General features: G+C 42.7%; 3 protein-coding genes across 5 annotated transcripts; 1 reads left to right on the forward strand and 2 right to left on the reverse strand.

Moving 5' to 3' along the window:
* Positions 1-32,304: 32,304 nt before the first annotated feature.
* LOC121570193 (solute carrier organic anion transporter family member 5A1-like) lies at positions 32,305-39,968 on the reverse strand. The gene is made up of 3 exons (XM_041881685.2): positions 39,473-39,968; positions 37,260-38,983; positions 32,305-32,309 (listed from the first exon to the last, which is right to left on the reverse strand). Exons 2-3 carry the CDS (start codon positions 38,260-38,262, stop codon positions 32,305-32,307), a joined length of 1,008 nt encoding a protein of 335 aa, XP_041737619.2. The 5' UTR covers positions 38,263-38,983; positions 39,473-39,968.
* A 28,376-nt stretch (positions 39,969-68,344) lies between these two features.
* Positions 68,345-101,619, reverse strand: LOC121569378 (amyloid beta (A4) precursor protein-binding, family B, member 1 interacting protein). 3 transcript variants are annotated; one of them, XM_041880277.2, is made up of 13 exons: positions 101,347-101,619; positions 89,251-89,310; positions 88,213-88,300; positions 87,442-87,740; positions 86,515-86,592; positions 76,882-77,041; positions 74,239-74,360; positions 73,243-73,317; positions 72,969-73,112; positions 72,228-72,338; positions 70,068-70,166; positions 69,827-69,950; positions 68,345-69,632 (listed from the first exon to the last, which is right to left on the reverse strand). In XM_041880277.2, the coding sequence occupies exons 2-13, from the start codon at positions 89,308-89,310 to the stop codon at positions 68,929-68,931; spliced, it is 2,064 nt and encodes a 687-aa protein (XP_041736211.2). In that variant the 5' UTR covers positions 101,347-101,619; the 3' UTR covers positions 68,345-68,928. The 3 variants fall into 3 exon arrangements, with proteins under 3 accessions (XP_041736211.2, XP_045077104.1, XP_045077105.1); XM_045221169.1 differs by lacking the exon at positions 101,347-101,619 and adding an exon at positions 100,258-100,275; XM_045221170.1 differs by lacking the exon at positions 101,347-101,619 and adding an exon at positions 89,627-89,645.
* Positions 101,620-114,445: 12,826 nt separating this feature from the next.
* On the forward strand, positions 114,446-120,944 carry nell3 (NELL (neural EGFL like) family member 3). The gene is made up of 4 exons (XM_041880272.1): positions 114,446-114,583; positions 114,815-115,500; positions 117,509-118,144; positions 118,309-120,944. The coding sequence occupies exons 1-4, from the start codon at positions 114,507-114,509 to the stop codon at positions 119,841-119,843; spliced, it is 2,934 nt and encodes a 977-aa protein (XP_041736206.1). The 5' UTR covers positions 114,446-114,506; the 3' UTR covers positions 119,844-120,944.
* The last annotated feature ends 17,533 nt before the right edge of the window (positions 120,945-138,477 follow it).

Genomic DNA, 138,477 nt, shown 5'->3' on the forward strand with positions numbered 1-138,477 from the left:
TCCTCCAAACATAACGATGGTCATTATGGCCAAACAATTCTATTTTTGTTTCATCAGACCAGAGGACATTTCTCCAAAAAGTATGATCTTTGTCCCCATGTGCAGTTGCAAACCGTAGTCAGGCTTTTTTATGGCGGTTTTGGAGCAGTGGCTTCTTCCTTGCTAAGCGGCCTTTCAGGTTATGTCGATATAGGACTCGTTTTACTGTGGATATAGATACTTTTGTACCTGTTTCCTCCAGCATCTTCACAAGGTCCTTTGCTGTTGTTCTGGGATTGATTTGCACTTTTCGCACCAAAGTACATTCATCTCTAGGAGACAGAATGTATCTCCTTCCTGAGCAGTATGACAGCTGCGTGGTCCCATGGTGTTTATACTTGCGTACTATTGTTTATACAGATGAACGTGGTAACTTCAGGCATTTGGAAATTGCTCCCAAGGATGAACCAGACATGTGGAGGTCTACACATATTTTTCTGAGGTTTTGGCTGATTTCTTTTGATTTTCCCATGATGTCAAGCAAAGAGGCACTGAGTTTGAAGGTAGGCCTTGAAATACATCCACAGGTACACCTCCAATTGACTCAAATGATGTAAATTAGCCTATCAGAAGCTTCTAAAGCCATGACATCATTTTCTGGAATTTTCCAAGCTGTTTAAAGGCACAGTCAACTTACTGTATGTAAACTTCTGACCCACTGGAATTGTGATACAGTGAATTGTAAGTGAAATAATCTGTCTGTAAACAATTGTTGGAAAAATTACTTGTGTCATGCACAAAGTAGACGACCTAACCGACTTGCCAAAACTATAGTTTGTTAACAAGAAATTTGTGGAGATGTTGAAAAACGAGTTTTAATGACTCCAACCTAAGTGTATGTAAACTTCCGACTTCAACTGTACATACATATACACACACACTTGTGATGAGATAGAGGGTGAGTATCTTAAATAATCCCACAGCAACAGTTGAGCTGATTAAATGCTGTAGTCTGGAATCAGATTGAGCTTTACATCTCTGTTGGCTTCAGTCCAGTACAGTGGTTTGGCTGCAGCACCCAGATACAGCTCAGTGGCTCTAGTCTCAGCAGATCAGTACAGTAACACAAGGTGAACTGTGTGTGTTTATATACTGGCCTGGATCTGTGTGATACAGAGCTAGTAGTGGGTCTCTAGGGAGGGTAGTGGTCATGTACAATACAAGCTGTACAGGCCAGTGATTTTGCGTGCTTAGCACCAAGGTAGTACCAAGCATCATGTGATACTTCTGTCTCGGGAACATCAGAAACCCTTATGGTACAGCCTGACACTGAGTAACTGTCACCTCTCATACATGTAACTGAGGCATTCTGCAACCATCTGCAAGACGGCAAAAACAACCATGTATCTCTCAGACAGACTCACACCAAATGGGAAATGACAGGTAATAAGGGATGGACATGCTGGAGAGGGTCAGACTAGCTACTGTGGAGGTCAGACATTGTGCTTCTGATGATATCAGATACTGAGGAAACAACCTTGAGCTTGATATAATATACCAAGTAGGTTTGATACTAGGCTCAGAGGGTCAGACTAGCTACTGTGATAGTCTGACATATGATCAACAACAACAACAAAGCTATATAGCCAACCACTGATATAAACATGCTTCCTGTCTCCCCCCCTGACGTCACCCCCCCTATAAGCTCCTAAAGTAGAGTCATAAAGAGTCACAAGGCACAGCCAGACACCTAATCCCCATATGATCTGACCACTTTGAAGTTGTAAGTCTAGGCCAATGACACCAGTGAGGGTATTAGCTCCACTATACACAGCACCAAGTCACTTTGGCTATAATCTAGTTCCTTGGAACGTTGTGGCTGTAATGTATAATGGGACCACTTTGAAGTTGTAATACTGGTCATAGTAAACCACTTTGGTTTGGCCAAAGGCGGGTACCTCTGAATAGCTGGGGTGGTCAGTCAGTGCCTTGTTCAAAGTAGCAGTAGTCCATAAGACTTGGTGATTGCGTGACAACAGCCTCCAATCCTATACAAATCCCATTTTTGAAGGAAACAGAAAAAGCGAGTAGTCGTATCTTCAATATTTGATGTCTTACTTTTAGTGCGTGTGTTTGTGTGTGCACGTGTGGCATACGTAGTGGGGGTCCGTGAGAAGTACGGGGGGGACACTAAATCAAATATTTAGAAAAGCTGACAAAGTCCGTACAGAATGTTCAGTGGAGACAGGAGACAGGACTGCTAGTAAGGAAGTGATTCCAGCGTGTTAAAGCTTTCTTATGTTTAGGGAAACGTATGTATGAGAAATAAATATATGATTCAGCCGGAGAAGATAAGATTGAATACTTAATTTACTGCAACAAAACAAGAGTGAAACATTACAACTGTTTATGAATGGAGCACACAGACACACAGTTAGCAGTCATATGTACAGTAATACAAGCACTAATTACTCAGAAGAAATAGCCTAGCTAAGCGGTTTGTTCAACTGGTATGTTTACAGACTGACAGACTACCTCATTAATGGACCACGCTAAAGGAGCAGAAACAGTTATTGGTACAGTCCCGTGGAGCTCAGTTGGTAGAGCATGGCGCTTGCAACGCCAGGGTTGTGGGTTCAATTCCCACGGGGGGCCAGTATGAAAATGTATGCACTCACTAACTGTAAGTCGCTCTGGATAAGAGCGTCTGCTAAAATTTAAAATATGGTAAAAGGAAGGCCTCTGAGGGCGTTTCCACACATATTTTTGAGCTATAGTTTGAATCAGAGTTTGATTATTTCTTACATTGTATATTTTTTAATTTGGTACGGTTGGTTTCACATTGCCAAATGTCAAACTGACAAAAAAATTCTAAACAAAACCATGTGTTCAAGCAAGTCATTTGTTTATTGGAGAAAAATGCTCTCGTTAAATCCTCTATGATTATCATGAAGCATCACTTGTGTGTCCCAATCTTCATATTACTTTTGCTTTGGTCTTTCAACAACACCAGGGAGGAAACTGCGACGTCAATAGGCTATATTCAATAACCTAAATAAATGCACTGCTATACTCACATAATGTTTCAGCGATATCAGGTTATGGTACTGCGTGTATTTCATCAAATGCTCGCAGTCAAACAACCAATAATACTGTGCGACTCTGGTTCTTTTCCTGTGTTTGGTCCGGACTGCATTCTCACCTGCAGCGAACCACACCACGGTACAAATTGAATCGGACCGAGACCACCCTTTTTGAGCGAGCCACGGTGCGTTGTTTAGTGTGCTCCCGAGTGCGGGTAGATTGTTCACAGTAGTGCAAACTAACTGAACTAACGGGGTAAACGCACCATAATTTGGAAAAAAAAGCTCCAAACCAATTTGGTGTGAAAGCCCCCTAAGACTCCTCAATACAACAGCTTTCTGCTAAGATATGTTGCCTGTGTGTCTATGTGTGTGTGTGTGTGTGTGTGTGTGTCTATGTGTGTGTCTATGTGTGTGTCTATGTGTGTGTGTCTATGTGTGTGTGTCTATGTGTGTGTGCTGGATCCCACCACTCACACCAGCGGCTATTTGTGCTGATTGTGAGGCTGGCCTGCTGGCCTAGGAGAATCTGGACCACAGCGTGACAGCCTGAGGAACACAAATCTCTGCTCTGCTGCCAACTGGAATTCATCACCAAAGGGGTTGAGGTAGCCTATTCAGCTGAATGGGCTAAAAATCTCCAGGCACAAACAGACTCCATTGGAAATTCCATAGCTCTGACACCTGCTGTTGACATCTGTGCTTTGAGGGTAGATTCAGCAATGCACCAAGTAAACAGCAATATCGGGCTGATTTTCATAACTTCTAAGACTGCAAGGTGAAACTTCTCTGCTGTTTTGGTCCCGCAGCTATCACATTGCAGCAGCGTCAAGCGCATCCTTGCACATGCACACATATTTTTTTGTGAGTGCAACGTCTTGTATCCAGGGTTTATACACATTTTGACTTCTCCATTACTTTCAACCAGATTTCAATTATCAACAATTGGCGGCATCTCTATGTACAGTACATATAAAAAAGTAAGCGTAGTGTGGTATTGACATTGGGAGGCTGCTCTCTGATTCCATGTACCATCTCCTGTCATTGAGCAAGGCACTTAACCTCCCACAAAGTAGAATACCTGTTAGGCAACTGTATAAAACACATGTGGTCCACCCTCAGTCTAGACAGCTACTGGGTGTGCAGCCTTGCTCAAAGATGTTAGAACCAGTTTATCAAGGTCGGTTGAGCAGCTCATTTCTAAAATGAGGTTTGTTAGAGGGGGACTGGAATAAAAGCCTGCACACCCATTAGCTCTCCTGGAGGATGGTTGACCACCCTTGATGTAAAACATTGCAACCTTACAACCAAATATGTTTTATGCCTTTTTGAAATAATTTGCTCATTCAATATATTAAAGATCAAATGGCTATGGTAGGCTAGAAATCTTTTTATTCAGTTGAAGCAAGCCCACACATTTTCTTCAGTCATATTTAGCTACCTTAGAAGTTTTTACTTTGCAGGCTGATTAGCATCTATTGAGTTACAATGCTACATACATTGGATGCCCAAATCAACTGGAAGTATCTAGAAAACAAGTTTTGAATCCACATAATCCAAAATTAATGTTCACGGTTCACAAATTATTATTTTGATTCACGATTCGATTCAACATGATCGAACCGATTCAACGCGATTGCACCGAATCCCAACTAATACAATGGCAAAGTGAATCGTTCGTTTCATCAAAAAGAATTGTTGAAATTAATCATATGATTCATTCAAAAAAGTAAATCAACTTTTTATGGCCTTATTCGCGAGTGTCGGTGGAAAGTTTTTGGGGACATTGATGACATGACGAAAACATTTATAGCTTAACAGTTAACTAGAGGGTACAATATATGTTTTGAATTGTCTACCTACCTAGTTAGTCTATTCTCTATCATATTTTATAGGCTTACCTGCTGCATTGTCCGCCTCTCTCTCCATGAGCAACGGCCCACTCGTCGCACACCTGCGACAGATGTGCTAAAGTGTCACTCCGAGCCTGGCTGATATGTTGATTTTTAATGGTTGATTGTTAAAATATTAACTAAATAAATGACATTAACAGAAATTACATTAATTTCCATGACTTTTCCAAAACTTTTCGGATGTAATCATTTTCCAAAACTTTTCCAGGCCTGGAAAACACCATTAAAAAATGTGTGACCGTACGAATCCTGTGTATCGCGCTCATTTGCAATGGGCCCTGGTCAAAAGTAGTGCACTATATAGCGACTAGGGAGCCTTTTGGAACACATAATCTCTGTTGACTAGACACCCTCTGGTGCAGCTGACAGACCATTCATTCACTGTGCTTCAGGTAACCTCAGCCCATCTGAAACCATTGCAGCGTAACTCAGAGTTTAAATCCAGTGTTTTCAGGAGCCCAACGGGACTCCAGTTTGAGGGGTTGAGAGAGAGAGAGAGACAGAGAGAGAGAGAGAGAGAGAGAGAGAGAGAGAGAGAGAGAGAGAGAGAGAGAGAGAGAGAGAGAGAGAGAGAGAGAGAGAGAGACAGAGACAGAGACAGAGACAGAGACAGAGACAGAGAGAGACACATAGACAGAGAGAGAGAGAGAGAAAGAGAGAGAGAGAGAAAGAGAAAGAGAAAGAGAATGTGGAGCTCCTGTGATCTTCCCAGCATGCCTTGAGGGTCATTTTCCTCACAGACTCAGACAGTCAGGTCTCTCTCTCTGTCTCTCTCTCAACGTGATGTGGGATCTAAGCACGGCGGCACTCCCTAACTGGCTCAGTGCTGGAATGACATTAAAAAGCACAGACTTGGAGAAATGTGTTAATCCCTTTGTACTGCCTTGCTCTCTCTCTATCCCTCCCTCTCACTCAATAAGTAAATCACTCCGTCTCTCTCCATCTCTCTCTCCCCATCTCTCTCTCTTCATCTGTCTCTTTCTCTCTCCGTATCTCTCTCTCTCTCCCTCTCTTTCTGTCTCTCTCTCTTTCTCAGGGGCTGCCATGCCGACGGCGGTACATACTTTCTCTCCCCATAATTCCCTAATCCCCCTATCCTCGTGGAGTTCCTCCCCCTTTCCCTCTCTCTTTGGGTCGCCTAGGTTCATACTACAAACAGAGGGATGGAGGGAGGAGGAAGGGAGGAAGGAAGGAAGCAGGGATGAAATGAGACAGGGCTTCAGTAAGAGGTAGTAGTAGTTCATCTCAGCCCGCCCTACCACAACTGATTACAGCTGAGTCTGTGTCCCTAATGGCACCCCATTCCCTATATAGTACACTTCTTTTGACCAGACCCCATAGGGAATAGGGTGCCATTTGGGATGCACACTGAGTGATTAAGAGATTATAATGTCTGCATCTATATGGAAGGACAGTTGAGACTTGATGGGAAAGACCGATAAAGACATTGAGAAGGAAATCCTGGTTGGAGGATTCTGAATTCCCTGCTTATTCCCTCCTGATTCTGGGAATCGTCCAGTCTGGATTTCTGGAAAACCTGGGAATTTTGCAACTCTACATTACAGAACAGTGACTCAGGGACTTTTCCTCAGTGTTTCCGTAGTGTGAATGAGAAGGACATATCATATTTCACGCTCTCCTCTCTACCTTCTCTTCATCTGTATACGCTCCTTAAGCCACTTTCTAGCACTACATTTCAAGCTTCTGCCTCATATCCTGGGAAACTCTTTTCCACCTTCTCCTCCCCCCTTAATCCTCCACCTCCTCCCTCTATGTGGACGACTTTGTCAACCACATTGACAAGGAGGTTGACGACATCCGCCCCTCATTCACTCAGCCTATTGAGTCTGCTGGTCCCACTCACATTGAACTACCCTACGCTTTGACCTCTTTCTCCCCTCTCTCTTCTGATGAAATCCTGCGACTAGTGATGTCCGGCCGCCTGACAACCATCCCTCCTCCCTTATCCAGAACATCTCTGGAGACCTTCTCCCATTCCTCACTTCCCTCATCAACTCATCCCTGACCACAGGCTGCGTCCCCTCTGACGTCAAAATGGCCAGAGTCAATCCCCTCCTCAAGAAACCAACACTCGACCCCTCTGACGTCAAAAACTATAGACCAGTATCCCTTCTTTCTTTTCTTTCCAAAAGAAAGGTCTCTGACCAACTCTCTTGTTATCTCTCTCTCAGAACTTCTTGACCCTAACCAGTCAGGCTTCAAGACGGGTCACTCAACCGAGACCGCTCTCCTCTGTGTCACGGAGGCTCTCCACTTTGCCAAAGCTTACTCTTTCTCCTCTGTTCTCATCCTCCTAGATCTATCCGCTGCCTTCACCACCGTGAACCATCAAATTCTCCTCTCCACCGTGAAGAGTGTGTGTGTGTGTGCGTGCGTGAGTGCCTGCGTGTGCATGTGTGTGTGCAGCGTGCATGCATGTGTGATGGGCATTTGTACACAGGGGCTTAACATTCTCCATCAGTGTGCTTTGTCATTCTCACGCTAGCACCTGCAGCCTCTCCACCTCCTTTTGACTGACATGGCAAAGCAATCTGGCCCCTAGTGCCACTCTCTCACACACACACACACAAAACACACACACACACACACACACACACACACACACACACAGACAGACATGGCACAACAATCTGGCCCTGAGTGCCACTCTACTGACCAGAGGCCAAAGTAGTTTACTACATAGGGAATCGTGTGCCATTTGGGACCCAGCCTGTGGTTCAACAACTCTGCTGCTGAAAACATGATGCAAAATGTGGTCTTACTACATATTTTGTTATTTAGGAAAATCTGCAGATAGCTATGTTGTCTCTTCTCCCTGTTGTATTTTACCTGCAGGCTAAAACAGGGCTGTGTGTGTGTATGCGTATATTCACAGCCACTGTTCAGTCAATAGGTCTTACACACAGGTCTCTCTGCAGTATCCACAGAGGCACTGATGCACAAATACCACTGCAGGCTTGGAGGCAAATGCAAGCTTTACTAACCCTACACACACACCTCACAGTGAGGACCTACCCCCCTCTCTCACACACGTTCGAGTTATGAGCCCTCTGCCACGCACGAATGCACGCATGCACACACACACACACACACACACGGTACAAGCCATCTGCCAGTTTTCCTCAACAGCTGTTTTCCCCCTACTCTCAGGGTGCTTCGACCATAAACCATAAACACAAAAGACCAAAAGAAAGAAAGAGAGAGAGAGAGAGAGAGAGAGAGGTGCATGGAAAGAGTGAATGAGAAACATTTCGAATGAGTGATTTCAGCTAATTAAAGCTTATTCTTCCCCCCAGTCAACATGATTCATTGTACTCTACTGTGCTCTCTCACAAACTAGATCATTAGCCAAAGGGACTGTTATTGTTAATGCTGCATTTACCACCATAAAGATGCCTATAGTTAAGTGATAATGCCTGAGAAGCCGGTGTTTGGAGGATATATTGGCACGGGTGACAAAGTCGAGGGCCGGCAAACCGTGCCAATATATCTGCCAAACACCGGCTTCGAGGGCATTTTCACTTAACTATAGGCAGCTTTATTGTGGTAAATGCAGCATTAACAATATTCGGGTTACCAACATATTCAAATAATGATTGACATATTTTCATTAAAAACTTTATTTTGATTAATTTATTCATACTATTTCATCCTTCCATGAGATATAGTCCCGACACAAATCTAGGGTTGCTACTCAAGCCGGCTGGTCATTCGTTCTATCGGTTTGGTTGCCAGAGACGTGACCCAGTCGTTAAGTATTTTTGTTCTAAATGTTCCGTTGCCATGATGGCTGGCAACATTCTTATCCCTTGCTTGCTAGCTAGCCAACTTTGGCTAACACAGTCATGTCAAACAGTGCAGCCAGAATAACAGCAAAGTAGCTGCATTTGTGTTTGTTTAAGCTGATGTCTTGGTTATTTTCTTGGGATACATGCATAACAACGAGCTAATGATGTGCGATTTTGCCTGGCATAGAACATTTGCTCTCTCACCAGGCCACTGTTCAGAAGATATAGCCAACTACACTGCAAACACAATCACTTCAAACTGAAGCTGGAATGACAGCAAATTAGCTGCATTTCATGTTTTTCTATTGACATTTCTTTGTATATATATCCATAGAAATGCATGATTTCGACTGGCTGATAAAAGCTGCCAACCAGCCTGTCTGTCTGTCTTGTCCTAACTCCCGACACTTTCATTACCATAAGACAGCTGGAGATCGAATTTCAATATTGAAACAATGTTGCAAATGTCTGAGAGACAGACAGCAAGGTTATTACAAAAATATCTGCTGTTGAAAACCAAATGCTAGTCTAAAAGAAATGTGAGATAATGTCTAGATGCTTTTTACAGTGTAGATCTAGTATATAAATTGTCTGGCTGAGCTGATGAGACAGTGGATTGTGCAGTCAGATGGAACAGAGTAAATACACATTTTAACGTCATAGATTTAGCCAGTGGTAACTTGTGGAATAAACACTGTCTGGAATGCTGTTTTAACCAATCAGCATCCAGGATTAGACCCACCCATTGTATAACATGCCATAACACACACACACACACACACACACACACACACACACACACACACACACACACACACACACACACACACACACACACACATCATAAAGAGAGAGAGAGGGCTGGTTGGGTACACATCATAGAGAGAGAGGGAGGGCTGGTTGGGTATATAGTAGTCCTATATACTGTAGTGGAAGGAGAGGTCTGTAGGCTTCACTCACTCCCTGGCTAGCTGTTCTAACTCTCAGAGTGAGGAGATAGTTGGTTAGTTACAAAGTGTAGGCCTCACTCCTTAGCCAAGTCCCAGATCGGTTTGCGCTTTCTTGCCAACTCCGACTCAGACAATGTGGGACCAGGCAAAAAAAAAGAAAGGAAAAAATATGTTGTATTGTCACATACAGCAGATAGGTGCAGTGAACTGTGTTGTTTTACAGGGTCAGCCATAGTAGTACAGCACACCAGGAGCAAATTAGGGTTAAGTGCCTTGCTCAAAGGGAACATCGACAGATTTTTCATCTCGGGTATTCAAAACAGCGACCTTTCGGTTACTGGCTCAACACTTTAACCGCTAGGCTACCTGCTGCCCAGGCTACTCCCTCCCTGGCAGACTGGTGTAACTGTCAGATAGGGATAGAGGGGACAGTGTTCTGTACCATACAGAAATCACAGTTGAATTACACAAAACAGATTGGGGATGTGCATGTCTGCCTCCCAAATGGCACCCTATTGTACTACTTTTCAACCTATGGGCTCTGAGGGGTATATTACAAAGCAGGATCAATGAGTTAGCCAGCTAACTTTGATGAACAACCAGAAATAACTATAGATTTTCTGGTTCATTTTGCCAAGGTGGGTTTAAACAGGGGTCCACACAGAGCGTTTCCTGGTAGTCTTAAACAAATCTACTTTGAGACAAAAGTGTTCACCTCACACACATGATTATGGGCTTAAATTGAAGAAGACACCTGTACCATGTCAGACATACAGTTAAAATGTATTGAAGTTTCAATTTGCATCCCAATATTACACTTTATATACATCACAGAAGACTGAAATATAACAAAAGGCCTAGTTTGTTTGTTGAGCTGTACACTGAGGTGACTTCTCAAAGATGCTCAGCTGGTCAATATTCCCCTCCAGTGATTCCCCAACATCTTGTAAACATGTGCCTTGAAAATGGAGCAGATATCTTATGCCAATCTGACTGCATGTGCTTTTATCCATAACAAGGCCCAGACGTCTTTCAGGTGTCAAAAACCTCTCCAAAATGTCAAATTGTGTAAAATATTCATTCCTATAAATTAAAGGATCTCCCTAGATAATTATGAGTGATGAGATGGTGTTTCAGACATAATTATACACTATACAGTGCATTCGGAAAGCATTCAGACCCCTTGGCTTTTTCCACATTTTGTTACGTTACAGCCTTATTCTAACATTTATTAAATTATTATTTTTCCTCTTTAATCTACACACAATACCCCATAATAACAAAGCGAAAACAGGTTTTTAGAATCTTTTACAAATGTATTCAAAATAAAAAACAGAAATACCTTATTTACATAAGTACTCAGACCCTTTGCTATGAGACTCGAAATTGAGCTCAGGTGCATCCTGTTTCCATTGATCATCCCTGAGATGTTTCTACAACTTGATTGGAGTCCACCTGTGGTAAATTCAATTGATTGGACATGATTCGGAAAGAAACACACCTGTCTATTTAAGGTACCACAGTTGACAGTGCATGTCAGAGCAAAAACCAAGCCATGATGTGGAAGGAATTGTTCCTTGAGCGCAGAGACAGGATTGTTTCGAGGCACAGATCTGGGGAAGGGTACCAAAATATTTCTACAGCATTGAAGGTCCCCAAGAACACAGTGGCCTCCATCATTCTTAAATGGAAGAAGTTTGGAACCACCAAGACTCTTCCTAAAGCTGGCCGCCCAGCCAAACTGAGCAATCGGGGGAGGGCCTTGGTCAGGGAGGTGACCAAGAACCCGATGGTCACTCTGACAGAGCTCTAGAGTTCCACTGTGGAGATGGGAGAACCTCCCAGAAGGACAACCATCTCTGCAGCACTCCACCAATCAGGCCTTTATGGTAGCGTGGCCAGACGGAAGCCACTCCTCAGTAAAAGGCACATGACAGCCCAGACTCTCAGACCATGAGAAACAAGATTCTCTGGTCTAATGAAACCAAGATTGAACTCTTTGGCCTGAATGCCAAGCGTCACGTCTGGAAGAAACCTGGCACCATCCCTACAATGAAGCATGGTGGTGGCAGAATCATGCTGTGGGGATGTTTTTCAGCGGCAGGGACTGGGAGACTAGTCAGGATCGAGGGAAAGATGAACAGAGCAAAGTACAGAGAGATCCTTGATGAAAACCTGCTCCAGAGCGCTCAGGACCTCAGACTGGGGCAAAGGTTCACCTTCCAACAGGACAACAACCTAAGCACACAGCCAAGACAACGCATGAGTGGCTTTGGGACTAGTCTCTGAATGGCATTGAGTGGCCCAGCCAGAGCCAGGACTTGAACCCGATCGAACATCTCTGGAGAGACCTAGAAATAGCTGTGCAGCGATGCTCCCCATCCAACCTGACAGAGCTTAAGAGGATCTGCAGAAAAGAATGTGAGAAACTCCCCAAATGCAGGTGTGCCAAGCTTGTAGCGTCATACTCAAGAAGCCTCAAGGTTGTAATTGCTGCCAAAGGTGCTTTAACAAAGTACTGAGTAAAGGGTCTGAATACTTATGTAAATGTGATATTTCAGTTTATAATTTTTTATACATTTGCAAAAATTTATAAAAACCTGTTTTTGCTTTGTCATTATGGGGTATTGTGTGTAGATTAATGTTATTTTACATAAAAGCAAAAAAAGAAAGGTCCTCTCACTGTCAACTACGTTTATTTTCAGCAAACTTAACATGTGTAAATATTTGTATGAACATAACAAGAATCAACATCTGAGACATAAACTAAACAAGTTCCACAGACATGTGACTAACAGAAATGGAATAATGTGTCCCTGAACAAAGGGGGGGGTCAAAATCAAAAGTAACAGTCAGTATCTGGTGTGGCCAACAGCTGCATTAAGTACTGCAGTGTATCTCCCCCTCATGGACTGCTCCAGATTTGCCAGTACTTGCTGTGAGATGTTACCCCACTCTTCCATCAAGGCACCTGTAAGTTCCCTGACATTTCTGGGGGGAATGGCCCTAGCCCTCACCCTCTGATCTAACAGGTCCCAGACGTGCTCATTGGGATTGATTTCCTGTCTTGCAGGAAATCACGCACAGAACAAGCAGTATGGCTGGTGGCATTGTCATGCTGGAGGGTCATGTCAGGATGAGCCTGCAGGAAGGGTACCATATGAGGGAGGAGGATGTCTTCCCTGTAACACACAGCGTTGAGCTTGCCTGCAGTGACAACAAGCTCAGTCCGATGATGCTGTGACACACCGCCCCAGACCATGACGGACCTTCCACCTCTACCAGTGAAGAACACTTTTTGCCAGTCCTGTCTGGTCCAGTGACGGTGGGTTTGTGCCCATAGGCGACGTTGCTGCCTTACAACAGGCCTACAAGCCCTCAGTCCAGCCTCTCTCAGCCTATTGCGGACAGTCTGAGCACTGATGGAGGGATTGTGCGTTCCTGGTGTAACTCAGGCAGATGTTGTTGCCATCCTGTACCTGTCCCGCAGGTGTGATGTTCGGATGTACCGATCCTGTGCAGGCGTTGTTACACGTGGTCTGCCACTGCAAGAATGATCAGCTGTCCGTCCTGTCTCCCTGTAGTACGGACATTGCAATTTATTGCCCTGGCCACATCTGCAGTCCTCATGCCTCGTTGCAGCATGCCTAAGGCACGTTCACGCAGATGAGCAGGGACCCTGGGCATCTTTCTTTTAGTGTTTTTCAGAGTCAGTAGAAAGGCCTGTTTAGTGTCCTAAGTTTTCATAACTGTGACCTTTAATTGCCTACCGTCTGTAAGCTGTTACTGTCTTAACGACTGTTCCACAGGTGCATGTTCATTAATTGTTTATGGTTCATTGAACAAGGATGGGAAACAGTGTTTAAACCCTTTACAATGAAGATCTGTGAAGTTATTTGGATTTTTAGGAATTATCTTTGAAAGACAGGGTCCTGAAAAAGGGAAGTTTCTTTTTTGGCTGAGTTTAGGAACATATAGCCCTATTTATTTGAGCTGAATACACTGAAGAGTTAAGACAGCGAGAAAAAGAATTGCAAGACCAGCAAGCAGTGGCGGCAGCCTAGACCAGCTAGTCCAGGACTCAGGGGGGCAAATTACAAATGAGTAAGTTGTTCTGCTGTCGGTAGCTAGCTAGCAATATAACATCTCCTTTTACACTAGGCAGTGTTGTTCAGTACAGTACAATTTTGTCACGATCGCTGGAGGAAGTGGACCAATGCGCAGCGTGATGAGTGAACATACTTCAATTATTAGAGAACCACACGAACAAAACGATACGTGAAGTCCTTGGTTTACAGACACAAACCATACACGGAACAAGATCCCACAAACACTGTGGCAAAACAGGCTACCTAAGTATGGTTCCCAATCAGAGACAACAAGCAACAGCTGATTCACGTTGCCTCTGATTGAGAACCACACCGGCCAACATAGAAACAAATGAACTAGATAAACAACCTAGCACACAAAACACATAGAAACAACCCACCCTGGCTCAACATAACAGAGTCCCAGAGCCAGGGCGTGACAGTACCCCCCCCCAAAGGCGCGGACTGCGACCGCGCCAAACATAAACCGAACAGGGGAGGGCCAGGTGGGCATTCCTCCTCGGAGGCGGTTCCGGCTCCGGGCTTGACCCCCACCCTCCAACAAACCCCCCATAGCGCCCCTGGTCCGGTCTGGCCCTGCTGGCTGGATCTGGACTGGACATCGGTGGAGCGGATCGCTCAGGCTCCGATGTGGAGCAGCTGACCGGTACCTGACCAGGCACCGGTGGAACAGGCACGGGCTGTGCCGGACTGACGACGCGCACCACAGGCTTGGTGCGGGGAGCAGGGACGGGCCGGACCGGGCTGACGACGCGCACCACAGGCTCGGTGCGAGGGACAGGAACAAGCCGGACCGTACTGGGGACACACACCACTGGCCCTACGCTTGGATCAGGAACGGGCCGGACCGGACTGGCAACACACCCCAGTACCTCTCGCCGTGCCTCTACATTCTCCTTCCCCCTGGTGACCAGTGACTCCCGTAACCTGGCAGCCTCCTTTGCCAACCCGCTGAACCACTCTATCCCGGCCTCCTGCTGCCCTGTCGTCCACGGCGTGAGCCCCCCCCTAAAAAATGTCTGGCCGTCTCTCCTCCCCGTGGGCCAGGCCTCCATGGCTCTCGCCAGACTCTCGCTCCTCTGCTCCCAAGTCCAGCCTCTCTCTTCCTCACGCTGCTTGACCCAGTCGAGGTTGATATCCTTTAGAGCCCTCTCTGGCGTTGGCTCCTGGACACGCTGTTTGGTCCAGTTATGGTGGGATCTTCTGTCACGATCGTCATACACAACGGACCAATGCGCAGCGTGATGAGTGAACATACTTTAATTATTAGAGAACCACACAAACAAAACGATACGTGAAGTCCTTGGTTTACAGACACAAACCATACACGGAACAAGATCCCACAAACACTGTGGCAAAACAGGCTACCTAAGTATGGTTCCCAATCAGAGACAACAAGCAACAGCTGATTCACGTTGCCTCTGATTGAGAACCACACCGGCCAACATAGAAACAAATGAACTAGATAAACAACCTAGCACACAAAACACATAGAAACAACCCACCCTGGCTCAACATAACAGAGTCCCAGAGCCAGGGCGTGACAAATTTGGTGATTGATTCAGCCATAACAGGGCTTGCTAGTACCAAAACAAGCCAAGCTAGCCAAGTTTAGCTATCTATGTTTGCAATACCTAAAATGTACAGTAGTCTAACATTATAGCTAGTTAGCTAACTGGATAAAAACATGTATGATGATGGCAGAGAGTAAAGGAATGACTTTGGCTTCATGACTCATATTAGTCTTGGAGTTACTATACCTTTGTGTTGAAGCTAGCTAGGATTGTCTCATATTCTACACCAGGTGTGCCCAACCTTCTTTGACGTGAGATCTACTTTTTCACTTGCCAGCCTGATGAGACCTATCAGTCTCTAAATCTAAACCAACCAACAAAATGTATGAAACGCAACACACCACTGAGTATGGACCTGCCGCTATGATACCTATTTGATACCCAAATATAATGTGGACCAATAACATGTTTTCCACAAATAAGTGCAACTAATTTCATTTCCTACCTTAGTGTGACTTTTGGCATTGGGTGGAGGCAAGTCGTTTTTCATAGTCAGGGCTGTAGCAGCTTGTTGCAAGTCTCATGCAGGCCACAAGGTGGTCATCAGTCATAGTAGATCTGTACTTGGACTTTATTATCTTAATGTGAGAAAATGCAGACTCACAGAGGTAGATTGATCCAAAAGGGGCTGATAAGTTGAGAGCACATCTTCTTATATTGGGATACTTCCCCTCTAGCAGCAGCTCCCAGAACTCTTCCTTCATCTCAGTTTTATTCTTAAAATCCCCAAACAGCGAGTCTGCAGCCTCAATAAATGCTTCCTTGATCATCTCCCCATCTTTGAATGACTTTTTATGCTTAGCAAGAACATGACTCACACGATAAGATGCTATGGTTGCCGCCTTCCCTTTGGTCACAGGCCTTGTGAAAATTGATTGCTGCGCTGCCAGTTGATTTTCTAGTTCTTGTACCTTTCTTCTTCGTAATTCAGTCTTTGCTGGAAAATCTCTTTCCTGGGTTTTGTGTGTGGTTTTAAAATGTCATTCTATGTTACCATTCTTTGGGATAGTGATGCTATTATGGCAGATGAGGCACACACATTTTGAGTTTGACATGATGAAAAAATATTCCTCCTCCCATTCCTTGTGGAAATGATACGTTTTCTGTTTTTTTTGTATCCTTCCCTTCACTCATTATTGCTGCTGTCGACCACACAACTTAAGAACAACTTAAGAACAAATCTGGCTACAAAGTTAGCTAGCTAGCTACCTGCCTGGTATCACCGTGACCTCGACTTGGAGTTGGCGGGCGTTTTCTGTTTTCGGCATCTGACCACGTTAACTAGGCATACGTCAATAAGTGGGCAGGGACTGGTCATATTTTATGTAAATCACGTGACTTTTCAGACATTGCTGTGAATGGAGGACTGTCGAACGTTAAAACAGAAAGAGATTATAGGCATTGATTTGTGTGGCTGAATTTTTGTAGATGTATAATCATCATAATCATAACCTCCCGAGTGGCGCAGTGGTCTAAGGCACTGCATCACAGTGCTAGCTGTGCCACTAGAGATCCTGGTTCGTATCCAGGCTCTGTCGTAGCCGGACGCGACCGGGAGACCCATGGGGCGGCGCACAGTTGTCCAGGGTAGGGGAGGGAATGGCCGGCAGGGATGTAGCTCAGTTGGTAGAGCATGGTGTTTGCAATGCCAGGGTTGTGGGTTCGATTCCCATGTGGGGCCAGTATGAAAAAAAAAAACATTAATGTATGCACTCACTAACTGTAAGTCGCTCTGGATAAGAGCGTCTGCTAAATGACTAAAATGTAAATGTAATCTCACAATCGACTGGCAAGCACTCTGTGAACGATCAGTAGATTGCGATCGACTGGTTGGGCACCCCTGTTCTACACCATGCTGCTACAGTAGGAATACAGATAGTACACAATGAATGTCTAATAGTGTTTTTGTCTTTCTCTAACAGACAATAGCACTTGGATACAAAGAAGTTGATGACTCTCAAGAGATGTGAAAGATCCCATAACAATAATCTCCCCTTGTATAAAGTGACTTCGAACACCTCACTGTACCACTCAAACACACCATATGCAAGTATTCCCTTCGTAGAACTGTAGTATTTATTATAAGCGTTAGTAGTATATTTTTCTTCTACTGTATATATATGTCATACATTGCCATAACTGTTCCTGCATACTGCTGTTTAAACTTACCTCGGTCTCCAGAGCAAATAAACTTTGTCTTGAATACAAGACATGTCTATTTATTTGCTATATTGACAGACTAATCTACTGTTTTATTGAAACATGTTTACTTGCCAACAAATTCAGCTGGAATAATTTAGTCACTTGTCAGTGCACTTGTAAAAAATATGATTTAAAACACCATTATATACATAAAGTATGTACAACAGCTAGCAATATCTATACCACAAAGCAGTTGTGAGCATACAAGGCATTCTATAATATACTATAACATCAGTCTAACTGAATATGGATGTTGTGTTGGTTTAATGTTCCAGGCAGGTTCCAGAATGTTCTTCAGCTAGTGAACCTCTTCTTGTGTTAGGTAATGGCAGCTGGTTCAGCAGGCTTTGGCGCTGTGGCAATGTTCTTCACCACCCACTGCTTTGAACTCTTGCAGAATATTTGTATGTACTGTAAAGTCTCATGGAAAGACATGAAGACTGATCATGAGTATGTGTAAAACATGAAGACTGATCATGAGGATGTGTTACCATACAATAAACCATGTTCATCTGTAAACTGGTATGGTTTGAGATGGGCTGTTAGCAAAGATAAGAAACATTTTAGGGGGGCTTGACGACAGTCTAGTTGTGTATAAGCACCTACAGTTGTGCAGACAAGCACTGCCAACAATTACATTTTTTACATTTAGCAGACACTCTTATCCAGAGAAATGTACAGTTAGTGCATACATTTTTTTTTCTTCATGCTGGCCCCCCGTGGGAATCAAACCCACAACCCTGGCGTTGCAAGCACCATGCTCTACCAACTGAGCTACACGGGACCAGTAGAGTGAATAGGCTAGAAGAGTGTACTAACAGCCCCTCTCCCCCAAGCCAAAGAACTGACTGCAAGGGTGTGAAAAGTTTGAGGAGCACTTGTCTTGTAGACAGTTTAGTTTATTGGTGATTTTGTTTTCTCAAGAGGGTATTGTGCTTTCATAAATACGTTTGGTTGTCCTGGCTTGTTTCACAGTCAGATTCTGTTCAGCTTGAGCTTATTCCAGGCTGAAAGCTTTCATCCAATAGGTCTACAGGCTTTGTACTACTAAAACTGCTGTGATGGTCATCGTCATCATCAGCAGCAGGATTAGTCTGTAGGACACACAGTAGTCAGTGATTAGCCAATATTTGACTACTTTGTCCCCATCAATACACACTCAAACAAGGTAATATATCCACCCACCCCCCTCATGTCAATAGATCATCCATACTAACCTTCACACATCCCCTCCTTACTAATACCTCCTTTTCTCCAATTTAGACTTCAAGCCTTGCATGAACAATCAACTAAGCCTCCATAATACAGAGAACTACAGTAGAAGTTGTAGCCTACTTGTAAACACACCAACTATGACAACAAGACACGGACCATGTTTATGCCTAGCTCCAGTACATTTATTTGCTCATCATGGAAAGATTTAGTATATTTTAGTACTATTTTAGAAGGTGACTTACACTAGTTCCTGGTGCTGAGCTTGATGTTGATGGGATCAGATTATAGCCTCTGCAGTAGTTAGTTATCTAGCTAGCTAACGTAACCTAAGAAGCTAACATTAGCTTGCAAAGTTAAAAATCACATTGCCAGATAGCAGCTGGCTAATTACATTGATATTGATATGCTTTGGAATGTCTAGCCAGGATATTATGAAAGCTAGCTAGCTAGATTTTAGTTTAGATAAACAAATGTAGTTTGCTAGCTAGGTAACGTTAGCTACGTTACCTCAGCTTGACTTATTTTCTGCTGAGCTGATGTTGGCTGATCGGATACCTTCCTCTTGAAGGGTAAAATCGATGGAATAGCATCATTTTTCAACGATTAACGACATGGCAACCCCATCAGTTGAAACTTCAGTTCCGTTTCGAAATCTTCTAGATATTGTGGTTTGCTTACAACCAAGAAATGTAGCGGGTCCATTTCTACCGGTGAGATGCAAAAATGCTTGTATTTGCATGTAGTGAGGAAATTCACAAATGTTAGGACAGATATGACATGTTAATAACATATTAATGGACATATATAGTAAAATAGAGCACCGGTGAAATTTCCCTTTAAGTTATCCACCCGGCACTTCAATTAAATCTGAAGATGTTTAACTGGTGAATTATCCCAAAACAATGTTCATGTAATCCCTGTGTAGATTATCGTAATTAGTGAAGAAAGTCTAATTAACCATGTGCTGTGTGTGGGGGCGGGGGGGTTACAGGAGGGTCCAGGTCTCATTAAGTGGATTGGCACAGGCAGGTCTGCTTTGCTGCACTCAGCCATCAAGTCATATTAGCATCAACATACAGGTTCCCCAATTTTTTTAAACCTTTATTTAACTAGGCAAGTCAGTTAAGAACAAATTCTTATTTACAATGACGGCCTACACCGGCCAAACCCAGACGACACTGGGCACCGCCCTATGGAACTCCCAATCACAGCCGGTTGTGATACAGCCTGGAATCAAACCAGGGGGTCTGTAGTGACGCCTCAAGCACTGAGATGCAGTGCCTTAGACCGCTGCGCCACTCGGGAGCCCATTACAGATTACTGTCTGGAAAAGAAGGGTCGTGAATCATATTTTGACTGCATCCCTATTCCTTTTATAGTGAACTACTTTTGACCACAGCCCACCAATCTTTTTGAAAATGATCACCATAACTTGAAATGGAGAGCCTATTTCAACAAGGTAAAATAAAATGTATTACTCCAGGAACATGATCATTACTTTTTGTCAACATTCCAGGAACATGATCATTACTTTCTGTCAACATTCCAGGAACATGATCATTACTTTTTGTCAACATTCCAGGAACATGATCATACATTTCTGTCAACACTCCATGAACATGATTATTACTTTTCGTCAACAATCCAGGAACATGATCATTATTTTTGTCAACATTCCAGGAACATTGATCATTACTTTTTGTCAACATTCAAGGAATATGATCATTACTTTTTGTTGTGAGCCAAAGATGAAAGAGTATTCCAGGAGTGACATTACAAATGCAGGTAAAGAGCAAGCACAAACAAGAAACAACATCACATTCATTCTCTAACACGGCTCAGACAAAGGCTTGTCTGCATAGTTGTCTACACGGCTCAAAACAAAGGCTTGTCTGCATGGTTGTCTACACAGCTAAAAACAAAGGCTTGTCTGCGTGCCCAATTAACTTTCCCACACAAATCTGTCCTGACATTTCCTCCTGGCCCATGGTATTGTTTTCAAAACATTGTCTGGGCTCTGGAATGCATACTTCGTACTTGACTCCTAGCCACTACTATCTAGGCCACTAACCCAAGCCACTACCCCTTAGGCACTCAGATAGGTGTAAACAGCATAGGCAATAGTTCCACATAGCCTATCAGTTGGCAATGGGAAGCTATTACACTGGCTTAATACAGATCCTTTGGGAAAGTCATTCGTTTCCTTATTGGTTAGAATGGGATCAGTACATTTACTAATTAGTTGGAAAAGAGTAGTACACACTAAAAACAAATAGTTATTGTAACCATAGTGGAACCCTTTTTGGTGCTATATGGAACCTTTTTTTGAAGGTTCTATAAAGAAATATGGTCATAAGGTTCTAAATAGAACCTGTATGGTGCAATAAAGAACCCTTTCCTAAGGTTCTATAAAGAACCATAAAAAAAGGCTTTATAGCACCTTAAAAAAGTGTTACATATAGAACCGAAAAGGTTATTTGTAGAACCATACAGGATTTTTTATTCTGATTTAATAGCCATACTATATTGTTAAAATTCCATAGGTTTTATTATTGTGTTTATTAACAAGTTGAAACAGGTGTGCTTGCTCTGGAACGACTGGGGGTCACTGAGGAGAGAACTGAGAACTACTGATTAATCAACCATTCTCAATTGACAAGGTCAATTTATTTGGTTATTCCAAAATTCATTACATCAATTTGTTAGCCAGTCAGTCAGTCATGATTGGTCTGGTGGGGTGGTTGACGGTCTCTTTGTGTTGGGGGAGGGAAAGGGGTGGGGTCTGAGCTGGCATTTGCTGGATGAAGGTGGCACAAGGCCATAATTGAGTCTTTCACAAGAGACCTTCAGTGGCCATAGTCATATTTAACATATAATCGCATAACACAACAGATAAATTGGAATGACACTCTCACTCACGGTTGCACAAAGAGCTGTGAGCAAACCACGCCCCAAAATATTAGAATGAACCGCCACCACTACATTTGAATTATCACTAAAAGGAAATAACCATTTTTTTAACTGCATAGAACCATTGAAGGGCTCAAATGGTACTTTGGGTCAGTATGATTCCACATAGAACCATCACCCGTCCCAAAGAACCCTTGAGGAACCCAGATTTTTTGTGTGTAGTAAATAGTAGGGGAGTAGTACGTGTAGTGACGGTAGTAAGCTTACTCAGTATAGTAGTGATAGTCAGTAGTAAGCTTACTCAGTATAGTAGGAACAGTCAGTAGTAAAGCCTACTCAGTATAGTAGGAACAGTCAGTAGTAAAGCCTACTCAGTATAGTAGTGATAGTCAGTAGTAAGCTTACTCAGTATAGTAGGAACAGTCAGTAGTAAAGCCTACTCAGTATAGTAGGAACAGTCAGTAGTAAGCTTACTCAGTATAGTAGGAACAGTCAGTAGTAAAGCCTACTCAGTATAGTAGTGATAGTCTGTAGTAAGCTTACTCAGTATAGTAGGAACAGTCAGTAGTAAAGCCTACTCAGTATAGTAGGAACAGTCAGTAGTAAAGCCTACTCAGTATAGTAGGAACAGTCAGTAGTAAAGCCTACTCAGTATAGTAGGAACAGTCAGTAGTAAAGCCTACTCAGTATAGTAGTGATAGTCAGTAGTAAGCTTACTCAGTATAGTAGGAACAGTCAGTAGTAAAGCCTACTCAGTATAGTAGGAACAGTCAGTAGTAAAGCCTACTCAGTATAGTAGGAACAGTCAGTAGTAAAGCCTACTCAGTATAGTAGGAACAGTCAGTAGTAAAGCCTACTCAGTATAGTAGGAACAGTCAGTAGTAAAGCCTACTCAGTATAGTAGGAACAGTCAGTAGTAAAGCCTACTCAGTATAGTAGTGATAGTCAGTAGTAAGCTTACTCAGTATAGTAGGAACAGTCAGTAGTAAAGCCTACTCAGTATAGTAGGAACAGTCAGTAGTAAAGCCTACTCAGTATAGTAGGAACAGTCAGTAGTAAAGCCTACTCAGTATAGTAGGAACAGTCAGTAGTAAAGCCTACTCAGTATAGTAGGAACAATCAGTAGTAAAGCCTACTCAGTATAGTAGGAACAGTCAGTAGTAAAGCCTACTCAGTATAGTAGGAACAGTCAGTAGTAGCTTACTCAGTATAGTAGGAACAGTCAGTAGTAAAGCCTACTCAGTATAGTAGGAACAGTCAGTAGTAAAGCCTACTCAGTATAGTAGGAACAGTCAGTAGTAAAGCCTACTCAGTATAGTAGGAACAGTCAGTAGTAAGCTTACTCAGTATAGTAGGAACAGTCAGTAGTAAAGCCTACTCAGTATAGTAGGAACAGTCAGTAGTAAGCTTACTCAGTATAGTAGGAACAGTCAGTAGTAAAGCCTACTCAGTATAGTAGGAACAGTCAGTAGTAAAGCCTACTCAGTATAGTAGGAACAGTCAGTAGTAAAGCCTACTCAGTATAGTAGGAACAGTCAGTAGTAAGCTTACTCAGTATAGTAGGAACAGTCAGTAGTAAAGCCTACTCAGTATAGTAGGAACAGTCAGTAGTAAAGCCTACTCAGTATAGTAGGAACAGTCAGTAGTAAAGCCTACTCAGTATAGTAGGAACAGTCAGTAGTAAAGCCTACTCAGTATAGTAGGAACAGTCAGTAGTAAAGCCTACTCAGTATAGTAGGAACAGTCAGTAGTAAAGCCTACTCAGTATAGTAGGAACAGTCAGTAGTAAAGCCTACTCAGTATAGTAGGAACAGTCAGTAGTAAAGCCTACTCAGTATAGTAGGAACAGTCAGTAGTAAAGCCTACTCAGTATAGTAGGAACAGTCAGTAGTAAAGCCTACTCAGTATAGTAGGAACAGTCAGTAGTAAAGCCTACTCAGTATAGTAGGAACAGTCAGTAGTAAGCTTACTCAGTATAGTAGGAACAGTCAGTAGTAAAGCCTACTCAGTATAGTAGGAACAGTCAGTAGTAAAGCCTACTCAGTATAGTAGGAACAGTCAGTAGTAAAGCCTACTCAGTATAGTAGGAACAGTCAGTAGTAAGCTTACTCAGTATAGTAGGAACAGTCAGTAGTAAAGCCTACTCAGTATAGTAGGAACAGTCAGTAGTAAAGCCTACTCAGTATAGTAGGAACAGTCAGTAGTAAAGCCTACTCAGTATAGTAGGAACAGTCAGTAGTAAAGCCTACTCAATGGAGAAGTTATAGAGGAGTCATGGACAGTAGTAGCCTTGTGGCAGCAAGGTTATAAAAATAGTATACTGCTGAGTAACCCACTGAAACAGGACCCAGTGGTGCAAGAGAGAGAGAGAGAGAGAGAGAGAGGCAGAGAGAGAGGCAGAGAGAGAGAAGGACTATGACAGAGCACGACAGGGATATGTCTGTGAGAAGGGCAAATGTGTGCCCTGTCTGCGCTCGAAACGTGATCTACCAGACCAGAGGGACAGAGCAGGGATCCAGTGTGTGTGTGTGTGTGTGTGTGTGTGTGTGTACACTACCTTTGGTTGTTTCTAATCAGGACAGGACATACAATCTAAGTAAATTGACTAAGTGAGCAGAAAGAGCGAGAGAGACAGAGAGAGACAGAGAGAGTAATAGTGAGAGAGAGAGAGGGGCATAGACTGAGACCACTACAGATATCCCCTGAGTGACGGAACAGCAGAAGAAGATATGTGCTAAACCTTCTGTCCTTACTCTCAGAACACAACAAACTTCATGAGCAAACACATAAGGTACATGTGGGGTTGTAAAAGTACACACATCACACACAAATCACACTCCCTCCACACACACGCTTGCACTCACACTCACACAGGGAGAGAGAGCAAGAGGGGACTAAGACTCTGAGCAGCTCTTCTCTTTCTAAATGTATCAGAGGAGAGCAGAGAGCAGAGCAGTCTGTGTGTGTGTGGTACAGTTCCATTTGTATCTTTCTGTGCTGAAGAATACCTTTCTCTCTCTCTCTCTCTCTCTCTCTCTCTCTCGTAAATAACCAGTTGTGTACAGGGCTTGTTGGTAAAGTGGAGGTTATATCAGTCGACCTTGAATCTGAGGGAGCATCTATTATAACATTAACAATGAAAACATCCAATAATACACATTGGACCCCCACAAACACACACACAACAGACACACACACCGGACACACACACTGGAGCTCTGCTTGCTACAGTAGCAGTACAGTTTATGCTCAAAGCTAAAGATACTGAGATCCTATACAAGTTAGAATGCACTGTTATCCAACTTGCTAAGCAAAGACGTTGGTATAGACACACACACACACACAAACACACACAGCAATCCAATCAAACCAGTCTTTTCAGCTGACAGCAGTCAATGCAGGCGTCAAATCAAATCAAATCAAATCAAGCTTTCTTTATACAGCACATTTCAGACATTGAATGTGCAGTGGAAACGCATTCTCTGGAGTGATGAATCATGCTTCACCATCTGTCAGTCCGACGGACGAATCTGGGTTTTGGCAGATGCCAGGAGTACGCTACTTGTCCAAATGCATAGTGCCAACTGTAAAGTTTGGTGGTGGAGGAGGAATAATGGTCTGGGGCTGTTTTTCATGGTTCGGGCTAGGCCCCTTAGTTCCAGTGAAGGGAAATCTTAACGCTACAGCATACAATTACATTCTAGACGATTCTGTGCTTCCAACTTTGTGGCAACAGTTTGGGGAATGCCCTTCCTATTTCAGCATGACAATGCCCCAGTGCACAAAGCGAGGTCCATACAGAAATAGTTTGTCGAGATCGGTGTGGAAGAACTTGACTTGCCTGCACATAGCCTTGAGCTCAACCCCATCGAACACCTTTGGGATGAATTGGAACGCGACTGCGAGCCAGGCCTAATCGCCCAACATCAGTGCCCAACCTCACTAATACTCTTTGTCGCTGAATGGAATCAAGTCCCCGCAGCAATGTTCCAACATCTAGTGGAAAGCCTTCCCAAAAGAGTGGAGGCTATTATAGCAGAAAAGGGGGGACCAACTCCATATTAATTCCCATGATTTTGGAATGAGATGTTCGATAAGCAGGTGTCCACATACTTTTGGTCATGTAGTGTACCTCAGTCTTGTCTTGATTTAGCTGGAGGAAGTTGTGAGCCATCCAAGTATTTAAATCACTAATACAGTCTAATAATTTATTTGTGGAGCTAAAATCCTCTGGTGACACAGAAATGTAAAGTTGTGAATTGTCCGCGGAACAGTGAAAATCAATGCTGTGCTTTCTGATAATGCTGCCAAGGGGTAACATATATCAACTGAACAGTACCGGACCTAAAATCAAACCTTGTGGAACGCCACATGTAATATGTATTTTCTATGAGTTATGTTCACCAAGGGTGACAAAAAACTATTGACCGGTTAAATAGGTCCTAAACCAATTTGGAACTGGACCGGAGAGGCCAACCCACCTCTCCAGTCTGTCCAGAAGGACATCATGGTCAACAGTGTTGAATGTAGCACTTAAATCCAAGAGTACAAGGACAGAGAGCCGTTTGGCATCTGTGTTTGCTCTACGATAATTTACCACTTTAACTAAGGCTGTCTCTGTGCTGTGGTGGGCCCGAAAACCAGATTGGAATTTACAGTTGGCAGTTAGAAAATCATTTCGCTTTTTGAACACCAATTTCTCCAGAATCTTGCTTAATAATGGAAGGTTGGAGATTGGCTGAAAATTGCTAAAAGCTGAAGAATCTAGATTACTTTTCTTCAGAAGGGGTTTCACCATAGCAGTTTTTAGTGCAGTGGGGAAAGTGCCTGTGGATAGGGAGTGATTAACAATAGCTTGCACTTCTTCAGATATGCAATTAAAAACAGTTTTGAAGAAGGTGGTGGGGATAGGATTGAGAAGGCAGGTAGAATGCTTAAGTTGTAATATTACTTTCCTGAGCATGTCTGTGTCAACCAGGGAAAATAAATCCATAGTGCCTTTGCGTGGTAGGCTAGGGCCCATATCATCAAACTTCTCATCAGGTCTTGCTTGACTGATAACCCAGCCTAATGTTTGTTATCTTATCTCATCACATTTAGAGGAAAGTTCACATAGGTTTGCGGGGGTAGGATTTATCAGGCCATCAATTGTCAAGAAGAGCACTCTAAAATTATTATTAGCTTATACATCTTAAGAGCTGATTTTTAGAGGACTACTTCACTGCTCTGGTATCACTGAGTGGGGCTTGGAGTGCATGGAGGGACTGAACCATCCCTTTCTGTATGGAAAACGTCCTTATTGATTGCAGGAGTGTGTGTGTGTGTGCTTGAGTATGTGACAGTTAAATCTATGGGTCCTTTGTGTCCTCCCAATCAGAGGTAGATGATGATAGATGACGGCGAGTGGCGATATTGCTGTTTCTAAACGTCATTCTCAGTGATGGAGGAGGGGTTTCTGTGTTGTGTGCGTTTGACCTTGGACCTATTGATTTGTGGGTAAAAGGGAGACCAGCCCAGAGACAGATCGAAAGCCATCATCAACAACACTCCTAACCAGAGAATCCTGGAAAGAGAAGAGTAGTGCAATCTGAACTACAGTAGATGGATAGATAGGGGTAGATAAATGCGAGTACACTTATTGTTTTAAAAGGCGAGTGGGAGAGAGGAGGGGGGACTGTGAAGAGAGTCTTGTTCTGTCCCAAATGGCACCCTATTCCCTTTATAGTGCACTACTTTTGACCAGAGCCCATGGGGAATAAAGAGCCATTTGGGACACATCCAGGGATAGAAGAGTGGGAGTGTGAGGAGAGAGAGAGGAAGAGAAGAGGTAAAAGTCACCCCCATGCCTCTGTCGTTTCCATAGTGATAAGGTCAAAACTTTACGGGTATGGGGGGCCACTTTTGAGGAATGCCTTTGCTCGCACACACACTTTCACAGATGAAGAAAGATACACACACACAGAGACACACAAACAATTTAAAGACAAAGACAATCCAATAGGAAAAAATAACTGTATCAGGGTCTTTTCTGGGTCAAAATGGGGCTTAGGTGGTGAGCATGTGGCTGTGGTCATTGGTGTGGTCAACGACTGGAAATTGTAGAGGCCCTCCTGTTGGCCGCAGTCCAATATGTAGCTGTTTTAAAGCTAGTTTCCTGCAATTCTACACATTTTGCCATGTGGCGGAGAGAAAATGTAGCAGTTTTAAAGCTAATTTCCTGTTCTACACATTTTGGCTTCTGATATCTGAGTGACTAACATATTATAACAAAATCAATGGGGGCCCAATGCTATGACAAAAATATTCCTGAATGCGTAATTTTGGTAATTCTAGATTCTCCATGACTGTCTAGCTTTTATTTAGGTGATTATTGGTTCTCAAAGATGATCTTATTTAAAAAATATTTAGGTCCATTATCTTTTCTACATACTTTATATCTGCTTTAAGATGTTTCAATTAACACTGGAAAAGTTTTTTTACTGTTTGGACATAGGCGGACCGAAAAAACACATGAAGAAACACTATCGTTAATGACCTATCTTAGAAGTCAACACACCCTCACTCACTCACATACCTTAGAAGAGCCAAGGGATTTTTTTATCTGCTCATCTCATATTCACAGTAAGTTTACATGCACAGACAAGTCCCAAGTCCCTGTAATCACCAACAACACTACTGTTGAAATGAAACAGATTATCATCAACGTTGAGCGACGGACTGAACAAAGTCACAGAACGCTAGCCTAGCGACTGGTGCCTCTGTCACTGGCTATATCCCAAATTGAACCCTATTCCTATAGGGCTCTGGTCAAAAGTAGTGCAATATAGGGAATATGGTGCGATTTGGGCCACTATCTCTATGAATGCTGCCTCTAGTCAGCCTTACAGGGGTGATGTGTTTGCACCCAGGCATCCTGTTAAAGCCAGGGTTAAAGAAAGCCAATATCAGAGGCTTATTTTTCTCACAGTGCAGTGTGTCTCTCTGGCTCCTGGCTCAATAGCCATGCTGGAGCCTTGTGGCGTAAGGGACGGTCAATTATTGGTCCTGCGGGCAGCAGAGCAGTGTGTGTGTAGTGTAGGTGGACTCTACTAAGCATGCTCCATAGGGTAGGTAATGATGTGAGGGGCCTTGTCAGCCATCTTCTTCTTCTCAACCTTCAGCTCTCTATCCATCTCTCTCTCTCTCGCTCTCTCTCTCTGTCTCTCTCTCTCTCTCTTACACAAACACATACACACAAACAAGGACACATGCATGCAGGCTTAGTAGCGCATACAGTGCCTTCAGAAAGTATTCATACCCCTCGACTTATGTCACATTTTGTTGTTACAGCTTGAATTCAAAACAGATCAAATATTTGTGTTTTTTTCACCCATCTACACACAATTCCCATAATGACAAAGCGAAAACATGTTTTTAGAAATGTTTGCAAATGTTTGAAAATGAAGTATAGATATATATCATTTACATAAGTATTCACACCCCTGAGTTAATACATGTTATAATCACCTTTGACAGTGATTACAGCTTTGAGTCTTTCTGGGTAAGTCTCTAAGAGCTTGCACACGTGGATTGTACAATATTTGCATATTATTCTCCAAGCTCTGTCAAATTGGTTGTTGATTATTGCTAGACACCTATTTTCATGTCTTGCCATAGATTTTCAAGCCCATTTAAGTCAAAACTGCAACTAGGCCACTCAGGAACATTCAATGTCGTCTTGGTAAGCAACTCCTGTGTATATTTGGCCTTGTGTTTTAGGTTATTGTCCTGCTGAAAAGTGAATTTGTCTCCCAGTGTCTGTTGGAAAGCAGACTGAACCAGGTTTTTCTCTAGAATTTAGCCCGTGCTTAGCTCTATTCCGTTTATTTTTATCCTAAAAAACTCCCTAGTCCTTGCCGATGACATGCATACCCATAACATTATGCAGCCACCACCATGCTTGAAAATATGAAGAGTGGTACTCAGTGATGTATTGCGTTGGATTTGCCCCAAACATAACGCTTTGTATTCATGACATAAAGTTAATTTCCTTGCCAAATTCTTGCAGTTTTACTTTAGTGCCTTATTGCAAACAGGTTGCATGTTTTGGAATATTTGTATTATGTACAGGCTTACTTTTCACTCTGTCATTTGGGTTAGTATTGTGGAGAAACTACAATATTGTTGATCCATCCTCAGTTTCCTTCTATCACTGCCATTAAACTCTGTAGCTGTTTTAAAGTCACCATTGGCCTTATGGTGAAATCCCTGAGCGCGTTCCTTCCTCTCCGGCAACTGAGTTATGAAGGACGCCTGTATCTTTGTAGTGACTGGGAGTATTGATACACCATCCAAAATGTAATTAATAACCACCATGCTCAAAGGAATATTCAATGTCTGCTTTTTTTTTTAGCAGTCTATCAATAGGTGCCCTTCTTTGTGAGGCATTGGAAAACCTCCCTGGTCTTTGTGGTTGAATCTGCGTTTCAAATTGTATGTGTGGAGTACAGAGATGAGGTAGTCATTCAAAAATCATGTTAAACACTATTATTGCACACAGAGTGAGTCCAGGCAACTTATTACAGTGGGGGAAAAAAGTATTTAGTCAGCCACCAATTGTGCAAGTGAATGAATTTATTTGCAAATTATGGTGGAAAATAAGTATTTGGTCAATAACAAAAGTTTCTCAATACTTTGTTATATACCCTTTGTTGGCAATGACACAGGTCAAACGTTTTCTGTAAGTCTTCACAAGGTTTTCACACACTGTTGCTGGTATTTTGGCCCATTCCTCCATGCAGATCTCCTCTAGAGCAGTGATGTTTTGGGGCTGTCGCTGGGCAACACAGACTTTCAACTCCCTCCAAAGATTTTCTATGGGGTTGAGATCTGGAGACTGGCTAGGCCACTCCAGGACCTTGAAATGCTTCTTACAAAGCCACTCCTTCGTTGCCCGGGCGGTGTGTTTGGGATCATTGTCATGCTGAAAGACACAGCCACGTTTCATCTTCAATGCCCTTGTTGATGGAAGGAGGTTTTCACTCAAAATCTCACGATACATGGCCCCATTCATTCTTTCCTTTACACGGATCAGTCGTCCTGGTCCCTTTGCAGAAAAACAGCCCCAAAGCATGATGTTTCCACCCCCATGCTTCACAGTAGGTATGGTGTTCTTTGGATGCAACTCAGCATTCTCTGACCATATGACATTCTCCCAATCCTCTTCTGGATCATCCAAATGCACTCTAGCAAACTTCAGACGGGCCTGGACATGTACTGGCTTAAGCAGGGGGACACGTCTGGCACTGCAGGATTTGAGTCCCTGGCGGCGTAGTGTGTTACTGATGGTAGGCTTTGTTACTTTGGTCCCAGCTCTCTGCAGGTCATTCACTAGGTCCCCCCGTGTGGTTCTGGGATTTATGCTCACCGTTCTTGTGATCATTTTGACCCCACGGGGTGAGATCTTGCGTCGAGCCCCAGATCGAGGGAGATTATCAGTGGTCTTGTATGTCTTCCATTTCCTAATAATTGCTCCCACAGTTGATTTCTTCAAACCAAGCTGCTTACCTATTGCAGATTCAGTCTTCCCAGCCTGGTGCAGGTCTACAATTTTGTTTCTGGTGTCCTTTGACAGCTCTTTGGTCTTGGCCATAGTGGAGTTTGGAGTGTGACTGTTTGAGGTTGTGGACAGGTGTCTTTTATACTGATAACAAGTTCAAACAGGTGCCATTAATACAGGTAATGAGTGGAGGACAGAGGAGCCTCTTAAAGAAGAAGTTACAGGTCTGTGAGAGCCAGAAATCGTGCTTGTTTGTAGGTGACCAAATACTTATTTTCCACCATAATTTGCAAATAAATTCATTAAAAATCCTACATGTGATTTTCAGGAAAAAAAAATCTCAATTTGTCTGTCATAGTTGACATGTACCTATGATGAAAATTACAGGCCTCTCTCGTCTTTTTAAGTGGGAGAACTTGCACAATTGGTGGCTGACTAAATACTTTTTTTCCCCACTGTATGTGTCTTGTTAAGCACATTTTTACTCCTGAACTTATTTAGGCTTGCCATAACATAGGGGTTGAATACGTATTGACATTTCAGCTTTTCATTTTTAATTTGTAAACATTTCTAAAAACATAATTCCACTTTAACATTATGGGATATTGTGTGTAGATCAGTGACACAAAATCTCAATTTAATCAATTTTAAATTCAGGCATTTTAAATGCAGTGGTAGCATATATGCATTTAAGGGAAACACTGACGTAACACTCTGTCTCTAAGCCAGTGTTGGGACATTAAGCAGCTGCAGGGGGCAGGTGTTGCCCCAGACTGAGGGGTGTCCTTTTGCCCCAATTACCCAGCTAGGGGGTATGGGCAGACTGCCCTATAGACCCTGCCCTTAAGAGTCCAACCCACCACTCTGTGTTTACATTATTTATCAAATCATTAGTCTGCTCATAATTGACACAGAGTACAGGCTGCTGACTTTGTTAGAGTGCCATGAAGATGTGAGGTGAACTACAGAGGAAAGGCTCTAGTCATAAGGAGACATTGTAGGAACCTGGGTTCTACAGGGGGCTAGACTAGTAGAGTAGAGATATGGAAAAGAGATATGGAAGACCATCCCTCACCATGACCTCTACATGTGCTGGTCTAGCCACATTTAAAATGGAACCCAATCAGCAAAGCGACAACTAATTGTGCATCCCCAGAGCTCTGAGAGGAATGTCCGTTCCTGTCCCTGTTCCTCACCCGACCTCCATACTTTATTTTTTATTTATTTTTTATTATTATTATTATTTTTATTTTATTTTTTATTTTTTAGGGGGGGGGATGGATCAGCTTAATATTGCAGATAGATTGTATCTTCCATCAATGTAATTGTCTGCATCACTTCCAATCCCCCATGTTTTTTATATATATACTCCCCTTTATTACTTTTCAACCCCGCCATCCTTTCCCTACTTGGAGTAAATTAGTGAACAACAATGCCCAGGCCTCTACTTCCGGTCTATACTTACTATCTACACCTTATGGACACAGTTAATTTTACAATAATTCTATTATATATATATTATTATTTTTATTTTTTTTGCTCCTGAACTTCTTCTACTCTCAACCTCTCCGATCATTTTCATGATGTCCATCCGGTTTGCTTCTATATGCCATATCTTTCTAACTGTGCTCTTTCCCAAAAGCTCCCAACATACAACCTATATACTTATTATGGACACAGTATGCTTACATTATTAGCTATCTTTGTTATTATTTGTTGTTATTTGTTATTAGTCCCATCCTTCAACTCTATTCAATACCTCCCATCTATCTCTTAACACCATCCATATAGGATTTCTATTTGCCCTATATATTTCAACCGTACTGTGATGTTTTACAAAAGTTTTGAACCTTTCTATTCTCATTGCTTCTACAGATTGTGAATTAAAAATAAACATTTTTGCTAAAAGTATTATTATATTATTGATCGATTGACTATGACTTTTCAGATCACCCAGTAATGCTATCTGCAAGGTTAGCTCCATACTTAACAGAACGCATTGGAGAACGTATGAGAACCAGGGTTGGGGTTAATTCCACAAATTCAATTATAATTAAATTCCCTCTCCCTGTAAATTCAATTCAAATTCAATTCCCTCAGGCTTTCAGGCTGACTATGTCACTGTTCTAGTTATACTGGAAATATAGAAATACAAGTTGAAATGATTTAAAACAAATCCTCCAGTCCATTGTTGATACTAAGTGCATTAATTCCATTAACTGGGAAATGTAAAAATATTGAATTCTAATTCAATTCAAAATATTACATTGTTTTACAATTCCAATTAAAACAGTTGAATTCCAATTCAATTCCAATTCCATAACTTGAAGATTGTTGAAATTCGATTTTTTTAATTCAACCTTAAATAATTCCTCTGCACCCCGACCCACCCCACCGCCCAAAAAAAAGCCTTTTGTGAACTAACACTTGCACTTGACTTTCTTTTCCCACCTTACTAGCTCTGACTTTGCTGATAGCTACTTTATTGAGGATAAATGTACTTATTATGACTGTGATATGGTTCTCCCAATGTAGCATTCTTAAGATGAATGCACTAAGTCCCTCTAGATAAGAGTGTCTGCTAAATGACTCAAATGTCAATGTTAATGTAAACATACATTCTCCACTTCATGTGTGAATTCAAGAATTTCGAATTAAATTGGAATTGACCCCAACTCTGATGAGAACTATTGAGAATGTATGAGAGCACTATGAGAACTTACTGGAAAATGACATGAACCTCATGGGTGAGGAAATTCCACTTTCCAGTTAGATTATATATCTATATATCTATCTATATATATCAGGCCCAGTCAAAGGTTGGACACACCTACTCATTCCAGGGTTTTGCCTTTATTTTTACTATTTTCTACATTGTAGAATAATAGTGAAGACATCAAAACTATGAAAAAACAAATATGGAATCATGTAGTAACTAAAAAAGTGTTAAACAAATCAAAATATACTTCATATTTGAGATTCTTCAAATAGCCACCCTTTGCCTTGATGACAGCTTTGAACACTCTTGACATTCTCTCAACCAGCTTCATGAGGTAGTCACCTGGAATGCATTTCAATTAACAGGTGTTAATTAACAAAAGTGAATTTGTGGAATTGATTTCCTTCTTAATGCGTTTGAGCCAATCAGTTGTGTTGTGACAAGGTAGGGGGGTATACAGAAGATAGCCCTATTTGGTAAAAGACCAAGTTCATATTATGGCAAGAACAGCTCAAATAAGCCAAGAGAAATGACAGTCCATCATTACTTTAAGACATGAAGGTCAGTCAATATGGAACATTTCAAGAACTTTGAAAGTTTCTTCAAGTGCAGTCGCAAAAACCATCAAGCACTATGATGAAACTGGCTCTCATGAGGGCCACCACAGGAATGGAAGACCCAGAGTTACCTCTGCTGCAGAGGATAAGTTCATTAGAGTTACCAGCCTCACAAATTGCAGCCCAAATAAATGCTTCACAGAGTTCAAGTAACAGACACATCTCAACATCAACTGTTCAGAGGGGACTGCGTGAATCAGGCCATCATGGTCAAATTGCTGCAAAGAAACACTACTAAAAGACACCAACAAAAAAAAGAAGAGACCCTCTTGGGCCAAGAAACACAAGCAATGGACATTAGACCGGTGGGAATTTGTCCTTTGGTCTGGAGTCCAAATTTGAGATTTTTGGTTCGAACAGCCGTGTCTTTGTGAGACGCGATGTGGGTGAACAGATGATCTCCGCATGTGTATTTCCCACCGTAAAGCATGGAGGAGGAGGTGTTATAGTGTTAAGAGTGTGCAAAGCTGTCATTAAGGCAAAGTGTCACTATTTGAAGAATCTCAAATATAAAATATATTTTGATTTGTTTAACACTTACTACATTTACATTTTAGTTATTTAGCAGACGCTCTTATCCAGAGCGACTTACAGTTAGTGAGTGCATACATTTTCATACTGGCCCACCGTGGGAAACGAACCCACAACCCTGACGTTGCAAGCGCCATGCTCTAACAACTGAGCTACATGATTCCATATGTGTTATTTCATAGTTTTGATGTCTTCACTATTATTATACAATGTAAAACATTTTAAAAATAAAGAAAAACCCTGGAATGAGTAGGTATGTCCAAACTTTTGACTGGTACTGTATATACAGTGGGGAGAACAAGTATTTGATACACTGCCGATTTTTCAGGTTTTCCTACTTACAAAGCATGTAGAGGTCTGTAATTTTTATCATAGGTACACTTCAACTGTGAGAGACGGAATCTAAAACAAAAATCCAGAAAATCACATTGTATGATTTTTAAGTAAATCATTTGCATTTTATTGCATGACATAAGTATTTGATACATCAGAAAAGCAGAACTTAATATTTGGTACAGAAACCTTTGTTTGCAATTACAGAGATCATACGTTTCCTGTAGGTCTTGACCAGGTTTGCACACACTGCAGCAGGGATTTTGGCCCACTCCTCCATACAGACCTTCTCCAGATCCTTCAGGTTTCGGGGCTGTCGCTGGGCAATACGGACTTTCAGCTCCCTCCAAAGATTTTCTATTGGGATCAGGTCTGGAGACTGGCTAGGCCACTCCAGGACCTTGAGATGCTTCTTACGGAGCCACTCCTTAGTTGCCCTGGCTGTGTGTTTCGGGTCGTTGTCATGCTGGAAGACCCAGCCACGACCCATCTTCAATGCTCTTACTGAGGGAAGGAGGTTGTTGGCCAAGATCTCGCGATACATGGCCCCATCCATCCTCCCCTCAATATGGTGCAGTCGTCCTGTCCCCTTTGCAGAAAAGCATCCCCAAAGAATGATGTTTCCACCTCCATGCTTCACGGTTGGGATGGTGTTCTTGGGGTTGTACTCATCCTTCTTCTTCCTCCAAACACGGCGAGAGGAGTTTAGACCAAAAAGCTCTATTTTTGTCTCATCAGACCACATGACCTTCTCCCATTCCTCCTCTGGATCATCCAGATGGTCATTGGCAAACTTCAGACGGGCCTGGACATGCGCTGGCTTGAGCAGGGGAACCTTGCGTGCGCTGCAGGATTTTAATCCATGACGGCGTAGTGTGTTACTAATGGTTTTCTTTGAGACTGTGGTCCCTGCTCTCTTCAGGTCATTGACCAGGTCCTGCCGTGTAGTTCTGGGATGATCCCTCACCTTCATCATGATCATTGATGCCCCACGAGGTGAGATCTTGCATGGAGCCCCAGACCGAGGGTGATTGACCGTCATCTTGAACTTCTTCCATTTTCTAATAATTGCGCCAACAGTTGTTGCCTTCTCACCAAGCTGCTTGCCTATTGTCCTGTAGCCCATCCCAGCCTTGTGCAGGTCTACAATTTTATCCCTGATGTCCTTACACAGCTCTCTGGTCTTGGCCATTGTGGAGAGGTTGGAGTCTGTTTTATTGAGTGTGTGGACAGGTGTCTTTTATACAGGTAACGAGTTCAAACAGGTGCAGTTAATACAGGTAATGAGTGGAGAACAGGAGGGCTTCTTAAAGAAAAACTAACAGGTCTGTGAGAGCTGGAATTCTTACTGGTTGGTAGGTGATCAAATACTTATGTCATGCAATAAAATGCAAATGAATTACTTAAAAATCATACAATGTGATTTTCTGGATTTTTGTTTTAGATTCCATCTCTCACAGTTGAAGTGTACCTATGATAAAAATTACAGACCTCTACATGCTTTGTAAGTAGGAAAACCTGCAAAATCGGCAGTGTATCAAATACTTGTTCTCCCCACTGTGTATATATATATATATATATATATATATATATATATATATATATATATATATATATACTGGATTGTATGAACAAGCTACAAATGTTTGATAACACTTGAAACAGTCAGTAGCCCAGTATACTCAACAAAGGGGGCCAGTAAAACCTTTCTTACCTCAGCTTGGTAGAAATGAGATTGTGATAACAGATATATAACGATTAATCAAAGGTGTCTTACCGAGGTAGAGGGAGGCATTCTCCTTCTTGACGTTGTCGTCCAGGTAGGTGGGTCCCAGGGTATAGATTGGCGTCGACCCCATACCCACCAGGATCTGGGCACAGATAAACAGCGCCACGTACAGGTTGTGTTCGTTACCCTCCTGGTCTCGGGGGCACGACGCCACGTCCAAGGCATCCCGCCCACTGCCGTTCCCGCTCTGGCACAGACCCTCGTGGCCCGTGGACGAGTTGAGCTCCTGGATCTGGTAGGGTGGTGAGATGAAGTGTGGCAAGGAGAACAGAGCCGCCCCTACAGCTATGAACACCCCTCCTACCGCCAGCCAACGCGGCCTCTGACCCCTGCCCCCAAAGTAGGAGATGAAGACGACCACGAAGAGAGAGCCGATGTCAAAGCAGCTGACAAGAAGGCCGGACTCGGAGCTGCGGAGGCTGTAGCGCTTCTCGATGGTGGTGATGACGCTACTCAGGTAGCCCGACACCATCAGAGACTGGATGAATGTCAGGTAGCACATGCAGAACAGGAAGCAGCGCGAGTCAGCCAGGATTGCTCGCACATACTTCCTGGCGGGGATACGGAGGAAGCGGGTTAAAGAGAAGCCTAGTTTCTTATCCCTGGGCCCAGTGGCCATGAAGCTGCTCAGCCCCACCAGGCTGGAGGCCGAGGGGGACTGGAGCTCGAAGTCTGTCCGAGAGGAGGGGGACTCGGCCCGGCTAGAGTCAGGGTCAGTGGGGGTTTGGGGCTGGAGCTGGCTGCTGTGGTGGTCGGTGGCTGCTGTGGCCATGGAGGTTTGGATGGTATGGACCAGACGTGGTTCCCCCAGCAGAGGCTCATCACAGCCTGACAGACAGGGCCCATTCAGGATGGGGAGGCTCTTGGACTTGAAGCAGCTTCCTGTGTCATGTGTCATGTGCTGATACTGGTTCTGGAACTGTAGGACCTCACGGACCTCCAGGGACTCTGATAGGTTGGAGCCCGTCTCGTCGTTGTCCGATGATGTCATTGTGTTTGTTGGGCTGCTGAAGATAACGAAGGCTTCAGTATCACTATATCTCAGTTTAGCTTATTAGGATCCTCATTAGCTGTTGCTCGGGCAGCAACTACTCTTCCTGGGGGCCAGTGTCTCAAGAGTGGATAGCTAGAGCCACATGAGCACACAGTATTAGTGAGACTACTGCTACTGCAGGGCAGACAGCAGTAGAAAGTACACTGCCCTGACAGTAGACATGTGTTGGTGGTGGTGGGACTCTCTAGCTATGGACATGATTCAGCTGCATTGCTGTTTGCACTTAGCAGAGCAATGCTGCTTCACTTTTATTACAAACAGACTATGCATGCTCCTCATTTGGGCTAAAATAAAAAATATCTTACAAACAACTAACCAATACAGACAGCGCTTTCTGGGTTGGATAGAAAAACATTACCTCTTTCAACTGTGTGATTCCAGCGAGCCAGACCGACCGTTATTTCTATGAAGTAATTATGTTGACATTCTATGAAGTAATTATGTTGACACGTAACGCGCAAGCAAAACACTAAGGGAACTATGTAAACTATCTGAGATGTTTGGATTTAGAGACGATAATAGGTCCTTTGTATAGTTTTTTATCGGTCCTGTTTTTCGGGTTGTGGTCAGTGGTGATTTGATAGCTCTTTGTTTAGTTGTCACCGCATGAAGTCCTCGTAGGGAATCTTGTTTCTGTCTCAAACAGCTGAGCAGAATCCTACAGAGAAATGACAGGGGAGACAATGTTACCACAAAAGCATTCCCCTGACAAATAGGCTATTCTACATGTATAACAAGGTTGTTACATGTGTTACATTTCCATCGTGGTTCGTTTTTCCTATATCCTACTGGCAACATTGTGTCATTTTAGAAACAAGTCATACGATATAGGCTACATATTCGATGAATAACGGTCAACAACAAACAGTAATTTCTTACAAAACAAATCAACATAATTTGGAGTCGAAAGGAAAACTTGTCATAGCAAATCTCCCGTTCTGTCAAACGATGAATTCGGAGAACAATGAAAAACATCACTGGTTACCCTTTCAGACAGTCACGACTTTGGAAATGAAAACATAGGCTACATGATTCAAGTAACTATTCCAACAGACAACTGTAACCGTTCTTGAACCTAACTATTATGTTGACACCAAACTTCCAGACAATGTAAAGAGAAAAGCGACCGTAGGCTGCCATCGTTTACCGTATTGAGGCTCAGATCCTCGCGCAGGACTGAGAGACGGAAGTAGGCTGTTGTCTCCGACGCTGCCACTCAGTGAATGAGATTGTGGATGGTGTGGGGGAATAGGCTACTGTGAGGGGGCGAATTATTTTTCACGCAAGCGAACGGGATTTGTAGTCCTTCCATCGCCATGCTCTCCCTTAATTTCTCTTACACTCTCTCCAAACATGAGAAACAACTGGTGATTGTCTGCTCTGGTGATTGTCTGCTCTAGCCTACTCTGACTGTCGTGAAAACGACACACGGAGCGTCAGAAGAGATGCTGTATATATTTTTCGCTATAAATGTAATCGATGATGTGGATAGTGACACTCCAAGTTCCAAAATGATTCGTCAGCCGCTCAGCTCATTCAGAACACTGCTTTACAATCGACAGCTGGGACCCTCGTTGACCCCACCGGGGATTGACTGCGGGAAAGAATTGGCTTTTTGGACAATCGCCTCTATTCTTGAAAGAAACACTGAAACACTCACTGCGGCCATTTATCCAGAAGCTGCATGGCATTTGAATTGAAAGTATGCCTTTTGTGAACTCAATTTATGTGAATTAATTTGAAAGCATTGGCTTTGTTGTTTGCTGCTGTAGTTTTCTCCATGTAAATCAAGGATGTTTTTCTAGCATATGTTCTCTATAAGGGAAAACGTATTTAAGTAGCCTATGTTTTATTTTCAATATCCTATTGGCTTTTTTATTAATTAGCCTACATAGGTAAACACTTTGGAGCTATGTGAATAAACTATAAATAAAGCATTAATATAGCTATTAGCCCCCACCTTCAAATAACCTAGAGCAGGGGTACACTGTAAACAACCCTGTAAAGGGGTTGCCATGAATTTGACAGTATCTTAAAGGCAGCTCAGTGGCCAGTAAAATGATGTATGTCATATTACAGTACACCTACTATAAGCAGGGGTGTCATGCACTCCAAACATCTGAGGGGGCACAAAGTAAGTGAGGATGGCTGGGGGGTGGTCAAGAGAGGGGTAAGTCCCCCAGTCTGGACATTTTAGAATTTTGCATTTTTCAAACACCTGAAACAGGTTTTTCCTGCAATCTAGAGCTATAATCAGTATCCTTAATTTTTTCTGCATATCCAAGCATACCTCTTGAGCTGTCCGTATCCTCCTGACTGGTTGTTCTGTTTTTAAAGAAACTAAATATGCTTCTCTGCATCTCTGCTAAAATCTAGGTAAAATATTTAAAGTAATGTGGGTCTTATTCAGTACACTTAGTTATTGCTTGCTTTTCTAAAGTCTACCAACCTTGCCAGCAGGAATGCCAGCTAAGATACAGGTAACTGACAAAATAATGGAAACATGAGTAAATGAGGGATACAAAGTATATTGAAAGCAGATGCTTCCAAACATGGTTCCTGAGTTAATTAAGCAATTAACATCCAATCATGCTGAGGGTCATGTATAAAATGCTGGCCAGGCCATTATTTTGGCTACCATGGCTATGCCTGCATAGGATGACAATGCCCCCATCCACAAGGCACAAGTGGTCACTGAATGGTTTGATAAGCATGAAAACGATGTAAGCCATATGCCATGGCGGTATCAGTCACCAGATCTCAACCAAATTGAACACTTATGGGAGAATCTGGAGCGTGGCCTAACACAACGTTTTCCACCACCATCAACAAAACAAATTATGGAATTTCTCATGGAAGAATTGTATCGCATCCCTCCAATAGAGTTCCAGACACTTGTAGAATCTATGCCAAGGTGCATTGAAGCTGTTCTGGCACGTCCTATTAAGACACTTTATGTTTCCATTATTTTGCCAGTTACCTGTAGTTAGACAAGATAGCTACTCTAACTTGATTGATAGTCTGAAATGGCTTCTCGGTAGCTAGTTATGAGGTTGGGTGATTGGGAACCTATCTGGGCTAGCTAAAGCCAACTTCATAAAATTGCTAGGTGGCTAGTAGTATTACAGAGAAACAACAACAACAACAATATTGTAACGACCCTGTATTGTGTTCTGTGTTCATGGGTGTGTTATCGTTCTCATGGGTGCTAGCAGGGGTTAAATATGCCAGGACAGATGGAAAGGTTGGGGGGGTATGATGGGTAATCCCGCGGGGTTTTGGAATGCTTAAATAGGGGTTACGGTCTCATCTCTCTCTCTTCTGTTCGGGACCCTTGATTTGACATGTTATATTTGTGTATGTTCGAGGTTTAGCGGCGTGGGCTGTGGCCTGAACAATAGCCCATTCAGGAATAAACCTGTGTTCTGCCTGTACACCTGGTGCCCGTCTCTCTTTTACTTTATGACCCAGCTGGGTCATTACATTGGTGTCAGAAGTGCTTTCGAACGACGGGATAGATCGAGATTAGGCGAGTTAGCTGTTTCAGTATAGGCCTTGGTTAGCTTTAGCGTGACTCGCATCTACGGTCATGATGATCGGGGCGAGGCGGAAAGTTAAGGAAGAGTCGGACAAAGTGTCCGTTGTGGGCTCGGGTGTACCCGGTCGGGAAGGTCAGCGATGACGGCTGTAGAAGAGCTGGAGAGCCACATGGCGGAAGTTAAATTGTCAGTCAGCAAGATGGCAGAACGGGCGGGTTTTCCTTCAAACCGCTCGACCAGAACAGACGTCACGGCGACGGAGATATCGACGTCACCGCGTGCGGAAATGGCTGGGCCTCCTTATGTAAACAGAGATGGCAGCGCCCTATTGCCATTAGCCACGGTAGCGGCTAAACTTCCAAAGTTCAATGGACAAGGTAAATGGGAAGTTTTTTTCACTCAATTCGAGTTGTTGGCTAGAGCCGGGAGGTGGTATGACGAGACGAAAGGGTTACAGCTTGCCCTGAGCCTGGCAGAGGAGGCGTCGGAATGCCTGCTAACGCTAGCCCCGGACGAGAGGGGCGACTACGGTGCACTAGTGGAGGCATTGGGGGGCCGTTTCGGCAGCGATGCACAGCCCAACATGCTGCGGATTGAACTGAATAACAAAAAGAGACTTCAGGGGGAATCATTAAAGGCGTTGGCAAGTGATATTCTGAGCCTGACCAGGCGGGCTTATGCAACCATGCCGATTGGGGTGCAAGACGAGCTGGCACGGGACAGTTTTATTAGAGCGCTCTCCCCCACCGAACTGGGTAAGCATGTTCAGATGTCGGACCCAGCATCTCTGCGGGCTGCAGTGGAGATAGCCAGGAAGAGGGAGCTGATCTGGGGTGAGGGAGTGAGAGTGGAGGTTGCCAGTCAACCAGAGGTGAGAGCAGCGGCGGCCGGGTGCCGGGGGTCACCAAACCAGAGTGGGTCGACGAGTTGGGCGGGTTAGTCAAGACCGCTTCGCTTGTCATTGAGAGGGGCTCCAGACAACATCGCAGTGTCAGCTCAACTTCCATTGTCTGCTGGGGTTGTGGCCAGCCTGGTCACATTCAGCGGGAGTGTGGCAGATTCTCCAGTCAACAGGGAAACGACAGCGGGTTCTCGCGCAGGGGGCAGCGCGGGCCCACCCCTCCGCCCCCGAACCCACAGTAAGCAGAAGAGGTACCCAGCAGCGCAGGCAAGAGGGTGGGGACCTGCTTCCCCAGGGTGTAGCTGCCACCGTGTTTCCTAGTCCGGTAGTTGTGGTGGGACGTACCACCATTGGGGACTTCTGCAATGTCATCGTCAAGGTAGAGGGGGTGGAATGTTTGGCCCTGGTCGACACGGGCTCTACAGTAACCCTGGTGAGACCAGACATACTACCTGTTGGGGTGCGGGTGGAGCCGACCCTTGTCCAGCTACGGACTGTCACAGGGGAGCTAGCCCCCATGTTAGGGAAGTGTCGGTTGTCTGTGACTGTGGGGGGGAGAACTGTGGGGTGTCCGGTGTGGGTAGCAGCGGTACAGGACCCCTGTATACTGGGAATGGACTTTTTGAAAAACTGTGGGGCTCAGTTGGACTTAGCTTCGGGCACTTTGAGGCTGTCGGGGGCCCACAGTGGGAATGTCGCCTTCGGGAGGGCCAGCAGGGGGCAGGGCTGTCCCTCCGTCTTCCTCCAAGCTTGCCGAAACTCCACTGGTCGTCCCGGCTGCTCCCTTGGTCGTTGTGCCATCCCAGCAGCTGTCTCCGGCGGCAACGACCTTCACTCCCCATAATGGTGCAAGCACAGGCATCCCAGTAGCCCAAAACACACTGGCTCCTTCACCCCATCAGCCCGACGGGGGAAGGAGGAAGTTATCGACGCCGTTGAGGCTGTGTGGCTGAAAAACTGTCAAGGTCTGGACGAGAGACAACAGAGACAGTTAAAGCAGCTGCTGTTTGACTTTAAAGATAGCTTCGCTTGGGGGGAAGATGAGGTAGGGCAAACGCACCTGGTTCAGCACGACATCGACACTGGGGACAACCAACCCATTAAAATTCGGCCCCGTCGCATTCCCCTTGCCAAGAGGGAAGCAGCAGCCACAGCTATTGCTGACATGTTGCGGGCTGATTTCATTGAGCCATCAGATAGCCCATGGTCCGCGCCGGTCGTCATGGTGCCTAAGAAAGGGGGTAAACTTAGGTTTTGTGCGGACTACAGGGGCCTAAATTCGGTCACCACTAAAGACTCTTACCCCATACCGAGGATCGATGAGTCGCTAGACCACGTCAGAGGGTCCTCGTGGTTCTCTTCCCTTGATCTGCGCAGTGGCTACTGGCAGGTGCCCCTCTCGCCTGGGGCACGTGAAAAAACGGCCTTCTCCACGGATAGGGGCCATTGGCAGTTCAAGGTGCTGTGCTTCGGGCTTTGTAATGCTCCTGCCACCTTTGAGAGGCTCATGGACAGAGTGCTGGCGGGGGTTCCGAGAGACGATTGTGTCGTGTACCTAGACGACATATTGGTACACGGCACGTCGTTTGAGGGGGCACTGGGGGCACTTAGGCGAGTGCTGGAGAGGATCTCGGGGGCGGGGCTAAAATTACACCCGGAAAAGTGCCATTTCATGCAAAGGGAGTTGGCGTTCCTGGGTCATCAGCTGGGTGGTGAGGGTATCAGCACGATGCCAGACAAAGTGGAGGCTGTGAGGGGGTGGCCAATTCCAAGGGGAAAAAAAGAGGTTAAGAGCTTCCTGGGTCTGGCATCCTACTATCGTAGGTTTGTGAAAGGGTTTGCGGGGATAGCAGCTCCTTTGAACCACCTTCTCAAGAAGGACACTGTTTTTCAGTGGACCGAAGAGCACCAGCAGGCGTTTGAGGCCCTCAAACGTGCCCTGGTGGAGGCCCCTGTCCTGTCCTCACCAGACCCGAACCGTCCGTTTATCCTGGACACCGACGCAAGCAATGAGGGCTTGGGGGCCGTGCTGGCTCAGCGTGGTTCTGACGGGGAGCACGTAGTAGCTTATTACAGCAGAACTTTTGATAAGGCTGAAAAACGCTACTGCGTGACAAGGAGGGAGCTTTTGGCTGTCGTGGCAGCAGTACGCCATTTCAAGTACTACCTGGGGGCCTGCCGTTTGTGGTGCGGACGGATCACTCCGCCCTGCAGTGGCTTCTCTCCTTCAAGGAGCCAGAGGGTCAGATCGCCCGCTGGTTGGAGGAGCTGCAACCCTACGACTTCCAGGTGGAGCACAGGGCCGGCCTTCGACACAGCAATGCAGACGCCTTGTCCCGCCGCCCGTGTGCTGAGGACGGCTGTGGGTACTGCGCCAAACGGGTGGAGCGAGAGAGGGAACTGTGCATGGAGGAGGGAGTCACCACCACGGTGAGTCAGCTGAGGGTGACAGAGTGCCGGGAGCTTGAGGCTGTGGACGTCGGGGAGTGGAGGCGTCGCCAGGAGGAGGACGTAGAGCTGCGTCCTGTGCTGGGGTGGGTGGAAGAGAGAAGACGACCGCCATGGGGGGAAGTAGCCCCTCTATCACCAGTCACCAAAGGACTCTGGGCTAAATTCTCAGTCCTTAGAGTGGCTGAGGGAGTGCTCCAGAGGGGGTGGAAAAAGCCAGCTACTGGAGAAATGACGTGGCAGGTAGTGGTTCCCAAAAGGCTGCAAGGGAGCGTGTTACAGCAGCTTCACGGGGGAGTAGGCGCAGGGCATTTTGGGGTCTCCAAAACGTTAAAGCGCGTACGTAAAGGCTTCTATTGGGCCAGGCACAGGAGGGATGTGGAGGACTTTTGCAGGCAGTGCGATGAGTGTGCTGCTAAGAAAGGACCTCCAGGTCAGTCACACGCCCTCCTACAACAATTCCCAGTAGGGGAGCCCATGGAGAGACTGGGGGTAGACATAGTTGGACCGTTTCCAACCACAGACAGCGGTAACAGGTGGATTCTAACTGCTATGGACTACTTCACCAAGTGGCCAGAGGCTTACGCTCTCCCAGACCAGGAGGCAGAAACAGTAGCTGATGCATTGGTAGGGGGAATAATCAGTCGGTTCGGGGTGCCACAGTCTATACACAGCGACCAGGGGAGAAACTTTGAGTCACGGGTGTTCTCAGAGTTGTGTAGACGGTTAGGCGCGGAGAAGACGCGCACTACTCCGCTTCACCCCCAGAGTGATGGGCTGGTGGAAAGATTTAACAGAACATTAGCACAACAGCTGGCTATCGTTACCTCAAAACACCAGAGAGATTGGGACACCCACTTACCGTTTATTCTTATGGCATGTAGGTCGGCTGTTCAAGAATCGACTGCGTGCTCCCCAGCGCTACTAATGTTAGGTCGTGAGTTGCGCACCCCAGCCGAACTGACGTTTGGCCACCCTCCTGATAACGACGACGGGGTTTTGCCTGGCCTGAACTATGTTCGTCGTCTGCAGAACCGGTTAGAAGCGGCTCACACCTTCGCAAGAGAGCAACTCGAGAACGCAGGAATGCGCCAAAAGCGCCACTATGACTCACGCGCTAGGGGGAGGCACTTTGGAGTGGGAGAACGCGTGTGGCTTCACAACCCCACGCGCAAAAAGGGGTGGTGCCCAAAGCTGGACAGTGCCTGGGTGGGGCCGTGCCTGGTGATAGAGAGAGTGGGGGAGGTGACGTACCGGGTGGAGGTTCCCCCACGGAGCAGGAAGGTGGTGGTCCACCGGGACCGATTGGCGCCCTACAGAGGGAGGAAAACGGTAGGGAATGGAAGTGAGGACTCTGATGTGAGCACACGGGGACAGTCTAGCGAGGAGACTCTAGTGCAAGCTGAGCCTGGGACGGGGGCTGCCTCTTCGGAGGGCGCTGGAAATGACATTGGGGCAGATGAGTGTTCTGGGGGTCCACCAGTGAGAGTCAAGGGGAGGCACAAGAGACTGATGCGACCTCCGGGTCGTTTTAAGGATTTTGTTTTGTAACCCTAGGGGCTAGGGTTTAGAAAGGGGGGGGCTATGTAACGACCCTGTATTGTGTTCTGTGTTCATGGGTGTGTTATCGTTCTCATGGGTGCTAGCAGGGGTTAAATATGCCAGGACAGGACAGATGGAAAGGTTGGGGGGGTATGATGGGTAATCCCGCGGGGTTTTGGAATGCTTAAATAGGGGTTACGGTCTCATCTCTCTCTCTTCTGTTCGGGACCCTTGATTTGACATGTTATATTTGTGTATGTTCGAGGTTTAGCGGCATGGGCTGTGGCCTGAACAATAGCCCATTCAGGAATAAACCTGTGTTCTGCCTGTACACCTGGTGCCCGTCTCTCTTTTACTTTATGACCCAGCTGGGTCATTACAATATATATATATATTTTTAACAGGACAAATCTGAGGGGGCACGTGCCCCTGTGGCAAGAACATCTAGCTACCTGAAGGTTGTGTGTTCGAATCACATCACGGAAATCTTTAGCATTTCAGCTCATTAGGAACTTTGCAACTCCTTACTACTACTTTTGAGCTACTTTGCAACTACTTAGCTTGTTAGCTTACCTTTCCCCTAACCTTAACTCCTAACCCTAACTCCTAACATTAACCCTAACACCTAACCTTAGCCCTAACCTTAACCCCTAACCCTAACCCCTAGGCTAGCTAACGTTAGCCACCTAGCCACATAGGTAACGTTAGCCACAACAAATTGGAATTCGTAACATATCATACAAATTGCAAATTCGTAACATATTGTACGAATTGCAATTCTTAACGTATCATACGACATGGATGATGGACATCCACAGGAGAGGAGGATTTACATTTACTATGTTACATCTACTTCTACAGTGAGGGAATAAAGTATTTGATCCCCTGCTGATTTTGTACGTTTGCCCACTGACAAAGACATGATCAGTCTATCATTTTAATGGTAGGTTTATTTGAACAGTGAGAGACAGAATAACAACACAAAAATCCAGAAAAACGCATGTCAAAAATGTTATAAATTGATTTGCATTTTAATGAGGGGAATAAGTATTTGACCCCTCTGCAAAACATGACTTAGTACTTGGTGGCAAAACCCTTGTTGGCAATCACAGAGGTCAGACGTTTCTTGTAGTTTGTGACACTCTGGCTCCATGGACTTTGATTATTGAGCCAGGGTTGTTCATTTTCTTTTGGGTGTATTTCTATGTTGGTTTCTAGGTGTTCATTTCTATGTTGTGGTGGTTCTTGATTATTCATGTGACTCCCAATCGGAGGTAACGAGTGACAGCTGTCGGCTCGTTATCTCTGATTGGGAGCCATATTTAAACTGTTGTGGTTTCACTGTGTGTTTGTGGGTTTTTGTTCCGTTTTCGGTCTGTTGTACCGTGGACTTCATTTGAGTCGTCTTTTGTTTTGTATTTGGTTACTTTGATTAATAAAGTCATGTTTCTTGGACACGTTGCGCCTTGGTCATACTTGGACGACATAGACGACCAGGACAGAAAAACCCACCACAAAAAGACCAAGCAGCGTGTCAAGCGGCAACAGGACCTACCTACACAGGATTTATGGACTCCCATAAAGGATTCATGGACATGGGAGGAGATTCTGGATGGTAAGGGGCCTTGGGATCAACCGGGAGAATATCGCCGTCCTCGTGAAGAGCGGGAGGCAGCTAAAGCCGAGAGGCGGTGATATGAGGAGGCAGCACGGAGGCAAGGCTGGAAGCCCGAGAGTACTACCCAAGAATTTCTTGGGGAGGAAGCGCCAGGTATGGAGAGAACGCTGGTGGATGTCCTCCTCGGCTGGGGACATATTACGCAGGAGGAGGCCGTCCGGTACCGGAGGGCGATGAAGGGGGAGAACCTGGCAGGAGAGGAGCAACGGCATCAGCAGGGCCATCGTCGGAAGGACGAGAGGCAACCCCAAAAAAAATTTGGGGGGGGGCACATGGCTTGGGCGCCTGGGCAGCAGGAGGCTGCCACAGGGAGATGTGGAGAGAAGGCTATCGGATTACGGGAGCCATTGGCGAGTAGAGGGAGGGAAGTTGTTGTGGCACGGCGTGAGAGACTGAAGTGTGTTACCAGTCCGGTCCGGCCCGTTCCTGATCCCCAGTTAAGGCCAGTGGTGTGTGTTCCCGGTACGGACCGGCCTGTTCCTACTCCACGCACCAGGTCCACGATGTGCGTCGCCAGCCCGGCCCGGCCTGTTCCGGCCACTCGCACCAGGGATACGGTGCGCGTCGCCAGCCCAGCCCGGCCTGTTCCTGCTCCACGCACGAATCCTACGGGGTGCGTCACCAGCCCAGCCCGGCCTGTTCCTGCTCCACGCACGAATCCTACGGGTGCGTCACCAGTCCAGCCCGGCCTGTTCCTGCTCCACGCACGAATCCTACGGGGTGCGTCACCAGTCCAGCCCGGCCTGTTCCTGCTCCACGCACGAAGCCTACGGGTGCGTCGCCAGCCGGCCAGAGTCTGCCGTCTGCCCAATGGCGCCTGAACTGGCCGTCTGCCCAACGGCGCCTGAACTGCCCGTCTGCCCAACGGCGCTTGAACTGCCCGTCTGCCCTATGGCGTCTGAACTGCCCGTCTGCCAAGCGCTGCATAAGCCGCCCGTCTGTACTGAGCCTGCAAAGCCGCCCGTCTGCCATGAGCCTTCAGAGCCGTCCGCCAGACCGGAGCCGCTAGAGCCTTCCGCCAGACAGGAGCCGCTAGAGCCTTCCGCCAGACAGAATCATACACCAGCTATGGAATCAGCAGGAGCCGACGCAGCCCATACTAGACTGGAAGCCCAGGTTCGGGGCCAGCAAGAGCAGCTCCTGCAGATGGGAGCCGCCCTGCTGGAGGTGATGACCGCAATCCGAGGCTGGGGTCCGCCTCCACCGCCAGCCGCCCAGCCAGCACCATCAGCCAGCCATGAGCAGCCAGATCCGTCAACCAGCCATGAGCAGCCAGATCCGTCAGCCAGCCATGAGCAGCCAGATCCGTCAGCCAGCCGCGAGCAGCCAGATCCGTCAGCCAGCCACGAGCAGCCAGATCCGTCAGCCAGCCATGAGCAGCCAGATCCGTCAGCCAGCCACGAGCAGCCAGATCCGTCAGCCAGCCATGAGCAGCCAGACCCGTCAGCCAGCCGCGAGCAGCCAGATCCGTCAGCCAGCCATGAGCAGCCAGATCCGTCAGCCAGCCATGAGCAGCCAGACCCGTCAGCCAGCCATGAGCAGCCAGATCCGTCAGCCAGCCATGAGCAGCCAGATCCGTCAGCCAGCCATGAGCAGCCAGATCCGTCAGCCAGCCATGAGCAGCCAGATCCGTCAGCCAGCCATGAGCCGTCCAGCCAGGATCCGCCAGAGCCGTCCAGCCAGGATCCGCCAGAGCCGTCCAGCCAGGATCCGCCAGAGCCGTCCTGCCAGGATCCGCCAGAGCCGTCTAGCCAGGATCCGCCAGAGCCGTCTAGCCAGGATCCGCCAGAGCCGTCCAGCCAGGATCCGCCAGAGCCGTCCAGCCAGGATCCGCCAGAGCCGTCCAGCCAGGATCCGCCAGAGCCGTCCAGCAAGGATCCGCCAGAGCCGTCCCAGCCAGGATCCGCCAGAGCCGTCCAGCCCGGATCCGCCAGCCAGCCAGGATCAGCCAGAGCCAACCAGCCAGGATCCGCCATTCAGTCCGGAGCTGCCCCTTAGTCCGGTGCTGCCCCTTAGTCCGGTGCTGCCCCCTTAGCCCGGTGCTGCCCCCTAGTCCGGTGCTGCCCCTTAGCCCGGTGCTGCCCCTTAGCCCGGTGCTGCCCCTTAGTCCGGTGCTGCCCCTGAGTCCGGTGATGCCTCTTAGTCCAGTGCTGCCCCTTAATCCTGTGGGGGTTTAGTTGGGGGTGGTCATTTGGAGGAGGCTACGTAAGCGGGTAGTGACTATGGTGGGGTGGGGACCACGACCAGTGCCAGAGCCGCCACCATGGACAGACGCCCACCCAGACCCTCCCCTAGACTGTATGCTGGTGCGCCCGGAGTTCGCACCTTTTAGGGGGGTACTGTGACACTCTGGCTCCATGGACTTTGATTATTGAGCCAGGGTTGTTCATTTTCTTTTGGGTGTATTTCTATGTTGGTTTCTAGGTGTTCATTTCTATGTTGTGGTGGTTCTTGATTATTCATGTGACTCCCAATCGGAGGTAACGAGTGACAGCTGTCGGCTCGTTATCTCTGATTGGGAGCCATATTTAAACTGTTGTGGTTTCACTGTGTGTTTGTGGGTTTTTGTTCCGTTTTCGGTCTGTTGTACCGTGGACTTCATTTGAGTCGTCTTTTGTTTTGTATTTGGTTACTTTGATTAATAAAGTCATGTTTCTTGGACACGTTGCGCCTTGGTCATACTTGGACGACATAGACGACCGTGACATAGTTGGCCACCAGGTATTGCACACATCTCAGGAGGGACTTTGTCCCACTCCTCTTTGCAGATCTTCTCCAAGTCATTAAGGTTTCGAGCCTGACGTTTGGCAACTCGAACCTTCAGCTCCCTCCACAGATTTTTTATGGGATTAAGGTCTGGAGACTGGCTAGGCCACTCCAGGACCTTAATGTGCTCTTCTTGAGCCACTCCTTTGTTGCCTTGGCCGTGTGTTTTGGGTCATTGTCATGCTGGAATACCCATCCACGACCCATTTTCAATGCCCTGTCTGAGGGAAGGAGGTTCTCACCCAAGATTTGACGGTACATGGCCCCGTCCATCGTCCCTTTGATGCAGTGAAGTTGTCCTGGGGGGATGTGTTCTTGGGGTCATAGGCAGCATTCCTCCTCCTCCAAACACGGCGAGTTGAGTTGAGGAGGGAAGAGAGAGAGTAGGGAAGAGAGAGAGGCCAGTGGAGATGCCAGTTTAGATGAGTGAATTGTGCAAGATGGAAACCGTGAAGAAAGAGATATGTTTAAATTAGAAACGAATACATAGGTCTATATTAATCCATTCGTATGCTAGCCTGTATATAAGGCGATAAATTATGCTACTACAGTGAATCTCGCTGACCACATGTGCTATGCTACAGACAGAGACAAAGAAAAATATCTGCTGGAGATTCCCCTTATCAATAAGTGGCTACACAGATTTAGATCAACACAGTCACAGTCAAAGCATCTTGTTCTATGCTTCTCTGAACTTGCCAGTCATGGCTGTATCAGAGGGATGGATGACTTTCCATAATGTTATTAATTGATTTCCTGGGACATCGTGGTGTAGGTGATCTGTCTCCTCCTCTCTCCTTTCCTTCTCTTCCCTCTCCTCCATCCCTCTTTCTCCTCTCCTCCTTCCTGTGTTCCCTCGCTCCCAGTCATGGTTGGCTAATGGTTAACCAGCATAGCCGTCTCCTCCTCCTCTCTCCTCCTCCTCCTCTCCTCCTTCCTGTGGTCCCTCGCTCCCAGTCATGGTTGGCTAATGGTTAACCAGCATAGCCGTCTCCTCCTCCTCTCTCCTCCTCCTCCCTTCTCCTCTCCTCCTTCCTGTGGTCCCTCGCTCCCAGTCATGGTTGGCCAATGGTTAACCAGCATAGCCGTCTCTGTCTCCTCTCTCCTCCTCCTCCCTTCTCCTCTCCTCCTTCCTGTGGTCCCTCGCTCCCAGTCATGGTTGGCTAATGGTTAACCAGCATAGCCGTCTCTGTCTCCTCTCTCCTCCTCCTCCCTTCTCCTCTCCGCCTTCCTGTGGTCCCTCGCTCCCAGTCATGGTTGGCCAATGGTTAACCAGCATAGCCGTCTCTGTCTCCTCTCTCCTCCTCCTCCCTTCTCCTCTCCTCCTTCCTGTGGTCCCTCGCTCCCAGTCATGGTTGGCTAATGGTTAACCAGCATAGCCGTCTCTGTCTCCTCTCTCCTCCTCCTCCCTTCTCCTCTCCTCCTTCCTGTGGTCCCTCGCTCCCAGTCATGGTTGGCTAATGGTTAACCAGCATAGCCGTCTCTGTCTCCTCTCTCCTCCTCCTCCCTCCTCCTCTCCTCCTTCCTGTGGTCCCTCACTCCCTGTTGGCTAATGATTAACCAGCCCTGCCGGTTGGGGGATGGATGGATGCTATCTAAACTCATATGGAAATTAGACAATGCCAATTGTTACACACAATGCAAAGCAACTAATGACAACATTGGAGATAGAGATGGTCCTCTAGTCTACCCAGCAGAAATGTAGCCTGGTGGAATCAGGCTACACACTGGACTAGCTCCTCAATAGGACTGCACCCCAAATGGCACCATATTCCCTATATAGTGCACTACTTTTGACCATAGCGCTCTGGTGAAAAGTAGTGTACTATATAGGTAATAGGGTGCCATTTGGGACACATGCTAGGACCCATTCAGGCGGCCTTCCTGAACACTGATTGGCTCCCAAAAATCAATAAGAGGATCAATAAGGACCATCATCGCCCATCGACAGACAGGCAGGCCTCCTCCATGGAAAACACATACACACACCATCATGGAACGCCTATGGTTGCATCCCAAATGGCACCCTATATACAGTAACGTTAGGGAATATGGTGCCATTTGGGACAAGGCTCTGTTATCATTGAACAAATGTCTTCTATCTCTGTCTCAGCCCAGAGCCTGCTAATCAATACACGCTGACAGAGAGGGAGCAGAGGAGATGAAACCTCAAGGCTTTAGAAATAGGGATAGAGGGGAGGGAACTAGGAAATGTAAGTAAGGTTGTTTTTAGGGAAAGACTAAGGTTGCTATTAGAGAAATGATTTAGTGTGAGTGTGTGTGAATGTGTGCATTTGTGTGCGCGTGCTTGTGTGAAGGTCAGCCACAGCTTTAGTCTCTGCTGGCATGGGACAGCTGCTATACAGAGTGCTTAACCAATGGCAATGTCAGAGATCACAAAGATGCCAAATTCCTGGGATGTGATTGGCAACATCTAGTGATTGCAACCAAAGCCCCTGGCGGCCATCTTTAGGGGCCAACAGAGCCCTGTTCACACTAATAGTAGAGGAGCCAAAGTTATGCTTTTTTAAAGACCTCAGTAAAAATCTCATGACTTAAAGATGGTTCTCTTATCCAATACCATAACCTTGAGTCATTCAGCTAAAAGCAAGATACACAAAGTGTTTTTAGTCTTGAAATCAAATGCCATATTTTACAAATCGAGGTGCAATCTCAGGCAATTGACAATGAAGTGGAACTTAAATGAAAACGTATCTTTGTGTAGGAGAAGGTATTATAATGTACTCTGAATGTACAGTATTGCCAACCTAAAAACAGAGGGCTCGGTCCTCTCCTCTGAGTTTCATTGGTTTTACCAATCCCACACACACAGGCCAGCAGTTCACCCACTGTTACGGACTCTGGGCTTATACACTCTGGATGTCCCAATCCATTGATGATGTCAAAACCCTTCCGTTCAGACAGATATGGTCTAGATTCCTGTAAGGCCCTAGTGACTTTGGCTTTGATTTATTACCAGGTGAATAATAGTTTGAAAAATAATGCTAGATTTCTATGGCCATACTTGTGTTGTAAACCATGTAAACCATGTGTGTGTGAGCGTACATGTGCCGGCGTATGCACAGCAAATTGGCCAGCGTTACCTAGTGTTGATTTTTTAGTGTAAAATTTTTTGTGTTCATTCAGGTGTTAAACTAACTCTGTAAGTTTTAAATTAACACTGATTGGTGTAAAATAACCCCAGTGTTGGTGTTAATAACCAGTGTTAAACCAAAACCACACAAATCATTATCATATTTTGCAGCATGTTCTATTGCAGGTTGATATTTTAAATTGTTTGTTTCAATATGTGTTTTTGTATGTACTTTAATTGATTAATTCATTATTCAACATGCATTGTTCAAAACAAATCCAATCTGCTACTTTCACATATTGCACCTATTACTGAAATGGTTGTTCCAGTTTTGATGGTTTAGGTAGTCTCCAATCTTTGTCTTCTCAACCCGACAGTCATTCTGAATGCAGGTTGCGGGTGAGTAAAACTTCTGAATGTTAGATATCCCCACTCTGGCTGGAATCAATAGGAATTATTTGTTTATTATTATGTTGCAAACCAGCATAATGTGACTTGTATGCCTGATGTGGCCTGTAAACCATGTGTTTCAGGCCACTGTATCAGGGTAAAACTGGTGATGGGGAAACAAAGTTTAGTGCATTGAGGTTTTCCAGCCAATTGTGTCGAAAATTGGTTCATTATTCAAGGCTTTGATCAACACAGTGTACACTAGTGGCACCTGCAGGTCAAAAGATTTTAGAGCAGCCAAATTATTATAGATAACGTTCCACACTCCATAGCGCGTGCGCAGCATAGCCTTTTTGTCTTCTACTAAACCAATACCAAAATAATCAGGTGGTTCTTCAAAGAAACAAAGCTTCAGATGTTATTGATCACGTGCTTTTGATAAAGTGATACAGGCATCGGCATCATGCTTCGAAGTACACTGCTTAGCGATTTGAACGCATGCCTTGGAGGAGCTCCGGTATCAAACGTAACATCACTAGCTAAAACTAGGCTCTCAAAATAAGGCCTCATGGAATACATATTGTGTTAAAGGATTTTATTTAATGATAACATATTCACTTAGGATCTCACGTGTCTGTTATTAACAAATACAGTCATGGGTGGTAACTCTACAATTAACTTGAAAGGCACTCTGGTAAATAGGCAAATAAGGTTTTACACTAAGCAGTGTGTTAATTTAACACTGAAAAGTTTGGACCCCTATAGACAATGGACCAGTGTTAAATGTAACATTCTCAGTGTTGATTTAACACTGGAGAATTTGCTGTGTACTTATGTGTGTATGTGCCCTGTATGTGTGTGTGAGAAAGAGAAAGAGACAGCTGATTCACCCCAGTACTTCTATGCCATGATATTACATTTGACTGGGTATTGTCTATTGAAGAAAACATTCAGAAATTCTTGTTGAACCTTAGTTTCACTGAAATCTAAAGAAGTAGATATCTTGGAGCCAGGGGCTCTATTTTCGGCTGGCATTAAGGCGGCGCTTGTGTCAAACACATGTTAGTTTGCAATTTCGTCATGTACAGTGGCTTGCGAAAGTATTCACCCCCCTTGGCATTTTTCCTATTTTGTTGCCTTACAACCTGGAATTAAAATGGATTTTTTGGGGGGGTTGTATCATTTGATTTACACAACACTTGTAAAGATGATAAATCTTTTTTTATTGTGAAACAAACAAGAAATAAGACAAAATAACTATTCACACCACAAAAGTCAATACTTTGTAGAGCCACCTTTTGCAGCAATTACAGCTGCAAGTCTCTTGGGGTATGTCTCTATAACCTTGGCACATCTAGCCACTGGGACTTTTGCCCATTCTTCAAGGCAAAACTGCTCCAGCTCCTTCAAGTTGGATGGGTTCTGCCTGTGTACAGCTATCTTTAAGTCAACCACAGATTCTCAATTGGATTGAGGTCTGGGCTTTGACTAGGCCATTTGAAGACATTTAAATATTTCCCCTTAAACCACTCAAGTGTTGCTTTAGCAGTATGCTTAGGGTCATTGTCCTGCTGGAAGGTGAACCTCCATCCCAGTCTCAAACCTCTGAAAGACTGAAACAAGTTTCCCTCAAGAATTTCCCTGTATTTAGCGCCCTCATTCCTTCAATTCTGACCAGTTTCCCAGTCCCTGCCGATGAAAAACATCCCCAAAACATGATGCTGCCGCCACCATGCTTCACTGTGGGGATGGTGTTCTCAGGGTGATGAGAGGTTTAGGGTTTGCGCCAGACATAGCGTTTTCCTTGATGGCCAAAAAGCTCAATTTTAGTCTCATCTGACCAAAGCATGTTTGAGGAGTCTCCCACATGCCTTTTGGCGAACACCAAATATGTTTGCTTATTTTTTTTTTTAAGCAATGGCTTTTTTCTGGCCACTCTTCTGTAAAGCCCAGCTCTGTGGTGTGTACGGCTTAAAGTGGTCCTATGGACAGATTCTCTAATCTCCGCTGTGGAGCTTTGCAGCTCCTTCAGGGTTATTACATTTACATTTTTAGTCATTTAGCAGACGCTCTTATCCAGAGCGACTTACAGTTAGTGAGTGTATACATTTTTATTTATTCTTTCATACTGGCCTCCCGTGGGAATCAAACCCACAACCCTGGCATTGCAAGCACCATGCTCTACCAACTGAGCTACAGGGAGTTATCTTTGGTCTCTTTGTTGCCTCTCTGATTAATGCCCTCCTTGCCTGGTCCGTGCTCCGTGGGATGTTTTATAACCCAACCCTGATCTGTACTTCTCCACAACTTTGTCCCTGACCTGTTTGGAGAGCTCCTTGGTCTTCATGGTGTCGCTTGCTTGGTGGTGCCCCTTGCTTAGTGGTGTTGCAGACTCTGGGGCCTTTCAGAACAGGTGTATATATACTGAGATCATGTAACACTTAGATTGCACACAGGTGGACTTTATTTAACTAATTATGTGACGTCTGAAGGTAATTGGTTGCACCGATCTTATTTAGGGGCCTCATAGCAAAGGGGGTGAAAACATATGCAAGCACCACTTTTCCGTTATTATTTTTTTAGAATTTTTTGAAACAAGTAATTTTTTTCATTTCACTTCACCATTTTGGACAATTTTGTGTATGTCCATTATATGAAATCCAAATAAAAATCAATTTAAATTACTGGTTGTAATGCACGCTTTTGCAAGGCGCTGTAAAAACTGTCTCACTGGCATTTTCCAGTCCAAACGCCAGGTTCGGCAATTTACCTGTCTTATCAGCTGGCTCAGATGGTCGGGGTGGATATATTTGAGGTGTGTCCTTAAAAACATGATCCAAAGTCCTAATATCAGGCAGCACTGATGGAGATATTTAAGACCGCCCAAAAGCTGGTTTTAGAGGTAAAGCAGTTGGTTATGGCATGCATTTTGACAGCGGAAATCTATCTAGCCGTGACACACACTGCCCGTATGCGCATGGAACGAGTAGCCCAATGTGCTTTTGGTGCCTGTATACTTTGTATTTAGAAACATAAAAAACTAATGTTTTATCCTATTTCGTTTAATTTGATTAAAAACCAAGCATAGCCTCCCCTCCTCTGAAGGCTTTTTTTTGTCTGCCCAATGCAATCGCGAAGTAGTCAAGACTGTCATTAAAGGGTTGAAGCAACCACTTATTTCGCCATGGAGCACGTTCTGATTGGCCAGTGAGGGCCCAAGCCTAGACACAACCACAACTTGTTTATTCATCAAAACCCAGCCCTTTTGCGCCAACGCCAGCAAATGCGGCGATAATTGTGATAGTGACAAATATTTGTGACACACCCCTGATCCTATAGCGTTACCGCCTGCGTTGGGTATGTTAAAATAGAGCCCCAGGTCGGTCTGTTAGGAACAGAATGATACCACAATAAGACTACAGTACATCAAAGGACTGAAGAGAGCTCAAGAGAGAGCCATTCCCCACTGATTAGCTAATGAATGCAAACCAGACATGCTTGTTTTGCCTCTGTCACATATTTTTTTACTCATTGACATGGAACATTCTCTGCTTGTTTTTGCTATTCTGTTTCAATAACAACCTTGTTGCTCTCTCTATCTCTGCATGACATTTAGACTCAGTAAATTCCACAGAAACCTTGTGGTACTCTATAAAACTGCTCTGAATATACTAACTCCTGCTTTCCTCTAAGGAGGTCATTATGGGTTGTATGTGTATCTAGGTTTGCATCCCAAATTGCACCCTATCTGCTATATAGTGCACCCGATGGGCCCTGGTCATAAGTAATGCACTATATAGGAAATAGGGTGCCATTTGGGACTTAACCACCTGATTGGTTTGGTATTGGTTTTGGTAGAAGACAAAAAGGCTACGCACGCGCTACAGTGTGTGGAACGTCATCTATAATAATTTGGCTGCTCTTAATTATTTTAAACAGCAGGTGCCACTAGTGTACACTGTGTTGATCAAAGCCTCGAGTAATGAACCTATTTTCTATACAAATAGTTGGAAAGCATCAATGCTTAAGGAAGCTTCGTTTCCCCATCACTACATTTTATAGTAACTTAAAGGCAGCAAGATGCCAGGAATAGAAGCTTTCTGATGATAGCTAAACTTGTACAAAATACCTCTTGGTTGACAGCAAGATGACCTTCCTGTCACACCATCAGGTCAATGGATGTGACAAAGATTGGTCACATTAAGTTGACAGTGTATTTAAAGCACACACTTCTTTCTCTTTCTCTCTCTCACGCTCTTTCTGTGAACAGTGAACCCGACATAGTCAGCATGGCTACGTCTTCCTCTGCCCTGTCAGACCACCTTCTGCCCCATCTGTACTGAGATCTCTCAGCTGCCAGCACATCTTCTGCAAGAGATGCCTTCAAGAGATCCCAGATGCTGGACTCCTCTAACACTGCCCTGAGTGTAGAGCTCCGGTCACAGACAGAAACTTCCAGATCAACAGACTGGCTACTGTGCCTGACTAGGAACATGGCGGACCAGTTGAAACTGGAGAAGAGCAGAAAAGAGAATACCAAAGCACAAAAGACTACAGATGAGAGAAAATATTATTGTCCTGAGCACGGAGAAGCAATGAGGCTGTTCTATGAGACAGACGGTAAGCTGGTCTGTATGGAGGGGAGAGACCACAGAGGACACACATTCAAACCTGTGAAAGAGGCACATCACAACCTAAAGACAGAAGTGAGTAAGCTGAGAAGTGTCTAGATATCTTATATGCACCAAGGGTCAGAATACCAATACAATGTCTGTAAAGATCCCAACAGCCTGTTAGGTTTTATTAACTGGGAAGGCATTGAGAAAAGTATTGCATGGAAACTCTATGAATTACAAACGTCTATGGAAACGTTTGTGGAAGATCCTATGGAAGAACTTGTACTCCCTCACAGTGACATTTCACTGCGGTCGTGGGTCGCACTGGGGTACAGATGTAAAAATCCATCCTAATCTGCCATTGGTACCCATTCAATTTAGCACAAGGTTGCCTTGTGAAATCTCTTTCATTCTCTTAAAGGTCCCGAACAGTCATTCTTATTCCCGTGCAAAATAACCTTTTGAGTGACTAAAATATCACCCATAATATTTGTTTTGGAAAGAAATGCTCAACATTTTAGAAAAAGTACATTTTCTCTCATGGCTAACTACCAGGAAGTTTGAAAAGACCGGCGGAGTGGGCAGCGATCTTATATTCATGAGCTCGCCTTGACTGACAGCTCTTTGAAATGCCTGTCAAGCAACTTGGATGCAGTAAGCAGTGTTGCAGTAAAATCATCTCAACAAATTTGGTCATACACAAAGCAACTTAAACATTGAAATTACATCAATGATGTCAAATTTTTTAAATATATATATATACATCTCCCATTTGGCATATCTGTTGTGATGTGGGTCACCGCAGCCCTGACGGATGTGTTGACTTGACAACTGCGTCGGAGTTCTGAATGACCCTTCCCCCTCTTTTGTTACATGCTGGCTGAAGACATTTACATTTTAGTCATTTAGCAGACGCTCTTATCCAGAGCGACTTACAGTTAGTGAGTGCATACATTATTTTTCATTTTTCATACTGGCCCCCTGTGTGAATCGAACCCACAACCCTGGCGTTGCAAACGCCATGCTCTACCAACTGAGCTATATCCCTGCCGGCCAATCCCTCCCCTACCCTGGACGACGCTGGGCCAATTGTGCGCCGCCCCATGGGTCTTCATGGGACCTAGCTAGCCAGTAACTAGCTAACACCAGACACAGATGAAAGGGGAAATATATAAGTATCTTTGCCATAGATGAATAGTGTAAACTTTTAATTATATTTGCTGAAACACTACAGTCAAATTTTGCCACCAGTAGAGTAGCTATTTAACTATATAAACCACGCCCCTCTGCAAACCCGCCTTCTGGTTACAAGATGGTACTTATTTAAATTAGGTAAGAGAATATTATGTCACCATTGGTTTATTAAAATGAGAGGTAGGGTGATGTCACCCTGTCCCCTTTAATGAATCCAAGTGTTTGACATGGGGGAGGGGACCAGTAACTTAATGATCAAACTTTATCGATGTAGAAGCAACAGTTATTTTCATACTTTGGTCATCATACTTTGATCTGGTTTCATCCAAATATCGTCCACTTTCATAAAAAACCCTTTAACCCTAAGAGCGCTAACAGGGGACAATTTTGACCCCAAGGGGTAAAAAATGTAATAATTTTTTTGTAACCTTCTGAAATTTTTTGACTTTGTCAAGCAACTAGTTACAGACAAAAAAAACTATTTATTATGATTTCTGTGTTAATATGGAGGAATAAAAAAGAATCTCTCTTGTATATACTAGTGGTGCGCTAGGCTTGGTTGAACTGCTTTCAATGGGGAAAGATTGGTGTGTACCCAATTTCTGTGATTTTCGTAGAAAACTCTACTTCTGGTGTGGACCTATGTAGCATGAGCCATCTTCAATTGACCCTTCGCTAAGCCACGCCCCAGGATTTGGGCCAACTTATTGCAGCGCTACATTGGATAGCAACTGTCATCGCTATATGCTATGAAAGAGATGCAGCATTTTCCAGGAAGTAGCCTTGTAGTTCTTTTTACTTTTGCAGATGTTTTGAATGGTCTTCAATGGGCAAAAATGTAGCGCAATGGCCTTCAGCGCACAAACATAATAAAAAGAATCTGGCAGAAGTAAATTCATCCAAAAGCACGAATATACGTAACTGTCTATATATCTTAAATCACCGCATTTTCTGAGATTTGATGACATAATCGTCAAGCCAATTCAAAAGATTAGGAGCCAGTACCTGGAAATATGATGTAGGACAACATCAGTGGCATAGTGTATGGTCTGACCAGCCTCGGACAAGCTCTAGTTTGAAACGCATGAAAACCAATGAGAGCATTCGGAGAAAAAAAAATCTTCAAAAAATACATTGTTTAAATGACTTAATAATTTAACCGTGCACCAGGGGTACTTGTAGCTGTGATTCCTAAAAGGCAACGCCTGTTGGAGTATTTTTCAAATCCGAAATTATACATTTGTTCCATTGTTTGCTAGCTGGTTAGCTAGATCTCACTGGCCACCATTGAAAACGCTGCTAATGGTAGCTAGCTAGCCAGTTAATATAACATATTTTCTCCAAATCTATGTTAGCTAGCTAAGTTGGCAATATTATGAATATAACTCTCATCTGCTGTCGACATCCGGATACGATTTGAGAGCACTTGTTAGCTCCAAAACCGCTTAGTAGCTTTGACAGTTCATTGAGCCATCCAGTGGCTAACCACATTAAAAACATAATTTTACCAGGTTCTCGTGAAGCAATTGTAGTCTGTGTTTGATTTAATTGTGTATTAAAAACACAGTTAGAGATCGTTGTGGGGGGGGGGTTCTACTGTAGTTTGAATGGGAATGGTGCTTCGCGGGAAAATGTTGTCTGAGGTTGTTGCAACACTAATGAGTGTGTGTAGACGATTAATATGGTTTCTAACATTTGAGAATACATTATTCCCTTTAACTCTACTATAATAGTCTATATGTTTGTCTTGATTGTTATTATTTGCTTTGTAGAGTTTTTTGTATCCAATAAAACAGCATGACTTCAAAACTATTTACAGTATATAAAACTACTAATGAGAAATTGTTGTCCTTGATGGGCTTTAAGTCTCTATTCTGTTCCCCACAGGCTATCTCAGTTTACACAGACTATTCCAACCTCTCTGTATTACTGAAACTAAATAGTTTTATATTCTACATTCCACACATATTTATCACATAATGACAATAATAAGGATGGCTTAGGTATGTCCTTCTAGCAAGGCTAGAAGGGACACTATTCCCATAGGGCTCTGGTTAAAAAGTAGTGCACTATAAAGAAAATAGGGTGCCATTTGGGACACATTTCCAACCTCCCTTAAATCAGTTCTACTGTTATTGTGAACAGGGCTCTGCTGGCCCCTAAAGATGGCCGCCAGGGGCTTTGGTTGTAATCACTAGATGTTGGCAATCACAGCCCAGGAATTTGGCATCTTTGTGATCTCTGGTGTTGCCATTGGTTAAGCACTCTGTATAGCAGCTGTCCCATGCAAGCAGAGACTAAAGCTGTGGCTGACCTTCACAATCACATGCACACATACACACACGCACGCACGCACACACGCAAACAAACACACACACACGCACTCACACAAACACACGTACAGTGAGGGAAAAAAGTATTTGATCCCCTGCTGATTTTGTACGTTTTCCCACTGACAAAGAAATGATCAGTCTATAATTTTAATGGTAGGTTTATTTAAACAGTGAGAGACAGAATAACAACAAAAAAATCCAGAAAAACGCATGTCAAAAATGTTATAAATTGATTTGCATTTTAATGAGGGAAATAAGTATTTGACCCCCTCTCAATCAGAAAGATTTCTGGCTCCCAGGTGTCTTTTATACAGGTAACGAGCTGAGATTAGGAGCACACTCTTAAAGGGAGTGCTCCTAATCTCAGCTTGTTACCTGTATAAAAGACACCTGTCCACAGAAGCAATCAATCAATCAGATTCCAAACTCTCCACCATGGCCAAGACCAAAGAGCTCTCCAAGGATGTCAGGGACAAGATTGTAGACCTACACAAGGCTGGAATAGGCTACAAGACCATCGCCAAGCAGTTTGGTGAGAAGGTGACAACAGTTGGTGCGATTATTCGCAAATGGAAGAAACACAAAAGTACTGTCAATCTCCCTCAGCCTGGGGCTCCATGCAAGATCTCACCTCGTGGAGATGCAATGATCATGAGAACGGTGAGGAATCAGCCCAGAACTACACGGGAGGATCTTGTCAATGATGGGACCATAGTCACCAAGAAAACAATTGGCAACACACTACGCCGTGAAGGACTGAAATCCTGCAGCACCCTCAAGGTCCCCCTGCTCAAGAAAGCACATATACAGGGCCGTCTGAAGTTTGCCAATGAACATCTGAATGATTCAGAGGAGAACTGGGTGAAAGTGTTGCGGTCAGATGAGACCAAAATCAAGCTTTTTGGCATCAACTCCACTCGCCATGTTTAGAGGAGGAGGAATGTTGCCTATGACCCCAAGAACACCATCCCCACCGTCAAACATGGAGGTGGAAACACACTTTTTCTGCAAAAGGACGATGGACAGGGCATGTATGGGTCGTGGATGGGTATTCCAGCATGACAATGACCCAAAACACACGGCCAAGGCAACAAAGGAGTGGCTCAAGAAGAAGCACATTAAGGTCCTGGAGTGGCCTAGCCAGTCTCCAGACCTTAATCCCATAGGAAATCTGTGGAGGGAGCTGAAGGTTAGAGTTGCCAAACGTCAGCCTCGAAACCTTAATGACTTGGAGAAGATCTGCAAAGAGGAGTGGAACAAAATCCCTCCTGAGATGTGTGCAATACCTGGTGGCCAACTACAAGAAACGTCTGACCTCTGTGATTGCCAACAAGGGTTTTGCCACAAAGTACTAAGTCATGTTTTGCAGAGGGGTCAAATACTTATTTCCCTCATTAAAATGCAAATCAATTTATAACATTTTTGACATGCGTTTTTCTGGATTTTGTTGTTGTTATTCTGTCTCTCACTGTTCAAATAAACCTACCATTAAAATTATAGACTGATCATGTCTTTGTCAGTGGGCAAACATGCAAAATCAGCAGGGGATCAAATACCTTTTTCCCTCACTGTACATGTACACATCATATACGTACACACACAGGATTTACAACACAAATATGGTCAGAAATCAAACCAAACATTGCTATAAAACATAAACAGTTGCAGTTGTATTACTTATTGATTAGATATACAGACAGACTAACTGTGACGTTATTGATTAAACAACATTCCCCACAGATTATGTCTAGTCCAGTGGAGGCTGCTGAGGGGAGAACGGCTCATAATAATGGCTGGAACGGAGCAAAAGGAATGGCATCAAACCATGTTTTTGATGTATTTGATACCATTCCACAGATTCCGCTCCAGCCATCAGCACGAGCCCATCCTCCCCAATTAAGGTGCGACCAACCTCCTGTGGTCTAGTCCTGCTTATACACCAAAAATGTATATCATCTACATATTCTATTATGCGTCCCAAATGGCACCTTATGGGCCCTGGTCAAAAGTCCTGAATCCATAGAGAATAGGGTGCTATTTGGAATGCACACTATATTATGATGTGCTAATGAGAGAACATGAAGGTGTCTCTGCTACCCACAGGCACTGATCTAGGATCAGTTTAGCCTCCCCAAATCTTTACAATGAGGGGAGAAAATACCAAACTGACCTAGGGGCATGTTCACCGTACTCCTTGGATCTCTCAATTCATCCTTCCTCGATTTATTTAATCCTCTCCTCGCCCTCTTCTCAAAACTTTGGACCTTCTCCTCCAATATGGTTGAGAAGGAGGGGAGGAGATAGGACGTGAGGAATCAAATTAATAAAAATGAGATTCACTCTAGGAGTAAATTCACCCTTCTCCTTATGGGTTGCTTCATTGATAAATGTGGTGGTTTTCACTATAAAGGAGGATATCTCCCCCTAGTGGTATGAACTAAAAGGCACATCTAATACTTTTAAATTGCACTTCTCCTGAATACCAGTACATGGCACTGTAACCCATTGATTAGTACAGGCCAGGTAGGCAAAAAGTAGGCTAACTGAAGATGAGGCTTATATTTGTGTGCAGTTATTTTTCTTACCCAGAGGATGGACCCAAGCCAAGACCCCACACTGTCACTTATTTAAGAGAGGTTGTGTTTTCAGTTGCAATTCTAGTAGGCTATTATGACATGCCTAAGTTATTATTGTCATTATGTCATATGATTTATATGTTCGGAATGTTGATGATAAAACTACTATGACTGCAATTTAGTATTGCAGACTGCTTTGAGTAGCCTGTGTTTGAGTAGGAGTGTAAACCATTGAGACTTTAGTAGCCTGTGTTTGAGTAGGAGTGTGTAGCCTGTGTTTGAGTATGTGGTCCTCTGTAGCTCAATTGGTAGCGCATGGCGCTTGTAACGCCAGAGTAGTGGGTTCGATCCCCGGGACCACCCATACGTAAAAATGTATGCACACATGACTGTAAGTCGCTTTGGATAGAAGCGTCTGCTAAATGGCATATTATTATTATATTATTAGGAGTGTAAACCATTTAGACTTTAGTAGTGTTTGAGTATGTCAACCGAAGATGGTAAGGTAAGATAAAGGAAAGAGAATAGAGATGCCGTACAACACAGTTTCAAAGTCAAGCTGTTTCATTGTGTTTGAGTATGTCAACAGCAGACAGTAAGGTAAGATAAAGGAAATAGTTTGTAAGTTACAGAATCTCGCTTTTTTCCTCACTCCTCCTGGCGATACAGCAGCTAAATGTGCCCTACATTTCTCCTACTTTTGTGACCAACACCTTCAAAAGCAAATACACGCTGCAAGGGGATAAGCGTGCCGACTTAGAGGAGAAGAGAGGGGAGAGAGAAAGAGAGAGGGGGGGAGAGAGAGAAAGAAACACACACAGAGAGACACATAGAGAGATAAGCGTGCCCACTTAGAGGAGAAGAGAGAGAGAGAGAGAGAGAGAGAGAGAGAGAGAGAGAGAGAGAGAGAGAGAGAGAGATGAGTGAGAGAAGGAGATTGTACTAATTGCAAACTGTCAGCTGGAGGATATCTTTTTCTGTTACCTTCACCCCAACGCCCACTCAGTTACTGTACTGAAGGTTGTACTGCATGGGTACATGCTGACAAGCCGCCATAAAAACATGTTTTCCCATGCTCTTCTGGGGAACAACAGGAGAATATTATAAAATAATCAATACATCATAGAAACTATAGTTCAGACAGGAAACGTCACATATTCGTTTAAGCATTTATTAGAAAAATATTACAATACATGCAATACATTAGTCCTGACGTTAAGCTTTGCTCCTTTGGGGTAGCTCACTGCTAGAGCAGAGCGTGCATCATGTTAAGATAATAATAATTACAGGCAGTGAGCAAGGTACACTGTACCAATCCCCCTGACCGAAACAAAAGCAGAGCCCAAACAGGTGGAGGGTGGGGTGGGGTGGGGGGTGGGAAAGCAGAAAATAGACATGCATGACGAGTAACACGTTTCAGGAATAGCATGTCACCAGAACACCAGCGCATAGCTTGCTTGTTAGATGCATTTGCAGGGTTTCAGATTAAATTGAGTCAATGCTGTATGTTGGTGACTCCAACTGCACACTGTATCCCATTTTCATGCACAGGTTATCCAGTTAACATTACATTATAACATCTCACAGATTCATTACCCTATGGTGTTTGATGATTGATTATTTGATTGTTTTTAAGGCCTCAGGCAGGGAAATGATTTTGATGAAGATTGTCAACTCAGGATGAAAAGTAAGCAATCACCAGATTGACCTGATATCAAGCTCCAGTCTTCTGAATATTATTATGACTGATTATTATTATTATAATGATGATGAGGATGATGATGCATTCCACTCCTACTGAATATATGTAAATGAAGGACAATGAGAAAAGAGGACCTTTGTAAATGATCATTTATGTTAATGTTATTTTTTTATGATTATGTTTTTAGCTTGGTAGAACAAATAAGCCACTTACAACTTCTTAAATATCATAACATTTCCTACAGAAATAGGAACTGGATGGCAGAGTCTGCAATACGGAAGGCTGAGGGGAATGAGTTCTCTGAGGTAACCCATTAACTACATTATAATACAGGTAGTATTGTACAGTACATTGTATTGTATTTGCTGTCAGCCATAGGAAATAGTGATTTAGACCACGAAAGCTATTTCCTGGGGACTGCAGATGAAAATGAGCTGCTAGCTAAATCTGGTGCAACGCATCATTTCTCAGTGTTCTGAGAATTTAGTTTTTGTTGTAAATTGTCTCTGTCTAAATAAACATAATAAATAATAATAATAATTTCAGAATGATGCAAACAGAGTCAAACGTAAAACATTTCTGTAGTACTTGATTCTGCCACTATTTTGCACTGGACTAAAACAGTATCTGCCATATTTAATTCAACCATAAGATAGTGACCTTTTCCATTAATTCACACAAAATTACCCAACTCAATCTTTACTTACTACGTACTCTGATCACTAGGTGAAGCTGCTGCAGCAGACACTGGTACAACCCTACCTCACACAGGACGTAGCAGAGGAGGCGGGGTATGCAGCACAACCCCCATGGTGGGCCCAGGGGTTAAAGGTCAGCTGTTCCTCCTGAGTGACGCCTCTGCCTCAATATGACGGGACTCATCGTGACATAATATTTGAAGTGTATTCAGGATCACAGTGTTTACTGCACTGCAACAAAAAAAATCTCTTCAACACCAGTTTCTACATTGTCCAGCATCTGTTGACTGCAGTTCACATCTACATAGCCATTATGATGGAATTAATCTGCAACTATACATTTAGTTCAGTACTTGCACATAAAAATGTTCACGCAACTGTTGGATGACCATGAACGTAAACCTGTTTGCTGATCTCATGTAATTCAAGATGAGAAAAGGCACAATCAGCTGCTGTTTTAGAAACACTGTGAGGTCATAATAAATGTGTGATGTCATAATAAATGTGTAATGAATGAAATTGGACAGAATGAGGACAGAAAATTAATTTGAAATATGGTATAATATATTTATTCAGACAAGAGCAGATTGGGAACACGTCTATTCTCGGAGTCAAATGATCTTGATGAGAAATGTGTATTTATACACTATTTACACATAACCCTCGGCCCAAATACAGAACTAGTTACAGTATGTACAGTACATGTACAATACAGTTCATGTCTCATAAAGTGATTGGATCAACTGCGACAAACATTGTCAGTAGATGACGGTTTTTGGCTTAAGATCAACCGCCAGATTTTCCTTGTCGGCCATCGGATTTGAACCGGCAACCCGCTTACTAACCTTGAGCCTCCTGCTGCTCCACAGTTGGTGATTAACATTAATATAAAGTGACCCCACTTTACACAGTAGTTGAATAAATCTCTTTGATGTAAAAAGCCTCTCCGTCTCACAAACAAATAACTTCCCAACTAATTTATCACTTACAGTATAGTAAACATAAAGTAGTTGCTGTTCTTAATCATATCTGCAATATTCTTTCCTTTAAAAGTCTGTATCAACTACTGTCACCGGTGGTTGATTTTCCTGAATGTAAGGGTTGAGTGTGTGGACCAATCCCCTGTTTACTGATTGCCACGTTTCTTAGCCATAGCCTTGGCTAGTTCTGACATGAAGTCCCCGCCCCCGGGCGCTGCTAGTGGTGGTGTAGTCCTCTTGGGTGGAGGGGGGCCTGTTTTCCTCACCGATGGGGTCGATCGGAACCCTGCTGGGGCAGAGGAAGGTGGGGGCGGAGGTGGAGGGGGGGGTGCTCCAGCCCCTATATAGGACTGGCGAGGCGGAGGTGCTGGTAAGGAACCCCTGTTGGTCACAGGGCAGAAGGTAGGATCAGGTGGTGGAGGTGGTAGGGGAAAACCTGGGTCCGGTGGTGGTGGGGGTAGGAAGCTGACTGGATGTGGAGGGGGTAACGAGCCGGCACCTGGACCGAATCCAAGAGCTGGAGGTGGGGGAGGGAGGAAGTCTGGAGGTAACTCTGGGCCGTCGTCCTGGGAGAGAGGTGGAGGTGGTGGAGGGAGGTTGTCCATGGATGTCGGTGATGGGGGGAATTTGGTGGGCAGGCTGGGTAGTTGTCGTGGGACAGAGGTTGATGGTGGGCTTCTCTTGGCAGCCAGGGGCGGTGGTGGTGGGGTCAGCACTGGGTCAGGGGGTGGCGGGGGGAGGATCTGTGTAGGTAACAGGGGTGGTGGTGGAGGGGGTGCATTGCCAACCTTGGCCACAGGTTCTGCAGGGGGCTGGGGAGCATGTCCATTGGCCTGACCAGAAGCTTTGGCTGGGAGAAGAGCAGAGAGAAAGAGACAAGCAAGGAATAAGATCTTTCATCTTATCAATACAGTCATTATTTGAAATTTGATTTGAAGAGTTCTTGATTTTGTATACTCAGTGTAGTAAAATAATGATGATCTATCCATTGATAATCTTTCTGCTCACAACTAATATCTACCAGCAGAAAGGGTGTCTACTAACCTTTGGTGGTAGGGGAAGGTGTTGACGGAGTGGACGTTGTAGTGCTGGTGCGGTTGGTCCACGCAGTGGTGACTGCAGCCTTCTTCATCGAAGTTTTGTAGTTTTCATACAGAGACTTCCCATACTGAGGGGACAAACACCAACCATTACAATACACACAAGACCACCAACTCTGTCTGCACAACCCATCACCGTTTATGTTTCTGCCTTAGATATACGCTGTCAAGCTGTCTGAGCTCACCTTTGCGATGCGTATTGCTGTCACCCAGAGAGTCATGGTCCAGGCATCATCACAGCACAGATATTTAATATACTGAGACTCTTTCTGGATCTGGGGGTGCTGTAGATAGGAATGGGGACACATCTTTAGGGTAGCGAATCAGTGAGACAAAAAGATTGCATCACATCCAATGTGTTCTTTTTGGTACCACTACCCTGTATGAGCTTGCAATTTATTTTTATTTTTTTTGGGGGGGGGAAGTGATTCCAGCCATAAGATCTCTAAAGTCCTCTAATGTAGATTGCATAAAAATATCAGATATCCACGCTAGCAGAATGAAGCGTTACAGCCTGATGACAGCGGTGGGATTTAAGAAAGTGAACTCCTCCTCCATATTGAATGCGTCATGGAAAAGCTGGTGATAATCAGACAGTCAGCACTCATGTGCCTCCCAAATAACATGGGAGACGTCCAACACTGAAATGTCCACCCGGCTGATGGAGTTATGGCACAGCATCCATCACAGAGGGTGGTAAAGGAGAGAACCGAGTCATACTTTCTCCCCTGGCCGTTGTTCAAACACAGCAGTTTGTATGAGATCATTGTCCATCTTTCATGAGCACATTAGCCATCTGAGAGAAAATGTCTTGACTTTGCTGTAGGGCCATTACCACACACTGATTGGCGTGATTCAGTGTTTTCCACTATGAAGCTGAAGGTGCCTGGTAGTGCCACTAGGGGGCACAGTCTGTCTAAAATTAAGCTTTGGCCAACTAGCCATGGCGGAGTTAGTCTCCATTAGTGCCTACAAAAAGATGCCATTACTATTGCTCTCTATAACATCTGAGTCCAAATGCCTAGCTCCATTTCACTCATTCAGCGGTGCATTATGAGCATTGATGACCCAATGCAGAGCTAGATATTAGAGACCTTGCTAAACCTTCCCAGGGTTCCAACCTGTCTGCTACATTGACTGAGTGAGATCATCTTCCTTCAGCCTCACTTCTTCAACCCTCTAGCCTTGAGGGGATATCTCTCAGTGAAATGTAATTCTGTCTCCTTGTCTCGCTAAGCTCTTTGGCTTTGATTCCCAACACCTCCTAGACCTAGAGAATAATGGTTGTTGCCAATTCAAGTGTTTCTGAAAGGAGGGAGGAAAATAAAGAGTAGTTTCAGATCCTTAAAAGACTATAACCACCAACCTACCAGGAACTCGTGTTCTGAGAAGAAGTGAGAATCTTATTAAAAGATACAACTTGAAACCGAGCCAACTGAAGAGAGCACACTATATTGCCTCAAGGAAAGGGTTTTCACCAAGACAAATACTGTACTATGACTAATGTGTTACAAACCAAATAACATTTTGTTGGCGAAGTTTACAGTGTTCCTCATTCCATTAATTTTATCTAACTCACTTGCAAATTAATTGGCCTGTAAAAATGGGGGACTTTTCACTTCCTGTTACTATATATTGAAGTTCGCAATTCCAGCGAGGCAGCTGTTGGGTTGACCACAGTACCAGTCTGTAGAGTGACAAAAATATACCAGAGTTATTTACAATTATAATAAACAAAACCCTCACTGTATGCTTATTTAATATGTACATGCATACTTACACTTGCAGCATGTGAGATACCTTTCCAAATAAAGCTATACTGTATAGAGACTATTACAGTAGCTCATAGTGGAAGAGTTAAGCTCGGTTTAAAGGAGCAATCTGCATTTCAAACAATAACAAAGAGTACACCCAGCCACTGTTTTGGTAAAAAGCTGTGGGATGGGGATGGAGAAATGTAACCACTCTCAAATTCATAGACAGAGCTGTGGATGCAAGGACTGACCATTGATATCAACATGAGAGATTTAACCATGTTTTGAGACTATACAGTGTTTGTTTACAATTACAATGTCTACAAACAAAGGAGTAACACAAGCTTATATTTTGGGTTCTGATGGGGTACAACAGTTGAACGAAGCTAATAAGGCATCTTTCAAGAATCAATGGTTATATATAATTCATTTAAAAGTAAAACAATTGATGTAGCAATCGAAGATAATATTGGGGAAGGAAGCGCTCATGTAGTTTCTCTCTTTATATACCTTTTACTAACTGTGACTTTTGAGCTGTGAGACTAAAATGGGGTCATCCTTCCAAAAAAGTGTTTTCAACTGTTCACTCACCTTCAGAACAAAACAGAAATCTGTTGGGGCCTTGTATTTGTTTTTGAAGTCTTTGCCATAGTAGACATTTACATTGTCGAACTGGACGAAACACACCAGGTCACGAGATGTCTGTGGAAAAAAGGTAGTCAAACTTGAATCTTGAATGACAGCATTGTGTTCAAACACTATAGCCTAACTTAAAAAATGTATCACTTAATCAATGCCTTGAAACAAGAACCAGTAGCCACTGTAGCCTTGGGTTGACTTACAGTAGCACCTTCACCCATCGTCAGTAGAGTTGAGTAAAATCTCAACACCATAAAGACATAATCTATGAATGGCGTGTTTATGAATAACTGTTACCACAAGATGAAAGATGTAAGTGAATATAGGTTGCCAGTGGGTGCAAATAATCCAGTTGTATTTTTAGAGCGGCTTGAACGGAATAAGGGGTTGATAAAGCAAAAAGTATTTAGCACTATAACGTTGTAGTCCAAGAGTAAAGAACCTCCCAGCCATTTCATTAAGGTCTCAGTTGACATTGAGACCATTTTTGCAGACATCTTTTTTCTCTTACCTTTTGTTGTTGTTGCGGGAAAGGGGTTACTTTTGATCACATAGCAACTCTGTATGTATGTTGGGTTAGCTGGGAGTGTACTGTGTTCTGTTCACACTAAACTGAAACTGACTGGGCCATATAGCCAGTGGATGTGTTTTCTTTATCTGGGTTGTAGCCCAAGTCCCTTTTTGACCTCTGACCTTGCTCTTCCCTTTGGGTACATAATAAATTCCAGAGGCCCGCAGCAGGAAGAGGCGCTGTTTCCACGACTTCTTGCCATCCTCCCTGAGATAGAGCACCCCCTCTAAGTCAGGCACGATGATGGAGGTCCCACAGAAGTTCTCCTGTGTGGGGAGGAGGCAGGAAGGGAATAAGAAGTCACAGAAAGGTCACATCATTGGAAACTGTCACTCAACATGAAGTCTCACATCTTTTCAATGGTCTAGTCTACATGGTGGAGTTTGTGTGACTTACCTCCACAAGTAACTCCTTGTCTCTGTCTTTCATGTCTTTGAGAGTTTTCTTGTCCTTCTTCCACTGATAAAAGTTCTATAGTGAGAAAAATATTAGCTTTACTATGCCAGTTAAAATAAGTCAAAACTTTAGGGTCGTAATAAGTGGTCACACTGCACCAATCCGTTGATTCAACCTTTATATTTTTTGGTGTTCTTCGGAGGACCAATGTAACTTTGTTTTACATTTTTGTTTTTACAGCTTTTTTGTTACAAATACATTTTACAAAAAAATGTCATACATTTATCTTAACTGATGTGAAGAGTTCGGATTGCAATAGTAGCCATGCTATTCAAGAGGGGTTTAAGTGAAATTATATTTTCTTAGGATTGATCAAATCTTGTTGGATTCACAAGGATTTACACAGTAATCATGTTTCTATGGAAGAATAAAATCACTTTTGGAAATAATTGTAAGAATACACAAAGCAGTATTTTGGAAATGAGACAATCCCTCACATATTTTTCCATACACTTCAGGCCTGCATATGATACCACAGCCTCTCGCTGCCAACAGCCAAAATGCATTAATACTTAGAGATTACAAAGGGCTCTGTTGGAACAATAAACATTGTTTCAACATTATTAAATTGCCTTGTTTTTCACTGGCTGACATTTTGTTTGATGCATCACTGTGAAGATGACATAAAGGGGTCTGTTTTGAAAGGATATCTCATGATTGAGCAAACATTTGAAAGTAACCAGAGTTGAAATAATGAAGAGATTGATTTGCAAAAACAGAGGGAGGCCAAGAAAAATGGCCTGCTGAGTATTGAGCTGTCAGGATATCATGAGCAGACCACCTCACACTATTTGAAATCAGGGCAGTCGGCAAAACGTTTTTAAATTCTTCTTACGGAACAGACACTGCTGATGATAACTATGCAGGATGTGTATTTTTAATATGTTTAAACTTAGAAAGTGATTGCAGTTTGAAGAAGCAATGTGAAAAACTCACCTGAGGGTTTTTGAAGAATTCATATTTGTCTGATCTCTCTTGGAAGAGAACTTTGTTTTCACTGTCCCTTGTCCATGCAGATAGTGGGTCTACTAGGTTCTCATGGTCTTCAAAACCCCTTTCTGTCAAGACAAAAGCACACAGAGCTCACACAATAATCTGTTATTAATCTATTATAATATGTTATTCTGTTAGTCCTTGGAAAATAATATATCATGGGTCAGTCAAATAATGATAAGATGGAGCCTTTGGCCTACTAAAATGTAAAGTTTACTTATTTTGTATGAGATTATTGATAATTTGATCAATACAATATTATTATTGCAACACCTTTTTTCACAGAAAAATATGCTGTAGAATATAATGGTGACCCTCACCCTGATAAAATATCAAACACAGCTATGAAAATTTACACTCTTCATTGCATACATTAATTTAGTTTTGTAAGGTACTGTTATTTTTCGAAACAATTCTAGCATATCACCAAATATAGTTTACGGACCAATGTATAGAAGCACATTGTCACGCCCTGGCTCTGGGGACTCTTATATGTTGAGCCAGGGTGTTAGTTTATATGTGTAGTGTCTATGTTTTGTTTTCTATGTGTTCTTTTCTAGATCGTGTGTTTCTGTGTTGGCCGGGGTGGTTCCCAATCGGAGGCAGCTGTGTCTTGTTGTCTCTGATTGGGAACCATACTTAGGCAGCCTGTTGTGCACTTGTCATTTGTGGGATCTTGTTCCGTGTAGGTTTGTGTTTATGACCGAGGACTTCACGTTTCGTTTTGTTGTTTTGTTGCTGTGTGTAAGTACTCAATAAAAGATGTACGCATTTCACGCTGCGCCTTGGTCCAATCATTACGACGATCGTGACACACATGGACACACAAGGTTTGAAGTAGATTTCACTACCATACAATTCTCCATTTACAGTTCTATGCAGAATGGTATTGCGCTTAAAATGGGCCCAACAAAAGACAAGCTTACGGATTTAAAGTGGCATTAAAACTTTAAAACACATGAACTATTAAGAGATCTTTCCGCTTCTTCCCACCACGTTGCCCACCCACACTCTGGTGTTCCATCATGTCTGGGTGTTTCACTGTAGTTTCACCATGTTTCTCAATGACAGGCTACTAGTCCTAATTAAAACAGAGATAGGCATTAAGCATTAGCCAATAGCTTCCAGGGCTGTTGTCTGTGGCCAGGCCTATTACTGCCATTAAATGGATGGTGAGAGCGTGAAACTTTGCTCCTAAAGAGTTTTATAGGGAGTCATTACGAGTTAAAAGCCCTTTGAACTACATTACTGTAACTGCATGGTATGTTGCAGTGCAGGATGCTGTATATGGTGAACACATGGATGTCTCACGGAAATGCAAGTAAATGGCACTTTAATTTAAGGGGGTGAACTTCAGCTTTTATTTTACAATGCCAAAACACAGGTAAGCTAGTAGTGTACATGAATCCCCTCTCAAACATTTTACAACTTTCCAGAACATTTGCGCCATGTAACATGTACAGTAAAACATTACGTTCACAAGGACATTTTTAGGACACAGATCAAAATCTATTTAATTTCCAATCAATCAAATATGTTTTGAGGTTTTATAGAAGCGGACATACTGTATGCCTTCAAACAAAAAGCAGTTTTGTGGTGAGTGATGCGTGTCTGTGTCACAGACAGGAGTGTAGCATTGAACATACAGTCATATCATCAGTACTTCTGGTTTGGTCAAGAGTAACAGATCAACCTCCTCTCATGGAATATAGTCTTAAAGGCTGACATGTGGTGGTCAAAAATGTCATGCGGGTGAGGTGGCAGACATTGGTCTTCAAATAGCCCTCATGACTAAAAAATTTACCAACTGTTGACCAAGGGGATGTTCCTTTTTCCTCTCATCTACATTTGGGTTTACAAGACATGCAAATGCACCACTGTACTCAAATTGCAATAACAGGAATTTTAAAGATTATCATAAAGTCAAGTTGTGCTCTGCCATTATAGAATATGGGCAATGGTTTGAAAGTGTGTCTTGACTCTCCATAAACTGAATGCAATTACAGGAATTAGCTTAGTGTTATAGGAGACCAGAAAGGATTAAAGATGATCAGAAAGGGTATTACATGAGGTAAATCATGATTTGCATGTTTTTCCTAAAAGGAGGGCTTCTCCAGAGCAAACCAAAGACATGGTAATGGCTGACTGAACAAACATGTTGCCTATAAAGTCCAACAGTAGCTGAGGTAGAGAGATGTAGGATTGAGGTCATGAGGAATATATTTCCGCATAACAGGGAAGATGACTGACAGTGCCTGATGTAGTAAATTGAACCCACTTGCCCGGTGTGTGTATGTGTGTGTGTGTGTTTGTGTTTGTGTGTGTGTGTGTGTGTGTGTGTGTGTGTGTATGCATGCGTGTGCGTGTGTGTCTGAAAATGGTGGGTTACATCAATGCCTCATTGTGTGCTCACCGCAGCAAGGCTGTCATCGTGCCAATGAAAACACAGTCCATCATCTGGACCTGAATGAAATCCCACCCGGTATGCATGGTATAGAGTGAGTGCATTGAAACCATGGAACAGTATATATTGTGTGTGTGTGCGTGCATGCGTGGGTGTGTGTTTGGCGAGGGGATCAGGCTCACCAAGCTGCAGCTCGGGGTTGGTCTCAGACAGGCTCCAGTCCACGTTGCAGTCACAGTGGGTCTTCTCAAACAGGTTGTCCAGAACATCCCTCACTGTCTGTCTCTCATCCACCATCAGTGTCTTGGAGCTACCGTCATTCATCACAACTTTCACCACCAGCTGCATGGAGATAAGACATTTACAGAAATAAACATTTAAATATTGGTGGCATTGGAAAGTATGTATTGTGTACTAAATCCTAGTAATACTTGTAATGACAGTAGGACACTGTCCAGGTTGCCGTTTTATGTTTTATTTATGTGTTACGAACAGATGTGAGCTTTTTATAATCATGAGTCATGACACCTGCCGTAGCCTATTCATGACAGCTCATAACAAATTACTTCTCACTAGCATGATAAAGCTGTACATGGACAGTGCATGGGTAAAACAGTTGATAGCTGCATATTCCTCTGCATATAGCTTCATGATTCTTTCATGAACGGTTATGCAGAACTTATGCTAGGTGTCATTTCATAGGCTGTAATGTACAGTATATGACAGCTTTATTGCCCAGAGTGTGTTTCCAGTATGATGTTAATTTACATTTTAGTCATTTAGCAGACGCTCTTATCCAGAGCGACTTACAGTTAGTGCATACAATTTTTCATACTGGCCCCCCGTGGGAATCGAACCCACAACCCTGGCGTTGCAAACGCCATGCTCTACCAACTGAGCTACATCCCTGCCGGCCATTCCCTCCGCTACCCTGGACCAATTGTGCGCCGCCCCATGGGTCTCCCGGTCGCGGTCGGCCGTGACAGAGCCTGGATTCGAACCAGGATCTCTAGTGGCACAGCTAGCACTGCGATGCAGTGCCTTAGACCACTGTGCCACTCGGGAGAACAGTACAGGTGTGGATGGAAAGATGTCATAAAACAGATACCTTGATTCCATCTGACCGTTGTATAACAGTCCTCAAAGAGCTATCCGCTACCGCTAGCATTGGCGCTAGCTGAGCAGTCATAGGGGAGCATTGAATGATCATTAGCCTCTATGGAGCTATGGCAGTCGTGGTCTGGCTATCGCCCCATAAATAAAGCCCAAATAAACTGGGATTAAGCTCATACTTCCTGGCTCATGTGGCCTTGAACTTCCCCTTTGTCTGGCAACAGATCCCGATTTAGGAAGCAGAGGAGCTTCGCAAACCATCCAGAGGTCAGCCAAGTTGTGTCATAAAAATGTGTCTTTCAAAGATGATAGAGGATGTTCCGTTTTAGATCAGGTTTTTTCCCAGCTCCTATGAAGAACAATGGATGGATGTGCACCACATGGTCAAGTAGTGTGTGTAACGGATCACTTCTTGAATTTGAACTAGGTGTCTTCAAACGAGTGGATTCACAAAAGAAATGTGCTCAATCTGGAACCTCCACTTTAATCTTTAGAACACGTAAAGGAAAAGGCCTCAGTGGCGTTTGACACACAGAGAACAAAACCGCAGACCACTGAGAAATGAAACCTCTGTCTATCTCTCTGGTCAGGACAGGTGTTTCTATGAAACCGGCCAGAGAAGGCAGAGAGTCTGTTTCCTGAACATTCATTAGTGTCATTTTATATTATCATTAGGCACATAGGGCTACATGACTGCAATGTTACCTAATCTAGTTACCTTACACACTGCTTCAGGCATTTAAAAAAAGTGCATTTAACCTTTATTTTGACAGGGAGTCATGCTGAGACCAAGGTCTCTTTTACAGATGAGCTTTGTAATTACAAGAATATACACATCAATATAATATAAAAACAAAACAGAGATATAAAACACAGTCATGGAAAACAAACACATTCTTCGTTAAAAAGGCCCGCGAGATGATTTTGAAAAAAATAAATAATAATAATAATAATTTTGTAAAGTATAAAAATGCGCTGCAATTTTTCAATAAAATAAACTGCTGTTCCAATTGCGTCCACTGGATGGCGCAATAGCAATTGTGTTAAGCAAGCAAACTGTTTATACCGGGGCAGAGCAAGTAGGTCAAGCACGTGCAGCCAATGAGCTACTTTGTTTTGCCCGCGATATTTATTACGGCTTCTACTTTTAACATTATGTGCTTTGGCACCCTCATTGCCCCAATATGTCTCTGTCAAAAAAGAGAAAAGTGGACGCAGAGTGTAGAGTGTTCCAAGAAAAATTGTCATCCTATTTATTCACTGAATTGAATGGGAAAGCTGTATGTTTGGTGTGTTCAGAGCATGTTGCAGTGCTGAAAGAATATAACCTTCGTCGCCACTATGTGAGTCTTCATGCCGACAAATATGACAACTTTCAAGGACAGCGGAGATGAGAGAAGGTGAATGAACTGTTGGCGGGTCTGAAGAAACAGCAGTCTGTGTTTACTCACAGCCGAGACATCAGTGACGCTGCAGTGAAAGCTAGCTACCTCATTGCTAATGAAATCGCAGTGGCTTCAAAACCATTTAGTGAGGGTGAATTTGTAAAAACATGCATGATGAAGGCAGCGGAGATTGTGTGCCCTGAAAAGCGGCAGGCTTTTGCAAATATCAGCCTGACAAGAAACACAGTTGCAGACAGGATTTCCGATCTTTCAGTGGATTTGGACAGCCAGTTGAAGCAAAAAGTAAAGTCATTTATTGCGTTTTCGGTTGCAATTGATGAAAGCACGGACATTACAGATGTTGCACAACTGGCCATTTTCATCCGCGGAGTTGATGACACATTGACCGTCACCGAGGAGTTCGTGGAGTTGGTGCCGATGACAGATACAACGACAGCAGCTGATATTTTTACCGCACTCGCCGGCACGCTGGACAGGGTCGGAGTGGACTGGTCCCGCGCTGTCAGCCTGGCTACAGATGGTGCGCCCTCAATGATCGGGAAAAAAGCAGGCGTTGTGACAAAGTTCAGAGAGAAAGTGCAATCTGCAAATGGAGGACGTGATTTTTTGACTTTTCACTGTATTTTGCACCAGGAGGCTTTGTGTTGCAAGTCATTAAAGATGGATAACGTCATGAAGGTGGTCATCCAAACTGTTAATTTCATCCGATCCAGAAGCCTGAATCACCGTCAGTTTGACACATCTTCTCAGAGAGAAAGACCACATCTATGGCCTGCCATACCACACTGAGGTAAGATGGTTAAGCCGAGGTGCTGTGCTGAGGCGTTTCTTTGATTTACGAGAAGAAATTGAACAGTTCATGGAAAAGGGCAAACCAGTGTTAGAATTTCATTCCGCAGAATGGATGCAGGACCTTGCATTTATGGTGGATGTTACAGAGCACCTGAATAACTTGAACAAACAGCTGCAAGGGCGCAACAAAGTTGTCACGCAGTATTATGACAGCATACGTTCTTTCAAGTTGAAGCTGTCATTGTGGGAGACGCAACTTGCCGGTGGTGATGCAGCTCACTTCCCCTGTCTGAAAAATGTGTGCGCGACCCAACATGTGGCAGACATGAAGCGGTTCAAAGATAAAATAACGGGACTGTTACGGGAGTTTGAGCAACGCTTTCAGATTTATGTTTATATGTTTTTATGTTGATGTGCTGTTGTTTTTAATTGATTTTATTTTATTTGTATATTTAACCTATTCTTGACTCTGTGGTTCTTGCACTTGTTTGGGGAACAGGATTTCATTATTTTTATCTACATTTCTGCCTGAGAAATGACACCCTGATATAGTTCTGTGATCTGTGATATACTTCTGTGAATCACTGAGGCATTGTGTGTTTGTGTGTTCTTTGTCCTCAGAACTTTCAAATAACTTTAGGTGTTTTATGATTAATAGTGATGTTGTGCTTTTGGACACTGTCCTCAGGCTCCAGCTTTATGTTTATATGTTTTTATGTTGATGTGCTATTGTTTTTAATTGATTTTATTTTATTTGTATATTTAACCTATTCTTGACTCTGTGGTTCTTGCACTTGTTTGGGGAACAGAATTTCATTCTTTTTATCTACATTTCTGCCTGAGAAATGACACCCTGATATAGTTCTGTGATCTGTGAAACAGTTCTGCTAATCACTGAGGCATTGTGTGTTTGTGTGTTCTTTTTCTTTAGAATTTTCAAATAAACTTGACGTGTTTTATGATTAATAGTGATGTTGTGCTTGTACTATTTTGGACACACTGTCCTCAGGCTCCAGCTTTATGTTGAATGTTGATCGTATTAAAACAAAGAAAACAATCTGAAGTTGTTGTTTTTAAGTTATATAGACCATGATTTTTCCGGTCCGGCCCACTTGGGAATAGATTTTCCTCCATGTGGCCCCTGAGCTAAAATGAGTTTGACACCCCTGCCCTAGAGGCAACAATTCATCCAATTTTAGAGAGTTTTAGAGATTATTCCACAAGTAAGGTGCAAAAAAACTAAAAGCTGATTTACCTAACTCTGTAGAAACCGAAGGAATTTCCAGGGTTAGCCATCCCTGAGACCGGGTATGGTAACTTGCACGTCTAAAGCAGGAGTTTTTATGAAATAGCTTTATAAACAAAAAGAGAGCAACGCATCAATCTACGAGACTTCAAAGAGGGCCAACCTACTTTCTGATACAGAATGCAGTGATGTGTACTGAACCTATTGCCCGTAATAAAGCGCAGCGTGCTGTAATAAACTGCATCCAATGGTTTCAGTGTATTGGTAGCTGCATTCATATATAGATGGTGTCGCCATAGTCTGGAACCGGCAGGAATGTTGACTGAATTATCTGCTTTCTGTTATTTAGCGAGAGGCATGACCTATTTCTAAAGACGAAGCCCATTTTTATTCTAAGCTTCTTAACTAACTTATATATGCCTTTTCGTCAGTCCAGATACCCAGATATTTACAGTGTCTTCAGAAAGTATTCACACCCCATATTTTGTTGTGTTACAAAGTGGGATTAAAATTGATTTGTAATTTGTTGTCAACAATCTACAGACAATACTAATATATCTTGATTACATACAGTTGGAAGTTTACATACACTTAGGTTGGAGTCATTAAAACTCGTTTTTCAACCACTCCACACATTTCTTGTTAACAAACTATAGTTTTGGCAAGTCGGTTAGGACATCTACTTTGTGTATGACACAAGTAATATTTCCAACAATTGTTTACAGACAGATTATTTCACTTATAATTCACTGTATCACAATTCCAGTGGGTCAGAAGTTTACATACACTAAGTTGACTGTGCCTTTAAACAACTTGGAAAATTCCAGAAAATGATGTCATGGCTTTAGAAGCTTCTGATAGGCTAATTCACATCATTTGAGTCAATTGGAGGTGTACCTGTGGATGTATTTCAAGGCCTACCTTCAAACCTCTTTGCTTGACATCATGGGAAAATCTAAAGAAATCAGCCAAGACCTCAGAAAAAATATTGTAGACCTCCACAAGTCTGGTTCATCCTTGGGAGCAATTTCCAAATGCCTGAAGGTACCACGTTCATCTGTACAAACAATAGTACGCAAGTATAAACATCATGGGACCACGCAGCCGTCATACTGCTCAGGAAGGAGACGCGTTCTGTCTCCTAGAGATGAACGTACTTTGGTGCGAAAAGTGCAAATCAATCCCAGAACAACAGCAAAGGACCTTGTGAAGATGCTGGAGGAAACAGGAACAAAAGTATCTATATCCACAGTAAAACAAGTCCTATATCGACATAACCTGAAAGGCAGCTCAGCAAGGAAGAAGCCACTGCTCCAAAACCGCCATAAAAAAAGCCAGACTACGGTTTGCAACTGCACATGGGGACAAAGATCGTACTTTTTGGAGAAATGTCCTCTGGTCTGATGAAACAAAAATAGAACTGTTTGGCCATAATGACCATCGTTATGTTTGGAGGAAAAAGGGGGTGCCTTGCAAGCCGAAGAACACCATCCCAACCGTGAAGCACGGGGGTGGCAGCATCATGCTGTGGGGGTGTTTGCTGCAGGAGGGACTGGTGCACTTCACAAAATAGATGGCAACATGAGGAAGGAAAATTATGTGGATATATTGAAGCAACATCTCAAGACATCACTCAGGAAGTTAAAGCTTGGTTGCAAATGGGTCTTCCAAATGGAAAATGACCCCAAGCATACTTCCAAAGTTGTGGCAAAACGGCTTAAGGACAACAAAGTCAAGGTATTGGAGTAGCCATCACAAAGCCCTGACCTCAATCCTATAGAAAATTTGTGGGCAGAACTGAAAAAGCGTGTGCGAGCAAGGAGGCCTACAAACCTGACTCAGTTACACCAGCTCTGTCAGGAGGAATGGGCCAAAATTCACCCAACTTATTGTGGGAAGCTTGTGGAAGTCTACCCGAAACATTTGACCCAAGTTAAACAATTTAAAGGCAATGCTACCAAATAATAATTGTGTGTATGTAAACTTCTGACCCACTGGGAATGTGATGAAATAAATAAAAGCTTAAATAAATAATTCTCTCTACTATTATTCTGACATTTCACATTCTTAAAATAAAGTGGTGATCCTAACTGACCTAAGACAGGGAATTTCTACTAGGATTAAATGTCAGGAATTGTGAAAAATGTAGTTTAAATGTATTTGGCTAAGGTGTATGTAAACTTCCGACTTCAACTGTAAGTATTCAACCCCCTGTCAATCAATACATGTTATAATCCTTCGGCAGCGATTACAGCTGTAAATCTTTCTGGGTAAGTCTCTAAGAGCTTTCCACACCTGGATTGTGCAACATTTGCCCATTATTCTTTTCAAAATTCTTCAAGCTCTGTCATATTGGTTGTTGATATCCATTTCCAGGTCTTGCCACAGATTTTCAAGCAGATTTAAGTCAAAACTGTAACTCGGCCACTCAGAAACATTCACTGTCTTCTTAGTAAGATACTCCAGTGTAGATTTGGCCTTTTTTTTGGTTAATGTCTTCCTGAAAGATGAATTCATCTCCCAGTGTCTGGGGGAAAACCCAGTTTCCTCTACGATTTTGCCTGTGCTTAGCACTAATCTGTTTCTTTTGTATCATGAAAAATTCCCCAGTCCTTAACAATTACAAGCATTCCCATAACATGATGCAGCCACCACTATGCTTGAAATATGGAGAGTGGTACTCAGTAATGTGTTGTATTGGATTTGCCCCAAAAAGAACACTTTGTATTCAGGACAAAAAGTGAATTGCTTTGCCACATTGTTTGCTGTATTACTTTAGTGGCTTGTTGCAAACAGGATGCAAGTTTTGGAATATTTTTTTCTGTACAGGCTTCCTTCTTTTCACTCTGTCAATTAGTTTAGTATTATGCTGTAACTACAATGTTGTTGATCCATCCTCAGTTTTCTCCTATGACAGCCATTAAACTGTGTAATGGTTTTAAATTCACCATTGGACTCATGGTGAAATCCCTGAGCGGTTTCCTTCCTCTCCGGCAACTGAGTTAGGAAGGAGGCCTGTATCTTTGTAGTGACTGGGTGTATTGATACACCATCTAAAGTTTATTTAATAACTTCACCACGCTCAAAGGGATATTCAATGATTTTGTTTATTTTTACCATCTACCACTAGATGCCCTTCTTTGCGAAACATTGGAAAACCTCCCTGGTCTTTGTGGTTGAATCTGTGTTTGAAATTCACTGCTCGACCGAGGGACCTTACAGTTGATTGTATGTGTGGGGTACAGAGATGAGGTAGTCATGAAAAAATGATGTTAAACACTATTATTGCACACAGAGTGAGTCCACGCAACTTATAATGTGACTTGTTGAGCAATTTTTTACTCCTGAACTTATTTAGGCTTGCCATAACAAAGGGATTGAATATTTATTGACTCAATACATTTCAGCTTTTCATTCTTTATTAATTTGTAAAAATTCAGAAAACATTTTTCCATTGTGATGTTATGGGGTATTGTGTTTAGACCAATGACCAAAAATCTCAATTTAATCAATTCTAAATTCAGGTTGTAACACAACAAAATGTGTAAAAAGTCAAGGGGTGTGAATACTTTCTGAAGGCACTGTATAAGCAAGGACACAATCAATGTGGCACCATCCAATGTGCTTATGCATAAATCAACATATTCCATTTTAAGTGTTTTGGAAAATAACATATACTTGGTTTTACCTGCATTAAGTACCAATTTCAGTTCAAGAAAGCCTTTCTGCAAAGGAATAAAGGCAGATTGTAGCTCTGAAAGAGCCACGTCAACCATGGGGGCAATAGCATACACAACAGTGTCATCTGCATACAGATAGACCAATATTATTTTTATAGACAGTAAAAAGTACAGGACCTAAAATCGACCCCTGTGGGACACCTTTCGTATTCTCAAGGAAACTTGACTTAACACCATCAGAGAATACACATTGTGTCCTGTCTGTCAGGTAGTTTTTAAACCAATTACATGACGCCTGATCCAGGCCAACTTCAGACAAATCTTTGAATTAGTAGAAAGTGGTCAACGGTATCAAACACTTTTGACAGATCAATGAAGAGGGCAGTGCAGAGTTTCTAGAGTTTCCTACAATTTACCACATAATTTAAAACCAGTGATTCAGCAGAGATGGTGCTATGATCTGAAACCGGATTGATAAGCACTTAGAATTCATTTCTTAGCTAGGAAAGATGTAAGCTGAAAGTTGATCAAAAATTCAACCATTTTTGATAGGCAAGACAGTTTAGAGATCGAGTGATAATTATTTAGGTCGGAGAGGTCACCAGCTTTGTGGAGAGGAAGCACATAGGCAACCTTCCAAACCCTGGGGTTAGCACCTGAGATAATCGTCAGGTTAAAAATATGTGTCAATGATTCCGCAATCAGGGGATCAGAACGCTGCAACAAGAAAGGATCAAGCAGATCAGCCCCAGTGGATTTAAAAAAGAATAATCTTAAGCAAGCTGTCTAGTTGTTGAAATGAAAACAAAGATTGACTAGAAGTTGACGGATCTTCCATTGAGTAAACTAGAGGCTGGGAGACGGAAGAGCAGTCGACTGACTGACCAGGGTCAATTAAACCACAATTTCTTTCAAATAAAAAGCCTCCCGAGATAAAATGCTGATTAAAAGCATCACTTATCAAATTTCTCTCAATAATGATGCCAGAGTCTGATACAACTGTTTAACTGTTTTCCAAAATTAAGAGAGGTCACCAGTAGAGTCTGAGATAGAACTTAGAATGTAGCTTGATTTTATCTTTCTTAATTGAGGAAGTGCATCTATTTCTTAATTGCCTGAAAAGCTGCCAATCAGCTACTGAGTGACAGTGTTTGACATGTTCCAATGTCATGTTATGATGCTGTTATTACAGCTCATTACATCTATTATAGAATGTTAACGATGGTTTGTTTTCAAAAGCATTATGGCGGTGAATATGAGTAAAATCGTAGATTTCACAACCCAAGCTGGTTGTTTTCTCTTTCTAGCAGTAGTGCCTGAAAGGCCACATGTCAGTGGTTTAGCAGATGGCTGCTTTGAAGAAGTGGAAGTGTCCACATATCACAGAGAGATGGAAACCGTTCTGTCCTATGTAAGGCAGACATCAATTATCACGATGAATGGAAACAGAAAAGAGAACGATCATTCAGCTCTACTGCTGTTCAGGGTTTTCTTTCCTTCTCCCCGAAATGCCTCTTTTGGTTGGGGGACAATGGATTGGATTTTGTACAGTGTTTCATCCTCTGTCATGCCACTTACCTTTTTGACTTTGGCCTCTTTCAGCTTCTCCAAAGCCAGTTTGATTTTGTCTGCTTTCATTTGTGCCTCTATTTCTTCCTGAAGGAAAATCAATGATTGGTCTTTAATCAAGTGACAGAGCACAGTAGGTTTATAATACACTACAAATCCTTGCTACTGTATATAATGTACATTATTCATACGTTACATAACATAGGTTATGAAAAATGGATGATGCTTGATGATTGTTGAATGAGGTCAGATAATGATGGACCCAGAGCCATATAATGGATACATCTCTATACAGTATATGCCTCTGAATGGACCAATAGCAAAGCAGGAGCTGAGTGATGATGGACAGTATTATGGGTAGTGTTATGTGTGACGGTGATGGATACCTGGTGTTTTTCATCTCCATTGAATGCGGTCAGAAATCTCTCACACTAACCCCTCTATCGATCCTGTTACTCTTTCCTCTCTATCCATGTGTGTGTTTGGTCCATTCCAGACAGAATCCCTGCTTTTCCCTCTGATGTATTGTAATAGATGCCCCAGTGGCCTGGGCCAGGAAACAATCTCACTATGACTTCACTGTGAGAAGGTGGTTAATACAATACCATCCTTCCTTGACATCTAGTACATGTATAGCTTCACTATACGGGCCATCCATCTTTCAAGTATCTCTTTAAAGCACCTAATAACACAGAGTTTGTGTTGATCTAAATTCCAATTTCTTATTCCTTGCTGTAGTCACACTAGAAAAGAGTGTCTGCTACAATAAAATGAAAAAAAATGTGGATGTAATCAAATGAGTCTGTGCTGTCCCTGTCAGGATGAGATGTGGCTGACAGGCTTCAAAACCATGGTTGACTGTAGCTTGTTCATTTAATCTGTGCTCAGCTAAAGGCCTTTAGTGCTAGCCTAGCTGTCAAACCTTAGCTGACTCACCATGGAGGGCTTAGCATGCTGTGGAAGCGTAGGTGGCGAGAGAATGGGTGCGGGGGAGTCAGCTAGTGGGGAGCTAACGGTGTTGGGGCCACTCTCAGGCGAGGTGGGGGTTGAGAGTGAGGGGACTGGGGAGAAGCTGAGCCCATGCGGAGCGGGAGGTAGGTCCGGGGGTGGCGCTTTAGTCTCTTTCTGCCCTCCTAGCTCCGCCGTCAGCTTCTCCTCTGTATCATTGAGGTCGGCCATCAAATCAGCCATTAGTGCGTCCAAGTCATTTTCCTCCAGTTCATTCAGGGATTCGACTGTGTAGAAAAGAGGAAAAACAGAATGAAGCTCAAGCTATAATAACATTGGCCATTTTGACCTTGCTACGACACAGGCTCCAGACAAATACTACTTGTTTTGAACTGAGTGAAAGCCAGAGGCCTACAGCTATAATTGGTGTGTAGGCTGGATCTTAATCTCTGTCTGAAATTAGAGCCTGAACAGTAGCCAGACATATTCCAGAGGTATGATTAGGAACTATTTTCCCACCTCTCTGCGTCATTGGTTCTCCCCTCAATCTTAATTTCTGGTAATTTTCTAGGTAATTGATAGCATACTTCCCCCAGAAAAGTGACCCACTGGAGGAATAATAGGTGTCATGCTGTACCAAAGTTAGAAAAAGCTGACGTTGGCCTCTGGGATTTTTTAAACTGATTTCTTAGACATTTTAACACTGGATTTTTAACACTGGCAGTGATAGGTAGGGCCATAATTAGGCCTATGATTTACCGTTCATATCAGCGAAGCCCATGGAGAAGTTCATTTCTTTGCTTGAGCTAGAAGGTGACTCTGGGGGCAGCGTTTCAACCCCAAGACTCTGCAGGGAAAAACAAAGAACAAAGAGTTGAACAATACACCAAATTCAACAACTCCTGCCTTATTGTGGAGTTCCAGGAACTCAAATAAAGTATGTTGAGTCTTGCATAGAAAACAGTTGAAGGACTAACGTCATATTTATGAAATCAAATGAGAAATGATACTCAATATTAGGTATCCCAGGCAACATGGAGTTTTAAAAGAAAACATAAAGTGAGTGGTAAAATATCACAGGATCATGCATGTCTTTACACAGTTATGCTAATGTACCCTGCTTAGAGTTTGACATTTGACCCCCTTTCCTAAAAAAACAGTGTTTCTATCACTGTTTTGCGGGTGCTTGGCAGTCTGAAGTGTCTTGTTGATCGATTGTGTGTTTTAGTGTTATTGTCATGTTTCTCATAAGCAGTGCTTTATTTACTAGTGGTTTTGGACATGTGGTTTTGGACATGTGGTCCAAATAGACAGTGAACAATCTGAAAAATCTCTACTGTGTTGCCCATAGAATGTCATGTTGTTATTATCAACTTAAGGGAATGAGGAGTGACATATGTATCTTACAGGAAGATCGGGTGAATACTGACCATATTGTATTGTAGATCATATGTGTGTATGAATAATGTATACAGTACATGTTTGTCTTGCGGGTTTGCATAATAGTCAGCAACTGCTGGCATTTGGGGGATCACCTTGATGAAATAGAGAGAGATGAATGCTATCTTCCGTGGTGAGTGAAAGCCTATCCTGTGTGACTGCTGGCATCAGTTGTAAGATGTTTAAACATGCAGCAAAACAAACTTTACAATTCACAGGTATTTATAACATTTCTAAGAATGTATAAACATTTATAAGTATTTATAAAGGCTTATTCATGAAAGTTGTTATACAGTGTTTACAAAGGATGAGTTAAAAATGTCCAAGACATTGCTGTTGTGTGTGGACTGGACTCACCTGTGTGAGGAGATCCATCTCCCCCAATAAGTCACTGAACATAGCGTCTATGTCGTCCATCTGTTGAAGACAAGTCAAGGGATGAGTGAGAAAAGACCTATAACCTATAACATTGGTAATAGGTAAAGTCGTAGATTGAGATTGATACATTACATCTCAATACAAGAAAGCTATCTCCAACTGGAGAATGTTAGGAAAGAGCTTGAGGTTATATTCAAGATTGTAATGTGCAAACATACGGTGTCACCTTTGAATTAGTGCACACTAACTTCAACACACACACTGCATTTCTCAAAATCTGTGTTGAACCGCCAACTGTAAGAGATCAATGCACTATAGAATGTTTTCATTCGTAATATGTCGATAAGAGCCAAACCTTCTTGCTCAACCTCCGCAACAGACTCCAGGAAATAAAGCATGGTATGTATAACTCCAGGCATTCATTCCTTGTCAAGACATGCAGTGCCTTTCAAAACTCATTTTTGGGGAACTGCATGAGTACAAACATTACTAGTCCATTATGCTGTTTGGTTGATAATCCAATAATGTGGAACTTTAAGAAAGTCAGTTGATCAGATACTGGAATTCACTTCCTGGTTAGGTCAAACAAAACAACAACCGTTCAAACAGACCTTCCCCATGCCCAGAAATGCTACACCTATATCACTGATAGAGTATGTACGTTGAGATCTTAGATTAGGGCTGTTGCTTTTATACATTTGAAATGCAGCCAGTGATATTTTCCCCTTTGATACTTGTAAAATGACGTCATAAATTGTCATTGCCTTGATTACATTCAAGACCACTGGACCTTTTCGTTCTCAAACTCAGGAAAATACTGTGGATGATATGGTAAATTAAGTTAAAATAGTATGATTTTGGTATGCCCGGTCAGTCATTAAATTAACTGAGGGTAAAGGTTGAGTGAGTAAGTTATACCATACATTATTACTCAATCATGGTACCATCATTTTGAATTAGTTGCTTATGAAGTTACTCATCAAGAAGGAAAATCCAGACCAACTTTAAATCAGACATTATCATGTCCTCAGCTGTCATACTATGACTCCCATGGGACTATCGTTGGCATGAGTGTGCAGGCTTAATTTATCATGGGGCCACTTCCATCAATTGTATTTACTTAAGTCAAAGTAAAACAATAGATTGCGAGCTTTGTTTTAATTGAAAACAGTCCTAGAAGAGCCATATCGAGAGCTACCGTAGTCATGATGTACATTATACTGCCTCGTTCTCACACACATTATGTTAAGCCCCATTTACTGTAGTCGAACAAACATTATGGTGTGCTGTCAAAACACATCGTGTTTTTCTATTGTAGAATATGGCTACTTTAGTAGTGATATAGGATTGGTGAGATGTATAGGATATGTAATTAAATATACTCATGCATAATTCACATACAATTAATGTCAAATCCAGAATTCATATAAAAAGAAACCATTGAAAATAAATGTTTTGTCAAGATATGATCAACAACCTACTAGACTGGCATTCGGCCAACATTGACTTTTCAAGGTAAAATGTGATTCACTGCTTCATGCAGCCATCTTTATGTACAGTAACATTAGTGGTATCAAGTTTCTCTTAGTTTGAAAACTATGTTAACCCATAACAGATTGAGCACTTGTTTGTACAGATAACACCTGTGTATGTGGGTATATAGTGTTACTCCCCCACCCTAGAATGTCCGTTGTGTCCCAAAACAAAGGGAAGTGGTTACAGGGCAACTTCCTCTTGCTTCTCGTGATGTTGAAAGTATTTGTGAAGGTTGCTGGAGATTGTAACATGCAATGTCTTTTGCAAGCACTGCAATCCTATTCACTTTATAAACCTTGTGTATTTGGTCCTCGCTAAATACCCCATGAGGTTAACATGATCATATCTAATATAGAATCCTGTCAGTTTAACACTCACAACACATAACTCTTATTTCACTCAAAATCTGATTATGGGCAAACAGTTGAAAATCTTCAGTATTAAACTTGGGCAAATTCAAGACAATACAGCCAAATGTAAACAAAGTTCCTTCTGTCCCTCAGATGTAGCCAGCCTGGTCTCATAGACGTAATATTGTAAATGTAAATCCGGGACACTCAAATTAGTATGACATGTTACGTTTGGTATGGTTAGATAAGACTGATGGTTACTTAAGGCAAAAACGAAAGTAGAGTGGTTGGTCAGGCATATAACGCGAACGTGTAGCAACCCAAAGGTTGCGAGTTTAAATCTCATAACTGACAACTTTAGCATTTTAGGTAATTAGCAACTTTTCAACTACTTACTACTTTTTAGGTACTTTGAAACTATTGTACTTAGCATGTTGGCTAACCCTTCCCCTAACCTTAACCTTAACCTTTTTAGCTAACCCTTCCCCTAACCTTAACCTTAACCTTAACCTTTTTAGCTATCCCCTTCCCCTTCCCCTAACCCTAACCTTAACCCTTTAACCTAACTCCTAAACTTAACCCTAACCCCTAACCCTAACCCCTAGGCTAGCTAACGCAGAGGTTTGTGTGGTTACAACTGTAACCCTCCCGTTGTCCTAGGGTCAAAATGACCCGCCACAGTGTTGAACCAACTTTATTTAATTTTTATATTTTTTTGATCATTTGTGAGAAGGAGGCAGTGATACTTTCTTTGAAGTCTCACTGCCTCCTTCTCACAAATGATCCCAAAAATATAAAAATTTAATAAAGTTGGTTCAACACAGTGGCGGGTCATTTTGACCCTAGGACAACGGGAGGGTTAAGAGAGCAGATGAAACAATGAGAAAAATAGACAGAGCATCCTTCCTTAATAGGTATCCCCTACTTCAATGCTCTGTAGTTGTTTTCCACTCTGCATTGGGTTTCTGTTTTGCTTTGTGTTATGACAACCCAAGGATATCATACAATAGCCATCTCCCAGTGATTTCTGGCAATGTCAGCAATCTACAAAACATACATTTACATTTTAGTCATTTAGCAGACACTCTTATCCAGAGCGACTTACAGTTAGTGAGTGCATACATTTTCATACTGGCCCCCCATGGGAAACGAAGCCACAACCCTGGCGTATGCCCCCATGGGAAACGAACCCACAACCCTGGCGTTGCAAGCGCCATGCTCTACTAACTGAGCTACATACAAACACATTGTGTAGTTGATGCCAGTTTCCATTTGTTCTTGGATTTCACAGGAGGAAAGGATTAGTGTATTGGTCATTTAGATCCAGCCAGCTGTGTTTAAAGGCATCATTTTGAAGAGGATACTAAAGTGCACAGTGCCAAATCTCAGAATTGCCTCTGAAGTTACTGAAAAATCACTAAGAGGTTGACATTGCAGCAAATGGTCAGAACAGGGAAAGGGAAAAGGGATACCTAGTCAGTTGCACAACTGAATGCATTCAACCGAAATGTCTTCTGCATTTAACCCAATCCCTCTGAATCATAGTGGTAACTAACACCCTTAGCTTGAATGAGAGGCCAGTGTCAGTAGCTAGAGAATGGGTGAAACGTGACCTAACAACACCTACAAATAGCTTTTACGGCATTCGTATCTTATATATTATCTAGCTATGACTTTTTTCTTATTTTGTTTGAACCCCAGGAAGAGCTAATGGGGATCCTTAATAAATACAAATTCCACCTTGCCAGAGAGGACGAATTGAGAGAAGCCAGGTACAATACTCAATCCGTCGGCTATGGTTAGTGGTTATTTTCAACCCTGAGCAAACATGGTAGAAGGTATTCAACAGAAATCAGTTGGCAGCACTGACCTAGTTTATGTTCAAGGCTCTATTATCTGATTGGTGCAAAAACCTATTGCTATCAAGATAATCTGTGGCCCCACCCCTCTACAGATGACAGTCAAACCACATAGCTTCATTTTGCTCATGAGCTCCACCCATTTCAAGACATGGGCTTGAACACAGGATGTAAACAAACAAAAACAAACAGTTGAGTTGTAAGCTGCAAAGTGATGTCAGCAAAACCAATAACATCTTAGTTGTCAGTGAACACCCATTATTCTGCTACATGAAATGTCATGCAAGACGGACACCGCATTTGTTACAATGACAGTTTGTGTAAACACAAAACAGCTAGGTCTTTAAACCATTGCATCAACTTGAAGTGAGCTGCAATTCAAACTGTATGTGTATGAGGAAGGCATTTTTCTTGAAATGTTGTGTGATTCTATCAACATGGAGGTTTGTAGACTCAGATGAAGAGTACATGTGTTCTCAGGGGTGTCATGCAACCCAAAAATCTGAGGGGGCACAAAGTACGTGAGGATGGCTGGGGGTGGTCCGGAAGTCTGAGAATTTTGCATTATTCGAACACCTAAAACAGCTTTTTCCTGCAACTCTATGTCTATTTTTCTGCATATTTAAGCATATCTCTTCAGCTGTCTGTATCCTCCTGACTGGGGTTCTTTTTTTAAAGAAACAAAATGTGCTTCTCTGCATCTCTGCTAAAATCTAGGTAAAAGATTGAAAGGAATGTGAGTCTTATTCAGTATATTTAATTATTTCTTGCCTTTCTAAAGGTTGGGAGATTGGGAACCTACAGTGGGGGAAAAAAGTATTTAGTCAGCCACCAATTGTGCAAGTTCTCCCACTTGAAAAGATGAGAGAGGCCTGTAATTTTCATCATAGGTACACGTCAACTATGACAGACAAAATGTAGGATTTTTTATGAATTTATTTGCAAATTATGGTGGAAAATAAGTATTTGGTCAATAACAAAAGTTTCTCACTACTTTGTTATATACCCTTTGTTGGCAATGACCCAGGTCAAACGTTTTCTGTAAGTCTTCACAAGGTTTTCACACACTGTTGCTGGTATTTTGGCCCATTCCTCCATGCAGATCTCCTCTAGAGCAGTGATGTTTTGGGGTGTCGCTGGCAACACGGACTTTCAACTCCCTTCCAAAGATTTTCTATGGGGGTTGAGATCTGGAGACTGGCTAGGCCTCTCCAGGACCTTGAAATGCTTCTTACGAAGCCACTCCTTTGTTGCCCGGGCGGTGTGTTTGGGATCATTGTCATGCTGAAAGACACAGCCACGTTTCATCTTCAATGCCCTTGCTGATGGAAGGAGGTTTTCACTCAAAATCTCACGACACATGGCCCCATTCATTCTTTCCTTTACACGGATCGGTCGTCCTGGTCCCTTTGCAGAAAAACAGCCCCAAAGCATGATGTTTCCACCCCCATGCTTCACAGTAGGTATGGTGTTCTTTTGGATGCAACTCAGAATTCTTTGTCCTCCAAACACGACAAGTTGAGTTTTTACCAAAAAGTAATATTTTGGTTTCATCTGACCATATGACATTCTCCCAATCCTCTTCTGGATCATCCAAATGCACTCTAGCAAACTTCAGACGGGCCTGGACATGTACTGGCTTAAGCAGGGGGCACGTCTCGCACTGCAGGATTTGAGTCCCTGGCGTAGTGTGTTACTGATGGTAGGCTTTGTTACTTTGGTCCCAGCTCTCTGCAGGTCATTCACTAGGTCCCCCGGTGGTTCTGGGATTTTTGCTCACCGTTCTTGTGATCATTTTGACCCCACGGGGTGAGATCTTGCGTGGAGCCCCAGATCGAGGGAGATTATCAGTGGTCTTGTATGTCTTCCATTTCCTAATAATTGCTCCCACAGTTGATTTCTTCAAACCAAGCTGCTTACCTATTGCAGATTCAGTCTTCCCAGCCTGGTGCAGGTCTACAATTTTGTTTCTGGTGTCCTTTGACAGCTCTTTGGTCTTGGCCATAGTGGAGTTTGGAGTGTGACTGTTTGAGGTTGTGGACAGGTGTCTTTTATACTGATAACAAGTTCAAACAGGTGCCATTAATACAGGTAACAGTGGAGGACAGAGGAGCCTCTAAAGAAGTTACAGGTCTGTGAGAGCCAGAAATCTTGCTTGTTTGTAGGTGACCAAATACTTATTTTCCACCATAATTTGCAAATAAATTCATAAAAAATCCTACAATGTGATTTTCTGGAGAAAAAAAATCTCAATTTGTCGGTCATAGTTGACGTGTACCTATGATGAAAATTACAGGCCTCTCTCAACTTTTTAAGTGGGAGAACTTGCACAATTGGTGGAGAACTTGCACAATTGGTGGCTGACTAAATACTTTTTTTCCCCACTGTATCTGGGCTAGCTAAACTCCATATAATTGCTAGGTGGCTAGTAGTATTACAGAGAAACAACAACAAATTATTTAAAAAATGTAACAGGATAAATCTGAGGGGGCACATGCCCCTGCGCCCCCTATAGGCATGACACCTCTGTCAGTTTACTTCTTCTGTTCAGCGATCATCAAAACAAGTACAGGTAAGAAGCATCTCGTGTTTTAGCCAAATATACAGTAGTTCTGCAGTGAGAATAGAAGTGCTTCGTGTTTGGAACTGAGGCGACCAGCATGACCAAAGCTATAGTATGTTTTCACAGAGGGTCAAGGCTGTAGGATAATGTGTTCTGAACCTTGAACCGTTTTCCATGTCAATTGGACATGGTTGCCAGAGGCAGACTAACTCAAGCCATTGCAGGACCTCTAGCTAGGTATATTGAATTATGATGAATTTCACATTTTATCAACAGTACAAAAATAGAGATTTCGGCCTCAATTCCTTTTGGTATAATTTTCTATAACTTACATTTTCATAACTTGTTTGCTTAGCTTTTTGCCTTATCAAAATAGTGAGCAGATTTGAACACATGTAGCTTGTACAGTGCCTTCAGAAAGTATTCACACCCCTTGACTTTTTCCACATTTTGTTTCCACATTTTGTTCGAGCAGTGAATTTCAAACACAGATTCAACAACAAAGACCAGGGAGGTTTTCCAATGCCTCGCAAAGAAGGGCACCTATTGGTAGATAGGTAAACATTTTAAAAGCAGACATTGAATATCCGTTTGAGCATTGTGAAGTTAATAATTACACTTTGGATGATGTAGCAATACACCCAGTCACTACAAAAATACAGGCGTCCTTCCTAACTCAGTTGCCGGAAAGGAAGGAAACCACTCAGGGATTTCACCATGAGGCCAATGGTGACTTTAAAACAGTTACAGAGTTTATTGGCTGCAATAGGAGAAAACTGAGGATGGATAAAAAAAACATTGCAGTTACTCCAAAATACTAACCTAAATGACATGTGAAAAAGAAGGAAGCCTGTACAGAATACAAAAATTCCAGACATGCATCCTGTTTGCAATAAGGCACTAAAGTAAAACTGAATACAAAGTGTTATATTTGGGGTCGGATCCAACACATCACTGAGTATAACTCTTCATATTTTCAAGCATGGTGGTGGCTGCATCATGTTATGGGTATGCTTATCATTGGCAAGGACTAGGGAGTTTATTAGGATAAAAAGAAACGAAACAGAGCTAAGCCAAGGAAAAATCCTAGAGGAAAACCCGGTTCGGTCTTCTTTCCGAACAGACACTGGGAGACAAATTCACCTTTCAGCAGGACAATAACCTAAAACACAAGGCAAAATATACACTGGAGTTGCTTACCAAGATGACATTGAATGTTCCTGAGTGGCCTAGTTGCAGTTTTGACTTAAATCGACTTAAAAATCTATGGCTGTCTAGCAATGATCAACAACCAACTTGACAGAGCTTATTTTTATATATTTTTTTTAAGTATGATTTTGTTCTTTCACTTTGACTTTAGAGAGTACTTTGTGTAGATCGTTGACAAAAAATTACAATTAAATAAATTTTAATCCTACCTTGTAACACAACAAAATGTGGACAAAGTCAAGGGGTGTTTAAAAACCTAACAAACAGAATCAGTGTCAAAAGCTGGAAGTTGTCACAAAACCAGACAATAGTGCCAAAACCACACAAAGCGTTATGGAAATACAGTGGCTTGCGAAAGTATTCACCCCCCTTGTCATTTTTCCTATTTTGTTGCCTTACAACCTGGAATTTAAATGGTTTTTTGGGGGGGTTGTATCATTTGATTTAAACAACACGCCTACCACTTTGAAGATGCTAAATCTTTTTTATTCTGAAACAAACAAGAAATAAGACAAAAAAACAGAAAACTTGAGCGTGCATAACTATTCACCCCCCCAAAGTCAATACTTTGTAGAGACACCTTTTTCAGCAATTACAGCTGCAAGTCTCTTGGGGTATGTCTCTATAAACTTGGCATATCTAGCCACTGGGATTTTTGCCCATTCTTCAAGGAAAAACTGCTCCAGCTCCTTCAAGTTGGATGGGTTCCGCTGGTGTACAGCGATCTTTAAGTCATACCACAGATTCTCAATTGGATTGAGGTCTGGGCTTTGACTAGGCCATTCCAAGACATTTAAATGTTTCCCCTTAAACCACTCAAGTGTTGCTTTAGCAGTATGCTTAAGGTCATTGTCCTGCTGGAAGGTGAACCTTTGCACATCTAGATAGTACAATATTTGCACGTTATTATAAAAAAAATTCTTCAAGCTCTGTCAAGTTGGTTGTTGATCATTGCTAGACAGCCATTTTAAAGTCTTGCCATATATTTTCAAGACGATTTAAGTCAAAACTGTCACTAGGCCACTCAGGAACATTCAATGTCGTCTCGGTGAGCAACTGCAGTGTATATTTGGCCTTGTGTTTTAGGTTATTGTCTCTTCGGAAAGCAGACTGAACCAGGTTTTCCTCTAGGATTTTGCCTGTGCTTAGCACTATTCCGTTTGTTTTCATCATAAAAAGAAACTCCCTAGTCCTTGCCGATGACAAGCATACCCATTACATGATGCAGCCACCACCATGCTTGAAAGTATGAAGAGTGGTACTCAGTGATGTGTGTTGGATTTGCCCCAAACATTACGCTTTGTATTCAGGACATAAAGTTAATTTCTTTGCCACATTTTTTGCAGTTTTACTTTAGTGCCTTATTGCAAACAGGATGCATGTTTGGAATATTTTTTTTCCTGTACAGGCTTCCTTCTTTTCACTCTGTCAATTAGGTTAGTATTGTGGAGTAACTACAACGTTTTTGATCCATCCTCAGTTTTCTCCTATCACAGCCATTAAACTCTGTTACTGTTTTAAAGTCACCATTGGCCTCAAGGTGAAATCCCTGAGCGGTTTCCTCCCTCATCAGCAACTGAGCTAGGAAGGAAGCCTGTATCTTTGTAGTGACTGGGTGTATTGATTCACCATCCAAAGAGTAATTAATAACGTCACCATGCTCAAAGGGATATTCAATGTCTGCTTTTTTTATTTACAGATAATTGTATGTGTGGGGTACAGAGATGAGGTAGTCATTCAAAAATCATGTTAAACACTATTATTGCAGTCCATGCAACTTATTACGTGACTTGTTAAGCACATTTTTACTCTTGAACTTATTTAAGCTTGCCATAACAAAGGGGTTGAATATTGACTCAAGACATTTCAGCTTTTCATTTTTTATTAAATCTGTTTTTAAAAAATTGAAAGACATAATTCCATGTTGACATTATGGGGTATTGTGTGTAGGCCAGTGACACAAAATCTCTATTTAATCCACTTTAAATTCAGGCTGTAACACAACAAAATGTGTCAAATGTCAAGTGGTGTGAATATTCTGAAGGCACTGTATGTTAAATCAGCCCTCTTACACCATTTAAAATGTATTTCTCCAAGGCTAAAAGTAAGCAACACAAAAATGTCTGCTAAATGACATATGTTGTAGAATTATAAATCAATACAGAATAATTGAATAAACAATACTCTGTGGAATTAGAATTTTGCATCCATATAAAAGGCATCCTTAATGGATAGGATTTTGTACCCAAATTACAAAATGGCAATGTCATAGTTCATAGACTGCTTAACGATGCTCTATGCAGAAATCGCTCCGCCATTTCTTGGTTGCAAAAATTCTAATAGTTCGCCTAATTTCAGTTTATGTGACAAAACAAGCAAGTATAGTGTAGAGAATCATTGTACCATCTAAACCGCTGTGAAATATATTTTCTATAACCAAAAATATTGTATTTTCAGCTGTTTGAAGCTGGTGTAAAAAACTGAAAGTAAAAGACGCAAAAAGGAAACTTAAGAATGGGAAGCATAAAAATAGCTCACATAGAACAGATATACCGGTTCTTAGACTTGCTTTCAATGAGAATGACAGATCAATAATACACATTTCTATGTGAATTTGGTCAGGTCTACCAAAAAGTTACATATTGCAGCTTTAAAGGGTAAGGTAATTTAGGTGAACTATCACTTTAATTGGACCAAATAACATAACTGGAAATATATTGCACGTCAACTTCTCATTAGACAACCAAAAAAAAAATTATGCATACAAAGTTATGTATATCATTATAATTATTTGATTTAAAACAAAGTTTGCATTCAATTTCAATTCTAAATGCATTAACTCCAGTAACTGAAATTTGCACAATTATAATACAATTCAGGTTTTAAAATTCTAAATTCCAATTCCATTCCAAGGATGTTTTTATTTTCTAATTCAAATTAAATTCTAATTCAGACAGTCTAAATTCCAGTTCAATTCAAATTCCATTCCAAGGATGGATTTCTTCCTCAATTGCAATTCAATTAATATTTAGACAGTCTACATTCCAATTCAAATCCAATTCCATTCCAGGGATGATTTTATTTTACAATTCCAATTCAATTCTAATTATGTTTTTTGAAGATTGCTGCAATTCCAATTCAACTCCAAGTAAATTCTCCACTTCCTGCTTGAATTCCAGAATGGAATTTGGAATTTGAAATTAAATTGGAATTGACCCCAACCCTGATATCTACATTGTAAAGACTATGTAGGCAACTAGAATATGCACCCACATATTCCATCTTGAAAAACTGGCACTTCAAAATAGTGTGACAGTTACTTGAATGAAAACAACTCAAGCTGTCAAACTGACCAGACTGATTTAAATTTTAGAGAAATGCAATCTAAGTCAAAGTCTTCCAACATTCAGTCAATATAAATTCTGCTTATTTACTTCAGCATACATATGACAGTTCAAATACGCCTGACCTTCTGAAATTGCTTTTCCCCCTGGTCACTCCTTCCCTTTCTTATTGGAAAGTATTGAGAGAGATATTTCACAAGTGATTTTGCTTCTCTCTCTGTAATAGCGTCTTGCAATCATTGGTTGTCATCTCAGCTGCCAGGAGACAACTTTCTCAACACCAATAGGGAGAAGATAACTACTCTACTGGCCTTCCTGGCGGAATTAGAGGCTAACCAAGTCATTCTCCCCTGGCTCCTTAGTCATACATCATCCTATATTTAGTTAATGGTCAACCCTAGTTGGAGAGATAAAATAGACAAGAACTGGCACAAGCCAGAATGGCTCATAGGAGCAGATCTCCTGTTTCTGTAGCATGAGGCAGCTTGATGTACACCCCCTGGACAAGACGCTAGTCTATCGCAGGGCCTTAACCCCAATCTATCTCCTTAATGCTGAGTGCGAAGCAGAGACGCATCGGGTCCCATTTTATGACTTTGGTATGACTCGGCCAGAGATCGAACTCCCATCCTTCCAATCTCAGGGTAGACACTCTAACCACACTCTACCGTGTCAACGGTACAGGCTGGTGGCAGTGGTGTAATGGTGTGGGGAATGTTTTCCTGGCACACGTTAGGTCACTTTATACAAATTGAGCAACGTTTGAATGCCACACCTTGTAGAATCCATGCCCCGAAGAATTCAGGCTGTTCTGGAGGAAAAGGGTGGTCCGACCCAGTACTAGATGGGTGTACCTAATAAACTGGCCACTCTCTGAACTTTTTTAATCTGATATTAATTATATGTATCACTCAGGAAAACTTGACAACACAGACATACTCGTGTACATAATCTGACATGTCTATTGAATATACATTTTCACATTGATGGTATCTGAAATTTAGATAAAGACATAAAAATGATTTGCTTAAGCCTGATGTAGAGAAAATAACAAACATGATTGACATTGACAAATGAGGAGATCATCCTATTGTCAGTAAAGGTACTCTTTCAGTACATACTGTATATGCAAGCAGCATTGGAAGACAATGGTTAGCTATATCGTTTCTTCAGTGGGTCAAGTGTATCCCAACAATAACAGAAATGGAACTCACCTTTGATACCTGTGTAATCCTTTTCCACTTATCGATAGAATAATAGCAGGTTCTTGGATGTCAATTATGTCTAGTTCTCTCTAATAATACTGAACAAACACCACAACTCATGAAGGGTTGGATGTTGAGTTGGACTGCATCTGACTCAACGACTGTTACTTTAGTTTCCTGGTCTATGCGGAAGTTCAGGTCTAGACCTGTCAGTGCATTCCATCCAGAGCAGAGCAGAACACTTTTACAACACTGAGCTCTGGGCAGTGCCAAAGTTCGCATATCCACTTGCATAACTGTAAAGTAATGGTGTGTATGTACGTTACTGATAGGCGTGATTTAGCATTAAAAGTTGGAGAATAGTTTTTTTATTTTTCGTGTAGTGCAGATCTAAATTTGAAAACAAGGCGTGTGAGGTTCATTAATGTTGAAACTGTGCATTTGGGAGAGGAGTGTCTGGTGAGTGAAATAGAAAGAGAGAGGGGAGAGAGGGGTAGAAACATTGCAGGGAGTGTTGAGGGTGTGTTTAGGTTCAGAAATAATTTACTCCTTTGAAAGTGATTAATAATGAGTGGGTGTATGCTATGACACGTCAACCATAGGGTTTATAATGGGGGGTTGCCTTTGACTCAATTTGACCAGAATTCTATATTCCATGGTGCCAATGCAGCCAAATTCTGTAGAAAACACTTAAAGTAACTGTCCAGTGTTTCCAGATTTCTATTAAATATGACCTATAATTAATTACAATATTAGTAAAATACTTTACCTTCCACAAAAATCATATTTAAGTATGTTGAAAAAGCAGCTTTTCTTTGTCGCAATGTTGTGGGCGTACCTCAACAACAGAATGGTGTGGGCGTATGCAGGTCATTAAAAATATTAATGCGAGTAGACCACTGATTGGCCAGTTTAGCCAATGAGGCAGGATGACATCATTCTCTATGAGGAAATAGCAAGCATTTTTTAAACGGTCTGTTTGAGATTCAAGTTTTTGAAGTGTTTTTTCTCCAATTTATGTTTTAGCCAGAAATACAAGTATAAGACGAGTCAACATTATTTGGCCATGTGTTAACAGACTATTCACTTTTAAAAGTGAGCTTGTCATTGGACAGGTTTATTCTGAAAACGTTAATAAAACTACAAATGTGAAAGAAAAAGATTGTACTGAAAGAGAGCACAACAACTCATAACTCTAAAGGATGAATAAACATACTAATATACCAATAACTATTTTGTTTTCTAAAGCTGTTTGAATATTGGTATATATAAAATGTATTGTGGTGTGAGTTCAGATCTGTGCAGGTTAAAGTCAGGGACAGGGACCGTCAAGCTATGAATACCCTCAGGGCCATTATCTAGTAAAGCAGACACACAGATATTGATATTTATCCAAATATATAATTTATGAAAGTTATATTAAGATTTCAAATATCTTTGTCAAGTCAGCCTGGCCAAGAAGACAGAACACATTAGTTACAAAAGAAAGTCTTGACACATCATGACTTATGCGCCAGGATGTAGTGGGTGATGAGGAGGTGCAGGAGGTGTGAATCACAGAACAAGGTTTATTCATCCAATACAGCAGTTCGCAGCAATGCAAACACCAAAATACAATGCGACTTCAATGCATACTGGGGAAAGAAAACACACGGGTGAATATCCCGGCGACAAAAGTTACATGAATGCTCAATCGAGCTAGCGACACCTCCACAATGAACAATCACACACAAAGACATGGGGGGCAGAGGGAATACTTATACAGGGACTGATGAGGGGATATGAACTAGGTGTGTGTAAAAACAAGACAAAACAAATGGAATGATGAGATGAGGAGCGGCAGTGGCTAGAAGGCCAATGACGACGAACGCCGAAGCCTGCCCGAACAAGGAGAGGAGGCAGCTTCGGAGGAAGTCATGACACAGATATTATACAATCAAACAGTGATCATAAAAGAGCAAGACTTCTTTTGAGTAATTTTAGTTAAAACCAAGAGGGTAATTTCTGGCCAATCACATTAAAATGGTATAAAATGATTAAAAACCTCATAGGGAATCTTAGTCCATTTTCAATGTGAACTGGATTTAGGTTATTTCCCTTAATGAGCCTAACTAAAAGGGAACTGACCCCATCCCCGCCCTGGCAACCAACAGTGGAAAGAACTTCAGTAAAAGTGGAAAAATAGCAGCCAGCTTCCCACATTTGCTGTCCATTATTCAGCCATTATTAGCACTGGAGCTGTAATGTTTGAACCTATTTTCTCTTGGGGGCCTGCCTTTGGTTCCAATGGGAAACACAGACCACCTCTCTCTCTGTGGTGAGAGGCTGTCAACATGGGGGGAAACAAAATAGCTCTGAATGAGTCTGGAGCCTTTCATTAGATGTGATGTATTAAATAAAAACTTGGGGAAAGCATGTGCTCCAGCCACCCTTATTTCCTATCCCAGAGGTTGAAAAACAGATGGTAACCATAGGCTGCCTTTGCTGCCCCTATTAACTCTATATGATAGCGTAAATGCTAACACAGTTATGTTTTAGAGAGCCCTATCAGGGCCAGCTCTAGCCTTTTGAGGGCCCAAAGCAAGATTTCCTGCAATTCTACCCATTTTACTGACATGGCTAATTGATTGACCGTGTGACTGACATAACAACAGAAAAATTGCTGATGCACAACCACATTACGAACTTGCAGTAAGTTGGCACCCCAACTGAGTTCCTTTTTTAAAACATTTTTTTTGTGGTCAGGGCCCACATAGCGGCCTGGGGCCCTAAGCGACCGCTTATGTCGCTTATGCCTGAGCCCTATTCAAATAAATTCACTGATTGAAAGATCACCATTGTTGAGTTAAGAAGCTATGTTTATTGTCCCTTTCCTGTCCGTTCACATTTCATTGACTGGATGGAGGTGGTCAGCGAAGAGGGTAAATATAAATTGTGTTGTCACCCTCGCCAGCATATGGTTTATCTCATGTTTCCGTCAGCTTTCAGCTCCATCCATAAACCCTATGATGAGGGAGCTATGTTCCCGCTATAGCATCCCCATACCATGAGTTTTAAAGCTGGAATCCATAGCTGTGAAGCTGCCACTTCCGTTTACGATATTACAACAACAAAAATACTTTACAACTAACACTGTTTTTTTTCTTGGACATCATTGCACATTATTGCACACAGGGGCGTCATGCACCCCAGAAATCTGAGGGGCACAAAGTACGTGAGGATGGCTGGGAGTGGTCCAGAAGTTGGAGAATGTCTAATTTTTTAAACACCTGAAACTGGTATTTTCTGCAATCTACAGCCATAATCATTATGCTTAATTTTATGTAAAAAATATGTATATTTTTCTGTATATCTATGCATGCCCCTTAGGTATATATTTATTTTACATAATGTTGAATGCTCATTTCCTTGAAACAAAAACAAGAACAAATGCCCCTGGGGCGGCCGGCGCTGTTTAGCCTATTGTGGATCTCAGCTTTAAGGCTGATTGGATCTATTTAAAAGCACAAGACTATAGCAGGCTTTCCATACCATACACTCTTTTTATCTATAGCTGACTAATGGGAAGAAGTTTGAGACAACGCTTCTGAGATATAGGAACATGAAACAACAACTTCACTTCTGACCATTGTCTGTGCAGCTTCAACAGCAAACTTAAACACATATTTAATTGGGGCAGCATTTGATTCAGCAAAATGGCAATTTGAATACAAAAATTGACTTTGACAAAGCTCTCTTTGACAAAGAGCAGTCTTGCCTTCAGTACAGGAAAGCGGTTGTGAAAATCCATACCAGGTTTCAAATAACTGCAAAAGGCCAGATGGTAAGGTGTGAGGGTTGTGGCGTACATGAAAAGTAAGAGGGCATACTTTAAAAACATTATTATTATGTCTCCAGCATGTTATTTCTCTTAAGCTATGTGATTGTCCACACCTCACATTGGCTTTCCAAGTAATGCCCTTCCAAAGCTAAGTGCTGTGTGAAAATCGCAAGAGCAGTTTGAAAACCCTAAAATGTTCATTGAAATAAAATAAAATGTCTGTAAAAATGTAATTCAACACAAAGACCCAGGTCTATGTTTTATCAAGTTATGCATACACAAATATAATGTTTTATCAAGTTATGCGTACACAAATATATTTTCCAGGAGTGCAGTAGCGCCCTCTACTGCGAGGTAACATTAGCTTTCCTTAGGTCTCATATGAATTGCTACTGAACTAGGTGGGTGGTGCGAGGGTAGGCCACCAACCTTGAACCTTTCTTAAGACTGATAAGCCAGAAAACTTCAAATGTTTACAGGAGTACATTTATTGGAGAGCAGCAGGAACAGACGTTTAAAAGTGTCAGGGCAGAAACTATGAGTTAAAGGGTTTTGATCACTTTGCTGTATTGACTGACTAGCTATTCCTTTCATCGTGTTGTGGCAAAATAACCATTTGGAAAAAAGCTATGCTAACAAGATTTAAATGGCTCACTGAGCTTGACTGCTTCTGGTTCATTAGCAGTCAAAAGAGCAAACAACACTCAAATAATAGATATTTACAGCTGTATGTACTGTATGTCGATAGGCAGTATTCCAAAATGTCTCAAACATTCACTCAAATCAGATATGAATAACTACATGATTTGCAATTCTTAGCCAAGCCAGTTCCAAGAGTTGAAGTCTAGTCTAATTAACTAACGAGATGGGGAGAAAGTCCAATACTAACGTTTCACATTCCTGACTTTCACCAAAGGTCTCCTCAACAAAAGATAGACATTTCCTGACTACTCTAGTCAGTATTGACATGGTTAGTTTGACATGAAAAACATTGGAAGGACAACAGCTGTATCAACAATAAAGATGTCCAGAGCAAATACTTTCAGCTTTTATGGAACTGTGCAATAAGATTTAGTAGCCTTGGCTATAAATTGATGTTGGTACAGTGGCTTGCGAAAGTATTCACCCCCCTTGTAATTATTCCTATTTTTTTGCCTTACAACCTGGAATTTAAATGGATTTTTTGGTGGTTTGTATCATTTGATTTAAACAACATGCCTACCACTTTGAAGATGCTAAATATATTTTCTTGTGAAACAAACAAGAAATAAGACAAAAAAACAGAAAACTTGAGCATGCATAACTATTCACCCCCCCAAAGTCAATACTTTGTAGAGACACCTTTTTCAGCAATTACAGCTGCAAGTCTCTTGGGGTATGTCTCTATAAGCTTGGCACATCTAGCCACTGGGATTTTTGCCCATTCTTCAAGGCAAAACTGCTCCAGCTCCTTCAAGTTGGATGGGTTCCGCTGGTGTACAGCAATCTTTAAGTCATACCACAGATTCTTAATTGGATTGAGGTCTGGGCTTTGACTAGGCCATTCCAAGACATTTAAATGTTTCCCCTTAAATCACTCGAGTGTTGCTTTAGCAGTATGCTTAGGGTCATTGTCCTGCTGGAAGGTGAACCTCCGTTCCAGTCTCAAATCTCTGGAAGACTGAAACAGGTTTCCTTCAAGAATTTCCCTGTATTTAGCGCCATCCATCATTCCTTCAATTCTGACCAGTTTCCTAGTCCCTGCCGATGAAAAACATCACCACAGCATAATAATAATAATAATAATAAGCCACTTACAGTGAGGGAAAAAACTATTTGATCCCCTGCTGATTTTGTATGTTTGCCCACTGACAAAGAAATGGTCAGTCTATAATTTTAACGGTAGATTTATTTGAACAGTGAGAGACAGAATAACAACAAAACAATCCTGAAAAACGCATGTCAAAAATGTTATACATTGATTTGCATTTTAATGAGGGAAATAAGTATTTGACCCCTCTGCAGAACATGACTTAGTACTTGGCGGCAAAACCCTTGTTGGCAATCACAGAGGTCAGACGTTTCTTGTAGTTGGCCACCAGGTTTGCACAAATCTCAGGAGGGATTTTGTCCCACTCCTCTTTGCAGATCTTCTCCAAGTCATTAAGGTTCCGAGGCTGACGTTTGGCAACTCAAACCTTCAGGTCCCTCCACAGATTTTCTATGGGATTAAGGTCTGGAGACTGGCTAGGCCACTCCAGGACCTTAATGTGCTTCTTCTTGAGCCACTCCTTTGTTGCCTTGGCCATGTGTTTTGGTTCATTGTCATGCTGGAATACCCATCCACGACCCATTTTCAATGCCCTGGCTGAGGGAAGGTACATGGCCCTGCCCATCATCCCTTTGATGCGGTGAAGTTGTCCTGTCCCCTTAGCAGAAAAACACCCCCAAAGCATAATGTTTCCACCTCCATGTTTGACAGTGGGGATGGTGTTCTTGGGGTCATAGGCAGCATTCCTCCTCCTCCAAACACGGCGAGTTGAGTTGATGCCAAAGAGCTCCATTTTGGTCTCATCTGACCACAACACTTTCACCCAGTTCTCCTCTGAATCATTCAGATGTTCATTGGCTAACTTCAGACGGGCATGTATATGTGCTTTCTTGAGTAGGGGGACCTTGCGGGCGCTGCAGGATTTCAGTCCTTCACGGCGTAGTGTGTTACCAATTGTATTCTTGGTGACTATGGTCCCAGCTGCCTTGAGATCATTGACAAGATCCTCCCGTGTAGTTCTGTACTGATTCCTCATCGTTCTCATGATCATTGCAACTACACGAGGTGAGATCTTGCATAGAGCCCCAGGCCGAGAGAGGTTGACAGTTATTTTGTGTGTCTATCATTAGCGAATAATCGCACCAACTGTTGTCACCTTCTCACCAAGCAGCTTGGCGATGGTCTTGTAGCCCATTCCAGCCTTGTGTAGGTCTACAATCTTGTCCCTGACATCCTTGGAGAGCTCTTTGGTCTTGGCCATGGTGGAGAGTTTGGAATCTGATTGATTGATTGCTTCTGTGGACAGGTGTCTTTTATACAGGTAACACACTGAGATTAGGAGCACTCCCTTTAAGAGTGTGCTCCTAATCTCAGCTCGTTACCTGTATAAAAGACACCTGGGAGCCAGAAATCTTTCTGATTGAGAGGGAGTCAAATACTTATTTCCCTCATTAAAATGCAAATCAATTTATAACAGTTTTGACATCAGTTTTTCTGGATTTTGTTGTTGTTATTCTGTCTCTCACTGTTCAAATAAACCTACCATTAAAATTATAGACTGATCATTTCTTTGTCAGTGGGCTAACGTACAAAATCAGCAGGGGATCAAATACTTTTTTCCCTCACTGTAGTAGACGCTTTTATCCAAAGCAACTTACAGTCATGCGTGCATACATTTTTGTGTATGGGTGGTCCCGGGGATCGAACCCACTACCCTGGTGTTACAAGCGCCGTGCTCTACCAGCTGAGCTACAGAGGACCACCACTGGTGCTGCCACCACCATGCTTCTCGGGGTGATGAGAGGTGTTGGGTTTACGCCAGACATAGCGTTTTCCTTGATGGCCAAAAAGCTAAATTTTAGTCTCATCTGACTAGAGTATCTTCTTCCATAGGTTTGGCGAACACCAAACGTGTTTGCTTATTTTTTTCTTTAAGCAATGGCTTTTTTCTGGCCACTCTTCCGGCTTAAAGTGTGGTGCTTTGCGGCTCCTTCAGGGTTATCTTTGGTCTCTTTGTTGCCTCTCTGATTAATGCCCTCCTTGCCTGGTCCGTGAGTTTTGGTGGGCGACCCTCTCTTAGCAGGTTTGTTGTGGTGCCATATTCTTTCCATTTTTTAATAATGGATTTAATGGTGCTCAATGGGATGTTCAAAGTTTCTGATATTTTTATATAACCCAACCCTGATCTGTACTTCTCCACAACTTTGTCCCTGACCTATTTGGAGAGCTCCTTGGTCTTCATGGTGCCGCTTGCTTGGTGTTACCCCTTGCTTAGTGGTGTTGCAGACTCTGGGGCCTTTCAGAACAGGTGTATATATACTGAGATCATGTGACAGATCATGTGACACTTAGATTGCACACAGGTGGACTTTATTTAACTAATTATGTGACTTCTGAAGGTAATTGGTTGCACCAGATCTTATTTTGGAGCTTCATAGCAAAGGGGGTGAATACATATGCACGCACCACTTTTCCGTTATTTATTTGTTATAATTTTTTTAAACAAGTTATTTTTTTCATTTCACTTCCCCAATTTGGACTATTTTCTGTATGTCCATTACATGAAATCCAAATAAAAATCCTTTTAAATTACAGGTTGTAATGCAACAAAATAGGAAAAAACGCCAAGGGGGATGAATACTTTTGCAAGGCACTGTAAAAGGCCCAGACATTTCATTTCCTCTTCGTTATGTATTCGCATAATAGCTAGTGTATTATTTTTAACAAAATCAATGTTGACAATAACATTTTATTGGCAAGTTGGCATTGGAAATATACGTTACACCGCAAAGGACGCACCATAAAAAGTGACATCAAAGGATGCTACTCAAAAATGATGGTTCCTCAAAGGTTCTTTGGGAATGGTGATGATTCAATGTGGAACCATTCAATGGTTGAGCCATTCAATGGTTCTTTGCAGTGAAAAAAAATAGTTATTTCCTCTTTTAGTGATCATTTAAATGTAGGGGCGGCGGCTCATTAGAATATATCGGGGCGTGTTTTTTTCACAGCTCTTTTTGTGCAACTGTGAGTGAGAGTGTCATTCCAGTTGATCAAATCTCTTGTGTTATGCTACATTATGACATGTTATATTTGACTATGGCCAATGACAGTGTTTTGTGAAACACTCATGTACAGTCTTGTGTTGCTTGAGGACAGTTGATTAAGTCAGTAGTTCTCAGTTCTCTCCAAGTTGAGCAAGCGCACCTTATTCAACTTGTTAATAAACACAATAATACAATCTATGGAATTTTAACAATATAATATGGCTATTAAACCAGAATAAAAAACCCTGTATGGTTCTACAGAAAACCTTTGAGATTGAGAAAGGTTCTTTATAGAACCATTCTCCATAAAGGTTCTATAAAAGAACCATAAAAAAGGGTTCTACAGTGGGGAGAACAAGTATTTGATACACTGCCGATTTTGCAGGTTTTCCTACTTACAAAGCATGTAGAGGTCTGTAATTTTTATCATAGGTACACTTCAACTGTGAGAGACGGAACCTAAAACAAAAATCCAGAAAATCACATTGTATGATTTTTAAGTAATTAATTTGCATTTTATTACATGACATAAGTATTTGATCACCTACCAACCAGTAAGAATTCCGGCTCTCACAGACCTGTTAGTTTTTCTTTAAGAAGCCCTCCTGTTCTCCACTCATTACCTGTATTAACTGCACCTGTTTGAACTCGTTACCTGTATAAAAGACACCTGTTTACACACTCAATCAAACAGACTCCAACCTCTCCACAATGGCCAAGACCAGAGAGCTGTGTAAGGACATCAGGGATAAAATTGTAGACCTGCACAAGGCTGGGATGGGCTACAGGACAATAGGCAAGCAGCTTGGTGAGAAGGCAACAACTGTTGGCGCAATTATTAGAAAATGGAAGAAGTTCAAGATGACAGTCAATCACCCTCGGTCTGGGGCTCCATGCAAGATCTCACCTCGTGGGGCATCAATGATCATGAGGAAGGTGAGGGATCAGCCCAGAACTACACGGCAGGACCTGGTCAATGACCTGAAGAGAGCTGGGACCACAGTCTCAAAGAAAACCATTAGTAACACACTACGGCGTCATGGATAAAAAATCCTGCAGCGCACGCAAGGTCCCCCTGCTCAAGCCAGCGCATGTCCAGGCCCGTCTGAAGTTTGCCAATGACCATCTGGATGATCCAGAGGAGGAATGGGAGAAGGTCATGTGGTCTGATGAGACAAAAATAGAGCTTTTTGGTCTAAACTCGCCGTGTTTGGAGGAAGAAGAAGGATAAGTACAACCCCAAGAACACCATCCCAACCGTGAAGCATGGAGGTGGAAACATCATTCTTTGGGGATGCTTTTCTGCAAAGGGGACAGGGCGACTGCACCGTATTGAGGGGAGGATGGATGGGGCCATGTATCGCGAGATCTTGGCCAACAACCTCCTTCCCTCAGTAAGAGCATTGAAGATGGGTCGTGACTGGGTCTTCCAGCATGACAACGACCCAAAACACACAGCCAGGGCAACTAAGGAGTGGCTCCGTAAGAAGCATCTCAAGGTCCTGGAGTGACCTAGCCAGTCTCCAGACCTGAACCCAATAGAAAATCTTTGGAGGGAGCTGAAAGTCGGTATTGCCCAGCGACAGCCCCGAAACCTGAAGGATCTGGAGAAGGTCTGTATGGAGGAGTGGGCCAAAATCCCTGCTGCAGTGTGTGCAAACCTGGTCAAGACCTACAGGAAACGTATGATCTCTGTAATTGCAAACAAAGGTTTCTGTACCAAATATTAAGTTATGCTTTTCTGATGTATCAAATACTTATGTCATGCAATAAAATGCAAATTAATTACATAAAAATCATACAATGTGATTTTCTGGGTTTTTGTTTTAGATTCCGTCTCTCACAGTTGAAGTGTACCTATGATAAAAATTACAGACCTCTACATGCTTTGTAAGTAGGAAAACCTGCAAAATCGGCAGTGTATCAAATACTTGTTCTCCCATAGTGGAACCCTTTTTTGGTGCTATATAGAATATTGTTTAATGGTTCTTTATTGAACCTTAGAACAGAGTTCTTTATAGCACCATACAAGTTCCATTTAGAACCTTCATGTTCTTAGAAGTAAAGGTTTGGCCACACCGGCCGAACCTTTCCAGTTGAAAAAGGTTCCTCGAGGAACACCTCTAAAAAGGTATTCGAGGAACCCCTGTGAAAAGGTTAAAACCAGAACCTTTTTGTGATGGGAGGGTTTCATTTGTGATCCATTTTTAATAATATATTGTAGAGGTGGCAGCCTATCAGATTGGAGGCGTGGCTCGGGATAGTTATTTTTGGTCACCCGTTAAGTTAAATGTAATTCCTGTTCATCATGTTAAGTTTGTAGGCTGCAATTTAAAAAGCGATGTGAATATTTATGCATATTACATATTCTAATATAATATTAACATTGCTGATTGCATACAGTAAAAAGTAGTAACTATTCCCAACTTTGGGATTTACATAGGCTCGAGGAACTCATACACCTTTGTTAGCCTCATTGATGCTACACAACTGTCAGTGTTCAACCTTAGCGTGTGATAACAATACTAGTGAGGTGCAGTTCGCAAACGATTCGTTCTTTTGGAACGACTCTTTTTACTGACTCGAGAGTCATGATTCATTTTTCTGAATGACTAGTTCACTTTGTTTATCTCCACCAACTGTCTGTCATATGTACGCAGGAAAATAGATAATGAGCACGTTTAGAAATGATAATCGCATGTTGCAAGAATGACTGCAATTAATTAATTATTGAATGTTATGATGGACACAGCTTTGTAGAACCAAAACATACACAGCCTCCACTCAACAAACAGTAACTCGAGAACGAATCATTTGGGGGGCTGCAGTTCGCGAACGGCTATGCCTATCACCTTTCCTGGCTACCCAGACTCCCTGCTCCAGCCAAACGCTACGCCATGCCCACGGACGTTAGTTTCTTCTCCGCAATGAGAAGTATAGCGAACGATAGAGCAGGCGAACAATTTAGTGTGAGTTGTAAGGCTACTAGACCTTGTTTCAAATGTATCAAGGAATAATCGTATTTATATGCCTAGCAATCAGCAAATGTACGTTGTTTAAAGTACATGTTTACAAGTCCCAGTCACAAATAACAGCTCCAATAAGCCCCCTATCGTGAACAACATGTGAACCAGAGTCTCGTAGAATCATGACTCTTTCGAGATTTCAGTTCATCGTTCGCCAGTAGGGGGTCCTGCGTGCTCTGAGCATTACTGACTCAAATTAGAGCATTACTGACTCAAATTAACAAAATGAGTCGCATGTTTTAAATATTCAATATATAAAAAATTTGAAAAAAATACTAAATAAGTCGAAAGATTCGTTCTTTTGACTGAACGAGACAAAAAAAGTCCGTAAAAAGAGCCGATCTTCCCATCAGTAGACAATACAACAGAACAGATTAACAGGAATTACTTTTACTCTTACAGATTGCCACGCCCCTACTAAGCCACGCCTCCACTCCAGGGTTCCTCCAGGAACCCATTGCTACATTGAACCATTAAAGGTTCCTCCAAGAACCCCCAAACTAACTGAAGGTGCAAATATGAACCATTGCCTAGCAATGGCTCCTTAAGGAACTCCATGGGTTCCTTGAGGATCTCCAGGGTTCCTCGAGTCACCACTAATTCTCTCTCTGGCTGATACAGAGCGACTCATCCATGCTTTTATTACAAGCCGGCTTGACTACTGTAATGCTCTTCTGTCTGGTCTACCCAAGAAAGCCATTGGTCAACTGCAAAACATACAGAATGCTGCAGCACCGGTACTAACCAAGACCAGAAGGAGAGCACATTTTACACCGATTTTAATGTATCTGCACTGGCTGCCTGTGAGTTTTATAATTAATTTGAAGATGCTTCTATTGGTTTTTAAATCAATCCATGATTGTGCACATGTCAGACATGCTTTTAAGTTAAGTTATGTACCCAGTAGGGCCCTCAGGTCCACTGGCACTGGCCTTTTAACTATCCAAAGCCTAGGACCAAGAGGCATGGAGAGGCAGCCTTTAGTTACTACGCCCCCAGCCTCTGGAATAGCCTGCTAGAGAACCTGTGGGGGGCTGAAACTGTGGACATTTGAAAAAGAGATCATAAAACACACTCTTTTAGCTTTGCTTTTCCTTAGGGTGCTTTTCAGTCGTTCAGTTTTTATTGGTATTCTTTTGTTTTTTTATCCTCTTATGTTTGTTGTGTAGTAAATATTTCTGTTTTTATTTTCATTTTCATTTTTTTATTTTTTTATTCCTGTAAAGTACATTGGGTTGCATTCCATGTCTGAAATGTGCTATATAAATAACGCTTGATTTGATTTGACTTGAAGAGTGTATAGCACCAAAAAGGATTCCGCTATGGTTACAAGCCAAAGAACCCGTATTTGGCACTATATAGAACCATTTGTTTTTAGTGTGTTCCGATAGGAAGGAAGAATGGGAAGGGGAAGGCTTAATTTGCGGATGGGGAAACCTGATGCTAATTAAATCTTTGGAATGTCACATACTGGCATTCTATTCCAGAAGCCTTCAGAGTGGGTCAGACATGGAGTGAGGGGAGCGATGCACGTTTCTAATTGTTTTCTTTTCTTATTGATGACATTCAAAAAGGGCATCCACACCAAATACCAGAGCCACAGGTAATGTTCCTTATTGTTTTGTCTGTTGGAGATTCCTTTGTCATATCTGGATTTTCAGGTAGCCTACTTTAACAATTATGGTTAAACAAGAAAATACATACGGGGAAACCAGCCTAAACCAAATCTAATTTAAACAAATAAGCATATCTATCCAAAATGTGACATTTTTTGCGCACTGGTGTCATAAGAGTGAAAAGATGCTGAAGTTTAAATCGTTTTCATTTTCTCCAGGGAGATAAACAAATGCAAAATGGCATTTTCCAAAGCAGTGCTGTTGTTAATGCTGTACTCGTTATCACTACATGACACAGTAAGAGGTGTCGCAGAGATATGCCGGGGGACGCACTGCCACGGTGGCGATACTGGGGATCCCAGACCCTGCATCGGAGCCCACTGCCCGGGGGGGAGATCGTCCAGACCTCCGCGGCAATATAATCCAACAACACAGGGCAGATCGGGACAGATAGTCCCCAGCCAGCACCATGCATACCCCAGCTCTCAGTCAAGAGGAGACACCCCAGACAAGTATGTTGTTCAACCACAGCGCGGTAGGCACAGTGACAGCGCTAGGGAAAGCGCAAGGATGCAAGCGTCTGAAGTTTTCGGTTCAGGATGTACTGGAGCGGATTGCGTTACTCCTCAGAAACAGCTCCACGCTATTAACGACACCAGAGACTGTAAAGGGATCGAATGTAAATTGCCACTAAGGATACGGCCAAAGCCCCGTCCAAAATATTGTGTGGGAGAGGGCTGCCTGGCTAGTTCTGAGGATGCCGCAGCCTCCAGCCAGCCTTCCCCTGTCCATATGGCGGACAGAGCTGCTCAATTTCTGGGAGAATTTCCAGAGTTTGGATATCCTGCATCTGAACTTGGCAGCGCGCCTTTGGGAGTGCAGCTCACATGTGACATTACACCAGGTTAGTATATAGCCACTCATCAATTTTATATTTTATGAAATATATTATAATTAGTGTTATAATGCATTTAAATACTACACTGTAACGGAATACTGTAAATTATATGGTAGTTTGAGGTATTATAAACAGTAAAATACTCTGAAACGTTTTCCTGCATCATACTGTACATTATGGTGCATCTTCCAGCCAATTGTGTTGAAAATAGGTTCATTATTTAAGGCTTTGATCAACACAGTGTACACTAGTGGCACCTGCTGGTCAAAATAATTTAGAGCTGCCAAATTATTATAGATGACATCCCACACCCGATAGTGCTAGCACTGCGTAGCCTTTTTGTCTTCTACCAAACAAAAACCAAACCAATCAGGTGGTTGTTCAACGAAACAAAGCTTCAGACATCATTGATCACGTGCTTCTGATTAAGCAATACAGGCATCGGCACACTGCTTCAAAGTACACTGCTTAGCAATTTCAACGCATGCCTCGGAGCTTCGGCATTAAACCTAACATCACTACTGTTTTGCCTTGTAGTCGCTGCCAGTTTGGAAGCCTTTGGTAAGGCCTCTAGAAGTGCAAGTGATATAAAAACCAAAATATTCATTAATAAACTGTAATGTGTAAACACTTTACCTAGCAGCCAACCTGCTTGCACCAATCCCTTGTAATTACAGTAAAATACAGTGAAATAAAAAACCCTCCCTCAATGAATTTCATTCATCCATTAATTCATTCTGATTACAGAAGCATTTACCTTCTTACAGTATAATACAGTACATTTTACGATATTGTACTGTGTGTCATTACACAGTACTTGCTTTGATACCATATTTATATTACAGTAGGTGTACTGTAATATGAAATACAGAATTTCACTTGTCACGAGCTGCCTGTAAGCTACTATCAAATTCACAGTAACACCTTTACAGTGTAGGCTATCTATTAAGAAAATTGTAATTGACAGATAAGGGAAGATGCATAGTGCATAAAGGGGTTCCAAATCGTGCCAGATTTAACTCCATGGACGTGTGCGTAATTTGGAACCCCTTTACACAATGCTTATGCAAAATAACCAAAGTAGTCTCATTCCAGAACAAGCGGTTTTGATAGCAATTTATTTTCCAGTAGGCTACGTAGATTTATGTTTAAAAATTACATGGTGAAATGGTAATCATATAATAACCCTTTAATTACTTTTCATTTATTTGGGATTCATTTAAACACGCAACATTAGGCATCATTGCTACCATCTTCTTGTGTTTGAGACCCAAGATTATGCATGCATTGACTGCAGTCCAGTTGAACTAGAAAAATATCTGGCAGTCAAGAAATCTTAGAATGCTTTGATGTCTATAAAAAGCCTGCATAGGGAACTTCCATTACTTGATGTTGGACTTTTAGATTTTGTGCCAAAATAGTTCTACAAAATAAAAAAGTATTTAATCTCAAAAAGTGATGTATTATCATAACTTCACAGTATATTCTAATTTAGCATTAACCACAATTTCAGTAATGATTTGCTGAATTTTGAAGTCTAATCATCTTAGAGTACAGCAGCACATTATTAGTACTTGGGCCTCCTGAGTGGCACAGTGGTCTAAGGCACTGCATCGCAGTGCTAACTGTGCCACTAGAGATCCTGGTTCGAATCCATGACCGGGAGACTCATGGGCGGCGCACAATTGGCCCAGCGTCGTCCAGGGTAGGGGAGGGAATGGCCGGCAGGGATGTAGCTCAGTTGATAGAGCATGGCGTTTGCAACGCCAGGGTTGTGGGTTCGATTCCCACGGGGGGCCATAATAAAAATAAAAAATAAATAATGTATTCACTAACTGTAAGTCGCTCTGGATAAGAGCGTCTGCTAAATGACTAAAATCTAAATGTACTTGATTCCAGTTTAATAGCTAGCTATACATAGTATTTTTTGGAATTAACATCCCAGTCACAGTTCCATATCCTTTCCCTGACTACTCCACACTATAAACCCTGCTTGCCCTATTCCATTTCACAGGGGAGAACGAGGTGCCTTCAGAGGATGCCCTCATTTTACACCTCCAACTGGCTAAGGGGCAGGAGAAGCTGGTGGAGGCCCTTCGGGCACAGCAAACGATCATCCGCGACCTGCAGCAAAAGCTAGCCGAACAGCAGGGGGCGCTGTTGGACCAGCAGCGGGAGATCCTGGAGCAGCAGCGGCGCATGTACGAGCAGATGAACATGGTCAAGGCACAGTACGGCTTGCTCTCTGACACCGTCAAACAGGTGTCCTTCCAAGGCCTCCAAGGGGAGCTTCAGAGCTACTTCGAGAGCCACCTGGCAGGCCTCCAGAGCCAGGCTCGGAGCCACCTGCAGAAGTCCTACGCCATTCGCAAGGACATGCACATGGATGTGGATGCTAAGTTGATGGATGTGGTCGGGGAAGCCCACCTTCCGCACCCCCTGCTGGGGTGTGGCGCCCCGTGTGGACCGGAGGATTACTGTGACTTCCAGAGGGAGCCGCCGCAGTGTGAGAAGTGTACCATGTGCCCACCTGGGTTCTTCCTGGTCTCCCAGTGCTCTCCCAATGCAGACAGAATATGCCAGGACAGAGATGAATGTCTTGAATTACCAAACCTATGTGGACAGGGAGTGAAGTGCCTCAACACTCCAGGTAAGGCTTACAAACATTTCTAAATTGTAATTAGACATGATATCCAACATGGTTCCAGAAATCTTTTTACTGAATAGCCAACTAAGAGTATCAAGCAATTTGGCACATGCTCATATTTCTGATCTCCTTCTCCCATCTCTTTGTCGTTGTTTGATGCTGAGCAGGAGGGTTCAGGTGCCTGGGCATGTCGGAGAGGGAGGCTGCTGCTGGGGTATGTGGCCATGACTACTTCTACAACCAGGAACTTCAGGAGTGCCAGGCTTGTTCTGACTGCAATGGAGACCCCATTGCAATCCCCTGTACAGCCACCAGCAATTCTGTCTGTGGACCCTTCACAGACAACCTGATGTCCCAGTCCTGGGGTGCCACCGTGACCTTGCCCCCAGCCAGGGCCCCTGGCAGCCACATCTTCCCTGGCCTCCAGCTCAATGTCCGGAGCAAAGAAGCCAGCGACTTGCTGTCCAACCACGCCGGCCGGCTAACCTTCCAGCAACACGGCTTGATATGGCTGGACCATAACTTTGCCCTAAAGCACAACTGCAGGAACTTCCTCCAGGTGGGCATGCGGCTCAACGGCAGTCAAGAGGAGGACCACGACCTCAGTGGGGTCCGCATTGAGCAGTCAGACGGGAAGTATTTCCAGGGCATTAGCGTTAGTGGCAGCGCAGAGGTTGAGCCCAACCACATGCTGACACTGTTCCTGAAGAGTCCCACCCAGCATTGCAACCAGAGTAAGGACCTGCACGTCTATGAACTCAACGGGCCTTCCTTCAGCCTGCTCTGGCTGTCCCACGATACTGGAGCCGTGGCCATGACGGCACAGATGTCAATGTCGGCCCACTACCAGACCAACTACCGTCCAACCTTCCGCATCACCTCCGTCTCTGATCCTTACATGGTGGGGTTGACCCACGACAGCCGTGGGGTGCGCTTCACCGAGAGTGGCGTGGTGAAGTTTGTCCTACAGCAAGCGCTGTACTCCATGGGCCACACCTGCGTCCGTGAGGGCTTCTCCCTGGTGGCCTACGCCAACCGCAACGGGACCAACCAGGAATTGATGCAGGCATTCAAGTCAGGCGTCAACTACAGGGACACATCCATCACCCTTTCTGGGGCTGTCAGTGTGGATAGTGGGCACTCGCTTAGTTTCGAGATCCTATCCCCGTCCCAGTGTAATATCCGCTACTTTGGAGACAGTACTGGGATCAGTATACTGAGCCTTATCTGGATCCCCTCAGCTGTCTCCTCTGCCCTGACTGCCACAGTTTCCAGGACAGGCCTTCCCTCTGGAGCTGTCCGCAACAAAGCCCTCCTCTTCCAGCAGGTCAGTCCGGAATCAGACCAAGTGCGCCTGGCCCGTTCTGGGGAACCCAATGCCCAAAAGAACATTGTCTTCTGGGGGGATGGGACAGCTAACGTGGCCCTCAACCTGAAGCTGATCCATTCGTGTAATGTAGTGAAGCTCACCCTGCACCGGCAGGGGGGCAGCGGGGAGGGTGGCCAGGCAAAACCCGTGGCCCAGCAGGTGTCTGGGCACATGCCTGAGGGCAGCGAGTGGGCCAACGTGGGCCTGAGGGCCTCCTTCCAGGTCCAGAATGGTACAGCCATCTATGTGACACTGGACTGCATACGTGGTCGTGTTAACCAGATCACCCACAAGGGTGGCACTAACATATCCATCCTCTGGGTGGCATTGTGATCCAAAAAGAGGACCTTTTTTTGTTGACTTTGTCACATTTTGTCAACGCGTCTTATAAACTAACATGGTTTCGCACAATTTCAAATTACAGAGCAAACTTGGAAGGTAGAGGAACTTTTTTGAAATGGAAAGGTTGTGTTTTGTCTAATGTTAATATTTTTGTCATGTTAATGTTGTTTGTTAATGTTGTTTGGATCTTGTTTTTGATACTTTGTTGATTAATTGATTATTTTCGGATTACAAGTACTGATTTTGGTTGAGCATTGACCAATTATTTTGTATGGAGTAAGCTGAATGATGTGTGTGTTTTTATAATGTTTGTTATGCTTTTTATTATGCCATATCTTATTCCATCAATTTCCTGCACATGAATATGAAATGTTGCCTTTCTATGCGTGTGTACTACAGAGTATTTTGATAAAAGATCAATTCAATATTTTAAATGTATTATATTTAACTTTCACCAAGCTGTTATTTTTATTTCATATTTTCAATGATGACTTATTCTGAATGTTATGTCACTTAACATAATAGTAGTGTAAAATAGGAAAACATTAGTATCGATATACTATTGGAAACAATACCTTACTTCATAACCAGAATTGTACTTCAATCTCTTTTGATAAAACAAACAATCACAGTTGTGTCATGTATGCCAAACAATAGAATGATGTTACAAATATTGATGTGACCATGGAGCTACAGTATAAGTGTAGTATACATTACATTTACAGATTATTATAATTTTTACATTAGCTAATTCACACAAATCAGGTTTTATGTAGCAAAAATATGTTAACCGTTAACTACATAATGTATGTTATACTTTAGCCTCAATACTCTTGGCCCTGTGGAAGTGCTGCCTATGCATAGCATTCTTAATTGCCTTTGTGTCTAATTGTTTGGGGGACAGAACACGCACAATGAAGTGTTTCAGCGATTTGGCAGCGAAGTAAAGCGGTCGGTCACTGAAATTCTTCTGCTTTATTTTCACTTCACTATGCAATGATTGGTGATTTGTTTTACTTCACATGTACCATAGAACAACAATGAGTGTATTTTTTTTTTCAAAGCCAAATAAAATTCACAGATATTTTGTAAGACGTTGATTCTCACACTTGCTGGAAAATAATATGTTCCAAAAAGTGATGAAGTGGTCAGCATCTTAAGTGTGATTTTTGGGATGAGATGAGATTGATTGAGATGTCATTCATGTAGAAAATGTATGTCCTGATAGAGACTTTCATAAAAATTTGAATGACAGCACACAGACTCACCTCCACCATGTGACTGCATCACATGATATGAGCCTAATTCTTCAGTCTTGTCAACCATGATAGCTTTAAAACTGACTCCACCATCATACATTAACTACCCAGTATTTTCCACAGTTTAAATAGAAAACGTAACATTCAGACATTACTCATGTCATGGAGTCCCAAACATATTGAACCTATTTGAAATCAACTTTTTGAGCAAGGTAGGTGTCCAAATTGCAGACAAAATCATACAATTCTACTAATTATTGGTCTTAATCATTTTAGAATCAATCCATCATATTTATTGGAATTAAACTATCCCTCTCCAAACATGACTAATAGTGGCTGAATCGTAACGAAAACTCTGATTGTGAGAAATAATGTTTCTGTCTGCAGTTTTTTATTGAAAACAGGTGTTTGAGTGGAGTGCTGCTCCAGATGTCTCATGTTGTAGATCAAATGGGACCCACAGTGCATGAGGGGAAATATCAAAGGCAGCAGAGACGGAGCTGTGTGTGTGTGAGTGTGAGAGTGAGAGAGAGACAAAGAGAAAGAGAGAGAGGATGTCTGTGTCCATCTGCGTGTATGTGTACATGTGCACGTGTACGTACATCGTGCACGTGTCTAGGGCAAAACAATATTGTGCATTATAAACTATGGACAGTTAAGACAGAAGTAGTAAAACAGAATTTTTCACTTTTTAATGTGAACCATGTGTTTCTTCTACATTTTTCATACTTAACACTCAACTGTTTGACACAAATCAAACGTGTGTAACAGTCACTGTTAATTCATAAAAAGACAGTGCAGTATCGTTTAAAGATTGACCGTTAAGGTGTCATGAAACCTGAATCACTGTAAACCTATCCAGTGGTGTTTGGAGAGGTCTCTGGCCTACAAAAGAGACGTCATTCACCACCACAAAGCATATAAACTCAGCAAAAAAAGAAACATCCTCTCACTGTCAACTGCGTTTATTTTCAGCAAACTTAACATGTGTAAATATTTATATGAACATAACAAGATTCAACAACTGAGACATATACTGAACAAGTTCCACAGACATGTGACTAACAGAAATGGAATAATGTGTCCCTGAACAAAGGGGGGTTCAAAATCAAAAGTAACAGTCAGTATCTGTTGTGGCCACCAGCTGCATCAAGTACTGCAGTGCATCTCCTCCTAATGGACTGCACCAGATTTGCCAGTTCTTGCTGTGAGATGTTACCCCACTCTTCCACCAAGGCACCTGCAAGTTCACTGACATTTCTGGGGGGAATGACCCTAGCCCTCACCCTCCGATCCAACAGGTCTCAGACGTGCTCAATGGGATTGAGATCTGGCCTCTTCGCTGGCCATGGCAGAACATTGGCATTCCTGTCTTGCAGGAAATCATGCACAGAATGAGCAGTATGGCTGGTGGCATTGTCATGCTGGAGGGTCATGCCAGGATGAGCCTGCAGGAAGGGTACCACATGAGGGAGGAGGATGTCTTCCCAGTAACACACAGCGTTGAGATTGCAATGACAACAAGCTCAGTCCGATGATGCTGTGACACACCGCCCCAGACCATGACAGACCCTCCACCTCCAAATCGATCCCGCTCCAGAGTACAGGCCTCGGTGTAACGCTCATTCCTTCGACGATAAACGCGAATCCGACCATCACCCCTGGTGAGACAAAACTGCGACTCGTCAGTGAAGAGCACTTTTTGCCAGTCCTGTCTGGTCCAGCGACGGTGGGTTTGTGCCCATTGGCGACGTTGTTGCCGGTGATGTCTGGTGAGGACCTGCCTTACAACAGGCCTACAAGCCCTCAGTCCAGCCTCTCTCAGCCTATTGCGGACAGTCTGAGCACTGACGGAGGGATTGTGCGTTCCTGGTGTAACTCAAGCAGTTGTTGTTGCCATCCTGTACCTGTCCCGCAGGTGTGATGTTCGGATGTACCGATCCTGTGCAGGTGTTGTTACACGTGGACTGCCACTGCGAGGACGATCAGCTGTCCGTCCTTTCTACCTGTAGCGCTGTCATAGGCGTCTCACAGTACGGACATTGCAATTTATTGCCCTGGCCACATCTGCAGTCCTCATGCTTCGTTGCAGCATGCCTAAGGCACATTCACGCTGATGAGCAGGGACCCAGGGCATCTTTCTTTTTGTGTTTTTCAGAGTCAGTAAAGGCCTCTTTAGTGTCCTAAGTTTTCAAAACTGTGACCTTAATTGCCTACCGTCTGTAAGCTGTTAGTGTCTTAACGACCGTTCCACAGGTGCATGTTCATTAATTGTTTATGGTTCATTGAACAAGCATGGGAAACAGTGTTTAAACCCTTTACAATGAAGATCTGTGAAGTTATTTGGATTTTTACGAATTATCTTTGAAAGACAGGGTCCTGAAAAAGGGGCGTTTCTTTTTTTGCTGGGTTTATATGCAGTGAGTTTATTTACCCTCTTATGGCTTAACCAATGATGTACAGTACACGTCAAAAGTTTGGACACACCTACTCATTCAAGGGTTTTTCTTTATTTTTACTATTTTATACATTGTAGAATAATAGTGAAGACATCACAACTATGAAATAACACATATGGAATCATGTAGTAACCAAAGAAGTGTTAAACAAATCAAAATATATTTTATATTTGAGATTGTTCAAATACCCACCCTTTGCCTTGAAGACAGCTTTGCACACTATTGGCATTCCCTCAACCAGCTTCATGAGGTAGTCACCTGGAATGCATTTCAATTAACAGGTGTGCCTTCTTAAAAAGTAAATTTGTGGAATTTCTTTCCTTCTTAATGCGTTTGAGCCAATCAGTTGTGTTGTGACAAGGTAGGGGTGGTATACAGAAGATAACCCTATTTGGTAAAAGACCAAGTACATATTATGGCAAGAACAGCTCAAATAAGCAAAGAGAAACGACAGTCCATCATTACATTAAGACAAGAAGGTCAGTCAATACGGAACATTTCAAGATATTTGAAAGTTTCTTCAAGTGCCGTCGCAAAAACCATCAAGCTCTATGATGAAACTGTCTCTCATGAGGACCGCCGCAGGAATGGAAGACCCAGAGTTACCTCAGCTGCAGAGGAAAAGTTCATTAGAGTTACCAGCCTCAGAAATTGCAACTCAAATAAATGCTTCACAGAGTTCAACTCACAGACATCTCAACATCAACTGTTCAGAGGGGACTGTGTGAATCAGGCCTTCATGGTCGAATTGCTGCAAAGAAAGCACTACTAAAGGACACCAATAAGAGGAAGAGACCTGCTTGGGCCAAGAAACACAAGTAATGGACATTAGACAGGTGGAAATTTGTCCTTTGGTCTGATGAGTCCAAATTTGAGATTTTTGGTTCCAACCGCCATGTTTTTGCGAGACGCGTGTGGGTGAACGGATGATCTCCGCATGTGTTGTTCCCACCGTAAAGCATGGAGGAGGAGGTGTTATGGTGTGGGAGTGCTTTGCTGCTGACACGGTCTGTGATTTATTTAGAAATCAAGGCACACTTAACCAGCATGGCTACCACAGCATTCTGCAGCGATACACCATCCCATCTGGTTTGGGCTTAGTGGGACTGTCATTTGTTTTTCAACAGGACAATGACCCAACACACCTCCAGGCAGTGTAAGGGCTATTTTACCAAGAAGGAGAGTGATGGAGTGCTGCATCAGATGACCTGGCCTCCACAACCCAATTGAGATGGTTTGGGATGAGTCAAATGGCAGAGTGAAGGAAAAGCAGCCAACAAGTGCTCAGCATATGTGGGAACTCCTTCAAGCCGTTTAGAAAAACATTCCAGGTGAAGCTGTTTGAGAGAATGCCAAGATTGTGCAACACTGTCATCAAGGCAAAGGGTGGCTATTTGAAGAATCTCAAATATAAAATATATTTTGATTTGTTTAACACTTTTTTGGTTACTACATGATTCCATATGTGTTATTTCATAGTTTTGATGTCTTCACTATTATTCTACAATGTAGAAAACTTTTGACTGGTACTGTATATAAACACTGGATTTCTGACACTATGTATTGGCCAATGAAAGCCTTTGAAGCCATCGGTCGGCCATATTGGCACACCTCAGAAATGCAGTCCTCCATAGGAATGAATGGAAGGACAAAAGTACATGTATTTAAGAAAACAAAAATTTGCAGTGGGGACAGTAACATTAGTACTTTCTTTTTATTTTTTATTTTTTTTATCTTTATGTTTAGCTCACATAATACAATTTAAAAGTATGCATTAAGGTAGGTCTCTGTAATATAATAAATGTGGCAAAAACGAATGTATATATTTATAATTGCATTTCTATAGCTTACAAAATATGTAATATGTAGGCTTGGTGGCTTCAAAACAGCGCCCCCTTTCAGTCATCTAGTGTATACAGTGCCTTCGGAAAATATTTAGACCCCTTGACTTTTTCCACATTTTGTTACGTTACAGCTTTATTCTAAAATTGATAAAATAGTTTTTTTCCCCCCTCATCAATCTACTCACAATACCCCATAATGACAAAGCAAAAACAAGGTTCACCTGTTGGAAGGTGAACCTTAGCCCCAGTCTGAGGTCCTGAGCACTCTGGAGCAGGTTTTCATAAAGGATCTCTCTGTACTTTGCTCCGTTAATCTTTGCCTCAATCTTGACTAGTCTCCCAGTCCCTGCTGCTGAAAAACATCCCCACAGCATGATGGTGCCACCACCATGCTTCACCGTAGGGATGGTGCCAGGTTTCCTCCAGATGTGACACTTGGCATTCAGGCCAAAGAGTTCAATCTTGGTTTCATCAGACCAGAGAATCTTGTTTCTCATGGTCTGAGAGTCTTTAGGTGCCTTTTGGCAAACTCCAAGGCGGGCTGTCATGTGCCTTTTACTGAGGAGTAGCTTCCGTCTGGCCACTCTACCATAAAGGCCTGATTGGTGGAGTACTGCAGAGATGGTTGTCCTTCTGGAAGGTTCTCCCATCTCCACAGAGGAACTCCGTCAGAGTGACCATCGGGTTCTTGGTCACCTCCCTGACCAAGGCCCTTCTCCCCCGATTGCTCAGTTTGGCCAGGCGGCCAGCTCTAGGAAGAGTCTTGGTGGTTCCAAACTTCTTCCATTTAAGAATGATGGAGGCCACTGTGTTCTTGGGGACCTTCAATGCTGCAGAAATGTTTTGGTACCCTTCCTCAGAGCTGTGCCTCCACACAATCCTGTCTCGGAGCTCTACGGACAATTCCTTCGACCTCATGGTTTGGTTTTTGCTCTGACATGCACTGTCAACTGTGGGACCTTATATAGACAGGTGTGTGCCTTTCCAAATCATGTCCAACCAATTGAATTTACCACAGGTTGACTCAAATCAAGTTGTAGAAACATCTCAAGGATGATCAATGGAAACAGGAAGCACCTGAGCTCAATTTCGAGTCTCATAGCGAAGGGTCTGAAAACTTACGTAAATAAGGTATTCATGTTTTTTATTTTTAATACATTTGCAAACATTTCTAAAAACCTGTTTTCGCTTTGTCATTATGGGGTATTGTGTGTAGATTGCTGAGAAAAAAATTATTTAATCCATTTTAGAGTAAGGCTGTAACGTAACAAAATGTGGAAAAAGTCAAGGGGTCTGAATACTTTCCGAAGGCACTGTATATAAATCATTGGACTTCAGTCCTTTTATTTGCTTGCATGTTTTAACCTCTATGGGATCCGTGTCCCGTATACGGGACGGTTGAGCTAACGTGCGCTAATGTGATTACCATGACTGTTGTAAGTAACAGCAAACTTTCCAGGACATAGACATGTCTTATATGGGCAGAAAGCTTAAATTCTTGTTAATCTAACTGCACTGTCCAATTTACAGTAGCTATTACAGTGGGGAAAGAAACATGCTGTTGTTTGAGGAGCGTGCACAACAACAAAAAACGTATCACGGCAACTGGTTTGATACATTCACCTCTGAAGGTAAATAATGTATTTACATTCAGTAATCTTGCTCTGATTTGTCATCCTGAGGGTCCCAGAGATAAAATGTAGCATAGTTTTGTTTGATAAAATCCATTTAAATATTCAAATGTAGGAACTGGGTTCTTTGCTGTCTCTGGCTCCACACCCACCCCGCCCAGCCATCTAGATGCGTGAAAGTTAGTGTATAAGCTAATGATCCATCGTGTTTGACATTCATGGGAGTGTGTAAACTTACAATTTGTATTCCCATATCGTTTTTGTATGTTCTCTATAGTTACCTACTTGAAAATGTATCAATTGACCAATTCGGCACATTTGGCCAGACTTGATACAAAATAGTCCAGTATTGCAGTGCTTCACTGGATCAATCTGAAACTTTGTGCGCACACTGATGCCATCTAGTGGCCAAAAGCTAAATCGTGCCTAAACTGCAATATTATATTGTGACTTTTCTCTTGCATTTCAAAAGATGATGGAACAAAAAAATAAATAGAAAACGCATGTTTTTTTGTTTGTATTATCTTCTACCAGATCTAATGTGTTATATTCACCTACATGAATTTCAAATTTCCACAAACTTCAAAGTGTTTCCTTTCAAATGGTATCAAGAATATGCATATCCTTGCTTCAGGTCCTGAGCTACAGGCAGTTAGATTTGAGTATGTCATTTTAGGCGAAAATGGAAAAAAAGGGTAATTGATAAACAACCAGCTGAATCCTCATCTTTTTACCACATCAGTCCTACAGTATCTTCTGAATAAGTACTAAACTGGATGCTATTTGATTGCAATGCAGCATTCCCTTGTGGAGGCGTTGAGTGCTATTTATCTGCCGTAACGTTAAGTATCTAGAGGTAATATTGAGTAATTACATTCTTATTACCACAATGAAATAGTCTAGAGTAACTACATGGAATTAGGTTAATACTATAAACTTTATTAAGTATCCTCTCCTGCAACACTTGGATATACAGTATGATAGCTAGACCTAGGGTTGCAATATTCCAGGAATATTCAATAAATTCCCTGGTTTTCCAGAAATCCTGGTTGGAAAACCAGGGAAATTATTGAAGGTTCCTGGAATTTTGCAACCCTAGCTAGACCAATGGCTCTCCATGGCCTATTTGTAATAGCAACATAAATTGCAGTGATTTGTAGTCCTCGCTGAACCCTCTCCTAACCCCAACCTGGCCCCTTTACTCTAATGTTGACTTAAGGACAAACCCAGAGAAGGAGTCTAATCAAAAGCGGATGTGAAAGCAAGTCATTCCTCTTGTCTGCAGTCAATGTAAGCCATGTGGGCTGCTTTCCTCTGAGGCCACAAGCCACCAAATAAATACAATAGCTACAGGAGGTTAGCCTGACATGGATTGGCTGTCTGTATCTTTGTGTTGTATGCTGTTAAATGTGGCCGTTTCTTCTTTATTAAAAAAGCATTTAGGCCCAATGTTGATGTCTAACCAAATAATTATTTTGTACTATGAGAGGATGTGATGTCACACACAATATCATTGCATAGCATCACTTAGAAAAGAGGGTAAAGAGGGAAAAACACATTTGTGCATTTGTGATGACTCACTGTAAATAGAGTTCATCCATAATAATTTACTCAAAACCAGCAGACATACTGTACTGTACCCACTCATCTTCTGAACAGGTACTTATTGGTTGAGCATAATCCATTAGAAAAACAAGTTGAAAGTGTCTGTTTGGATTGGATGAGTGTTATGTACTGTTGCAATGTTAATAGTGTATATTTTGCTTTTTGTGAGGCTCTTAAGCCCGCTGCTGCATGTATCTCATCTAATAGCTTTGACATTTCTTGTTGGAGTAGTAGAGTGAAAATAGTAATTTTCTACAATGCTAATGCACCCTCTTAAAAGACAGGGGCACTTTGCGACACTATCTCAGTTAGTTGCTACAGACCACATTCCATGGTATATCGTCCATAAATGTGTGAACCTCAAAATTCATGCCTGGCTGATTTCATAATTACACCGTCAACTCTCTCTGCTAATAAGTAACAAATGGTTCACCAATTATAGCTAACAGCACTGGAATAAAACAGGGAAGGAGTGTGTGTGTGTGTGTGTGTGTGTGTATGCGTGTGTATATGTGTGCGTGTGCATGCGTGCATGTGAACTCCTCTGACCACTGATTGCAGGGTCATGACCAGTTGATGAGAGGTTCCAGTGGAGCGTTCTTGGTCACTGATTACTTCTCTCTCTCCTTACCATCCTCTACAAAGTATTATAACCATATTATGTTTATCTCTCTCCTTCTCTAAAGCCCTGTTTACACCTGGTGCTAACATGTCCTTTGTCCTGATCTTGTCCACATTCTGATTGTGCCCACAATTTTAGACGGGCGTAGATGATTAAAATACACATTGTGATCTGATTGTTAGCAGATCTTATAGTGTTAAGAGACAAGATAAGAACAAGATCAGGACAATATCAGGACGAAGGACGCATGTTATTGGCAAGTATAAATGGGGCTCTAGTCTCTTCCTTTCTTTCATTCCTCTTCTTTCCATCTGTGCAAGTCTTTCACTCTCTTTATATCCTCATTAGAGGGGTAAGTGATGCATGCTGGAATGGAGTAGCAGGTCACTAGACACAAATACAGGCTGAAACCTACTGTTGACGGGCCCAAGCAAAAGCCTTTCAGTTCAGTTCCTGCCTGCCCCCTCATTTCTACTCCCATTGGCTCACAGTATGCTGAAAGAGTAGCATTTGCTGCAGGGAAAGAATACCCTTTACTAGAACTATGAAATATGCCTTTTCTAGACACATTTTGGACCAAGTTTATGTTCTTATCAGTAAAAGTTTGGGGCAGTTATTGGGGCAGCTAAAAAATAATTACTTTCGATTCACAATATCTTTGATTCTCAGCTTTGGTGTCAAAAGCAATCCGAATGCTCGAGTAATGCAGAATCTCAATGAGGAAAGAAAAAGCTGTGTGGCTCTATAAAAACATGTCAGAGAGGATTGCGGCCATCTTCACGAAGAACCAACTAGAACGCTGACGATAAATAGCTAACTTCTTGGCTGGATATGAGCAAGCATGTCCCCCTGGTGTATTTCTTTTAAAACAGTGGATATATGCTCCCTATTTCACATCAACTCCCTGGTGGACTCTACGGTTAATTGCCTTTACAGATTAACTATCTCTGAATACATCCACACAAATGACTGACTGCAGCCGGTTGAGGTCTGTGAATGCATTGTGCATTCGACCACAAAGGTGTTTATGCTACAAGAGCATTGACATTGCTACAGATGTTAGCAAATTAGTTTTGCCTGTAACTGCTCAAAACAGGACAGTAGAACTGTGCAGACATTTCCCTTTCCCCGTCTAACAGTCAGTCTCCATTATTTTACAGATACTTCACAAGTGGAAGCTCATTACATTACCGATGAATAAGAGCTCATTAGAAACACAAGACAAAGAATGGGAAAGACAATAAAGGTGCCCAGTTGAAATAGGGCATCAAAGATGTTGACACTCTTCATGTGACCCCTATAACATGTGCAGTGGCGGCTCCTGAAAAAATTCTCAGGAGGGGCAATTTTTCTGATGATTTAGGTGACCTACACACATTTTAAAAAAGATATGTCCAGCAACAACATGAAGACAGGGGCAGCATATAAATCAATACCAGAAGCATTTATTGACTGATCTGGGGAGATGGATTCCAGTTTCTGTGACAGATTATAAATAATCTCTGATGCCTTTTTTATATTAGCTTTTGGTTGAATGTACTGTCGTAGTAAATATATAATGTTATAGCTTGGTCTGACTAAAATCTTGTGCATGACCCATTTTGTGTTGGGCGTTTGTTTTCAATCAATGCTGTTCCTATCCTATAACAATGGACAAAAGAGTCCTATCTTGTCAGCCTTGTCAGCAGGTGGCCAAGGACAACACCCACGCCATAGGTCTCTCAGTTCTTCCAACTCACGAGTTCTTGCTCTGAGGACACACACACACACACACACACACACACACACATCATCACTGATAACACACACACACACACACACACACACACACACATCATCACTGTTAAACACACACACACACACACACACAAAAATCCCCTCTCTTTAGGCTGAACATTTGAAGACAGAGAACCCGACTCAGAGCCAATGCAACAGTGGAGGGGACCTCGCCCAACTCATCAGGACCAATCAGAAGATCAGAACTACTAGATTCAACCTACATCATTTATTGTATAAAATGTCTGCACACAATGTTTTCGGGGCTCTCTTCTCCCTAAGAGTTTGACGAACGAGTCCGTGCACGCGATTCCAGATATCTTTACCTCTGAATAAACTGCCTTTATTATACCATATCCACCCTGTCCAAAGTCTCTACTTGGTCTCAGTTCTCCAGTAAACTTGTGATTATCAACAGTACACAACGGTAACAAACAATTGGGGGAACTCACGGGGCAGATAGTAAGGTCGCAATGACACAGAAAGCAGTTCAATGTCGGGGTACAGAGTCGCTCTCTTACCAGGATCGCGGTCCGCTCTGACCAGGGTGAAGCCGGCCGGCTCCACTTCTCTGTCCGGGACTCTGTCATCCAGCCAAGTCTCCCAGCTGTATTGGGATTCCGCTGCCAGCAGCGTTTTCATTATTTAGTCCGTTCGTAGCGGGTATGTACACGATCAACAAGATCAGTCCAAAACCAACCACTGGAAATCCATGGTTGGCAGAATGTTTGTAAACTAAGTCTACAAATTAAAAACATAAAATAACGCCACACTGCAGGTCGCAACAGAGACGCTGCTAGCCGCTATTGTCTTAGTTACGTTCATGGTTACGTCACGTATGACGAAAGCGCGTAAGTGCAAGCCCACAGACACCCATAGAGAATGTATTGAAAGCTTTGAAATTTGAAAAAAATAGATTTTACATGACAGGCTATGAGAGACTTCTGGGCGATTTTCAACTTGACTGAAATCGCCCCAAAAACGGGCGGGGCCATTTGAAGCACGACTTTAGCCTGATTTGACATTTAGTGGCTGGCAGATCAGACGTGAACACTGATAACTACTGTTGCCGTGATATAATTGATTAGAAAAAAAATCCCTTCCTTTTCCCGTTTGGCAGTGCGTCGCCCATATCGCCCTATTGAACAGGCCGTCCCTGAACATGTGGCCATCCCGTCAAGGGTCCGGTGAACAGTCATAGGGTGAAATGAAGGGGAGAAGATGACCCTATTTTCTTCTAGGCTGACATCAGGGCAGATGTATTGCCTCAACATCATAGCATTAGAAGACAGTGTGAGATGAAAAACACCTACCCCAAAACACACAAACATCTGGTTTGGTTTAGCTACCCTACTACAGGAAGGTAATATAATCACACACACGACTTAAAATAGGAATAACATAGCAGAGATGTTAATGGTTCATCGGTCCAAGATCATCTTTTTGGGTTAGTCAGGGAATGAATCCCTCTCTAAAGACAACTATTCATGTGTAACATTCTGTCGCTCTCACCAGTAAATCTAGTGTGGTAGCGAATTTGTCCCGTTAAACTTTGACATTCGTTTTTTTCAATCGCTTTGGTACATTTTTCACAAGTATGTGGTGCATTTTCACAACGCTTAGCACAAAACTCAAAACAGATAATCAAAAAGGCAGTTATTTCAAAACTCTAAGCACATTCTCAATTGACTAAGTACAACACACAAAATCATACAGTCACTTTCACCAAACTTAAATCAGGGTTTTATCTAGAAATACATGTTTCACATTGCAATACATGTTAATATAAATTAATTGCTTTTCACAATGCAATGCTCATATTACTTTTGATATGATTGTCTTCTCATTTGTTAAAATACATTTTACTATTACTTAATCCGACTGCTCTTAACCAATAATCAAAAAATCTGATATTGACAAGATCAGAGATGTACTGTATGTAATGCATCCCCTACGCAGTAAACATGCATCCAAAATGAAGTTGCTGGGGTCTTTTTGATAGGGGCGTTTCACACTGCTTTACTAAAATTGCGTTGGCCAATACAGTGCTGTAATACATACCACTTACATAGCAGGTGTTTTTATCCAAAGTGACGACAGTGAGTCAGATTTTTTTTTACATGATCTGTACCCACCACTCTGGTGTTGCTAGTGACATGCGCTTACTAACTGAGCCACACAGGACCACTACAATATATACAGTGCATTCAGAAAGTATTCATACCTCTTGACTTATTCCACATTTTGTTGTGCTACAGCCTAAATTCAAAATGGATTAAATATATGTTTTTCCTCACCCATCTCACTACATAGATTACCCCATAATGACAAAGTGATAACATGGTTTTAGATTTGCAAATGTATTGAAAATGAAATACAGAAACATCTCATTTACATAAGTATTGACACACACGAGTCAATACATGTTAGAATCACTTTTGGCAGCGATTACAGCTGTGAGTCCTACTGGGTAAGTCTCTAAGAGCTTTGTACACCTGGATTGTACAATATCTGCCCATTATTCTTTAAAAGTTCTTCAAGCTCTGTCAAATTGGTTGTTGATCATTGCTAAACAACCACTATCAAGTCTTGCCATAGATTTTCAAGCAGATTTAAGTCAAAACTGTAACTTGGCCACTCAGGACAATTCACTGTCTTCTTGGTAAGCAACTCCAGTGTAGATTTGGCCTTGTGTTTTAGGTTATTGTCCTGCTGAAAGGTGAATTAATCTCCCAGTGTCTGGTGGAAAGCAGACTGAACCAGGTTTTCCTCTAGGATTTTGCCTGTGCCTAGCTCCATTTTGTTTATTTCTTATCCTGAAAAAACTCCCCAGTCCTTAACGATTAGAAACATACACATAGCATGATGCAGTCACCACTATGCTTGAAAATATGTAGAGTGGTACTCAGTAATGTGTTGTATTTGCACCAAACATAACACTTTGTATTCAGGACAAAAAGTGTAATTGCTTTGCCACATGTTTTGCAGTATTACTTTAGTGTCTTGTTGCAAACAGGATGCATGTTTTGGAATATTTGTTATTCTGTACAGACTTCCTTCTTTTGACTCTGTCAATTAGGTTAGTATTGTGGAGTAACTAATGTTGTTGATCCATCCTAAGTTTTCTCCTATCACAGCCATTAAACTCTGTAACTATTTTAAAGTCACCATTGGCCTCATGGTGAAATCCCTGAGCGGTTTCCTTCCTCTCCAGCAACTGAGTTAAGAAGGATGCCTGTATCGTTGTAGTGACTGATACACCATCTGAAGTGTAATTAATAACTTCACCATGCTCAAAGGGATATTTACTGTCTTTTTTTATTTTTATTGTTACCCATCTACCATTAGGTGCCCTTCTTTGTGAGGCATTGGAAAACCTCCCTGGTCTTTGTGGGTTGAATCTGTGTTTGTAATTCACTGCTAGACTGTAGGACTTTACAGATAATTGTATGTGTGGGGTACAGAGATGAGGTAGTCATTCAAAAATCATGTTAAATACTATTATTGCACACAGACTGAGTCCATGCAACTTATTATGTGACTTTTTAGGCAAATCTGTTCTCCCAAACTTATTTTAGGCTTGCCATAACAAAGGGGTTGAATACTTATTGACTCAAGACATTTCAGCTTTTCATTTTTAATTAATTTGTAGAACTTTAGAAAAAACATCATTCCACTTTGACATTATGAGGTATTGTGTGTAGGCCATTGACAAAAAATCTCAATTTAATCCATTTTAAATTCAGGCTGTAACACAACAAAATGTGGAACAAGTCAAGGGGTGTGAATACTTTCTGAAGGCACTGTAAAAGTACAATACAATATGGTGTGTTGTTATTATTATTATTATTATTATTATGAGAACATCTAAATGAATAGTATCTTTGAAAATTATGTATTTTATTCTGTCTGTAACATTGCGCTCTCTATCAGGATGACTCCAGGATGCTGTTTCTTTGTCTGTATGTCTAAAGAATGAAACAGAAATCGCACAAATAATGTTCAAATGGATGTTCAAAATGTAAGGATTAATGGCAATGTATAATTTTTTGTTTGTGTGTTTATGTGTGTGTGTTTGCATGAGCATGTGTATGTACAGTGAGGGAAAAAAGTATTTGATCCCCTGCTGATTTTGTACGTTTGCCCACTGACAAAGAAATTATCAGTCTATAATTTTAATGGTAGGTTTATTTGAACAGTGAGAGACAGAATAACAACAAAAAAATCCAGAAAAACCCATGTCAAAAATGTTATACATTGATTTGCATTTTAAATGAGGGAAATAAGTATTTGACCCCGTCTCAATCAGAAAGATTTCTGACTCCCAGGTGTCTTTTATACAGGTAATGAGCTGAGATTAGGAGCACACTCTTAAAGGGAGTGCTCCTAATCTCAGCTTGTTACCTGTATAAAAGACACCTGTCCACAGAAGCAATCAATCAAATCAGATTCCAAACTCTCCACCATGGCCAAGACCAATGAGCTCTCCAAGGATGTCAGGGACAAGATTGTAGACCTACACAAGGCTGGAATGGGCTACAAGACCATCGCCAAGCAGCTTGGTGAGAAGGTGACAACAGTTGGTGCGATTATTCGCAAATGGAAGAAACACAAAATAACTGTCAATCTCCCTCAGCATGGGGCTCCATGCAAGATCTCACCTCGTGGAGTTGCAATGATCATGAGAACGGTGAGGAATCAGCCCAGAACTACACGGGAGGATCTTGTCAATGATCTCAAGGCAGCTGGGACCATAGTCACCAAGAAAACAATTGGTAACACACTACGCCGTGAAGGACTGAAATCCTGCAACGCCCGCAAGGTCCCCCTGCTCAAGAAAGCACATATACAGGCCCGTCTGAAGTTTGCCAATGAACATCTGAATGATTCAGAGGAGAACTGGGTGAAAGTGTTGTGGTCAGATGAGACCAAAATCGAGCTCTTTGGCATCAACTCAACTCGCCGTGTTTGGAGGAGGAGGAATGCTGCCTATGACCCCAAGAACACCGTCAAACATGGAGGTGGAAACATTATGCTTTGGGGGTGTTTTTCTGCTAAGGGGACAGGACAACTTCACCGCATCAAAGGGACGATGAACGGGGCCATGTACCGTCAAATCTTGGGTGAGAACCTCCTTCCCTCAGCCAGGGCATTGAAAATGGGTCGTGGATGGGTATTCCAGAATGACAATTACCCAAAACACACGGCCAAGGCAACAAAGGAGTGGCTCAAGAAGAAGCACATTAAGGTCCTGGAGTGGCCTAGCCAGTCTCCAGACCTTAATCCCATAGAAAATCTGTGGAGGGAGCTGAAGGTTCGAGTTGCCAAACGTCAGCCTCGAAACCTTAATGACTTGGAGAAGATCTGTAAAGAGGAGTGGGACAAAATCCCTCCTGAGATGTGTGCAAACCTGGTGGCCAACTACAAGAAACGTCTGACCTCTGTGATTGCCAACAAGGGTTTTGCCACCAAGTACTAAGTCATGTTCTGCAGAGGGGTCAAATACTTATTTCCCTCATTAAAATGCAAATCAATTCATAGCATTTTTGACATGGGTTTTTCTGTATTTTTTTGTTGTTATTCTGTCTCTCACTGTTCAAATAAACCTACCATTAAAATTATAGACTGATCATGTCTTTGTCAGTGGGCAAACGTACAAAATCAGCAGGGGATCAAATACTTTTTCCCCCTCAATGTAGTTAACTTTGCTGGTTCTGTGGTTCATTGTTGCCCATGTGACGAAGTTAGGCTAGCATTTTAGCTAGGTAGCCTATGACAACAAAAACTAAAAAAGTGTACTGTATGACAGAGCCATATAACATTTTGCCAACAAGGAGGATGGCACTGGCCTTCAACAAGTCTAAAAGTAGGGTGAGTCAACTTTTTTGTTTTACTTGGCATGCACGCACACACAGACAAATCAGACCATGGTCAGCCACATGATATTTAGCAACATTGATTTAACTAAAAAATTTTGTTTAATGTATTCCGCCACTATGCGACTGTTGTCTTTTTGTTGTCATGGCCTTATTGTATATCACGGTGGTGTACAGTCGTGGTCAAAAGTTTTGAGAATGACACAAATATTAATTTTCAAAGTCTACTGCCTCAGCTTTTATGATGCCAATTTGCATATACTCCAGAATGTTATGAAGAGCGATCAGATTAATTGCAAAGTCCCTCTTTGCCATGAAAATGAACTTAATCCACCAAAAACATTTCCACTGCATTTCAGCCCTGCCACAAAAGTACAAGCTGACATGTCAGTGATTCTCTCGTTAACACAGGTGAGAGTGTTGACGAGGACAAGGCTGGAGATCACTCGGTCATGCTGATTGAGTTAGAATAACAGACTGGAAGCTTTAAAAGGAGGGTGGTGCTTGAAATCATTGCTCTTCCTCTGTTAACCATGGTTACCTGCAAGGAAACGCGTGCCGTCATCATTGCTTTGAACAAAAAGGGATTCGCAGGCAAGGATATTGCTGCTAGTAAGATTGCACCTAAATCAACCATTTATCGGATCATCAAGAACTTCAAGGAGAGAGGTTCAATTGTTGTGAAGAAGGCTTCAGGGCGCCCAAGAAAGTCCAGCAAGCGCCAGGACAGTCTCCTAAAGTTGATTCAGCTGCGGGATCGGGGCACCACCAGTGCAGAGCTTGCTCAGGAATGGCAGCAGGCAGGTGTGAGTGCATGGCCTGGTGTCAAGAAGGGCAGCAAAGAAGCCACTTCTCTCCAGGAAAAACATCAGGGACAGACTGATATTCTGCAAAATTTACAGGGATTGGACTGCTGAGGACTGGGGTAAAGTCATTTTCTCTGATGAATCCCCTTTCCGATTGTTTGGGGCATCTGGAAAAAAGCTTGTCCGGAGAAGACAAGGTGAGCGCTAACATCAGTCCTGTGTCATGCCAACAGTAAAGCATCCTGAGACCATTCATGTGTGGGGTTGCTTCTCAGCCAAGGGAGTGGGCTCACTCACAATTTTGCCTAAGAACACAGCCATGAATAAAGAATGGTACCAACACATCCTCAGAGAGCAACTTCTCCCAACAATCCAAGAACAGTTTGGTGACGAACAATGCCTTTTCCAGCATGATGGAGCACCTTGCCATAAGGCAAAAGTGATAACTAAGTGGCTCGGGGAACAAAACATCGACATTTTGGGTCCATGGCCAGGAAACTCCCCAGACCTTAATCCATTTTACATTTTAGTCATTTTAGCAGACGCTCTCATCCAGAGCGACTTACAGTTAGTGAGTGCATACATTATATATATATATATTATTTATTTTTTTCGTACCCCCCGTGGGAATCGAACCCACAACCCTGGCGTTGCAAACACCATTCTCTACCAACTGAGCTACATCCCTGCCGGCCATTCCCTCCCCTAACCTGGACGACGCTGGGCCAATTGTGCGGCGCCCCATGG

Source organism: Coregonus clupeaformis, chromosome 7, assembly GCF_020615455.1.
Source record: "Coregonus clupeaformis isolate EN_2021a chromosome 7, ASM2061545v1, whole genome shotgun sequence".
Lineage (NCBI taxonomy): Eukaryota > Metazoa > Chordata > Actinopteri > Salmoniformes > Salmonidae > Coregonus > Coregonus clupeaformis.

Excerpts from the sequence above, each read along its gene's own strand:
- LOC121570193 (XM_041881685.2), bottom strand. The coding sequence starts at position 38,262 with ATGACATCATCGGACAACGACGAGACGGGCTCCAACCTATCAGAGTCC.
- nell3 (XM_041880272.1), top strand. The coding sequence starts at position 114,507 with ATGCACGTTTCTAATTGTTTTCTTTTCTTATTGATGACATTCAAAAAG. Across the intron at positions 114,584-114,814 it reads ACCAAATACCAGAGCCACAG|GGAGATAAACAAATGCAAAA; the intron begins GTAATGTTCCTT and ends CATTTTCTCCAG. Across the intron at positions 115,501-117,508 it reads CACATGTGACATTACACCAG|GGGAGAACGAGGTGCCTTCA; the intron begins GTTAGTATATAG and ends TCCATTTCACAG.
- LOC121569378 (XM_041880277.2), bottom strand. The coding sequence starts at position 89,310 with ATGGACGACATAGACGCTATGTTCAGTGACTTATTGGGGGAGATGGAT. Across the intron at positions 73,318-74,238 it reads AATTCTTCAAAAACCCTCAG|AACTTTTATCAGTGGAAGAA; the intron begins GTGAGTTTTTCA and ends TTCTCACTATAG. Across the intron at positions 73,113-73,242 it reads ACAAGGAGTTACTTGTGGAG|GAGAACTTCTGTGGGACCTC; the intron begins GTAAGTCACACA and ends CTCCCCACACAG.